The sequence below is a fragment of the Macaca thibetana genome, chromosome 1 (genome assembly GCF_024542745.1).
Source record: "Macaca thibetana thibetana isolate TM-01 chromosome 1, ASM2454274v1, whole genome shotgun sequence".
Lineage (NCBI taxonomy): Eukaryota > Metazoa > Chordata > Mammalia > Primates > Cercopithecidae > Macaca > Macaca thibetana.
Genome location: NC_065578.1, coordinates 167,488,899 through 167,633,077, shown reverse-complemented (window position 1 = coordinate 167,633,077; position 144,179 = coordinate 167,488,899).

Genomic DNA, 144,179 nt, shown 5'->3' with positions numbered 1-144,179 from the left:
ATGCTAACCAATCATCTGATGGTTTCTAATAGAAAAAAATATAATAGAGATTCTTCATCTGTGAAGTGTTTTTAGCACCATCTGTCTGGGCGGCTTATGGTAAATGAACCTAGAATGTATGTATTTATGGGGTGTGGCCAGTTGTATGTTTGACTTGGTGCAAACTTGCTGTTGAGCACTAATAATATACATTTCTTGTCTATTTAGAGGCCAATGACAACACATCAATTGTTCAAAATCATCCACAATGCGTAGACATGACAAAAAGTAGCATACACATCAAATCTGGGCTTTAAATTCTCCCTTCTCCACTAGAGAACACACGGTTAAGCATTTTACAGCATATCATTTTCATCGTCCCCCTTATATTTATTTTCATTATAAACAAAAAGCCCCCTCCCCTCCCCTCCCCTTTCTCTCCTCTCCTCTGCTCTCCTCTCCTCTCCTCTCCTCTCTTCTTTTTTCTTTCTTTTATTTTTTCTTTTCCTTCCTGACAGTCTTGCTCTGTTGCCCAGGCTAGAGTGCACTGGCACGATCTCAGCTCACTGCAGCCTCTGCCAGCCGGGTTCAAGCAATTCTTGAACAGGAGAGCCTCAGCCTCCCAAGTAGCGGCAATTACAGGCTCTTGCCACCACACCCAACTAATTTTTTTCTTTTCTTTTTTTTTTTCTATTTTTCGTAGAGATGGGGTTTCACCATGTCGGCCAAACTGGTTTTCAACTCCTGACCTCAAGTGACCTGCCTCCCTGGACCTCCCAAAGTGCTGGGATTACAGGCATGAGCCACCACTGTGCCCAGCCAAAAAGCTCCATCTTTAAAAAGAATTTCTCCTTTCTTTGTCTGATCTAAAAAAATGCATCTTTTCTTAGGTCGCTGTTTCTCATATAATATCATGAAAATTTGCTAATTTTCATGTAGCCCATGCTCAATGGACAAGTCCTGCTAGAAAATGCCAGGTTTAGCTGTGTAATTATTGAAGTATATAATGGAGACGCTTCACTGTGTAATTATTGGAGTATATAATTGGAGATGCTTCAAGATCAGTATTGTTCCCTTTCTGTAAAATAATTTTCACATGCAGCACTGAGAGCTCTGTCATTTTAAATGCGAAGCAGGGAGATTACCAAAAAAGAACCCAGGAAGCTGTGTTGATGTTTTTCAGATTCTAGCATGACTTACCTGTGACAAATGTCTACATGCATTTAGTTTTTTCTTTTTGGATTTTAAGAACAGTTCGAAAATGGGTAGCATCTCAGATTCGTTGTGTCAAATTTGACAATCTGAATTGGTATATTCTCAACAAATAATGAAGAGTGAACACATATAGTAGCATGCCTACTGCTTATTCTTCCACTGTGCAGCTCACTAATTTAAAAAATAAATTATATAAATCATAAACAAATTAAAAAATATTTTATTTTAAAAGTTATTAAATTAAATAATAAAATTTTAAAAATGTAGAATCCAAATAGGAGCAGGAATATGCGGATTTAATAGCAACTATAAAATGCTCAAAATAAATCAATAAAGAAATCGGTAAAGGCCTCTGGAAGTAGTAAGAATCATAAATTGGTGTTAGTGTGTGTAAAAATGAGGACTGCAACATGGGGCAGAGGTGGTTGTGAAGCAATGTTGAAAAGACAAGTTAGGGAACACATGTAAGCTGGATTTTTCCTCTCCAAAGCAAATATTGCCTTAACTTACACCAGCAGCACAATCTATCAGGAACTGTGGGATAAGATAAGGATATTGTGAAAGCCCTTTTGAGGTGAGGATTTAATGCTACCATGCAGGGGTTTACCCACTCACCATTGGGAATTAATTCCCAAAGTCTGTTTTCTTCTAAAACCACAAACTTTCTGTCCAGGAATAAGTCTTTGACCAAAAGAGTTTCATGATGGAGATGCAATAAAGGGAAATGGCTACAGATCGGGACTCTGAGGATTGCTGAGTGAGGAGCTCAGCAGATCCTCTCCCGAACAGGCAAAAGAAAAACTGAACAATATTGTCAAAAACATAATTTAAAGACTGCAAAGTGACAAGGCAAATTTAGCAACACGTATTCAAAATATCTGCTAAATGTCAGAACAATTGTAGTGTGTACTGTGCTAATCACAGGCTACTCTCCCTGTTGCTTTCCAACTCCACTGTGAAGAAATTCCACATGGCCAAGCAGAGCAGGAATAGCAGCTCCCTTGTCTGACTGCACGGGGTTGACTTTTGTTGGAGCAAAATGCAGAGAAAATTCATGTTCAGATTTTAAAACTCTCATGTAAGCCCACATGGCCAGTTAGTGGACCAATCTGACTGAAAACTCTAAGAATTCTTGCACTTTCAGAGGGTCTTAACAGCAAGCTATGCATTTTTAAAAATTTCACATTTGGTTCCCCAGCCCGAATCTGCCTGAAATCTCTCCTTGCTCCTACTTTTTGGAATATTTTTGAATGCAAATCTTATCTATAATCTGTCTTTCATAGAATTCTATACCCAGATACTTTAGTGACATTGTAAAGAACCTTCCCCATCCTCATCATATGCAACATTTTTTACAAATAGTTTGTCTCTCCTCTTTGCCTGACCTAAAATATGGATCTCTTCTGAGGTCACTCTTTCTTCTATGTCATCTACAGAAGGTTGCTAATTTTCCTGTAGCCCATGGCCCTAATGCCCCAAGGTGATCTGGTGCTATCATTCCTATGCTTTGTTCCCATTTCTAGGTTTACCTCTTTAGGCAATAACAACTTCAATTGATTTTCACTAGCAGAATTACCTAAACTTATAGAAATGAGTCCAAATTGACTGAAAATCTGGACTCTGGGTCACAATTTACTTTCCAGACATCATCCTAGATGACTTCTATATCTTCATAGATGATCAAGTGAATGCATTTGTTTCATAATCTCAATACCACTCTAACATCTATGGCCTGTTTTCCACACCTTCCTAGAACTTCCCCTCCTTAGACAGCTCATTTGGTCATATCTTAATCTAGAATTTGGTCATACCATAATAGTATTAATCTGTTTTCACACTACTGAAAAAGGCATATCCAAGACTGAGAAGAAAAAGAGGTTTTAAATGGACTTACAGTTCCACGTGACTGGGAGGCCTCTGAATCATGTTGTGAGGTGAAAGGCATGTCTTATATGGCAGTGGCAAGAGAAAATGAGGGAGAAGCAAAAGCAGAAACCCCTGATAAAACCATCAAATCATGTAAGACTTATTCACTAGCACGGGAAAGATCGGCCCTCATGATTCAATTACCTCTGCCTGGGTTCCTCCTATAACACATGGGAATTCTGGAAGATACAATTCAAGTTGAGATTTGGGTGGAGACACAGACAAAACATATCAATAATTTTTTACATAATTTAAAAAACCTCCTCTAGGCCGGGCGCAGTGGCTCACACCTGTAATCCCAGCACTTTGGGAGGCTGAGGCGGGCAGATCACAAACACAGGAGATCGAGACCGTCCTGGCTAACACGGTGAAACCCTGTCTGTACTAAAAATACAAAAAATTAGACGAGTATGGTGGCGGGTACCTGTAATCCCAGCTACTCGGGAGGCTGAGGCAGGAGAATAGCGTGAACCCAGGAGGTGGACCTTGCAGTGAACGGACATCACCCCGCTGCACTCCAGCCTGGGTGACAGAGCAACACTCCGTCTCAAAAAGAAAAACACAAACAAACAAACAAAAACAAACAAAAAAACTCACCTAACCTTCATAATAAATTCTTAACTTCTACTTTTCTCAATCCCTTATTTCTACCTCTATTGTACCTTCTCAAGCTTTTAAATACTCTCATTCTTTCTTTCATATGATACCCTTTTACTTTTAGCTTCTAGTCTCTTTTTCTTTCTTTCTTTTTTCCTTTTTTTCTCTTTGACAGAGTCTTGCTCTGTTGCCAGGCTGGAGTGCAGTGGCGCGATCTCAGCTCACTGAAACCTCTGCCTCCCAGGTTCAACCGATTCTCTTGCCTCAGCCTCTGGAGTAGCTGGGATTACAGGTGTGCACCACCACTCCAAACTAATGTTTGTATTTTTAGTAGAGATGGGGTTTCACCATGTGGGCCAGGATGGTCTCGATTTCTTGACCTCATGATCCGCCCGCCTCGGCTTCCCAAAGTGTCGGGATTACAGGCGTTAGCCACCATGCCCAGTCAGTCCCTTTTCTTAACCAAAATATTTTTTATTCAACCACAATTGCACTTAACCCATTTAACCACCTTATTTTTTAACACTGTTTCTATATTTGTAGAATTATACGTGTTAATAGCTAGCCTTTTGTTAATCCTACCATTCATTTTTTTTTTCCTGATGTTTTTGGAGCCTAGATAACCATGATACAGTTTAAATTTGTGGTTTCTAGTCTCCAGTTATTTATCAATCTTTCTTTGTACTATTTATTCTTTTTAAATATTCTAATTTTTAATGTTTGTGGGTACATAATAGGTGTATACATTTATGGGGTAGATGAGATATTCTGATACAGGCATGAAATGTGAAATAATCACATCATAAAGAATGGAGTATCCATTCATCCCATCAAGCATTTATCATTTGTGTAAAAAGCAATGTAATTGTACTCTTTTGGTTATTTTTAAATATTCAATTAAATTATCATTGACTATAGTCACGCTGTCGTGTTATCAAATAGTGTGTCTTATTCATTCTTTCTAAATATTAGCCATTTCCACCTCTTTCTGCCAGCACCCCACTACCCTTCCCAGCTTCTAGTAACTATCTTTATACTTTCTATGTCCATGAGTTTAATTGTTTTGATTTTTAGATCCCACAAATAAGTGAGAAGATGTGATCTCTGTGCTGGACTTACTTCACTTAGCATAGTGACCTCCGAGAGTTCCATCCATGTTGTTGCAAGTGACAGAATCTTATTTTTTTAATGGCTGAATAGTACTTCATTGTGTATATGTACCACATTTTCTTTATCCATTCATTTGCTGATAGATACATTGCTTCTAAATCTCAGTTATTGTGAACAGTGCTACAACAAACATGGGAGTACAAATATCTCTTTGATATACTGATTTTCTTTCTTTTGAGTATGTACCCAACAGTGGAAATGCTAGATCATATGGTAGCTCAATTTTTAGTTTTCTAAGGAAGCTCCAAACTGTTTCCATAGTGATTGAGCTAATTTACATTCTTACCAACAGTGTACCAGGGATGCCTTTTCTCCACATCTTCACCAGTATTTGTTATCGCCTGTCTTTTGGATGTAAATCATTTTACTCAGGGTGAGAAGACATCCCGTTCTTAGATATATTTCTTAGGAGTGCTTCGGATTTTCATTTCTCTGAAGATCAGTGATGTTGATCACCTTTTCAGATGCCTGTTTGCATTTGTATGTCTTCTTTTGAGAAATGTCTATTCAAATATTTTGCCCATTTTTGATTGGATTATTAGATGTTTTCCTATAGAGTTGTTGAAGTTCTTTATGAACCCTAGTTATTGATCCCTTGTCACATGGGAAGTTGTCTTTTCACTTTGATGATAATTTCCTTTGCTAGGCAAAAGCTTTTTAACTTGATGTGATCTCATCTGTCCACTTTTGCTTTGGTTGTCTGTGCTTGTAAGGTGTTGTTCAAGAAATTTTTGCCCAGACCAATCTCCTGGAGATTTTCCCCAATGTTATCTTGTAGTAGTTTCATAGTCTGAGGTCTTAGATTTAAGTCTTTAATTGATTTTGATTTGATTTTTGTATAAGGTGAGAGATAAGGGTCTAGTTTCATTCTTCTGCATATGGAGATCCAGTTTTCCCAGTATCATTTATTGAAGAGACTTTCTTTTCCCCAAAGTATGTTCTTGGAAACTTTATTGAAATGAGTTACCTGTAAGTATGTGGATTTGTTTCTGGGTTTTCTATTCTGTTTCATTAGCCTATGTTTGTTTTTTGTTTGTTTGTTTTTTGAGACAGAGTCTCGCTCTGTCACCAAGGATGGAGTGCAGTGGCGCGGTCTTGGCTCACTGCAAGCTCCACCTCCCGGGTTCACGCCATTCTCCTGCCTCAGCCTCCCCAGTAGCTGGGACTACAGGTGCCCACCACCATGCCCAGCTAATTTTTTGTATCTTTAGTAGGGATGGGGTTTAACATTGTTAGCCAGGATGGTTTCCATCCCCTGACCTCGTGATCTGCCCGCCTCAGCCTCCCAAAGTGCTGGGATTACAGGCGTGAGCCACCGCGCATGGCCTGTCTATGTCTGTTTATTTATTTATTTATTATTTTGTATCATTCCAGTACCATGCTGTTTTGGTTAGCACAGCTCTATAGTAGAATTTGAAGTCACGTAATGTGATTCCTCCTGTTTTGTTCTTTTTACTTAAGATATCTTTGGCTATGCTGAGTCTCTTGTTGTTCCATAAATATATTAGATTTTTTTTTCTATTTCTGTGCAGAATGTCATTGATATTTTGATAGGGATTGCTTTGAATCTGTATATTGCTTTGGGTAGTAGAGACATTTTAACAATATTTAATTTTCCAAACCATGAACGTGAAATACCTTTCCATTTTTTGTTGTCCTCTTCAATTTTTTTTTTTTTTTTTTTCTGAGTATTTTATAGTTTTCCTTACAGAGTTCTTTCACTTTTTTGGTTAAGTTAATTCCTAAGTATGTAATTTTATTTGTGGTTATTGTAAGTGGGATTTAAAAAAAAAATTTCAGACTTCTCACTGTTGGCATTTAGAAATGCTACTGACATTTTATTTTACATCCTGACAGTCTACTGACTTTTTAAAATTAGTTCTAATAGGTTTTGTTGGTATTTTTAAGTTTTTCCAAGTATAACATCATGTCTACAAACAAGGATAACTTGATGTCTTCCATTTCAGTTTGGATGTCCTTTATTTATTTCTCTTGACTGATTGCTTTAGTTATGACTGCCAGTACTATGTTGAATAACAGTGATAAAAATGGGCATCTTTATCATGTTCTAGTTCTTAGAGGAAAGGCTTTCAGTTTTTTCCACATTCAGTGTGATAGTAGCTGTGGGTCAGTCATATATGACTTTTAATTATGTTGAAGTATGTTCCTTCTATCTCCAGTTTTTTGGCAGTTTTATAATGAAGCTATGTTGAATTTTATCAAATGCTTTTTCAGCATCAATGGAAATGATCACATGGTTTTACCCTTCATTCTGTTGATATGATGCATCACATTTACTGATTTATGTATGTTGAATCATCCTTTCATCCCAGGGAAAAACTTCTGTCAATCTTTCTTTGTAACCCTTGAAAATGCCAAAGGTCAATGTCATCTCATACTTCCTATGGGATCTCATTGAAATAATCATTACCAGTCTTAACCCTAAGCACACAAACCTTTGTCTCAGCCTCTCTCAATCTTTGTCTCTATCTCTCACAATCTCTCTTTATTTCCTTCTCTAAGAACCCAGGCCTCTTACTTCACAGAGAAAATGAAGATTATAAAATAGCAACTCCCTTATGTTTCCATAATGTAAAAAGAAATACTTCGTACTTATGTTCCCTTCCTGTAATCCTATATTAGAGTACTAGGTTTATTTCCTGTTTAACTTAAATCTAATCTATTCTAGTCTGGATCCTATTACATTTTATATTTGGGGGTAATCTGTGTAATTAAATGTTTCCTTTCTCTGAATTCTGTATTTTTATATTTTTTCTCTTCACTATTTTCTTTAGCATACGCTTGGCTCAACCCCTTCCAGCTTACAAATATATACAAACAAACAAAATAATTTGAGAAATTCACTCTCCCCTATCTAATTTGGGTTTCTTTTTAGGTGTCACTTTTTCTTTCCTTCATTCCACTGTAATTTTCATAGACATAAAGTATATACAACTATCTTGTATTAATATTTTATAATAAAAATAGGAAAATTGATAATTTAATAACAAAAAATATTTATAAAAAGAGTCAGTGATTTTTCTCAGGACTCAATTCATTAGTTTTTTGCATTTATTTAAACAACTGTGGAGAACATGTTATTCCTAGTGTCACACATAAATAATTTATGCATTAACAATTTTCTTCTCAGTCTCACAGGTATCCAGTTTACCTTTCCTTCCTGAGCCTATATGGAAGGTCATGATTGGTCTGGCCACTGTGATATGAAGGTAAGTAATGTGTGACATATTGGAGCTGAGGCAGTGAAGATGCCCGCATAATTATCCAGACTCTGTTTTTTGGGGTTTTTTTGTCAACATAATGGTAGAAGCCTTGTATGGAGAATACAGAGCTGCAATATGAAGGTCAACAAGTTCACTGAGTCATTGCATGCAGAATAGACGTCCTTAAGAATTTCCTTGTCTTGCAGAGGATTTTGCATGTGTTGGTAACTAATTATACTGCATATTCCAGGTTGATTGGCAGATTGTTGCCTCTCTTGGGGTTGATATCTTTTCTGAAACAGTATACTTCTCTTTTTGGTGATCTTTCTCTTTAGCCTCTGACACAATTGATTGCATTTGTATTTCTGAGGTGCTTTTCCCCTTGACTTCCATCATTGCCTTCTGTTCTGCTTCCTTGGATCAGCTAATTCTACACGTCAGAATTTGTTGTTTGTCATATGGACTTTATCTTCTGTTAAAAATTTTATATGAAATAGAATGTTTGGTTTAAATATAACAAACAATACATTTTAACCAGCATGAGCAACCAGTGGACGATAGTTTGGATATGTTTCTCTTTTCTAAAAAAATATTTATTTATTTTAAATTAAACAAAATTTTATTTGTCATGTAAGACATGTTCTAATAAATATTTCTGTGGTAGTTTCTATACATAATTTAACTACACTCTTTGCTCTACGTGCACTTTTGCCCTCCTAATAGTAAACTGACATCAGCTGTTATGGGTCCCATAGGAAATTCTTAGAGGAAATGTGTACACTGTGATTTCCAGAGCAGGACTATGGCTGACCAATCCTTAGGGATATGAGGGGGTATTACGTTTGGTTATACGGATCAATCATGGATGCCAAAGATAAAATATTTGCTCTTAATGACTTCTTTCAGCCAATATTCAACCAAATGTAATGGTGCTCTAAAGTGAAGAGAAGACGTTTTGTAAGGAAGAACCTGAACATTACTAGATAAAGCAAAGAAAGTGAATAGACTGTGAAATAGATGCATCCTGTACTTTAATTTGCATTTTCTTTTTCATTAAGTGTAAACATATTTAACCTAAAGAAGTAGATGTTACTCAAACTCAAGAAATTTTGCACTTTATAAAATAATTCTATAATAAATTCAGAATTATCTTAATTTATATTTTTAATAACTAATGCTTTTAAATTTTGTTTATAAAGTAAACATGAAAATTATAAAGTAATTTTAAAATTATAGTAATATATATTTGATTGTGAAAAGTGGCACAGTTTTGATTACATCATCAATTCTGTCACGTCACACTGTTTTGATAGATTAACAATGGGTAAAACTAATGTGACAAAACAAAAAAATGATATCAATCTTAATATTTTAATAAGTAAACTTTTGAAGAGTTTAAGCCAAACATTGTTTAAATGAACTTTAAAGTTACAGTTTGTCTCAACATAAAGACAGACACCTATTCCGTATGCAAAAAGTGTTAACACAATGAAGAACAACTGAGGAGAGCGTTTTTTTCTTCTAGCCTATCAGAAATATTCTGTACGTTATACAAATTAAAATTTTTTTTATTTCTTTATAAGAAATGTATTAAAATAATGGAAATGTATATCGATATTATACCATAATAGGCCAGAAGTAAGTACTTCCTAAATAAATGAGAGAATCAATAATATTTTGCTTGTTTATGTTACAGCACACACTATCTCAAGTATAAAGGAATTTTTACTTCAATTGTAATAAGAAAATAAGCTCTATAAAATGAGTTTTAGAATAATGTTGTTTATTGAGAATCATGTATAAACATTATTATTAAAGAAAACTGTATATACTATTATTTTAATACTTTCCTGTTTGTATTTGCATATCTGAGGGCATTATATTACAGACTTTCTCTTGAAGGCTTTGTGGTAACACAGGAAAATGGAGAGAAATATAATTTTAACAGTCTCAGGTGATTTAGAGGGAATCTGTACCACATTAAGTCATTATTGAAGATATAGGAAAAATAATATTAAAATATGTACATGCCAAGAAGGATTTTTTTTTTTTACATAAACAGAATTTTCATAAGTTATCTAAAATAAACAGTGGCTTTCTGTGCTCACAAGCGTTATGTTTTTGGTGATATTAACAAGGTTAAAATAATCTCTTTAGTGAAGAAAGTTTACATATTGCAATGGCAACAGAATTCATTTTAAATTTAAGGAGAACATACGGGAAAGAATTTAGTTTTCTGTACTTACTCTCATTTCTTTTCAGTTATCAAATCCAAATGTTGCTTTTTCATTTAATGTAGGAAACTGACTGAATTCTGTTCTCTTTGTCATGAATAAGTAATTGCATTTATCTGCCATGAGATTTTTTAACTAAATAGAACAAGAGTTTTCTGTGGGAGTTCTTTAATATATATTCTATAGGCATGTAATTTAACATCAGCCAATATCAAGTAATCAAATTTCTAGAAATTGATCTCAAAAATAATGTTGAAAATTTACTTAGAAAAGAGAAACAGGATTTCTACACATATAAAGCACAGCTGAAAATAGAGGTCAGCATTTTTTAAGGTATAATGTATATAAGCTGCTCAGTATATAAATAAATCGATTTTGAAAAGCAAAAAATATCCTAAATATATCAAGTTTAATTCATGTTATCAGAAATCTACAATGGCTGTATGCTGTCAAAACAGTGGCTCTGAAGAAAACTATGAAAATCACCTAAATTAAATACGTACAAAGTGTATTAAAAAGACAGTATGTGCTATTTTGGTATATTGATTATATACAAAATAACAGAGAAAAAAAGTTACAGTATTCGAAGCTGTTTTCATAGAAGAGATAGTACTATAATTAAACCTGGATGAGTGATTAGAATACCCATAGGCAGAGTGTTTGGAGAAATATTCTGCTATTTTTAGAGTAAAGGGAAGAAAACCAAATTCACTCCTTATTATTTTTTGAAGAAAAGCAGCATACCAGTAAGAGTGGAGATCAGGAATGTATTCATTTACTCTTTCAACAAATATTTATGCTTAAAAGAGAAGACGCACAATATATAATCCTTGTGGATGGTTAAAAAAAAGAAAAAAATACTTCCTGATTGCTGTATAGTATGAAATGGAGGAAAGAAAATTATTGGAATCGAGCAAGTATATAGTATTGGACAGGGGTCAGTAAAAACACCCTGTGGACCAAATTTGAACCACCACATATTTTCATAAAGTTTTATTTGATCATGGCCATACTCATATGTACATATTGTCTGTGACTGTTGTCATATAACAATGGCAGAGTTGAGCAGTTTTGAAAAAGTCCACATAGTTGACAAAATCTAAGTGTTTTTTTAATCTCATCCATGCCAGAAACAACTTGTCAACTATTAGAGTAAAATATCCACAGTTTGGAGCAAGCCAAAATTATGGGTGCCTTAGTGGCAATCCAAGGAATACTAATTTCAATCACTGGACTGGTAGACCACAGAAAGCTGTTAATGAATGTATTGGTCTCTTCTGGCTGCAGTAACCAATTACCACAAACTTGGTGGCTTAAAAAGACAGAAATATATTTTCTCAGTTCTGGGGGCAAAGTGTCTGACATCAATATCAGTGAGCCAAAATCAAGGTTTTCCAAAACTCTGCTCCCTCTAGAGAAGAATCATTCCTTGCTTCTTTCAGCCACTGATGGCTCTCTGCACACATTGGTCTACGTTACATCACTACAGTTTTCAAGGTCAATATTTTCAAATAGTTTTCTGCTTAGTCTTCACATTATCTATTCCTGTGTATGCTCATGTGCATGTAAAATCTCTCTCTGCATCCCACTTATAAAGGACACATGTGATAGAAGTTAGGGCCCACATGGATAATCAAGGATAATCTCACTATCCAAAGACCTTTAACTGAATCATATCTGCAAAGCTTTTCCAAATGAGGTAGCATTCCTAGGTTCCAGAGGTTAAAACATGGATCTCTTATATTTGAGTGGAGAGGGGATGGGCGTTGGCTATTGTCTGAAATAAGATTTTGAAAGTATGAAGAAAAAGAGAGAAAGATTTGGAACTGTGAAGAAAAAATAGTGTGATAGTTTTTGTTATTACCTTTTAAGACTCACAAATAGCACTCAAGTAATTTACTGAATCCAGGGATTCTCAGCTCTACTCATTGTCTAGCCATTGGTTTCCTAATCTTAATAATTACTGTATAAATAATACTCACTATATAAATAAAAAATATTACTGAGTAAATTGTACAGCGGAAAATTATGGAAAGAAAAAAACAAAAAAAAAAAAAAAAGATTGAGATCCATTATTTTAATCTAATCTTTACTATATCAGAATGATATAGATGGTTAGACATTATTATATGCAACTCTCAGAAGAGGGATCTATGGCTTGGAGACCTTAAATGATATTCTTCTGGTTCTTAACTCAAGATACAAGTTTTCTATTTTAGAAACAAATATTTGGTGGTGCTCTGAAATGCATGCACTGTGATGTTTCTCTCTCTGGTCAGTTTCAATGTTCCAGCTCCTGACACAGATTAGTCCTACAGTCAGTAGTTAGTTCTCTAACCAAAGGAGTTAAGGACTCTACTCACCTGGACAAGATTCTGGACTTCAAATTGATACTGTTACAGATAAGATATTTGGGGACTTTGGAGGAGATGAGTGTATTTTGCATGTGGGAAGAACATGACACATTGTGAGCCGATAGACACACTGTGATAACTGGCCCCCATGATGATCTCTAGGTTCACTTCTTCTCTGTTTTCACACCCTTGCATGCTTGCCTCCCATATTGTACCAGGTTGCTCTGCATGAACAAGCCCAACTTGTTTTTTGACTTTTTAATAATCACCATTCTGACTGGTGTAAGATACTTTTCGATGGTAAAAGTATTTTGAAAAATAATTGAAAACTGAGAAACCAAAGAAATTTTACACAGTAAAATTTTTTTGTTATTTTCACGTTTCTAGGATTGAAATTAACGAAAATTCAATGAATGATAATTAAGAAGGCCTACTGAAACTAGAGTATAGCTTTTTATCTAAAAATTCCATAGTTTGCTTATTTCCTACAGATATAATTGAAGGTCTGCATAATGATATATGTATAAAATTATTTATAGAAAATTTCTCTTTTATAAAAAAATCAGAAGCAGTATGACTAGCTACATGAATCACATGACATCCATAACAATACTTCCATAGCCATATAGAATAATAAAGAAGCTATATACGTTCTAGTTTGGAAAAATCTACAAGAGTGAGTATTAAAAACAAAAGGGAAGTTTAGAACAATATGTGTACTCTAGTACAACTTGTTCAAAACAAAATAAACAACAATTATATGTATTAGTACATATAACCATGTAAGGCATGAAATTGAGTTCAAAGGATAGAAGCAAAGTCAGATCAGCAGCTATCTCTTGAGAATGAAATGGAGTATTTATAGATAAAATTCAAAAGAAATATGTTTTGGTAGTATATTTTATTATAAATGTATTTGGAAATAAATTTTGAGTTTTGTAACATGAACATTATTATCTATTAGTATTACATAAACATTTTTGGCTTTATTTTTTTGAGACACGGTCTCACTCTGTAGAGCAGGCTGGAGTTTACTGGAGTTTGGTGGCACCATCTAGTATCACTGCAGACTCAACCTCCCACCTCAGCCTCCCAAGTAGCTGTGACTACCCGCACAGCGCGCCACCACACAAGACTAATTTTTGTACTTTTTTTAGAGACAGGGTTTTGCCATGTTGCCCAGGCTGGTCTGGAACTCCTGGGCTCAAGCAATCTGCCTGCTTCTGTGGCCTCCTAAAGTTACAGGTCTGCGCCATCGTGCCCTGCCCATAAAGATTTTAAAGTAAAAATAGAACGTGTAGGGTTTGAATGTAGTGTATTAAATGTATATAATGTTCAACTGCTAAATAAGAAAGTGTGTTTTGTTTTGTTTTGTTGAGTCAGGGTCTGGTTCTGTCACCCAGGCTGAAGTGCAGTGGTACAATTTGGTCCCACTGCAACTCCCGCTCCCGCCTCTCCCCGGCCCCGCCTCAAATTCAAGTGATCCTCCCACTTCAGCCTCTGGAGTAGCTGGGACCACAGGCGTCGCTCCACCAGGCCTCGCTAATTTTTATTGATTACTAGAGATGGGATCTCCCCATGTTTCCCAGGCTGGTCTCGAACTCCTGGGATCAAGCCACCCACCCGTCTCCACCTCCCAGACATGAGCCACCTCCTCCAGCCTTGGTTTTATATTTTAAAAAAGTCTTTCTTGGCTGGGTATGGCAGTCATGACAACAGGCCTGAAGTCCCAGCTACTTGTGAGGCTGAGACAAAATTGCCTGAGCCCAGGAGTGCAAGGCCAACCTGGGTAACATGGTGAGGACCCATTTCTTAAAAAAAAAAAAAAAAAAAAAAAAAAAAAAATTAAAAAAATTTAAGATCTGTAACATAAGACTATATATTGAGATAACTATTAAAATACAGATTCATGTGATGAATAATCTTTTCAGTACAAGAGAGACTGAGGATGTGGCTCATAAAGCGTAGTTTTTCACATAAAAAGTAAAATTGCCAAAATTAGTATAATTTTTAATTTTTAAAAGAGGAAAGAATAATAACTATTATGATTACTTAATATTTTACTTATTATATGAGGTCTCTCTATGTTGTCCTCGCTGGACTTGAACTCCTGATCTGAAACTATCCTCTCACCTTAGCCTCCAGAGTAGCTGGGACTACAAGCAAACACCATCATACCCCAAAATTACTTATTAATGAGGAAAAAAAAGGTATTTGCTTGTAATTACATTTTGAGAAGTCACATGTTGATACTTCAGTGAGAAAAAGTGTCAAAAAGAAATCAAATGAGAGAAATAAGCAGCTGAAATGAGAATTTACTCTTCAAGCAGGGCTGTCATCCTACATTATTTAATGCCATCACAATATATTATAATCTACAGAGATGTTAATTAATATGAACATTTTTAAGGCCTGCCTTTTAAACTGAGCATTTTTAAAACACATTCTAGCAACTTCAATTTTAGACAGGTCACTAATCCATTTTATGTATTTGACAGTAGAGCAATTTAATAAAATTTTTGGAAAATACATTCTATACATTTGTTTCCTGGAAGACCAGAAATGGAGGAAATTTTAAAAATGAGAGGGTATAGCTATTGAAGAAAATCTAAAGGTATTTAAAAGAGCATCTTCAGGAATATTTTTGTTTGAAACACTATTAAAGATTCCACAGGAATTATGTGAGAAATTTAGCAGAACGTCAAATGATGGAAGCCTTAAAGCACATTAGAGAGATTTCATTTCTAGCATTACCTACAATGGTTGTAAAGTGAATTATAAAATTCTGCTCTACAATTTTTGCAGCAAATTTGATAAAAAAGATGAGTAATACGTACAATTTACAGAGAAAAATATGACTATGAAATTAATATATCAGGAAATGATGACATGTACAGGCAAATTGCATTGATATGTATTTTTATAGAGGAGCTAATATTCTCTACCTTTTTCGTTAGTATTTCAATTCCTCACATTCTCTGCATTCTCCATCTTTCTGGAGACATCCTTTGTATAGTCTTTTCATTTATCTATCTTTTAACTACAAAGAAAAAAAAAGTGAGTTCATAATATAGCTATTCTCCTGGCTCCTTTCACCATAGTTCCAAAGAGCTAATTGAGTGTGACACCCCTTTTCGGCTTGGCAGAAACTGCCTGCTGTCAGCATGATTTCACTTCTTATAAAATTGTCATTGTGGTTTCACCTGTCTCCTTCAGGAAGGATGCCCTGTCTTAAAGAGGAAGAAGCTAGAAAATCACTTTGATAAGAAATTCAAAGATTGTTGCCTCTCATTGAATGTGTGAGCCCTGGCATGATTATTTTAAACTGCATACCTTAGAATACTAACTGAGGAGTTCATAGTATTATATATAAATATTCCATACAGTAAGGAAGTGTTCTCAAAATGTGTTTCTCAGATCAGCAGCATAAGCAGCAGCAGGGAGCTTGTTAGAAATCGAAACTACTGGGCTCTACCCCAGACAAAGTAAATTAGAAATTATGGACATGGAATCCAGCAATCAGTATATAATAAACTCTCCAAGTGATTCTGATTCATGCACAAGTGGAAGAAATAAATTTAATAGAAATAGCCAGGGACAGTAGGAAATATCTGAGTTCTAGAACAGGAAGTACCTAATTGTGAATACTTGCTCTTCCAGAGGAAGCAGTGAAAGATAATTGTTTAATATTGTGGCCTGTCAACTGCATTGAAATTGTGTCTTCACCAATTACAAACTCTAAGAGCTTATGCAAGATATTTAATAATTTGTTTATAATTTCTATTCTCTATAAATAAGTGACAATGGTAGCGTTTAATGGCTATTTAGTAAGAACTTAATATATACTATATTTTGTTTTCCATATTATTGATTTTATGTATTCTCACAGGCAAAATGCTTAATTTTCTGAGCATCAGTCTCTAATTCAAAAAATTTGGAAAAATGATGATTGCCTTGTAAGACTGTTATACAAACCAAATATGAAAATGTGTAGTATGAAATTTAGCACTGTACTTCAGGATATGCTAAGTAATCAATTCAAGATACCTTTGTGTTTGTTTGAAATGATAATCATTTAACTAAGTTTTCACTGTTTAATGCTTTCATTGCTAAACATTAATTTCAGTACTTTCTTCACATTCTCTCTTGCTTAAAGTCAGTTTCTATTTGACATTCTTCAGTAGGATGCATAACTCGTCTTTCAAAATGAATATTTCCTAAGCTGAACTCCTGATTTGCATACTATTTCTCATCCACCAGCTGAAACTGCTTCTCTCACAAACTATTCAAAATCAGTAAATGTCAATTTCTTCTACTTGCTCAGGCCAGACCTTTGAGTCATCCTTGATTTTTCTCTCTCTCTTTACGCTTCATATGTAATCTTTCAAAACTTCCTCTTTTTCTGGCTCCAAATATATATCCAGAAGCAGAACATACCTCACTTCTTCCACCACTTCCACTGTGCCTTGATCACCATTCTCCCTCACATGTTTGTTCAATAGCCACCTGACTCATGTCTGTGTTTCATCTCCTGCTCCACCTTTATTTTCCAACAGAAGCTAGAGAGATGCTTTTAATAAGTAAGTCATCCTCTATCTCTTCTCTCCTTAAACACCAACTACTCTCCATCACACTCAAAAAAAAGAGTCAACGTGTCCTAAATCAGTGCTTCTTAAACTATCTGTGGGACAAAGGATAATTTCCCCCCTAGCTTTTATAGACCAATGCTATTGGAAAGATATAGGTAGGTAGGTAGGTAGGTAGGTAGGTAGGTAGGTAGATAGATAGATAGATAGATAGATATTAGTGGAAAGGTTTAAGCCATACAAACTTAAGTTTAGTGATCACACGCTCAGATGTCATGGTAATATCAAATAGCTATAAAAGTGTTTAAACACTTTCCTTAGTGTCTCTATTTACCTTGTCAACTGATATATGGAACACTTTTTGAACAGCCCTGTAGGCAGTTGTCTGTCCATACATATTTAATTCTTTGGCCTCATCTACAATTTTGCCGCTTGTTCAATCTGCCAACTGTGCTACTTGTAGCTCCTCTGGAAAGCCAGGCATGTTTGTAGTCAAGACTTTGCCTTTGTTGATGTTTCAGCTTGCAGGTTTTTTTTTTCCCCCCCTGAAACCTAAACATTCAGATCCTCACTTTTTCCACTCAAATATCAACTTCTCATTGAAGCCTTTTCTCAGTGCCTTTCTTAAAGTGCACTATCCCACACATTCCTTTTCTGTTTTGTTTCCTCATTTATGCTTAACTTTATGTACCACGTATCAGGTATTTTACTTAATTATGTTAGTTACTGTCTGTCTTCCCAACCAGAATGCAAGTTCCATACAGAGAAGGCTCATTGATTTTCCTATGTCACTTCTTGAATGCAAAATACTCGCCAAGGAATGTACTGATTCTAAATTATTTGAATTAAGCTCCTAAAAGAGATGGTTTAAATTCAATAGAAAGTCTTGAGGAAATTGTAACCCAGACTAGTTTTCAGTCGAGATGCAATTTCTGGTTTTAATTGAAGTTGAAAGTGTCACAAATTGTATTTGCTCACAGTTGAATTTGTTTTCCATTTCATCAGGCAATCACAACAGCCATGTAACAGTGGTCTGATATTCCAGTATTTGCTAGGTTAAAAATTACACACAAAAAACAAGTCTAAACTCCTGAAACTAACAGTCCTTTTACTCTTTAAAACCTCCTACTCTACCTAGGAAATACCATTCAGGACATAGGCATGGGCAAAGACTTCATGAATAAAACACCAAAAGCAATGGCAACAAAAGCCAAAATAGATGAATGGGATCTAATTAAACTAAAGAGCTTGTGCACAGAAAAACAAAACAAAACAAAACAAAACAAAACAAAACAAAACTATCAGAGTGAACAGGCAACCTACAGAATTGGAGAAGTTTTTGCAATCTATCCATCTGACAAAGGGCTAATATGCAGAATCTACAAAGAACTTAAACAAATTTATAAGAAAAAAGCAACCATATCAAAATGTGGGTGAAGTATATGAACAGACGCTTATCAAAAGGAGACATTTATGCAGCCAACAAACATATGAAGAAAAGCTCATCATGACTGGTCATTAGAGAAATGAAAATCAAAACCACAATGAAATACCATCTCGTGCCAGTTAGAATGGTAATCATTAAAAAGTCCGGAAACAACAGATGCTGGAGAGAATGTGGAGAAATAACAACACTTTTACACTGTTGGTGGTAGTGTAAATTAGTTCAGCCATTGTGGAAGACAGTGTGGTGATTCCTCAAGGATCTAGAACCAGAAATACCATTTGACCCAGCAATCCCATTACCGGGTATGTACCCAAAGGATTATAAATCATTCTATGATAAAGCCACATGCAAACATATGTTTATTGTGTCACTGTTCACAATAGCAAAGACTTGGAACCAACCCAAATGTCCATCAATGAGGGAGTGGATAAAGATAATGTGGCACATAAACACCATGGAATACTATGCAGCCATAAAAGATGAGTTCATGTCCTTTGCAGGGACATGGATGAAGCTGGAAACCATCATTCTCAGCAAACTAACACAAGAATGGAAAACCAAACACCACATGTTCTCACTCATAAGTGGGAGTTGAACAATGAGAACACAGGGACACAGGAAGGGGAACATCATACACTGGGGCCTTTCAGGGGGTGAGGACATGGAGGGGAATAGCATTAGGGGAAATACTCAATGTAGATAACGAGTTGATGGGTGCAGCAAACCACCAAGGCATATATATATCTATGTACCAAACCTGCACATTCTGCACACGTATCCCAGAACTCAAAGTATATTTTTTAAAAAAAGAAAGACTCAGGTATGTTCCAAATATTTTTAAACATGTATTCTTAGTTCTCTATGATATTATCAACTCATGAAACATTATCTGCACAAATACAAATGAATTGAGAATTGAACATTTTTTTAATTGCCAAGAAGCCTATAAATACATTTTTGGTGTCCAATATTAGTGGAGGGTTACTTAATTCAATCTAACCACTTTAAAGAGAGGGAACTTGAGTACATATGAATTCACAGAAGTAATATGTTTTATAAAAAGTCAAACAGTCAATGAAGAGACTTCTCTATCCTCCCAATTCAGGACTGTTTTTATTGTTTTTATTTTATAGTATTTTAAATTTACTATAATAAATCTTATAAATACTTATAAAAGCCTGAATAAAATAAAAAATACAAATTCCTCTAATTTTATTTTAAAGTGTGATTGAAAGGAAATCACTAAAATGGCATGCACATATTTGAAATATTGTATTTTATTTTAAAAGAAATAAGGGAATTTACTTTGCTTCACATTAGACATAGTATTAATGCCTTTGAACATGGATCTGCTCAAGGGTAGTGAATATTTTCACCCAATTGATATATTTTCAATTTGGATATCCTTAAATTCAGCTGAAAACTTGAAAACTCATATGAAATCATATGAAGGGATAATTATTTAGAAATCCATTATCCCATCACTATTTTATAGTAGACTTACACCAATCTACTAAGAAGAATAATTTAAACAACTACCTTTATTTAATTTTTAGGTTCATTGGTACACATGCAGGTTTGTTATATAGGTAAACTTGTGTCATGGGGGTTTGTGGTATAAATTATTTCATTACTAAGTATTAAGCCCAGTACCCATTAGTTATTTTTCCTGATCCTATCCCTCCTCCTACCCTCCACCTGCAGATAGGCCTCAGTTTTTGTCATGTCCCCTGTGTGTTCCTGTGTTCTCATCATTTACCTCCCACTTACAAGTCAGAACATGCCATATTTGTTTTCTGCCCTTGTATTAGTTTGCTAAGTATAATGGCCTCTAGATCCATCCATGTCCCTGCAAAGAACATGATCTTATTCTTTTATATGGCTGCACAGTATTCCATGACATGTGTATATATATATACACACATGTTATATATATACGTGTATATATATGTGTGTGTGTGTGTGTGTGTGTGTGTATATATATATATATATATATATATATATAATTTACCAGTCTACCATTGATGGGCATTTAGTTTGATTCCATTTCTTCACTATTGTGAATCCTGCTGAAATGAACATATACAGGCATGTGTCTTTATGATAGAACTATTTATATTCCTTTGGGTACATACCCAGTAAAGGGATTGCTGGGTCAAATAGTAGTCCTGCTTTTAGGTCTTTGAGGAATTTCTGCACTGTTTTCTACAATGGTTGAACCAATTTACACTCCCATCAACAATGTAACCATTCCTTTTTCTCTGCAACCTCACCAACATGTGTTATTTTTTTACTTTATAATACTTTTTGATATTTCTACAACTTTTAAGTATCCTAAAACATATTTCTTTCTTTTCAGACCAATATCTGATCGGTTAATAAATATTAATTTTATAATAACAATAAAATACAATTAACATATGGTTGAAAACAAATGCAAATGAGTACATCATCAGTTTTGGGAAGTGTGCCAGGATATTAAAGAGTGGCCTATTGGTCGTAAATAATTAGCATCCGATGAGCACCAGCTGCTGTATTTTACAATGGAAATGGATATCTTTGCTTAATTGTTCAGTTATTTAAAGGAATTTTATGAAGAGTGCATCTGCAGTACAGATGAATGAGTCTGTATTTGTGTTAATCTCAATTATTGAAGCTAAACATTAGTGATAAGATCTTAGGAGTGGCCAGGTCTATTTTGAGTATGCATTACATTGTACCATTTCTGTAAAGTAGTAGAGCAGATTTCTGTGGTGGTGATGCAAAAGATCATTTACTTCCATAAGGGTTTATATAGAGTCATATCATATATATTAAATACTGGAATTTAGTTAATATATTTTATTTGTTATTTATTCACACACTATAAAAGGATCTCATTTACAATAATTGAATCTTTTATTTTGATACAAGGTGGGTATTTACAATTAAATTAACACAGGTATATCAATTTATATATATGAAAGAAAACAGGTTATTATATCTCATTTATTCATTCAATACACCTTGTGCAAATTAAACTGTATGTGTATCTGTTTCTTATTCTTTTCTGGTAGACACTAATGAACACTAAAGAAATGTCAGTTAGTGGGCAGAAGTAAGGGTGGTTGATAAAGAGCTTAAAAGAATTAGAAGTTAATAGTCACATTATCTTCTTAAGGTTTTTGGTGTGGTTTGGCTGTGTCCCCACCCAAATCTCATCTTGAATTGCAACTCCCAAGTTTCTATGTGTTGTAGGAGGAACCCGATGGGAGGTGATTGAATTATGGGAGTGGATCTTTTCTGTGCAGTTCTCATGACAGTGAATGAATCTCACCAGATCGGATGGTTTTAAAAAGTGTAGTTTCCCTGCACACGCTCTCTTCTTCTGTTGTCTGCCATCATGTGAGACGTGCCTCAGGTATGTCCTTATTAGCAGCATAAAAACAGACTATTACAGTAAATCAGTACCAGTAGTAAAAGGCATTAATGAAAAGACACTGAAAAATGAGGAAGTGACTACAGGAGTTGAAACAGTTTGGAGGGCTCAGAAGAACACAGGAAAATGGTACTTCCTAGAGACTTGTTGAATGACTGAGAAATTGTTGATAGTGATATGAATAATAAGGACCAGGCTGAGGTGGTCTCAGATGGAGATGAGGAACTGAAGCAAAGTCTTGTTGTTTCAGCAAAGACACTGGTGGCACTTTGCCCCTGTTCTACAGATTTGTGGAACTTTGAACTTGAGAGAGATGATTTAGGATATCTGGCAGAAGAAATTTCTAAGCAGCAAATCATTCAAGAGGTGACTTGGGTGCTCTTAAAGGCATTCAGTTTTAAAAGAGAAACAGAGCATGAAAGTTTGGATAACTTGCACCCTGATAATGTGATAGAAAAGAAAATCTCATTTTCTGAGGTGAAATTCAAGCCAGCCACAGAAATTTGCATAACGAGGAGCCAAATATTAATCACTAAGACAATGAAAAAAATGTCTCCAGGGAATGTCAGAGGTCTTCATGTCCACCCCTCCCATCACAGGTCAGAGGCCTATGAGGAAAAAGTTGTTTACAGGATCCCCGTGCTATGTGCAGCCTAGGGACTTGGCGCCCTGCATTCCAGTCACTCCAACCATGGTTGAAAGAGGCCAATGTGGAGCTCAGACTGTGGATTCGGAGGGTGAAAGCCCCATTATTTTGCATCTTCCACAGGATCTTGAGCCTGCAAGTGCATAGGAGTCAAGAACTGTGGTTTGGGAACCCCCACCTAGTTTTCAGAAGATATATGGAAATGCCTGGATCCCAGGCGGGGATGGGCTCTTCATGGAAAACTTCTGCTAGGGCAGCGTGAAAGAGAAATGTGGGGTTGGACTCCCACATAGAGTTGCTACTGAGGCACCACCCAGTGGAACTGTGAAGAGGGGGCCACTGTCCTCCAGACCCCAGAATGGTTGATCCATTTGCAGGTTGCACTGTGTTCCCAGACAAGCCACAGACACTCAACACCAGCTCATGAAAGCAGCCGGGAGTGATGCTGTACCCTGCAGAGCCACAGGGGTGGAGCTGCCCAAGACCATGGGAACCCAACCCTTGCATCAGTGTGACCCAGATGCGAGACATGGAGTCAAGGAAGATCATTTTGAAGCTTTAAAATTTGACTAGCCTGCTGGATTTTGGACTTGTATGGGGACTGTAGCCTCTTTGTTTTGGCCAATTTCTCTCATTTGGAACAACCGTATTTACCCAATGCCTGTACCCCCATTGTATCTAGCAAGTATCTAACTTGCTTTTGATTTTACAGGCTCACAGGCAGGAGGGACTTGCCTTGTCTCATGAGACATTGGACCGTGGACTTTTGAGTGAATGCTAAAGTAAGTTAAGACTTTGGGGGCACTATTGGGAAGACATGATTGGTTTTGAAATGTGAGGACATGAGATTTGGGAAGGGTCAGGGTTGAATGATATGTTTGTCTATGTCCCCCACCCAAATCTTATTTTCAATTGCAACTCCCACAATTTCCACATCATGTCATGGGAGGAACCTGGTGGTTTGTGATTGAATTATGGGTGTGGGTCTTTCCTGTGCTGTTCTTTTGATAGTGAATGAGTCTCACAAGATCTGATGGTTTTAAAGATGGGAGTTTCCATGCACAAGTCCTCTTCCTCTCTTGTTTGCTGCCATGTGACATGTGGCTTTCACCTGCCATGATTTTGAGGCCTCCCCATAGACGTGGAACTATAAGTCCAATAAACCTTTTTCTTTTGTAAATGGCCCAGTCTTGGGTATATCTTTATCAGCAGCCTGAAAACAAACTAACACAGTTTTCCTACCAAAATTCTGTATTATTTACATACATGTTGTGTATATCTACTTGTGTGTGTGCATGTCTGTAAGAATACATGTCTGAATAATTGTGGCATTTAAATACACACCATTTTTAAATATTTTATTATGTGTTACTTGAAGTGGGCACTTCCCTGAAAGAGTTAAATAACTCTACTCTTTTAATATTTAATCTTATAAAGAAAGAGCATATGCTTACTATTTTAACAAGATAAAAATGTTTGACTTTAATATGATAATTTTTTCACGAATACTAAGAAAAACAGACCATGGTAAAGGTTTCTAACTTTGTGCCTTGTGGCAAACTGGCACAACACACACCTTCTGCAAATAGAATGGCTTATAGAGAAGTCCATTGAAAAGATAAATTTTTGTTCCCCCTAAACACCATCATCAGTCTCAGAATAGTGTTTTCTCTTTCTGCAAAACTATACCCAATAATTAAACATTAATAGAACAAAAAAGATCTTATTGTGAACTCTCATTTTGCATTCGAGAAGCATTCTACCCAGCACCAAAGAAAAATCACAATTCTCAGTAAATGACACATCCTTTTCAACATCAAACCAAAATTGTTTCTGAAGAACAAGATAATTTAGTCTCTAGAAGTAGTGATACAGCCAAGAATAATAAAATAATCAATGAGCAGTGTGTTACCAATTGGCCTCCATTTTGTCAAGTCTTCAAATAGACTGTTTATTCTATGTGCTTTCATGACAAGCCTCTTTTTACACATTACAAAAGTTGAAAAGTTCTGTATAGCATTCCTACAAAATAAGTTATTTATTTAGAGTTAAAGATTGTACCAAATGAAAAAATAGATTAAGCAACATAAGTTCTTTAAGATTATTTTGGATAATGAACTCAATGATAATTATGACTTTTTAAAAAAGCTATTGTATAAACTTAAGATTCATGGCAAAAGAATAAAAGTTACTGATTGATTACATTTTAAGAAAATATAAAATGTAAAATCCAATCCTTGAAACTTATTTTAGGTAATAATTCCAAAAAAATTCTCTGAAAACGTGTTATGAAATGTATCCAGAAAATGTCTTAAAAATAAGTTCTTTCATGTTATATGACTAATATTGTGGATTTGATTTTAGATTCTAATGTTTTCTTTATTATTTGAGGTCTACTATTTAGGTCAGATTATAAATATATAAACTCTAATTCAATACTTTTACCATATAGTTCTTCTTAGAGGCATTTATATATTATCTATGCTAGTTATATACAATATAGATATCATATATATGTATATGTCATATATATATATCATATTTATTTGTGTGGTTTTAATTTCTACTTTTATGTTTCTTCAGATAATCAATTATCTTTTCTAGACTTGCTCTAGAGTTCATCCTCACAATTTACTGTCTTGCCCTCTGCCAAACAATAGTTGAGTTTAAACAAAATAAGTGAAGCCAAATTTCATTATTGTAAAATTGTCATCCTTTTTTATTCTGAGATACACAATTCCCATGCTAACATTTCTGAAAATAAAATGTTTTAAAATAAAAGTCATGAATATATTCCAGTTACCACCAAAGTGATAAGCTATGATGCAGTTTTTGTCTATACCAATTTAAAATTAGCAAAGTCTAGAAGGGATGTGAATGTCACCTCAGTTAAATTTTTGTATTGATGTTTTCTCTTCCATTTGAACATCAGGTAATGCAAGTAAAGAAAGAGAAAACAGCAAAAATATAGACTAGATAATGATTTTCAAGACGTCAGAAATTTGTGTGGCTGAGATGCAACTTGTGGAGGATTTTTTAGTAGGATGCCAACAATCTATTTGCAAAACATTTCCAAGTAGTGTTCTGAGAAGTTATGTAATTTTCTCCAATGATACACTAGTCCAAAAGGGGGAGAAAACCCAGTTTAACCAAGAAAAATTTTCACAGGAAACCCTAATATTCTCTATACAGTTTGTAATTTTAGTATCTGTTTTAAATGTTAAGAATATAAACAGTATCAACACGCAAAAGCAAGCCACATGTAATGTTGATAGTTTTCATAACTGTTATACATCACAAGTAAATTAAATAAAACTTTAGACTTTTGATTGAAAAACAGATTAACTAAAGTTGTAAATTTTACCTAACATTAATTGGGTTCTTACTATATTGTAATATGTATTTTCAATATATTACACTTACAAATGCTTTTTATTTTACAACAACTTTATGAAGTAGGTACCATTATTCACCCTAGTTTACTAATGAAGAAACTGATGTTCAAAGATTAAGAAAACTGCTAGTAAAGTATAAAAACAAAAATCAAACAGTTTAACTGGTTCTGGAGAACACCCTCTTAATCAAAATATTTGCCTCTCAATATTTCCACTAAAGAATAAAGTGACATGTTGTTTAACTTACTGTGCATTTTTGTTTTGTTTGTTTGTCTACTTTCTGTTGGTGAGAATTCTCTTCCTTTGGAAAATGGATTTTATGCCCACTACCATAATTTGGCTTTTTTCCAGAGCTTCCAGGTATTTCACATGATCAAGCTGGAGAAGATAATTATTCTTCCTAAATTGTTTTGATTAGAAACATGGTAGAGTTTAGATACATAGCCCTAGCTTTTTCTGACAACCATTATTCCTGCTCTGTAAAAGAAACAAGCCTACCAATCTAAAACAACAACAGCAATTGAGTTAATATGAACCCATATTTTTGATGCCAGCATAATACAGGCAAACCCCTTAAATCAATCTAGGAGCGGCCAGGAATACAGAGCCACTTTAAATATTACATAAATAGAGGAGTTGATATACATTTAATGCTTGATTTACATGAATGTATAAAGAGCTGGGTAGAGAAGATCAAGAAGGGAAATACTTGCTGAGGACCTCATTGTGAAACACTGAAGCAGGTTTTCACAGGTTATTGGGAAAATACTGCGACCACCTGTGTAAGTGTCAGAAAAGCAATGCTCCCCTAGGCCCCACCCAGAGAAAAAGAAAACCACCTTAGCACATTTTGGCAGACAACAGGGGGTAACTCTTTCACATCTGTGAGTGGTAACAGCACTTAGTGTGGCCTCAAAGCCTACCCCTGGGTCCCACCAAGGGAGTGAGGTGACCACCCTGCAGCACATTTCAGCAAACAGCAGGAGCTGATTGTGACATGCCCAGGAGTGTAAACAGCACTCAGCTCAGCCTTAAAGGCCACCCTAAGGCCTTGCCTGGGCAGGTAGGCAAAATTCAACTGTATTTCTACTAAGCACAATGACTGGTCTTGCATATCTGAGCAGTGGCTCCACCCAACATTGGGGCCCCACATCCCTGTCCAGTTGTTGAACTCAAATAGTGGTACCATCTGTCCAGAAAATACACCCTGTGGCCAGGCCTGATTACAGGTTACTATAGGGTCCATTCACCTGCTCATTCTAATTGCAAAGCTCAGTCAGTGGTCTCATCAAACAGCAGAGCTCAGCCAACTGCTCCACCTGAACTAAGAGCAACGAAAACAGCCCAGCCATTTATAGAATGTGAAAGCAAGCTCTATCTGCTCAGGGTCATTACCACCTGACCCATTCAGAATCACAGGATAGACTAAATTCATGAAGATCTATTCCCACCAAAGAACACCTATAAAAGCTAGAAGATGTAGCTGTCTCCTCAAATGCAGACAACAATGCAAGGACACAAGGATGAAAAGATGCAAGAAAATCATTACACTTCCAAAAGACACCCAAAAAACTCCAACAATTGACTCTAAATAAATAGAGATCTATAAAATTAAAGACACAAAGTTTAAAATAATCCTCTTAAGAAATTTAGTGAACTACAAGAATAAACAGATTTTTAAAAATTAAGTGAATTTTGTAAAATAAATGGAGAAAATTAGAAGTTTGAAAAAAATTAAAAACAAACAAAAAACACCAAAATTCTACAGATGAATACAAAGACTGAACTTAAATATGCAACAGAAAGGTTTAACAATAGGCTTGATCAAGTTGAAGAATCAGTGAGCTCAAAGACAAAACATTTGAAACTATCCAACCAGAGGATCTAAAAGGAAATTAAGAAAACAACAACAGCAACAACAATGAAAAGAAATGAAGGCCTATGTAAATTATGGAACACCATCAAGAGACCAAACCTTTGCATAATAGGGATTTATGAAGGGTATGATACAGCAAAAGGACCAGGGAATATATTTACAGAATTAAATGCTGAAAAAATCCCTAATATAGGGAGAAAAAGCCAACATCCAGGTTCCAGAGGTGCAGAAATCTCCAATCAAATTTAACCTAAAGAAGTGTTCACCAAGCACATAATAATTTAACCCCAGAATTAACGACTAAGACAAAATTCTGAGAGCAAGAAGTAATAAGAACCTCATCACATGGAGAGGAGTGCTTATATGACTATCAGCAGATTCATTAGCAGAAATCTTATGGGTCTCGAAGAAAAATGAGATGAAGGCCAGGTGCAATGGCTCATGTCTGTAATCCCAGCACTTTGGGAGGCCGAGGTGGGAGGATCACGAGGTCAAGAGATCGAGACCATCCTGGCCAACATGGTGAAACCCTGTCTGTACTTAAAATATAAAACTTAGCTGGTCGTGGTAGCACATGCCTGCAGTCCCAGTCACTCAGGAGGCTGAGGCAGGAGAATCACTTGAACCTGGGAGGCAGAGGTTGCAGTGAGCCAAGATCACGCTACTGCACTCCAGCATGTAGCTGGAGTGAGTGATGATGACAGAGCGAGATTCTGTCTACAAAAAAAAAAAAAAAAAAAAAAAAAAAAAAGAAGAAGAATGAAAAAGAAAGAAAAGAAAAATGACATGATATATTCAAAGTGGTAAAGGAAAAAGCTGCCAACCAAATATATTTTACCCAGCAAAGCTGTCAGACAGAAATGAGACAGATGAAAAACTTTTCTGGAATGATAAAGGCTAACAGAGTTTGTAACCACTAGAATTGCCTTAAAAGAATTGCTAACAGAGCTAGTTAAGCTAAAAGGCCACTAATTAATAACATAAAATTTACGCAAGTAGCATAAAATTTACACAAAACACAAAGGCAGAACCCTCTTTGAAATACTCTAAGGACTGTAATGGTATTGTGTAAAGCAATTTTCTACCTAGTATGAGGGTAAAAGATAAAACGGTTAGTAACAACTGTAGCTGAAATAAATTCGTGAAGGAATAAATATTAAAACTTATGAGTTAGGCATGGTGGCTCATGCCTGAAATCCCAGCCCTTTGGGAGACCAAGGAGGGTGGATCACCTGAGGGCAGGAGTTCAAGACCAGCCTGACCAATATGGTAAAACCCCATTTCTACTAAAAATACAAAAATTAACCAGGCAGGGTGGCACATGCTTGTAATCCCACCTACTTGGGAGGATGAGGCAGGAGAATCGCTTGAACCAGGAAGGTGGATGTTGCAGTGAGCTGAGATTGCACCATTGCACTCCATCCTGGGCAATAATAGCAAAACTCCATCTCAAAAAAAAAAAAAAAAATGTAAATTCTGAGATCAAAAGCATAAAATTGGCGGAGATGAATTAAAAGTGAAGAGCTGTTGTATACACTCAAAGTAAGGTAATTATTAGCTTTACAGACTTTTATAAGATGCTTTATGTAAGTTTCATGACAACCAGAAAACAAAAATCTATAGCATATGCACAAAACAAAAACAGTAAAGATTCAAAGCATGTCAGTAAGAGATAACCATTAAACCACAAAGAGAAATAGCAAGAGAATAAAAAAGGAACAAAATATCTGGAAACCAATCAGCAAAAGTAACAAAATGGCAGTAGCAAGTACTTACTTCTCAATAATGACCTTGAATGTAAATGAATTAAAATCCTCAATGTAAAGAGTGACTTAATGAATAATGAATAAAGAAAACAAGGCTCAACTATATGCTGTCTACAGGAGACTCATCCCACACACAGACTGAAATTGAACAGACAAAAATATATTTCACACAAATGAAAACCAAAAAAGAGCAGGGGGAGATACATGTATATCAGACAAACTTTAAGTCAAAAACTATAAAGACAAATGGCAAAGAACATTAGATAATAATGAAAGGTGCATTCTTCAAGAAGATATAGCAATGGCAAATTTATATGTACCTAACTTTGGGGCACCTAAATATATAAAGTGACTATTTGAAAACTAGAATGGAGAGAGAGATTGCAATATAATAATGGTAGAGAACTTTAATACCTCATTTTCAAAAATGAACAAGACATCCATACAGAAACTTAATAAGGAAAACATTGGACTTTGACACTTTAGACCAAATGGACCTAAGAACTATATTTAGAGCATTCCATCTAACAGCAACAAAATTCTTATTCTTCTCAAGCACACGTGGAGCAGTCTCTGGACAGTGTTAGGTCACAAGACAAATTTCAGCGAATTTAAGAAGATTGAAACCATATCAAGTAACTTTTCTAGCCATAATGTTATAGAACTAGAAATCAAAAACTTTTCTAGCCATAATGTTATGGAACTAGAAATCAAAAACTAGAAATCAAAAACTAGAATTCAAAAAAATGTTTTGAAGAATTTCAAAAAATTCGCTAATAGATGAAAATTAAATAACATGCTCCTGAATAACCAATGGGTCAATAAAGAAATTAAATGGGTAATTTAAAAATATCTTGAGACAAAGAAAAATGGAAACATTACATACCAAAACTTACAGGAAGCAACGAGAAGAGTTCTAAGAGAAAAGTTTACAGTAATAAACACCTATATCAAAAGAGATTAAAAAAAATCTCAAATAAAAAAATTAACATTATGCCTCAAGGAAATGGAAAAAGAAAAACAATCTAAACCAAAGATTAGCAGAAGGAAAGATAGAATAAAGAGCAGAAATAAATAAAATAGAAACTAGAAAATGATATAAAAAATAACAAAATTAAGTGTTCATTTTTGAAAAGATAAGCAAAATCAACAAACCTTTAGGCAGACTAAGATAAAAGAGAGAAGACCCACATAAAGAAAATAAGAAATGAAAGAGGCTGTATTATAACTGATATCACAGAAATACAAAGGATTATAAGAGGCTATTTTGAACAATTGTATGCCAACAAATTGAATAATCTAGAAGAAATGAATAAATTCATAAACACATACAATCTGCCAAGACTGGATCATAAAGAAATAAAAAATCTGAACAAATCAATGATAAGTAAAAAGATTAAATTAGTAATAAAAAGTCTCTCACCCAAAAACAAAACAAAACAAACCACCTCAGGATTTGATGACTTTACTGCTGAATTCTATTAAACATTTAAAGAACACCAACCTTTCACAAACTTAAACATCAAAGAGGAGGGAATACTTCCAAACTCTTGTTGTGAGGCCAGCATTACTCTGTTACTAAATCCAGTTAAGAACATTACAAGAAAAAGAAAATTAAAGGCCAATATTTTTGATGAACATAGATTCAAAAATCCTAAAATAAAAAATACTAGCAGACTGAATTCAAAAACACATTAAAAGGATCATTCAACATAAGCAAGTAGGATTTATCCCAATAAAAGAATGTATTGCATTTATTTCTGCTCTTTGTTATGTTTTTCCTTTTTCTAATTTTGAGCTTAGATGGTTCTTCTTAAATATGAGGATGGGCAGACACTCACAAATCAATCAGCATAGTACATTACATTAATACAATAAAAGATAAATATTATATGATCATCTCATTAGATGCAGAAAAAGCATTTTATGAAATTCAGAATCCTTTCATTACAAAAACTCACCCAATTAGGAACAGAAGAAACATACCTTAACACAATAAAGGCCATATATAATAGTCCACAGCTAACATTATACTCAATGATGAAAGATTGAAACCTTTTCCTCTAAGATTCATAAAAAGATAAGGATGCTCACTCTTACTATTTCTATTCAACATCATTTCAGAGTCCTTGTCAGAGCAATTATGCAATCGAAAAAATTAATAAAAGGCATCCAGTAGGAAAGGCAGAGGTAAAATTGTTACTGTTTGCTGTTGACACGATTTTATAGATAAAAAATTCTAAAGATTCAAACAAAGAAACTGTTAGAACTAATAAACAAATACAGTATAGTTAAAGGATAAAAAAATCAACACACAAAACAGCAGCCTTCCTATATATTAACAACAAACTATCCAAAAAAATCAAGAGAATAATCTCATTTACAATAGTAACCTCCCAAAATAAATAAAATACTTCCTAGTAAATTTAACCAAGGAGATGAAAGCTCTATACACTGAAAAATTTAATGAAAGAAATAGAAGACACAAATACATAGAAAATTATTCTATGTTCAGGGATAATGAAAATTAATATTGTTAAAATATCTATACTACCCAAAGTGATGCACAGAATCAATGCATTTTGTATCAGAATTCCCTGTTATTTCTCATAGAAATAGAAAAATAATCCTAAAATATGTATGAAATTACAAAAAAATTTGAATAGCCAAAGAAATAATGAGCAAAAAGAACAAAGCTGGAGACATCACACTACCTGATTTCAAACTATACTACAAAGCAGTAATAAAACAGCACTGTACTGACATAAAAACAAACATATTTACAAATGCAACACAATAGAGAGCCCAGAAATGAAACTATGTGTGTATGGTTAACCGATTTTTTACAAAGTTGCCAAGAATACACAGCAGAAAAAGGAAAGTTTTTTTATATTCACATTAAAAAGAATGCAATTAAATGTTTTTCTTACGCCATACATAAAAATCTATTCAAAATGGGTTTAAGACTTAAATGTAAGACCTAAGACTGCAAGACTCCTACAAGAAAACATAGGGGAGAAAACTACACAACATTGATCTGGGCAATTACCTTTTTTTCTTTTTTTAAATTTGTCTCCCAAAATACAGACAACAAAAGCAGAAATAGTAAATGGGATTGCATCACTTTAAGAAGCTTCTGAACAACAAAGAAAGCAATTAACAGAGTGATAAGACAATCTAGAAATTGGGAGAAAATATTTGTCAGACATTTCTCAAACGATGACAGAAATGGGCAAAAGATATAAGAAAAAAAATGCTCAACATCACTAATCGTTAGGGAAATGCAAATTAAAACCATAATGAGATATCATGTCATACCTATAAGAATGGCAATTATGAAAATGATGAAAGATAACAAGCGCTGGCTAGGATTTGGAGAAAATGGTAACCCTTGTAATACTGTTTGTGGAAATATAAATTAGTAGAGCCATTATGGAAAATAGTACAGAATTTCTTCTAAAAGGTAAAAATATAAATATTATATGACTCCAAAATCTTGCTTCTGGGTATTTACCCAAAATATTTGAAATCAGTATGCCCAAGAGATATCTGCACTTTCATGTTCACCGCAGCAATTTTCACAATAATAAAGTTATGGAATCAACCTAAGAGTCCATCAACAGATGAATGAATAAGAATAAAGACAGATGACTATGTCTATGTGTTCTGTATACACAATAGAATACTAATTTTCAGCCTTAAAAAAGAATTTTGGTCATTTGCAGCTACATCAATGGAATTGGAGAACATTAAGCTATGTGTAATAAGCTAGGCACAGAAAGAAAATACCACATGTTCTTAATTACATGTGAAATTTAAAACCATCAAACTCATAGAAGCAGAGTGTAGAATGGTGGTTACCAGAGGCTGGGGGATTGGGGGAATGAGAAGATGGTCAAATGGCACAAAGCCTCAGTTAGACAATAGGAATATGTTTTTTTCTTTTTCTGAGAGTCACAATGTGGTGAATATAGTCAATAACAGTGTATTGTGCCTTTCTAAATCACCGAGAGAGTGAATTTCAAATGTTCGCACCACAAAAATAAGTATTGGAGGTAATAAATGTGTTATTTTGATTTAATTATTCCATATTGTATTCATATATCATAATATTACTTTGTACCTCACTAATATAAAACATTATAATTTGGCAATTTACAAATAAAATAAGTTTCAAAAAGAAAGAAAACTAGTGCTTACAAAGAAGTCTGAGAAGCCACTGCATTGGCCATTACCACTTCTCAAAATAAATAGCTTCACCCTCTCCCACTTTCCAAATATACTGTTTGTTACTTTTAGTGGCAAACTCTAATTAAGAATCCTAGAAAGGAGTATCTAGTAAACGTAGCTTCTGAGCTAGCTATTCTGTGCAATGCAATGAGGAAGAGACATTTCAAGCCGGTGCAAACATGCAAAATTAACAACTGGCAGAATGTCACACTATTTTTCTACAAATTACCTTATTATGGCAAACAGTGATTTGGTATTAGAGAGTAAGATCAGAGAAAAGGAAGAGACAATAGGAAATAAAGAAATCATGGAACTTGGAGAGAAAGAGATGATTGTCATTACATTTCTTGGATACTTTAATACCTATGAAAAATCTTTACAATAAAACTTAGGTTCATAATTGCTTGTATAATGTATAATGACATCTATCTTGAAATTTCAGCAGCAGTTACTACTATGAAGAATTTATTGTAAGATTTCTCATTAACTGAAAATTACTTTACTTCTGGAATACCTCTGACCTCAAACTTGGATGCCTCTAAAATAGTTACACTGAAATTGCTGAGATCAACAATACCTGATCAACTTTATTTCATCTCAATCTTTCAACATCCTTCTTATTTATTTGTTTTTCTTACACTAGTTATTACCTTGATTCTTTAGTGTGTGCATATTCACCATTCGTTTTCCAGTGAATGCACCTTAGTTCATTATATTTCACAAATGTGTATAATGTCATTGTATGGCATTAATCATATCGTTCCTAAGCATCAGGAGATTTAAAGTTTTTATTATTTAAGAAAACATTATGAACATACCTGTAGATATCTTCTAGTACATATTCATACACAGCTCTCTAGGACATTAACTAGGAAATAGAATTATGGGTTAATGAGTACCACTGAAACTTTACTGTAATAGATAATGACAAAAGGTTTCTATAACAGTTCTATTCTTCTATGTTCTTTTGATACTTATGTATTGTATTTTTTAACTAAAGTTGGGGCAGCTAGGAAAGAAACACCTTTCTCTGTGTCGAGAATATAAAAATATTCTCTTACGCAGTATTGTATTCTATTGCTATTTTATTCTAATATTATAAAGTTGCTTTCCACTTGTTATATATTCCACTTGGAATATTACATATTATATATATAAATGTGTGCTTTAAGATAATTCAATCTCATTTATTTCTACCTGAATGGCTCTTATATTTCTCTATCTTACTCAATACTGATAAGGATTCCCCTTCTCCTTTTTATGTTCTCATATTATTTTATTCCTTCTACATGATTAAAAGTTAAACATACTTTTTATGTCATTATGTTGGTTCCCCTTGAGATTTCACCATTACTTTTTGCTGAAAAATCAAAATGAATTACTATCCCTCCAGACTGTGATACAATTTAAGGACTTTAAAATACATACTTTATGGAGTCTCTTTCTAGTGTTATGTTTTTGTCCTTACACAACAGAACTTAATATTATTATTATAAAAATAGGTAACATTATAATATCATTATACACAAAGACATTATTAGATTTACCTATTTATTATTTTCTTTACTCACTTTTCTTTCTTGAATCTTTGACTTTCCTTTTAGGCTTGTTTCACTAATGCACCACCTTTAACGATTACAAACTTGTTTAGTGAAGTTATAATGGTGGTAATTTCTAAGATTTTGTTGCTCTGAAATGATTTATTTCAAAATTTACTTATGAATGAAATCTTGTTACATATCTATTTTTTCTCAGCTCTTTAAAGATAGAAGGCCATTATCTTTTTGCTTCTGCTATTAGGGAGCAGTCTGCTGTCAGTTAAATTGTCATTTATCTGTAATTGGTTTGCCTTCCTTATAGATTGAAATATATTATTTTTGTCTATAGTTATATAAACACAGTGTAATGTGCCTACATCTTAATTTCTTATCATTTATCTTTTTTGATATATGTTGTGTCTTTGGGTTAATGACTTTTAAACATGAATTTGGAAAATTCATTTTTTGTCTCTTGAAAAAGTTTCCTTTTATTGTTTTCATATTATCCTCTTTGGGGACTCTATTTTAAAAGTATGAGAGATTTTTTTCAACTTTACCCAATTTCAATTTAAAATTTTTTTCTCTTCCAATATGCCAAATATCCCATTTCACACATCCAGTGATATTTGCAGTATATATACATATATACCACACATGTATACATACACACACACAGATACACACATATATGTCACAATTCTATATATATGTCACAATTCTATGAGTGTCACAATTCTATGAGACACACATATATATGTCACAATTATATTGTCATCTTCATTTTATAGATGAAAAAATTCTGGAAAAGCAAGTTTAAGCGACAAACCCAAAGATTCTCTGTTCTTAAGTGTCAGAGGTAAAATTGAATAAAGGTAGTCTGAATCTAGGGTACTTTCTCTTAATCCTATGCTGCTCCAATCATGTGACTGTAGAAAGAGAAAATTGTGATTTTCAGTCCATCGGAAAACAACGTATGTTTTCATTCATATTTCTTTTCTTCTTTACCGATGCCTAATTAGCACATATCTCAATTGTCCTAGATTTATTTTTAACCATGTCTGATAAAAGATGTAAAACGTAATTTAAACGTTTTTACTTTGTGTATGTGTGTCCCATTTATTTTGTGTCTTTGGGTGGTTCTGAGAGAGGGAGGAAGGGAGAAAGAGAGAGAGAGAGACTCTGTTTTGAAATGTGCTCAATAATCTAGTTGTATTTCATGACTTTATAATAAAATTCAGAATTCTTTTTAACAGCAGTTATACTAATAAAATTAATGAGTTCTTGCCTTTACTTATTCTGATAGAAGCCTTAAGAAAAGTTTTAACTAAATCAAGAAGGTGAATTTGAAGCAAAACTATGTTGAAAATTTATTTACCTGTAAATACTTCTTTTCTGAGCCATTATGTTCAATCACAAATATTTATTGACTATCTTGGAGAACCTGGAAGCAAATTTAACGTAGGCTGAAAGATTTCAAATGCTTCTTTCAGGTAGAAAAATGAGAAACAGCTCAAGCTTTCTTGAACAGCATTTACTATAACTTGGGCAATCAAATAACTCTGTAAAGGACTCTTTGGGAAAAAATGAAGTATTAATTGCATTTTAATATTCATCATAACATATATATCTTGATGAATCCAACATGATAGAAGTATATAGTGCCTTTTTTATTATGCATATATAAATTGCACTGTGGACCACTTATAAATATAGTTTAAAATATGTGCATGTTTATGTCATGGTACTCACACCAAATTGTATTATTATAGATTCTTGTAAAGCTGTAATTGTTATATCTTTGCTTTAAAAGCATGTTATTGATCCTATCTATGATTTTATATAGACACTAGTAAGAAATGCTAACTTATACAATTTTATCGTTGTCCTTATGGGAAATCATCATCCACTTTACAAGAACTAAATTATGATGCAATTTCTAGGAATGCGTTGGAGTTATAAATTTAGATTGCATATAGATTAATATTTATGTATACCTTTGACTCTACATAGTTAACTGGTGTTTCTTTGTTAAGATATTCAGAAGGAAAACAGGTTAAAATACTAGTCTTAATATACAAATGTTTTGGAATTGATCTGTATTTAAGGTCACTTAAGAAAAGTCTTGGAGCTATTTAAGCAGACATTAAATATCACATATAATGTACTGTATAATAACCCTGTCTAATTGCAATACAGCGATTATAGAACTTTACATGCAAATTAAGCTGTGATCAAATATATTTAATACATCTTTTAGCTGTACTTATGTCTATTGCTCAGGTCAAATTTATTTAAAGTCACTATGTTACTCTTTCTTATTACATACATGTTCAGATCTCAATCTTGATTATAAGACAAATAATAATTGTTTAGAATTAAACACCTATTAGAGTTTGACCTAAATCATGCATCTATTTATTAAAATATCATATTGTATTTTGTGCTCTGGAAAATAATACATGTCAGAATTCATTTATCTTAAATATGTGAAAGAATTGAAACTTGAAAAGCAGATACTTATGTCCTTTCAATAATGGTATATTGAGTCATAACGGAAAGGAAGAGACAATAATATTACATTTAAAAATTCATGAAGTTCTTTAAAGCAAAGGAGACTGACTTTAGCAGCATTAAGCACAGAGCTGCTGACATAGTGAAAGATTACACTGTATTGTGGAACAGTATGATTAAGTGATGTGCAAACATCCTACCAGAGGAGCATGCAGGATACCGGAACATATGGTTCTGGACGGTTTTTTTTTTCTTTTCTCTCTCTCAATAACTACAGATTCTGGCCAGAGATTTCTGTTGATTCGTACAAAATCTCTTGATTAGAATCCTCAGCCATCTGCTATAGGATGGCAATGTACGAAAATGTCAGCAGAAAGAGCAGAACTTAAAGCTTATTTGTGGAAAGGATTTAAAGCTAGCATAACCATGAATAAAACAAGGTGATCAGGCCGGGCGCGGTGGCTCAAGCCTGTAATCCCAGCACTTTGGGAGGCCGAGACGGGCGAATCACGAGGTCAGGAGATCGAGAGACGATCCCGGCTAACACGGTGAAACCCCGTCTCTACTAAAAAATACAAAAAAATAGCCGGGCGAGGTGGCGGGCGCCTGTAGTCCCAGCTACTCGGGAGGCTGAGGCAGGAGAATGGCGTAAACCCGGAAGGCGGAGCTTGCAGTGAGCTGAGATCCGGCCACTGCACTCCAGCTTGGGCGACAGAGCGAGACTCCGTCTCAAAAAAAAAAAAAAAAAAAAAAAAAGGTGATCAGCTTTAATGTGATCAGGAGCTAGTTCATGTTGAGAGTATAAAGGGGATGAAAAGTTGGATAAAAATGTTCTCCAGAAAAAGAAAAGACAACCACACAAACATATCTCTACCGTTTATAGTTCTCTATTGTTTATAGTTAACACAGCTGCTGAACCTTTGTTACACAGAAGCAGAAAAACAATTTACACTGTAATATTTTAAAACTGAAATTTTCTGAAACATAAAACTAATAATTATTTAAATTTTATTACAGAGGAAACCCAGGTACAGAAATATTAACTAATATTTACATAATATTTTAAACCATTTTAGGATATTCCATAATACTCAATAATGTAGATTCAGTAACTATCATGTCATTGAAATTTCTTCCTTATTGGTCATCAGTAATAATCCAAATTTCATATGCAACTTTTTTTGTCTTTATCCTTTTGACAGAATCTCTCTTTTACTCTCTCAAATTATTCTGATTTATCTGTCAATACAGGACATATATCTGATTTTTCTCCTAGTCTTTTATATTTTCTTTGGTGCCAGCACTTATTTTCACTTCCCAAAATACATAAATCTCCCCAAATATTCTTTTCTTTTCTACATGTCTTGTCATTTGTCAAGACATGGTTTCAACTATTAAGGTTATTCATTGACACTCCTGGAATGTTCTCTCAAAGTTGATAATCCACCTATTGGCAGTATATTGAACATATCACCATAATCTTAAAGTATAGACTTTATAGAAACAAACCTTAAAAACCTCTCCGGTAGATTTTTCCATTTAATTAACTGAAAAAAAAAACCAAAAAAAAACAAAAAAACTGAAAAACCACAAAATATATCAGCTTTTTTCCCCCTGATTTTCCTATTTTGGTAAAGTGTAAGGTAATAATCTTAGCCTAGAAGAAATGAAAATAAAACATTCAAGAGTTGTAGGTATTTTTAAAACACATAAACATAACTGGGGGCAGTGGCTCATGACTGCAATCCAGCAATTTGGGAGGTCGAGACTCACGACTCACTGGAGTGCTAGAGGTCAACACCAGCCTGGCCAAAATGGAGAATCTGCATCCCTACAAAAAATAAATAAATAAATAAAAATAACTGGGCTGATGGTGCATCTGTAGTCCCAGCAAAGACCACGGGAGCTTCAGGTGGCAGTTAAGAGGATCACTTATCCCAGGAGGTTGAAGCTGCGGTGAACCGTGATTGTACCACTGCACTCCAGTCTGGACAACAGAGCAAGACCCTGTATCTGAAAAACAAATCAGAACAAAATACGTAAACATGAAAGTTGCTAATGCTAATATCAGTGAAACTTTTGAAACACTCCTCTCTTGTACATGGTTCAGTTGGCCCAGGCTTCACATGGTTTAGACAATAAACAGTGGACACTACTGCATTAGTACCCTGATTAAGTTGGATCTGAAAACTAAGTGGTACATTAGTAATCTAGCTAAAACTGACAGGCTGTCATAATTAACATTTAAAAATAATAGTAATTAAGCATGCTGAGTATGAATGATATGTGCCAAATCAATAAATAATTTCTTCCCTGTTACCCTTGTGATCCAATAGAATACAGGCTGGAAAAATAGACAGGCTTCTCTCTGAGGGTAGGCTTCCTTTTTTTTCTTTTTTTTTTTTGATTCTTTATTTACCCATCAATGAAGACTGACATAAGATTTGGTAATCCAGTCAGGAGGTCACTACTCAAGAATCATGCTGACCATTTGACCCTTGAGTATCTTTCTTGTACTTCCCAGGATTCAACTGAAACTGTCATTTCCTGAAATCTCAGTCTCAAATTTTGTCCATACTAGGGTCAAGGCAGCTTAAACCCTGGCTGCTAGAGTTATGACTGTAGCCCCATGGTCCTCCCCGGCTAGGAGGGCAAATGAAGTAGACATATCATAATCACATTTTATTGTAAATAATTAGGTTTATAGAGACACAGTATGAGGTACCCAAATTGCAAATAGATCCTTTTGCAGATTATCAATCTAGGTTTATAAGCAATAAAAAATCCTATTTTGAAGAATATGTTAGAAAATATTTGTGACAGTAGGTTAGGCAAAGATTTTTTCAAAGAGAACATTATAAACACAAGTTACAATTAAAAAGATAAAGGGGAATTCAAAAAATGGGAATATTTTACATGTGGACAAGCAAAAAAATTATTAAGATAATAAGAAGGTAAGTACACTAGAGAAAATTTTTGAAAACTTATATTTGACAAAGAGCTTATATCTGGAATATTTACAGAAGCCTTACAACTTGACAATAAGAAGATAAACAACTCTGTTGCAACAAACTTTCAAAATAAATGTCATATAAAAGTCCAATAAGCACAGAAAATATAGTCAACGTTGATACTCATGAGATAAATGCAAATTAATACAACAATGAGATATCAGTACACACCCACTAGAACCGTTAATGTTAAAGACTGACATTAGAGTCAACATGGTGAAACCCCATCTCTACTAAAACTACAAAAAAAAAAAAAAAAAAAAAAATCAGCCAGGCATGGTGGCACATGCCTGTAATCCCAGCTACTTGGGAGGCTGAGGCAGGAGAATTGCTTGAACCTGGGAGGCAGAGGTTGCAGTGAGCCGAGATCCTGCAACTGGACTCCAGCCTGGGCAACAAGAGCGAAACTCCATCTTAAAACAAACAAACAAACAAAAAAGACTGACATTAGAAATTTGGATGAGAAAGTGACCCAACTGGATATTTACTAGATTACTGATGTGAATGCAAAGGGGTACAGGCACTTTTGGAATAAGCATGGCAAAAGGTGAACATATGCTTTCTGTATGGTCCAGTAATTCCACTTCTAGGTATTTACCCAACAGAAATGAAATTATATACGCACAGAAAGATATGCTTCCAGATAGTCAAAATCCGAAGTAGCACTCATACCCATAAGTGATAAATAAACAAATTTACTATTTCCATTCTGTAATATTCAACAATAAAAAAATACATGTAACAACATGGATGAATTTTATAACAATACTTCAAGTGAAGAGTCAAACACAAAGAATTATGTACTGTATAATTCCAAACAGATGCAATTCAACCAAAGCAAAATTGTAGTGACTGAAGGCAGATCAGAGGATGCCTGGGGCCAGGGGTGGGGTGCAATGCTCAAGTACAATAAAAAATTAGAAAAATCTATGATAAAAAAGGCATTACAATGATTATACAACTGAAAGCTGTTATACAAATTCATCAAAGCCTACATAGAGTAAGTGAATTTCATTGCATAAAAATAACTTAATTAAAAAATCCTCTGACTGGGCACAGTGGCTCATGCCTATAATCCTAGCACTTTGGGAGGCCGAAGCGGGCAGATTGCCTGAGCTCAGGAGTTCGAGATCAACCTGGGCAACATGGTGAAATCCCGATTCTACTAAAATACAATAAAAAAAAATTAGCCAGGCGTGGCATCGTGTGCCTATAGTCTCAGCTACTCGGGAGGTTGAGGCAGAATTGCTTGAACACAGGAGGCGGAGGTTGCAGTGAGCTGGGATCGCACCACTGCACTCCAGCCTGGTCGACAGAGTGAGACTCTGTTTCAAAAACAAAACAAAACAAAACAAAAAACCTCTGTAGGCTGTTTATTATCCAAATGTCACCTATTATTTTTTTTACAGTTTTATTGTATATTTGGCAAACAATAAATCCCAAATACTTAAAATATATATTTTTGTTAGTTTAACTTCTGTATACACTCATAAAACAATCACAATAATCTGGATGATAAAAAGATAAAAAAAAATCCACCATTCATTTCCTTGTGTCCCTGTGTCTCTTTGTTATCCATTCCTCCCCATCTGGTTCCCAAGACACTGATTATGATTTCTCTCACTATGGATCAATTTGCATTTTCAAGAATTTTATATAAGTAGAATAATACAGTATGCATGCTATTTTTTTGTTTCTTTCAATCAGCATAAATGCTTTGAGATTATTGTAGCTGCCTAAATAAATCAAGCTACCAATGACCTTCTTCACAGAATTGGAAAAAAAACTGCTTTAAAGTTCATATGAAACCAAAAAACAGCCTGCATTGCCAAGACAATCCTAAGCCAAAAGAATAAAGCTGGAAGCATCATGCTACCTGACTTCAAACTGTACTACAAGGCTACAGTAACCAAAACAGCATGGTACTGGTACCAAAACAGAGATACAGACAAATGGAACAGAACAGAGCCCTCAGAAATAATACCACACATCTACAACCATCTGATCTTTGTGACAAACCTGACAAAAACAAGAAATAGGGAAAGGATTCCCTATTTAATAAATGGTGCTGGGAAAACTGGCTAGCCATATGTAGAAAGCTGAAACTGGATCCGTTCCTTATACCTTATACAAAAATTAATTCAAGATGAATTAAAGACTTAAATGTTAGACCTAAAACCATAAAAACTCTAGAAGAAAACCTAGGCAATACCATTCAGGACATAGGCACAGGCAAGGACTTCATGTCTAAAACACCAAAAGCAATGGCAACAAAAGCCAAAATTGACAAATGGGATCTAATTAAATTAAAGAGCTTCTGCACAGCAAAAGAAATTACCATCAGAGTGAACAGGCAATCTACAGAATGGTAAAAAAAAATTTTGCGATCTACTCATCTGACAAAGCGGTAATATCCAAAATCTACAAAGAACTCAAACAAATTTACAAGCAAAACAAACAACCCCATCAAAAAGTGGGTGAAGGATGTGAACAGACACTTCTCAAAATAAAATATTTATGCAGCCAATAGACACATGAAAAAATGCTCATCATCACTGGCCATCAGAGAAATGCAAATCAAAACCACAATGAGATACCATCTCACACCAGTTAGAATGTCGATCATTAAAAAGTCAGGAAACAACAGGTGCTCGAGAGGATGTGGAGAAATAGAAATGTTTTTACACTGTTGGTGGGAGTGTAAATTAGTTCAACCATTGTGGAAGACAGTGTGGCGATTCCTCAAGGATCTAGAACTAGAAATATCATTTGATCCAGCCATCCCATTACTGGATATATACCCAAAGGATTATAAACCATGCTGCTATAAAGACACATGCACATGTATGTTTATTGTGGCACTATTCACAATAGCAAAGACTTGGAACGAACCCAAATGTCCATCGATGATAGACTGGATTAAGAAAATGTGGCACATATATACCATGGAATACTATGCAGCCATAAAAAAGGATGAGTTCATGTCCTTTGTAGGGACAATGGATGAAGCTGGAAACCATCATTGTCAGCAAACTGTCACAAGGACAAGAAACCAAACACCGCATGTTCTCACTTATAGGTGGGAATTGAACAACGAGAACACTTGGACACAGGGTGGGAACATCATACACTGGGCCTGTCGTGGGGCAGGGGGAGGGAGGAGGGATAGCATTAAGAGATATACCTAATGTAAATGACGAGTTAATGGGTGCAGCACACCAACATGGCACATGTATACATATGTAACAAACCTGAATGTTGTGCACATGTACCCTAGAACTTAAAGTATAACAATAAAACATAAAATAAAATAAGTACAAATGAAAAAATTTGTTCCTTTGCATTGCTAAGAAATACTGCATTTTATAGATATGCAACTCTTAACCTAGTCAACTTTTGATGGACCCTCTTTGTCACTTCCAGTTTGAAAATATTATAAATAAAGCTGTTACGAGCATTTGTAAAAGTATTTTCATTTTCTTTTCCTATTGTAAATACTTAGGTGTTGAATGATTGATTCATAGGGTAGTTACATGTTTTACCTTTTCAAGAAACTGACAACCTTATTTCTAAATAGACTATATCATTTTTTATCTCTGCTAACAATGTATAAAAGTAACAGTTCACATTTCTGACAACACTTGTTATGTTTATTCCTACTTTTTAATCTGAGTGTTGTTTCTGAAAAATTGAGATTGTTGTCAGGATTAAATAGATAATTTTTTTTTTTTTTTTTTTTTGAGACAGAGTTTTGTTCTTGTTGCTCAGGCTGGAATGCAATGGCATGATCTTGGCTCACTGCAACCGCTGCCTCCCAGGGTCAAGTGATTCTCCTGCCTCAGCCTTCCCAAGTAGCTGGGATTATAGGCATGTGCCACTAAGCCTGGCTAATTTTATATTTTTAGTAGAGATGGGGTTTCTCCATGTGGGTCAGGTTGGTCTTGAACTCCCGACCTCAGGTGATCTGCAGACCTTGGCCTCCCAAAGTGCTGGGATTATAGGCATGAGCTACCATACCAGGGCAAATAGATAATATTTTTAACAAACATAGTGTATCTGAATTTAAAAAAATCTGTGTATTAGTTCGTTTTCATATGCTGATAAAGACATACCTCAGACTGGGAAGAAATAGAGGTTTAATGGACTTACAGTTCCATATTGCTGGGGAGACCACACAATCACGGCGGAAAGCAAGGAGGAGCAAGTCACATCTTACATGGATGGCAGCAGGCAAACAGAGAGAGAGAGAGGTTTTGCAGGGAAACTCCTGTTTTTAATGCCATCAGATCTTGTGAGACTTATTCATGATCATGAGAACAACACAGAAAATACCCATCCACATGTTTCAATTTATCCCAGTGGGTTCCTCCCATGATACATGGAAACTGTGGGAGTTACCATTCAAGATGAGATTTGTGTGGTGTCACAGCCAAATCATCGTTCCACAACCTGGCCCCTCCAAATTTCATGTTCTCACATTTCAAAACCAATTTTGTCTTCCCAACAGTTTCCCAAAGTCTTAACTTATTTCAGGATTAACTCAAAAGTCTACCGTCCAAAGTCTCATCTGAGACAAGGCAAGTCCCTTCCACCTATGAGCCTGTAAAATCAAAAGCAAGTTACTTACTTCCTAGATACAATGGAGGGGTATAGGCATTGGGTAAGTATAGCCATTCCAAATGGGATAAATTATCTAAAATAAAGGGACTTCAGGCCCCATGCAAGTCCAAAATCCAATGGTGCAGTCAAATCATAAAGTTCCAAAATGATGTCCTTTGACTCCATGCCTCACATCCAAGTCATGCTGATGCAAGAGGTAGACTCCCATGGCCTTGGGCAGCTCCACCCCTGTGTCTTCTCAGGGTATAGCTGGCTGCTTTCATGGGCTGGTGTGGAGTGTCTGCAGCTTTTCCAGGCACACAGTGAAAGCTGTTGGTGGACCTACCATTCTGGGGTCTGGAGAATAGTGGTCCTCTTCTCACAGCCCCACTAGGCAGTGCCCCAGTAGGGACTCTGCATGGGGGCTCTGACACCACATTTTCCTTCTGCACTGCACTGGCAGAGGTTCTCCAGAAGGGACTCACCGCTGCAACAGACTTATTTCTGGGCATCCAGGAATTTTCATACATCCTCATACATCCTCTGAAATCTAGGTGGAGATTCCCGAACCTCAATTCTTGACTAAAGTGCACCTGCAGGCTCTACACCAGATTAATCTGCCAAGGCTTGGGGTTTGCAACTCTTTGAAACCACTGCCCAAGCTGTACCTTGGCTCCTTTTAGCCCTGGCTCAAGCTCTGAGAAGTAGGGCACCAAGTCTCTAGGTTGCACACAGCAGGGAGGCCCTGGGCCTGGCCCAAGAAACTATTTTTTCTTCCTAGGCCTCTGGGCCTGTGATGAAAGGGGCTGCTTCAAAGGTCTCTGACATGCCATGGGGACATTTTCCCCATTTTTCAGGTGATTAACCTTTTGGCTTCTCATTACTTATGCACATTTTTGCAGCCAGCTTGAATTTCTCCTTAGAAAATTTTCTTTTTTTTATTGCATCATCAGGCTGCAAATTTTCCAAACTTTTATGCTCTGTTTCCTTTTTAAAACTGAATACTTTTAACAGCACCGAAGTCACCTGTTGAATGCTTTGCTATTTAGAAATTTCTTCCACCGGATACCCTAAATCATCTCCCTCAAGTTCAAAGTTGCACAGATCTCTAGGCAAGGGCAAAATGCCACCAGTCTCTTTGACAAAATATAGCAAGAATCACCTTTACTCCAGTTCTCAACAAGTTTCTCATCTCCATTTGAGACCACCTTAGCCTGCATTTCACTGTCTATATCATTATCACCATTTTGGTCAAAGCTATTCAAAAATCTTGAGGGAGTTCCAAACTTTCCCACATTTTTCTGTCTCCTTCTGAGCACTCCAAACTTTCCCAACCTCTACCTGTTACCCAGTTCCAATGTCTCTTTCACATTTTTGGGTATCATTTCAATAGTGCCCCACTCCCAGTATCAATTGACTTTATTAGTCTGTTTTCACAGGGCTGGTAAAGACATACTTAGACTGGACAATTTACAAAAGAAAGAGGTTTAATGGACTCACAGTTCCACATGACTTGGGAGGCCAAACAATCATGGCAGAAAGTAAAAGACACGTATCACATAGCGTCAGACAAGAGAAGAGAGCTTGTGCATAAAAACTCCACTTTATAAAACCATCAGACCTTATGAGAGTTATTCAGTGTCAGGGAAACAGTATGGGAAAGACACGCCCACATGATCCAATTACCTCCCATCATGTAGCTTTCATGACACGTAGGAATTGTGGGAGCTACAATTCCAGATGAGATTTGGGTGATGACATAGCCCAAACCATATCAGGGCACTAATTTAATACATGAGGGGGTCTGTGCTGTTGACATAATGATTCCCAAATGCCCCACCTCCTAATATCATCATAATGGGGGGTAGAATTTTAAAATATGAATTTTTGGAAACCCAAACATTCTGTCTATACATAATCCTTCTTATTATTAATCTTTTTTTTTAATTGAGTGTCAAGTTACACTAATGAAAACAGACCCATAGTTATACCTATTTGATTAACAATTCTGAACTGGTCAGGATCAAAGAAGTAAATAAATAAATGTTCCCTTGCAAACATACACCAACCAGGCACATTAACTTACTACCTTCTGCAACACTAAATGCATGAATATAGGGTCAAATAAATGAAAACACAAAGAAAGCACAGGGCCACATATATATCAGCCATATATAATGCAAGGGGCAAAAAGCACCCAGCACAGTAGTAAGAGTGATGTTTTATGCAGATAACATTAAAATTTGCAAAACAGATGAACCTGTGAAAATCCCTCCAATGGAAAAACTTCATAAAATATACTCAGAAAAATTCACTCTCTCCATTTTTGTTCTGATAAGCTAAATGGAAACAAGTCTATCAATAGTTTTAATAATATTTGTGTATATATTCACACAGATCTGTTTCTTTTTCTTGACATATTTTTCAATGTCTACAATTCTCTGCAAGAGAAGGGAGGCTCTTTTTTATAATGTCCATAAAACCTTTCAAATTCTCTTCACATATTATCATAAAAATTAAATCTCAGTAAATAAAAACCACACTTGTATAGGCTGAATTCTCAGGATACAATGGTTTTAAGTAAAAGTAACAGATGGTTAGAAAGATTATGTAATACCCTAAAATTTGAGAATAAAGATAAATGTTTAAAATTCATTTTGCATCAAAAGGAAAATCAAAATTAAGATTGCAGATTACTTAACATGGTGAAAATTAAAGATATAAATTTCAAAATGAACAAAATAATGGAATAAAATTGATTACTATTTATAACTTTAATTTATTCTATTATTAAAATAGAGAGCATAATGATGTTAATAAAGCATTTAAATATAAATCCATCTTATAATGAAACAGTATAAAAATCATTTAACTCAAATTTTAAAATATTTATTTTACTGGTTAAGTTAAACTTGTAAATCAAGATAAGCATTATACAAAATGAAGAAAGCAAGAGGAAACATATTATAAAATATGGACTGAAAATGTTTGAAGTCAATACATAAGTATAAAATACACCAGAACAACTGAATTGTGCAAAAGCTAAGAAAAAGGAGAACAAATATAAAAAAATTACACAATATTAAAAATGAGTTAGCTACAACTACAGATATAAAGATTTTTTTTAAATCCTAGGACTGATTCATACCTATCTTTGGGCAATGGGTAACACCAGAAGATGGAATATTTATCAGAAAATTATATATTTTCAAAACTAACCAAGAAAAGAGAAGGAAAACATAAAACTACATACACGGAAACAAAATTACATGCTTTAAAATGATTATTATCAAAAAGTAATTTACCAATTTCTTAAGTAAATGTTATTAAATATTCAAAAGAAAGGATTACTCTTATGTTAGTTAAATTAATTTATCTTATTTTACACCTATCATTTTGACTTAACTATATATAAGTAAGCATATATATGTTACCACAAGTTCCTAAATATCTCTCATCTTTATTATAAATATAAACATCTTAATTTTCACTGCATAATTGTTGATAAGTTGTGATAAACTTTTCCTGTAAGAATTTCGTTTGTTGAACCACCCTTGCATCCCAGGGATGAAGCCAACTTGATCATGGTGGATAAGTTTTTAGCTGTGCTGCTGGATTCAGTTTGCCAGTATTTTATTGAGGATTTTTGCATCGATGTTCATCAGGGATATTGGTCTAAAAGTCTCTTTTTTTTGTTGTGTCTCTGCCAGGCTTTGGTATCAGGATGAGGCTGGCCTCAAAAAATGAGTTACAGAGGATTCCCTTTTTTTCTATTGATTGGAATAGTTTCAGAAGGAATGGTACCAGTTCATCTTTGTACCTGTGGTAGAATTTGACTGTCAATCTGTCTGGTCCTAGACTTTTTTTTGGTTAGTAGACTATTAATTATTGCCTCAATTTCAGAGCCTGTTGTTAGTCTATTCAGAGATTCACCTTCTTCCTGGTTTAGTCTCGGGGGATGTATGTGTCCAGGAATTTATTAGTTTCTTCTAGATTTTCTAGTTTATTTACGTAGAGGTGTTTATAGTATTTTCTGATGGTAGTTTGCATTTCTGTGGGATCGGCGGTAATATCCCATTTATCATTTTTTATTGCGTCTATTTGATTCTTCTCTCTTTTGTTCTTTATTAGTCTTGCTAGCAGTCTATCAATTGTGTTGATCTTTTCAAAAAACCAACTCCTGCATTCATTGATTTTTTGAAGGATTTTTTTGTGTCTCTATCTCCTTCAGTTCTGCTCTGATCTTAATGATTTCTTGCCTTCTGGAAGGATTGAATTTGTTTGCTCTTGATTCTCTAGTTCTTTTAATTGTGATGTTAGGGTGTAGATTTTAGATCTTTCCTGCTTTCTCTTGTGGGCATTTAGTGCTGTAAATTTCCCTTTACAAACTGCTTTATATGTATCCCAAAGATTCTGGTATGTGGTGTCTTTGTTCTCATTGGTTTCAAAGAACATCTTTATTTCTGCCTTCATTTTGTTATTTACCCAGTAGTCATTCAGGAGGAGGTTGTTCAGTTTCCTTGTAGTTGTGTGGTTTTGCATGAGTTTCTTAATCCTGAGTTTTAATTTGATTGCATTGTGGTCTGAGAGACAGTTTGCTGTGATTTCTGTTCTTTTTCATTTGCTGAGGAGCGTTTTACTAGCAATTATGTAACCAATTTTAGAATAAGTGTGATGTGGTGCTGAGACAAACCTGACAAAAACAAGAAATGGGGAAGATTCCCTATTTAATAAATCATGCTGGGAAAACTGGCTAGCCATATGTAGAAAGCTGAAACTGGATTGCTTCCTTACACCTTATACAAAAATTAGTTCAAGATGGATTAAATACTTAAATGTTATACCTAAAACCATAAAAACCCTAGAATAAAACCTAGACAATAGAATTCAGGACATAGGCATGGGCAAAGACTTCATGTCTAAAACACCAAAAGAAATGGTAACAAAAGCCAAAATTGACAAATGGTATCTAATTAAAATAGAGAGTCTCTGTATAGCAAAAGAAACTATCATCAGAGTAAACAGGTTGTAGGCAACCTACAAAATGGGAGAAATTTTTTGCAATTTACCCATCTGACAAAGGGCTAATATCCATAATCTACAAATCACTTAAACAAATGTACAAGATAAAAACAAATAACCCTATCAAAAAGTGAGTAAAGGATACGGACAGGCACTTCTTAAAAGAAAACATTTATGCAGCCAATAGATACATGAAAAAATGCTCGTCATCACTGGTCATCAGAGAAATGCAAATCAAAACCACATTGAGACATTGAGATACCATCTCACACCAGTTAGAGTGGCGATCATTAAAAAGTCAGGAAACAATAGATGCTGGAGATGATGTGGAGAAATAGCAATATTTTTACACTGTTGGTGGGAGTGTAAATTAATTCAACCATTGTGGAAGATAGTGTGGTGATTCCTCAAGGATCTAGTACTAGAAATACCATTTGACCCAGTGATTCCATTACTGTGTATACACCCAAAGGATTATAAATCATGCTACTATTAAGGCAGATGCACATGTGTATTTATTGAAGCCCTATTCACAATAGCAAAGACTTGGAACCAACCCAAATGTCCATCAATTATAGACTGGATTAAGAAAATGTGACACATATATATCATGGAATAGTATGCAGCCATAAAAAAGGATGAGTTCATGTCCTTTGCAGGGACATGGATGAAGCTGTAAATCATCATTCTCAGTAACCTATCACAAGGACAGAAAGTCAAACACTGCATGTTCTCATTCATAGGTGGGAATTGAACAATGAGAACACTTGGACACAGGGAGGGAACATCACATACTCGGGTCTGTCGTGGGGTGGGAGGTTGGGGAGGGATAACATTAGGAGAAATACCTAATGTAAATGATCAGTTGATGGGTGCGGCAAATCAAATGGCATATGTATATATATGTAACAAACCTGCACATTGTACACATGTACCCTAGAACTTAAAGTATGATGATAATAAAAAATAATTTTGTTAACCAATTAAATTATTTAGTTTTTTAAATGTTTCCATTTTTTTCACTTTCAAATGCTAACTGTTATTATGTAGCTTGGATGCATCAAAATTGTATTTTTCACTTATTTTATTTCATGGCTAATGCATTTATCTATTTTATCAGTATTTTATTTTACCAACCACTATTTTATTTTCAGGATTAGTGGTTATATTTTTTATTTTAAATTAAATCTTTTTCCCTGTACCACTTATTGCAAATTTTAGTAAATAATTAATAGTTTGTTGTAAGGATATTTTTTCTGCAGTGTTGCTTTCCCCTTTGCTTTTCAGAGAACGTAATTTGGACAAAATATAAGGCAAATTTTATTTTATTTTATTTTATTTTATTTTATTTTTTTTGAGGCGGAGTCTTGCTCTCTCGCCCAGGCTGGAGTGCAGTGGCGCGATCTCGGCTCACTGCAAGCTCCGCCTCCCGGGTTCCCGCCATTCTCCTGCCTCAGCCTCCCGAGTAGCTGGGACTACAGGCGCCGCCACCACGCCCGGCTAATTTTTTTGTATTTTTAGTGGAGACGGGGTTTCATTGTGTTAGCCAGGATGGTCTCGATCTCCTGACCTTGTGATCCGCCCGCCTCGGCCTCCCAAAGTGCTGGGATTACAGGCTTGAGCCACCGCGCCCGGCCTAATATAAGGCAAATTTTAATGTGAAAATATGATCACAGCACAGAGAGACTACCGTTACTAGCTATGAACTACTAGTATTAGATTTCCCCTCCTGTTGAGGAACCATAAAACTGGAAAAAAATGTGTTCAGCAACTCTTTTCAGGTATTGGACAACAGATGGCATAGGACTGTAATCTCTGAGCAAAAAAAAAAAAAAAAAAAAAAAAAAGAAAAAAGAAAAACAACCACAAAGTGAGTCTCATATTCATTCTTGCTCCCTGCCTTGGAACAATTTTCAGACATCTGCACAGGGACCATGGGAGACAGACTCCAAGGTCATGCCATTCCCACTGAGCTAAGGAGCCAGAAATTGGAGTTCAAAGCTGCTGAAACAGCTACAACATGTAAAGTAAGTTATCTACTGTTGGAAAGGGAAAATGTAGGGTTCAATAAATATGTGTAATTATTCCCCATCGTCCCTCTTGAGAGCTGGGTTGCAAATATACAAGGTAAAGCACCATAAGCCCCATAAGCCCTTGCAGAAAGTTGCTACTACAGGGTTTAGAAGAGAAAGTTAATCGAGATTGTGCTTAGGGATGTTGAGGGTATACACATGCTAGAGTAAAGTGATATCCTAAATACTCAGAGAATTAGTTTTAGGAGCAAGAAAAGTCATTGAGGAGTATTGCTTTTGGCCAAAAACTGTGTGTGATCTTTCAGGCCCAAACATGGGCAGTTACACAGGCTTTATCTGGCAGGTTTTATGAGGGAAAGCTACCCTCCCAACACCAGATTTGACACACAGTCAATGCACTGCAGTCTCTAAAGGGAAGTCATGCAACCAAGACCTCAGGCCTCATGCTCCTCTAGCCCATCACACATTTTGCATATCTACATCCTAGCCAATGTACCTTCTTTCCTAGGCCTCTTTATCTGAGGCCTTGGACAGAGGTATTACTCAGTCACCTGTGCTGAGGCCTCCTTTGAGGGTAGTAAGGACATCTTTAAGATTTCATCTACTCTGACTCAGTACCCAGTACTTTTGCTTTCCTAGCCCTCCTCCCCTTGCTGTCTCCCCAGGGCCTAGAAAACTGCCAGAGCCTTTTGTTTGGGGCTCCCTGGACAGTAAGATGATCCATGAAAATGGTCAACTTATCTTTGATAAAGGAGCAAATGCAATGCAATGAAGCAAATACAATCTTTGAGCAAATAGTACTAGAACAACGGGACATCTACATGACAAAAAAATAATAGTCCAGGCACAGAATTTACACCCTTCAGAAAAATTAACTCAATGTATACAATAGACCTAAAGGCCAAAGGAAAAACTATAAAATTCCTTGCCAGGAGAAAATGTAGATGACCTTGGTTATGGCAATGACTTTTTAGATACAACACCAGAGACAAAATCTATAAAAGAAACTATTGATAAGCTGGACTTCAATAAAATTAAAAACTTCTGCTCTGTGAAAAACATTGTCAAAAGAGTGAGAAGACAAACAAAAGACTGGGAAAAATTATTTGCAAAAGACATATCTGATAAAGGAGGTTTATTCAAAATGTATAAATAACTCAAACTCAACAATAAGAAAACAACTCAAAACGTAGGCAAATAAACTGAACAGACACATCTCCAAAGAAAATATATAGATGCTAAGTAGCATACGAAAAGGTATTCAATATTATATGTCACTAAGGAACTGCAAATTAAAACAACAATATGATACCACAATGTATTTATTAAGTGGCCAAAATCCAGAACACTGACAACATCAAATGCTGACAAGGAAGTGGAGTCAAAGGAACTCTCACTGCTGATGAGAAAATAAATAGTATAGACACTTTTGAAGACAGTTTAAGTTTCTTATAAAACCAAACTGATTTTTATCATACCTTCTAATGATAATATTCCTTAATGCTTATTCAGATGAATGAGAAATTATGTCCACACAAAACCCTGCACACGGCTGTTTATAGCAGCTTTATATATAAACTTGGAAGCAATAAAATGTTCTTAAATAGCTGAATGGATAAATAAATGGTAGTACATCAAGATAATAAAATAACTGGGGCTCAAAAGAAATGAGCTATTAAGCTGCGAGAAGACACTGAAGAAAGATAAATGCATATTACTAAGTGAATGAAGACAATATAAAAAGCTACATATTGTGTGATGCCAGCTATACAATATTCTGGAAAAGGCAAAAGTAGCAAACAGTAAAAATATCAGTGGTTGCCAACTGGGTGGAGGAGAGAGAGGAATAAGTAGAGTACGAGAATTTTTAAGGCAAAAGAATTATCCTATATGGTATGACAATGGTGAATACATACCATTACACATTTGTCAGCATCTATAGACAGCATATCACTAAGAGTAAATCCTAATGTAAATTATGAACTTTGGGTGATAATGGTGTAACACAGCTTCATCAATTGTAACAAATGTAGCACTGTGGGGGAGAACGTCAATAGTAGGGGAGATCGTGTGTGTTTGGGGATGGGGATGTATGGGAATGCTCTGTACTTTCTGCTTAATTTTGCTGTGAACCTAACACTACTCTTAGAAAGGTAAATTATTTATTATACTTAATAATAGTTTTTATAATATCATAATTCAGAATTATTTATTAATAAAAAAATTATAAATGAGAACAGCTTGGGCAATCAAGAAATTATGTCTATGTGGTGTGTGTGTGTGTGTGTGTGTGTGTGTGTGTGTGTGTAATTGAATTTCCTAAATGAATGAAAAGAGAGAAAGAGTGAGAGAGTATAGGAATAAGGGCTAGGGAAGTACACTGAAGAAATGATAATCAAAATTTTATTATATCTGTTGAAGTAAATTCAAAGTTCCAAGAAGGCAAACAAATCTCAAAGGGAATTTTAAAAAGACTGCATGTGTCATAGTCAAGCTTCTGCAAAATAAAAAATAAATTTTTAAAGATCGATAGTATCTAGAGAGAAAGATTATATACTTAAAGAGTTATGAGACAGACAATTTCCTACATATTATTAGAAATAATAGAAACCATAAGACAAAAAATAGCATATTTAAAGCAATAAAAAAGAAATAAAAACTGTTAACTAAGGATTGTATACTGAGTAAATATATTCTTCAAAAGTGAAAGTGAAGTAAGGCCATTTTCAGTTAAAAGAAAACTAAGAGAATGTTTTGCTTGCAGACCTGTTCTTCAAGAACTAATGCAAAAACATCTTGATGAAGAAAGAGAATTATATCAGGTCAGAAACTTAGATGTGCAAGACAGGATAAAGAGAACCAAAATAAGTAAATTTGTGGGTAATTACAATGGACTAGGGTTTTTTTTTAACCTTATCTTGGTATTATTAAAAGTCACATGACTGATAAAGAAAAAATACTACCATTGCAAAATGGGGAACATAATGTATCTAATTCACCGAGGATATGACAAGAAGAGATAATGAGAGTCCTAAGGACTAGAAAGGAAAAAATTTTATTAACAGACAATATTATTGTCTGTCTTAATAATTCTAAAGAGTTTATCAAAAAAGATTTGGAAAACAAAATTTAGTAAGTTCACAGGATAAACAACCAATATAAAATAATCAATTATATTAGAAAATAGTTGTAATCAGCAATTACTATAGTTTTAAAGTAAATATTTCAATTAAAGAACATCAGTATATAAAATATTTAGGAACAAATTTAACAAAATATGTGAAAATTATCTACGTGGAAACTGATAAACGTTACTGTGAGAAATTAAACACAAACAAAACACCACTTGAAAAAATTTGAGATAGGGTAGCAAGTTAAAAATCTTATAACACTAATTTTAAGAGGTATAATAATGCAGCTAAAAGTGACAATGTGTCATTGAAAAAGGTTATATGTATATACATACTTGTGTAAATCAGTGGAATGGAATAAAGAGCAGCAAAATAGACATAGATACTTAAGGTCAATTGATTTTCAATACAAATGCCAACGGAACTATTTTATTTTATTTTATTTTACGTTATGTTATTTTACTATTTATTTTATTTTATTTTATTTTTTTGAGAGAGTCTCCCTTTGCTGCCCAGGCTGGAGTGCAGTGATGCAATCTCGGCTCACTGCAACCTCTGCCTCCCAGGGTCAAGCGATTCTCCTGCATCTGCCTCCCGAGTAGCTGGGATTATAGGGGCCCCGCCATCACACCTGGCTAGTTTTTGTATTTTTAATAGAGACGGGGTTTCACCATGTTGGCCAGCCTGGTTTCGATCTCTTGACCTCAAGTGATCCACCCACCTTGGCCTCCCAAAGTGCTGGGATTACAGGTGTGAGCCAACATGCCCGGCCCTGTCAAGGTAATTTAAAGGAAAAAAGGATAATCATTTTAAAAAATGCTACCAGTATTATTTGTTTATATAAAATGATTATAGTCTTACCCTTTAAATTCCTGAGTAGCCACATGAAAAAAACAAAATAAACTGAAACGTCATCCTCAAAGTTTACATAAAGTTTCATTCAAAGTAGATATGAACTAAAATGTTTAAAAAACACAAATATAAAATTTTAGAAGAAAATCATGGAATATTTTCATGAACTTGGGATAGGCAAGATTATATTAGATGGAATCAAAGTTGTTACTGACAAAAAATTATAAAAATTTTTACTTCTTAAAACATTTTCTTTTCAAATGTTACCACTAAAAAAATAAAAGACAAAAGACAGCACTCAGGCTGGGAGAAATTTATACACACACATACATACATATATGCATATAACCCAAAATATTGCATACAGATTATATAATAAACACAGAAATATTAGAAAGTCAGACTCTAATACAAATTATGTTTGAGATCTCAAGAGACACTTCACAAGATATATAAACAGCTAATGTATACACAGTAAAAAGATGTTCAACATAATTAGGCAACAGAAAAATGGAAATTAAAACCACTGTTAGCTATAACTACACACCCACTGTAAAGCAAAAAGTTTTTTAAAAGGACAATACTAGGCCAGGCGTTTAATCCCAGCCCTTTGGGAGTCCAAGGCGGGCGGATCACAAGGTCAGGAGATCGAGACCATCCTCGCTAACACGGTGAAACCCCGTCTCTACTAAAAATACAAAAAAATTAGCCGAGCGTGGTGGCGGGCTCCTGTAGTCCCAGCTACGCGGGAGGCTGAGGCAGGAGAATGGCGTGAACCAGGGAGGCAGAGCTTGCAGTGAGCCGAGATCGCGCCACTGCACTCCAGCCTGGGCGATAGAGCATAACTCCGCGTCAAAAAAAAAAAAAAAAAAAAAAAAAAAAAAAAAAAAAAAAAAAAAAGGACAATACTAAATGTTGGCAATTGTGTAGAACAATTGGAACTCTCATACGAAGCTTATGGAAGTATAAGATGGCAAAACTAGAGAAAACAATTTACAAGTTTCTTAAAAGTTAAATAGTTGACCAAGAGATTCCAATCTTAGGTATTTCCCCAAGATAAATTAAAACTTATATCTCCGAAAATATTGTATACAAACGTTAATAGCAGTTTCATTTATAATAGCCCAATCTGTAATTAACCCAAATGTCTGTCAACAGGAGACTAAATAGGTAAAATAATGGTGAAATAATGTTAACAAATGGTGAAATGTTTGCTAATTCTAAATGGTGAAATAATGTTTTAAATTTATAAAATGGAATACTATTCTTACATAAAAATGAAAAATATGAGATACATAGCATCATAAAATAATCATATAGATATTACATTGAGTAAAACTATCTTTTTAACTACACCAAAAGAAAAAAAAATACATATTGGATTCTTCTTTAGGATAATTTAAAGTACTAAAAAAGAAATAAAAACTGTTAACTCAGGATTCTATATCTAATCTATTTTACTAGATATAGAATCCTTAGTTATAAAAAGTACTTTAAGTTATATAAAATATGAAATTCAAGAATGGATATGGGAAGTGGGAGAAATATTTGCAAAGCATTAGGGAACATTCTGAGAATAAGGAGATATTCATTTTATAAAGATTGATATTGCAATGTTGTATATATTGGTTAAATCTCAATTCCTTTGACAATAATAGATACCTCTGTATAACATACATTTTTCAAAAATTTAATTAACAAAGATTGTACATTAAAAGTAGTGTCCTCTACAGGTCTGTGTCCAAATTAGTAGTATTTCTAGAGAAAAACATACAAAAAATAAATCCTAAATTAATTTAATGTTGATTCTGGAATAAATCCCATAAGAAAATAATTTTGTATATTTAAAGATGTATTCATAGAAAATTTTTATACTACCACTTGGAGTAGCAATCCAAAACTCAAAAATTTGATTAAGTGTCATAATTTATCTACACATAATTCATTACTCTTAGGCCTTCAATTCAATGCCATAATAGTCACATTATGTTAAGTGAACAAACTGGTTATATAATGATAGGTGTAATAAGAATTCAGGCAAACGTTTAGGAAAAATATTCTGAGGATAAGAGAGTAAAGAATATTTCTTCTTTAGATCCAAAAATAAATACATGTTGTCTTAAAACTAACAAAGAAAACAAGCTAATAAAAACACAGCCTGCAGCATTAGGCTTTAATTTAAAAAGAGCTTATTGATATAACTGTTCTTATATATTTTCCAATGAGAGTACAAATAATAACTGCTTAAATAATACACACAAATAAATACATATTATATATTATAAAATATGCAAATGATAATAGCATTTAACCTTGTAGAAACTTTATAATATAGCAAATTTTCTCATTTTTTTTTTCCTCAGGCTGTATACATTTCCATTAAAAGGGAAAATTTTTTCAAGGAAGGATCATATCACTGAATTTCACGGTTTGACACAACAAAATTTTTATAGCATTCATTTGGACTTTCTTTTTAGTTAATATAATACCTTCCAAATGTATACAAATTATAGTTAAACCAAGCATACAAATGTAATCAATAATAGCACCCAGAAATGAACTGAAAATCCACTAATAAAGGTTATTAATTATTTAAGTGTTTATTGTGGATAACTTTAAATTCATTATATGCTGAGTCAGAAAAGCACTGGTCTAGGGTTTATCTTTGCACTATTTATTTTTAAAGATTTGGCAAGTAAATTAATAATGTAAACAAGATATGAGGAAGAAAATGTTATATTTAGGGAAACAATCTCATTTCAATGAAATTAGAAGCAACGATTTGCATACCAATTATAATTTAAAATGAGCCTTATTCGTGCAGTAAATACGGTTTGGCAAGATTTCTATTTGGCAGTGTTTGTACATTAACTTTAATTGCTGGATGCCTTGGGAATGAATGAAACTCTTTCTTTAAAAATAATCGACATTTCAGATTATGATGATGCTTCCTCTAGTTGGGCTGAATTAATAGAATTTCATCTTGTCTTTATTAGTGATTCGTAAGTATTTTTATTTTCTTTACAGAGGCAAATCCCTGTCAACAACAGATTCTAAAATGGGTGCTTTTCATCGTGAAGCAGTAAGCTCACAGTCAATGTAAAAGTGAAATCAAAGGCTAACTGACTTAACAGGAAGGTAATAGGCTGTGAGACATAACTTTTAGACACTAAAGTTCTATTATTTAATATTTCATTAGTAAATAAAATGTAGTTTACACTATTACTGAATTCAATAATATTGTTTGAAAGTTTATTTTCTTAACCAATGATTTTGCTGTAGTGAGATGCCATTCTCCTGAATCTGAATAATATACCCATGTCACACCTGTCCAAAAAGTCACATAACAAATTCAACAAATTCAGGAAAGCATTCCTACAGTTTATTGCCTTCCATAAATAAATGCAATAACTCATGATCCCCTTAGAGATAAGCCCCCAAATGAAGAGGTTTGTATCATTCTGAAATGGTACAGTGGGACAGTGATTTTATTCAGAAAGATGTACTCTTCCCCTTTCAACTATCTCATTTTGCATAATATTGTTGCCTCTGGGTCAAGAATAGAAACTTGTGATTGAAAGAAAAAATAACTTGGGACATAGTCCTGTCAGTCATGTCATTTTTGAATAATAATAATGGTGATAATGATAAATATATTTTAGAGCACTTTTCTCTCTAAAAGTTCAAAGCATCTATGAAGGTTAAGAACAGAGAGTTACAACCCTTATTCATTTTACCTAATACAAGACTACAGTGGTATAATGTGGCAAAAGTATTTATATAAAGTGGCACTTTTCTCAATGTTTGACAATGGCTCTCTCAGAGCTGTGTGTCTGTCATCACCAGAATAGCTACTTAGCTGAAGACCACAATTACGAAAGGCTATCGGAATCCATTTGCATGCATGCATTCTGTGTGTGCATCTACGTGTGTGCACAACAGAGTTTCTAAATAAATTGGACAAGAGTAATACAATTTAGTCAACCAGGGCAGTTTGTTATAAGTATTTTAAAAAAATACACTTGTATCTGGGATAAGTCATAATCTGTTTGATTCAGTATAGATTGATTCCAGGTGAATCAAAAAGCTGCCTTAAATATAAAAATGCTTATTTGGGGATAGGTAAGATATTGCTGAATATTTACAGTATAATGCTATTTAATTTCAGTTAAACAGATACTTACTCTATATGTTTTTCATAAAATTGAGCTCTTTATTAATCATTTAACAAGTGAAAGACCTTTTTTTGTAGTGAGAGATAAATATCATAATTCCAATGACTCTTCTAATATTGAATGAGAATATGAATGCTAGTTATAAAATACTGTATTTGTTTTATCTGCTATAAAGAAAGTGTTCAATTATAAATGTTAACCATTTTGTCTTCATTTTGGCTTTATCATCTACTTTTGTGATAATTAATTTGTGAATGGTGACCTTACTGATCTATATCTCTTTATCTTAACTGATTTTTTATTTCAAGTATAGATCCCCCAAAATAAGCATATGGCTAATTTATTTAAAAAATTAAAAAGGTAATTAATATGTATTGTGGGTTTTAAGACACACACTATTACTTGAACTAATATAGAAATTGTTATGATAAATATTCAAATGTTTTTATATATTAAGAAAATTTATGCACAGTTTCCTGTGTCTTAGGCCAAGTTCTCTAGAAAACAGAAACTGAGAAAACCTTAAGTGGCAATATTTAATTGGGTGCAATCATTGGGTTCTGAGAGTGAGTGCACAGTGATATGTGGCTGGGAAGAATGGGAAGCAAATGTATGGTGGTATGTTACTGAGCTGGCTGCCACTTTGTGAAGAGCAATGACTGTCACTGAGACAGCCCTGGGAAGTCCCTGTGGAAGTAGACAGTTATATAGTTTTGGTTCCTATGAATGTTGGGGTTGAGCAAGTGAACAAGGGCCCAGAAGACACGTACGTTTTAGCAGCTATTATGCAACACAGAAGATGTGCCCCATATAGTCTGTTTTATTTGTGGTTTTCAAATGTGATTGAGCCCCACTAGTATATTTGAATTCTGTACCAACAAATGGGACACCACTTATGTAAAACATTTCTTTACTAAGTGTAAAATACAAGCTAAATCAGGCAGAATCTAAGTGGACACCAATCTCAATCTTCTAGCATCTTTAAGAAAGAACATTAATTTTAAAAATGAAATGAAATAAAAGTTATAGCCTCCAGTGCTGCAACTCTGTTCATCATATCACCATCCATTCTAGACTTTCTTCATCCTTGGCCAACACTTCAACTGGCAGGGGCAGATAGACGTGTGTTCGGTGAAGCTTCTAGTTCAGTATCATCATTAGTATCCCCTAGAACAAAATGTTTTCCCTCTGGGAACTAGGATACCATCCTTGGCAAAACTTAAAGTTACAGGAAACAGAAACAATAATTGCACAAGTGACTCAGTGGGTACGATGACCAGATGTGTTTTACTGTTTGAATCCCGCATCTCCATGGCTCATTTAATCTACGCATTGGAACATGCCACCATATATTGACAAATAGTTCAATGTATGTTGTCTTTCCTGGTACAACTCCACAAGGTGTTCCCCCAAAAACGTGCATATGCCTTCAACCCTTCTATCAGTCTGGTTGTTTCTCAGTGATAAAGCATAATGTAAAGCCAGTGAGATCCATGATCCTAAGCTTACTGTTCCAATTCTTGGCATACTATGTGCCTCTTGGTCTGAATCAACATTGCTTTTGATACCATGTTCATGAATCAGGCATTCTATAAGCCCTCAGACTTCATGTAGAGAAAGCACAATTAAGAAAATCATCCGTCTCTCTAGAATGTGTATTAAATCTGGTAAAATGAATAGCCACACCTCTCAAAGTGCAAGAAATACAATGTAATTGACCAGCTCTTAGGTGGCAGGCAGTTTCCTGTGCATTATCGAGGGCTCAGCATCTTTCTTTTCTGCGAGCAGGTTGGGCATTGATGAGTGTCAAAAGCTAGATGCCTTGTTGAGAGGAATTCCACCTTATTAGAACAATGCACAGTCCTCACATTTGTCACTATGTCCACTCTGCCCATGGGCCCACTTTAAATGACTTAGGTGGCACAGGGAAGAAGCCATCTGATTTCCACAGCATATACTCTTCTCCACCTACTGGTTAAAAAAAAAACAAAAAACAAAAAACAAAACAACAACAACAACAACAACAACAAAAAACTCATCTGTGTCATTGCTATCCTTTCACCTTTAAATGAAACACAAAGATTCACATATTTTTACTCATGAACAGAAATATGTGTATATATATATCATATATATACACATACATATATACACATACATATATACACATATATACATACATATATATACACACACACACACACACATTTGCATCAGAACTACTTCGCACTTATCTTCTAAGTTTTTCATGCTAGGCCACTGACCAGGTGTTTGCAGTTGCCTTGCACACAAGATAGGACATACATGTATATATATTCCAGAACAATTTTCTTCCACGGGAAGTAGATAACCAAGTTTACCAATTGCACCTCTATGTACCAGAAGAGTTTTTCTCTATCTTTATCTTTTGAAACTATGCTGATGTGCCAGTAATATGGTAACAATTTATTTCCAGTCAATGCTATCATAAAGGTTTAACTTTTCATTAAATTGTTTTTGAACCTAATTCCTTTAATCTCTCCTTTATTTGGTCATATTATTGTATTAGTCGCAGTTCCCTGGAAAAACAGAACCAATAATCTATTTATCTATCCATCTGTCTATCTACTGTCTATCTATCGATGAATCAGTATATTTATCTATCTAGCTAGCTCCATCTTCTGCAAGCTGGAGAAACAGAAAAGCCATTGGTGTATTCCATTCTGTGTCAGAAAATCTGGGAACAAGAAGTGCTGATGTCCAAGGGCAGAAAAAGATAGAAGTCTAAGCTTAAACAAAGAGAGTGAATTTGCCCTTCCTTCTTTTTGCTCTGTTCCAACCCTCAGTGGATTGGATGATGCCCACCCATATTGTTGAGAGCAGACCTTCTTTTCAGTCTACTGATTCAGATGATGATTTCTTCTGGAAACACCACACAGACACATCCAGAACTAATGTTTTACCAGCTATGTGGGCATCCCTTAGCCCAGTCAAGTTGACACATAAACTAACCATCACAGGCATCATGAAGTCTTTGTTGTATATTTAGGAAGAATGTAAACAAAGGTAAGTGACATTGAGTTTTACCCACCTGTTCGGAAGTTTGTGCATTCCTTCTCTATCTACTAAAGGCTGTTCCTAGATGTGCCATTACTAGAGAAGAACAGAATGATGTCTTTCAAAAAGGGATTATGACCAAGTTATTCCCAGATAATGTTTTAATTAGAGCCAGGCACTGCCTATAGAGCTGACTATAGTCCCAGCAAGTTGGGAGGCTGAGATGGGTGGACAACTTGAGGCCAGGAGTTTGAGATCAGCCCAGGTAACATAATGAGATCTCATCTCTAAAAAGTTTTAAAAATTAGTCCGGTGTGGTAGTACATGCCTGAAGCTCCAGTTACTCAAGGGGCTGAGGGTGAGAGGAGCGTTTGAGTTCAGGAGTTAGAAGTGCAGTGAGCTATGATCGTGCCACAGCACTTCAGTCTGGGAAAAAGGGCAAGATTCTGTCTCTTAAAATATGTGTGTGTATACATATTTTAATTAACAGCAAGAGAATAATTACAGCTATTACAGTAGCAATGTAGACAATATGGCAAAAATTTACTGTTGTCCTTACCATACAAAGATAAATTGACTTTAATGTAAGTTGCAAAAAAAAAAGAATGGGCACAAACTAAATCCTAGACACAGTGTTACTGTACCAGTAAATATAAAATATCCAGCAGAATAGGTGAAATAAAGAATATATTCTTGTTATGTTTATAGTAGTCCACCGATTTCTACCATAACCTAGCTGTTCTATCAAGAGGCCTGACAGATAAATTGAATGGTGAATACCACCTTGTATCTTTCAATATTTGATGGTGACTCTAACTTTTGAATTCATTCAGGAGCTCAGTATCTCGTCTTATTTTCTATCATAAAGATAATGTGTCAGGGTGGTAGGCAGTTGCTTGGCTTTCATTTGGCTTTTTCTATTATTATAATTTTCTTAATCCTTGGGTCAAATGTGTATGTAATGATATGTTAGCTGTTAAGTTGACAGATACATTGATAAACAGACAAATATGTGTGTATCAATGAATTAAACATAGTAAGGATTTGTGAACAAACTAAGCCATCAATTGTCCAAACTCAATTTATCACCTTAGCTCTTTATGCCACAGCTGGAGGATCAAAAAGAATTTTTGGTACCCTGACATCAAAATTTACTTTCCTAAACTTACCATTTTATTATTGCAAGGTCTAAGTAACATTGAAGCAGGTGAATCCAGTCCACAGTCTTCATAATTATCACCGCTACTCATATTAACTGTCATGGCTGCTTGCCCTCTCAATACCTTAAAGTCTATGTGTTTCTATCTTAATTAATCACAAAAAAGCTTTTAAAAATGCTATGTCACTTCCTGCCAAGAATAATTACTTCAGTTACCAAGAGGAATGATGCCCATATTGCTTTCAAACAAGTTTGTAATTAAAATCCAAAATAATATCTTGAGCATCTATCATTTAAAATTATGCTGTATAGTGATAATCTTTGATCAAGTAAGTTCAAAAACAAAGAAACAAAAATATAAAGGAAAGCTTTGCTATTAATGTATTGATTCTTAGGAGGCCAAGGCAAGAAGAGTGATACTAAAATAAAATGTGGTAAAGAGTTGAAAGAAAATATTAGTTCATCTGTTACCAAGCTCTATTTCTTTTACAAAGACTGCCACTATCCTTGGAAAAATCTATTAGACAAAGACATTAAAAAGGAGTTTACTTTATAACCACCTCCCCTCTGCACTCTTTCACTGATCAGAATTTTTGTCTGACTGGTAAGTAACCCCACCACACTTCTGTGTAACTGAATTTTGTCTATAGGCAGCTTCTGGGCAAATGAACAGGCATACTCAGTGTCAGTCACAACCAGGGTGGCTCAGCTGGAATGGGGGATGAGAGTCCAGGAACAAGTTGTACCTCAAAGAATCTGAAGCATTAATGCGCAAAAGTGGTGCATTAATAATTCAGCAACATTCAACATGGATCAGTCTTAAAAATATAAAGGGGTGTTTATAACCTAAATTCAGGTTGAAGAGAAACAGCTACACATGTTATCATCACTAATAGGCACTGTAACAGTTACCAATGTATTGCCCCTCATTTCCAATCTATTCTTATTTATCCTTCTTTGTGATACTGGGGCCGCACTCTGAATGCCTCCTTTGCTAGAAAGGATAAAAGAGGCTGTCAACAAAGGATATCGGAGTGATGATGCAAGGCTATCATGAGAGGAAGGAGCTCCCCTTATCTTGGGGTTCTGTTTCTACTTCAGCATGGCTGCCCATTGGTGGTATGCTGGAGGGCATGCCACTGACCTCAGTAGTCCTAGTAGACCTCTTCTACCTTACTCTCATGTACCAGTGATTTTTTTTTTCTTTCTTTCTTTTTTTTTTTTTTTTCTTACTTAGGGTCCATTCCTTTGACCAGCTTTAGCTTACCTTCACTATCCAGTAAGTTTTTCAGCACGTACTGAATCATTCCCATGGACTAACTCCAGCCCACCTTCCAGTGAATTTCTCAGCTGCCTACTACATACTTCTTGTGAACTAGTTACAGCTAAAGCTCACCATTTGGTGAATTTCTCCATCACCCTATGAGTCATCCCTTTGACTCACTCAAGACTGTCACACTTTCCAGCAAGTACCTCCACTACACAATATCTAGTTTCTTCAGCACAGTTTTGACCTGACTGACAAAGTTGTAATCTCAACACTGGGGAGCTGAAAAAGGGAAAAAAAGGGAATCATCTAAGTGCTTAATTTCTTTTTTATTCATTCTCTCTTGGTCCTAGAGATAGCAGCCACTTTCTATGTTAATCTTTTTTGGTATTCCTTAGGGTGCTCCTGAGACCAATTTAGCCTCCTTTTTCTAGCTAATAATTCCTTTAATTTTTCCCACACTTCAATTCCTTATATAGGTGACTGTACCTTGACTAATACAAGTACCATTTTCTAAGTACTCTGTTGGTTATTTGAATGTCTTTGGCATACAGTGATTTTATTTAAAAGTCGAATTGCATTCCATCTTGGAGCTACCATATGAATGTGAGTGTGACCCTGGATAACTGTTGTTCATGGTACAATTTTACTTCAAAATTATAAGTTGCAATTTGATTTTATGGTCCTGGCTTAAACACTCTAACCTGGGATTCTTTCATCTAGGAAAACTCAGGCTTAAAACTGAATGTGTGTGTGTGTGTGTGTGTGTGTGTCTATGTGTATGTGCACACACACTTCCAAATCAATTCACATTGTGACTTTTGCATAATAGATTTTTGTGCACTGGTGGTAAACTTAGTGAGTCATTGCTCCTCTCTTTCCTTCAAAGTTCTACTCAGTGTCCCTTTACAGAAAGGCTCTCTTTTACTACTAGCATTACACAGGAGTCTTTTTTATTCCAATACTGGTATTTTTCAGAGAGGGTAATATTTCCAAAGTGGTGTAGTAGTTGTTCTGAAATTCAGGTTTTTATAGTAAATATCCATGATTCAAGAGAGCTGGTATGAACACAATGTCTGAAATGAGTGTCTTAAATACTGTTACCATCATTCTAGTGTTTTACTTAGTAGCTGACACATAGAAGTTAAGAGAATGAAATTTTTCAGTGCAAAGGACAGGGAAAATGTTAACATGTCCTCTTTATTTTTATTCAAAATACTTAACATTTTAATGAAAACTTGCTCACCTCCCGTCCAAGAAAATCAACTGTTGGTAAGTTACAGTATTACTAACATTATATTTTGCTTGGTATGTAGAAATGAAATTCCCTAGACATCATTTTACAAGTACTGATTCTGCAACATGCAGTAATTGAGGTTTCATTTATTTTATAGGGCACGTAATGTGCTGAAATTGCATTATATAGAAATATAGTTCATTTAAATATAAAATTTCTAGGAGAGCAAAATAATCTACATTGTCTGCTGAATTTCTTTCCCACTAAAATTATATTATAATCTTCAAATAATTTTAAAATAGCAACTATGACTATCAAATACTTTACTGTAATAAACATAATTGCATTGATAATGGAATTTTTCACCAATTTTCCAACTGAGGAAACTCTACTCTCTAGAATAAAATAATATGAAAATTAAATTGGATATTATATCCATAAAGCTGCATTTTTAGAATGCAAATGTTAGTGTCCCGTGTACAAAATTAATTAAAACATCAGTCTTTCTCAAATTATAACTACATTGCTGTTTATAATAATTCTTTCTACCAATTTATGTTCTGGAAGAAAGTAAAATTATATCCCAGAAGCAAACATGAAAACTATCACCAACACCATCATTTCAAAGTGTCTTCATTCAAAAATTCATTATGTTTTTAAGATCTTGGTTTCTAAACTCTATACTTTTGTATAATAGTGGAGGCAACTCTAAGTGGTTATTTAACTTGAAAAGACATTTGTAAAACCAACCCCAAGAATGAATAGAGTTCGCTTTCTTGAAAAGCTGAATCACGAAATTAGCTGTGACAAAGTACATGCAAACCTGAAGCATGTTATTTTTTTCCATTTTTGTTCATATGCCATATAGGTTTTAAAAAATCAAATGATCCTATACCTTCAAAGGAAGCTGAAATCTTAAAAGTTCATAGTACAAGATGGAAAAAAAAATGGAGGAAAACATCAGACAGAATTTAGAGAATCATACCAGTAGATAAATAATTAATTATGTATGTAACTACTCCATTATGCCCTACTAACAGTGCACTTTCCACCAGAGAGACAAAGAGGAAGGTGAACCCAAGAAGAATCCTGTAGCCTCGGCTGTGTATAAGCTCAGTGCTAATTAATTCCTCACGTCCTTTTCCCACTTCTTACTAAAATAGATCTCGTTTCTTCAGGCATTCTCAAATGAACCAGGGAAATGTGGCCCTCACCTCAAGTTCCAGGAGTTAAGATTGTGATTCTTATAAAACAAACATGGTAATACTTTTCCATTCAAGAACGAATGATTGGCTTATGAATGGGCAGGCAACCAAATAAGACTGTAGATTAAACTAACATAGACAAACTGAAATTATCCCACCTCCACCTCAGCTTTTGAATGTCTTTCTTTTCTGAACAATAAATTTCCACTTGTTTAATCCAGTTTAAACTGTGCTTTCCCTCTCTTACAGTTAAGAGCAGCCTGGTTTACTCAGTATATTTTAATAAAATTTATTATTTTTCACTCTGGTAATGCTTGACTTGGTCCATCTAAATAAAATTAATATAATAACTTAAAATACATATAGATGACAGTTATTATATTTGACTCTAGGTTGGGTTGAATTAAAAATAAACAACTATTTTAAAAACGTAAATGTCTATTCATATAGTCAGAAATGACTGCATCTTCATTTCTTATAAGAGAGGATCAATATTAGATTTTATAGAACCCCAAATGACTAAGACATGTCCTGTGTCTTCAAAGTGCCAAAATCAACTGATAAAAACTAAATAAGTAAAAGCATTTCATATACACTCTCTTTTTATTTTCAAGAATAAAATATATAATCATTAACTATAGACTCTTATACTCATTTCTCCTAGCTAACTATAATTATGTATCCTTTGACCAATATCTCCCAACCTCCCATTCCCGCGCAACCAACTAGCTTCTGGTAATCACTATTCTACTGTCCACTCTTATAAGAATTATATAAGGTAATGCATTTGTTAGCTAGATTTAACAATTTCACAATGTATATATAACTTAAAAAATCATGTTGTCTATGATTAATATACACAAGGTTGTCCTTTTTTTAAAACTAAATAAGTAAAGTATGATATGTAATCAATAGACTTGGTCTTAATGTACAGAGTACAAAATAAAACAAAAGGTTTCGCTGAGCATATAGAAGTCAGGAAAGGTTTTGATGAATTTAAAGTAGGCAATGTTGGAGGAAAAAGAAAGAAATAGAAAGTAATTACAATTGTTAATGCAAGATGAAACAAGTTCCTGGATTTTGGCAAGGCAGTAAGTTTTGAGAACTGTGAATGCAGTTGTTGATTTATTGATTGTATTCAATGAGAGAGATGGAAGATTCCAAGACTGCCCAAACTTAGTGATTAAGTTGAATTAATTTAATTAATTAAAAAATAATCTATTATTAATCTTAAAAGATTAAGCCACTAAATTGAAAATTATATATGACAGAGAATAAGTTGTGTATGTGGTAGATTATAATGAACATGATATTTACGTGTTATCTGAAACCCTATTTATTATATTTAGGTAAAGACGTCCAGTAGCAATTAGAGTTCAGGTCTTGGAACTAAAAAGATGGAGTTTAAAATATCTAATCAGGAGTCATTGGTACATATGGTTAAAATAATGAGATTTGTTGAAAAATGTGAGACAGTTCTGAAAATGGGAAAGGGAAACAGGAAACACTCAAAAACTGATATTTGATAATCTGTCAAAAGAAACAGATTCAATAAGGAGAACTAAAAAGCTATGTGCAGAAAGTTTATAGGAAAACCAGGATGGAGTTATTGATTTCCTTTGTCAGTTAACAGAGTTCACAAATGATTGTGTTCTGAGATGTTGTCCAGTTTTACATTTGTGTGTCTGTGATTTCCTGCAAGGAGCAGAGTACTATAAGTGCTTCCAGACACAGTAGCCAGAAATATCAGCCCTGAGATCTCCAGATTATTTTCTTGAGGTCCAGTAGCCTAGTGCCCATGGCTCTCTGGATCAATAATGATTTTTAAACATTACTCCATGTCATTGCTGGCTTCTTTCTCAGTCCTCATGCACTTGGAAATACCCCCTACTCTTTTATTATTATTATCATTATTATTATTATTGCTATTATTATTGTACTTTAAGTTCTGGGATACATGTGCAGAACGTGCAGATTTGTTTCATGGGTATACACATGCCATGGTGGTTTGCTGCACCCATCAACCTGTCATCTACATTAGGTATTTCTCCTAATGCTATCCCTCCTCTACCTCCCCACCCCCCTACAGGCCCTGGTGTGTGATGTTCCCCTCCCTGTGTCCATGTGTTCTTATTGTTCACCTACCACTTATGAGTGAGAACATGCGGTGTTTGGTTTTCTGTTCCTGTGTTACTTTGCTGAGAATGATGGTTTCCAGCTTCATCCATGTTTCTGCAAAGGACATGAACTCCTCCTTTTTTATGACTGCCTAGTATTCCATGGTGTATACGTGCCACATTTTCTTAATCAAGTCTATCATTGATGGGCATTTGGGTGGATTCCAAGTCTTTGATATTGTGAACAATGCTGCAATAAACATACATGTGCATGTGTCTTTATAGTAGACTGATTTATAATCCTGTGGTTATATACCCAGTAATGGAATTGCTGGGTCAAATGGTATTTCTGGTACTAGATCCTTGAGGAATCCCCACACTGTCTTCCACAATGGTTGAACTAATTTACACTCCCACCATTCCTATTTCTCCAAATCCTCTCCAGCATCTGTTGTTTCCTGACTTTCGAAGGATCAACCATTCTAACTGGTGTGCGATGGTATCTCAATGTGGTTTTGATTTGCATTCCTCTAATGAAAAGTGATGATGAGCTTTTTTTCACATGTTTGTTGGCTGAATGCATGTCTTCTTTTGAGAAGTATCTGTTTATATCCTTTGCCCACTTTTTGATGTTTTTTTTTTTCTTGTAAATTTGTTTATGTTCCTTGTTGATACTGAATATTAGCCCTTTGTCAAACGGATAGATTGCAAAAAATTTCTCCTATTTTGTAAGCTTCCTGTTCACTCTGATGATAGTTTCTTTTGCTGTGCAGAAGTCAATTTTGGTTTTTTTTCCCATTGCTTTTGGTGTTTTAGTCATTAAGTCTTTGCCCATGCCTGTGTCCTGAATGGTATTGCCTAAGTTTTCTTCTAGGGTTTTTATGGTTTTAGTTCTTACGTTTAAGTTGTTAATCCATCTTGAGTTTTGTATGAGGTGTAAGGAAGTGGTCCAGTTTCAGTTTTCTGCATATGGCTAACCAGTTTTCCCAACACCATTTATTAAATAAGGAATCCCTTCCCCATTGCTTGTTTTTGTCAGGTTTGTCAAATATCAGATGGTTGTAGATGTGTGGTGTTATTTCTGAGACCGCTGTTCTGTTCCATTGGTTTATATATCTTTTCTGGTATTAGTACCATGCTGTTTTGCTTACTATTGCCTTATAGTATAGTTCAAAGTCAGGTACCAAGATGCCTCTAACTTTCTTCTTTTTGCTAAGGCTTGTCTTGGCTATGTGGGCTCTTTTTTGATTCCATATGAAATTTAAAGTAGTTTGTTTTTTCTACCTCTGTGAAGAAAGTCAGTGGTAGCTTGTTGGGGATAGCGTTGAATCTATACATTACTTATGGCAATTTTCACAATATTGATTCTTCCTCTTCATGAACATGGAATGCTTTTCCATTTATTAGTGTCCTCTGTTATTTCCTTGAGCAGTGGTTTGTCATTCTCCTTAAAGAGGTCCTTCACATCCCTTGCAAATTGTATTCCTAGGTATTTTATTCTCTTTGTAGCAATTGTGAATGGGAGTTCACCCATGATTTAGCTCTCTGACTCTCACACAATAATAGTGGGAGACTTTAACACCCCACTGTCAATATTAGACAGATCAACGAGACAGAAAATTAACATGGATATTCAGGACTTGAACTCAGCTCTGGACCAAACAGACCTAATAGATATCTACAGAAATCTCCCCACTAAATCAGCAGACTACATTCTTCTCAGCACCACATTGCACTTGTTCTAAAACTGACCACATTATTGGAAGTAAAACACTCCTCAGCACATGCAAAAAACAGAAATCATAACAGTCTTTCAGAACACAGTGCAATCAAATTAGAACTCAGGATTAAGAAACTCACTCAGAACCACACAACTACATGGAAACTGAGCGACCTGCTCCTGAATGACTACTGGGTAAGTAAAGAAATTAAGGCAGAAATAAATAAGTTATTTGAAACCAATGAGAGCAATATACCAAAATCTCTGGGAAACAGCTAAAGCAGTGTTTAGAGGGAAATTTATAGAACTAAATGCCCACAGGAGAAAGTAGGAAAGATCTAAAATCGACACACTAACATCACAATTAAAAGAACTAGAGAAGGAAGAGCAAATAAATTCAAAAGCAAGCAGAAGACAAGAAATAACTAAGATCAGAGAAGAACTGAAGGAGATAGAGACATGAAAAACCCTTCAAAAAATCAATGAATTCAGGAGCTGGTATTTGAAAATATTAACAAAATAGATTGAGTGATAGTCAGAGTAATAAAGAAGAAAAGAGAGAAGAATCAAATAGACACATTAAAAAATGATGAAGGGAATATCACCACTGATTTCACAAAAATACAAACTATCATCAGAGAATACTATAAACACCTCTATGCAAATAAACTTTGAAATCTAGAAGAAATGGATAAATTCCTGGAAACACATACCCTCCCAAGACTCAACCAGGAAGAAGTGGAATCCCTGAATAGACAAGTTCTCAAATTGAGGCAGTAATTACTAGCCTACCAACAAAAAATTGCCCAAGACCAGATGGATTCACAGCTGAATTCTACCAGAGGTACAAAGAGGAGCTGGTACCATTCCTTCTGAAACAATTTCCAAGCAATAGAAAAAGAGGGACTCCTCCCTAACTCATTTTATGAGGCCAGCATCATCCTGATACCAAAACCTGGCAGAGACACAACAGAAAAAGAATATTTCAGGCCAGTATCCCTGATGAACATCAATGAAAAAATCCTCAGTAAAATACTGACACACCGAATCCAGCAGCACATCAAAAAGCTTTTCCATCATGATCAAGTCAGTTTCATCCCTGGGATGAAAGGCTGGTTCAACATACGCAAATCAATAAACTTAATCCATCTCATAAACAGAATCAATGATGAAAACCACATGATTATCTCAATAGATGCAGAAAAGGTCTTCAATAAAATTCAACACTCCTTCATGCTAAAAACTCTCAATAAACTTGGTATTGATGGGACGTGTTTCAAAATAATCCGTTATGTATGAAAAACCCACAGCCAATGTCATACTGAATGGGCAAAAGGTAGAAGTGTTCCCTTTGAAAACTGGCACAAGACAGGGATGCCCTCACTCACCACTCCTATTCAACATAGTATTGGAAGTTCTGGCCAGGGCAATCAGGCAAGAGAAAGAAACAAAGAGTATTCAAATAGGAAGAGAGGAAGTCAAATTGTCTCTGTTTGCAGATGACATGATTGTCTATTTAGAAAACCCCATCGTCTCAGCCCCAAATCTCCTTAAGCTGATAAGCAACTTCAGCAAAGTCTCAGGATACAAAATCAATGTGCAAAAATCACAAGCATTGCTATATAACTACTCTTCTTCTTACTGAAGTTTTTTTACATTTTCAAGCAGCTCACTTAAAAATAATTAATTCTGGCAAGTAGCAGCTTTCTTTCACATGCAATTCTGAGCCTCAACAGAATATAAAAATGCATTACCACTACCAGAATCTGGGAATGCATTAATTTTAAACTTCAGACTTCTTATGCCTTGTCATAGGCTATGTCAGCAAGCAATGAGTTGGATCTGTATTTATTTTATCCCCAAGCTTTCCAAGTGGATTCCATGAAGGTCTGTCCCAAGGTTTGAATTGAAATGTTGACATATGCTAAAACCTTCCCCTTTACTGGAGGCTACTCACCCACTATTCTGTTTCTAAGATCCACCCTGCTGGTATATATTGCTCCAGGTCATTTATCTTAATTGCAAAATGGTATTTTGTATGAATAAACTATTTGTTATTTATCCATGTTCTTTTGAAACATGTGTATTTTTAAATCTGATTAAGCTGCCAGAAGATACTATTTAGTGGTTTACCATCATCAGTTAAGTTGCCTTAAAAATAATACAAATGATTATTTTCTAGTATCAGCCTTTACAAATGTATGGAATATAAAATAGAATTACTGAGTTTATTTAAGAAATCGTTTGTGAAATGACCTTAAGGAGTCCAAACCTGAACACAATCAAGCATAGGTTGTAGTTGCAACAAACAGCAAAATGTAGGCAAATGAATCTGAGGTAACTGTGACAATTCCAAGAGGAATAACACCATGATTTTTAACATCACGTACGCGTAATACTATTTAATCTATATAACAATGTAATATTATTATTTTGTTGAAAGATGAGAAAATTGAGGCAGAAGGAGTTTATGCACTTTTTCAATTTTAAAAAGTGAATCGTGGACTTTGAACTTAAACCTGGACACTCAGACTCCACTCCATATATCTAGAGGAAACATGTAGAAAATACATTCTAGATTACAAGATAATGGGATATTGAAAGTGCTATCTCAGTAACAATTTAAAGGCAGAAATTCTAAACACATAAGGAAACTTGTAGTAAATCTCATCAACTTCTAAGGACAATAGAATACCTGCATCAAACTACACTTATAAAGATCAGCACAATAACCCTGAAACATTTTTCCCTCCTCCCAGATTCAGTCTATTTTATATCAGGCCTCTATCAATATAATTATCTTGCTAGATAATGATAGTAAAACTAATGTTAGAACATAGACAATATGCAGGTACAAAAGGCCACAGAAACTAGACAGTAGTACTTCTATGCATTAAACTATAACAGTATAAAATGTATCCAAAATGAGAAAATGAAAATCAAATAGCCTAGTAAGAATCATTCAAATAATCAAGTAACCTCTCTGAAATAAAAGATCGTAATTGTGACCTTAAAGTTTAATGAGTATCTACAAATGGGTTTAGATTATTGGCACTTATTGAAACCAGGAAGCATATTCTAAGTATCTCTTCCCCTGAACTTTTAGTTCAAACATTTTCTTTTCTGCTGTGTTTTAATAAAACACATTATCACATTAAAGGGCACATTTTAAACACCTCACACAGACATACAAAGAGGTTTTATGTTTCAGTAACACTACGTGATATTTTCCTGAAAGGCTCATTTCCAATATATCGTTAAATAACTTAATATATAAATAGTATAACTAAAGCAGTTCTAGTGCATTTGTTTTTAGCACTGCTTAAATGGCTTGATTTCCAGATCAGTAAGTACACCTGCTAACTCTGTTCTCCTTAAGCCACGCTATTCATCAAGGGAAGCAGCATTTTTTTCCTTAACTGTTTTTTCTTTCACCGTAAATTCTACTTGGTCCCCAGAATTTTCAAAGGAATGAAGGAGGTTCATATCATCCTGATATATTAGAATGCTGCTATGCAGGTACAAGAGACCTTTTTCACTTCTATATGCTTTAGAGGTTAAACTTTAAATGACTCCTAGTGTTAAGAGCCTAATATTTTTATTATCATCATGTGAGATTAAACTAATTTGAGGAAAATATTAAGATTGTAATGAAAAATTAACATCAAGTTGAACTACCGAGTTTTACAAGGGAAGGGTTAAGTTTCCAACATTACATTTTTATGACTGAGTCATACAGTTAAGTCAGTTTTATATCATTAAAATTTAGAAACATAAAGAGTAATTCAAGTAGATAATATATAGATAAATGGATGAGCTGAAGCTGTCTTTTTAAAGGACTGAGTTAAATTAATGTGTGTTAAATCATGTTTAATTAAGGGTAAAGGAAGACATGGTTTTTAGAGATATTTGTTTATTGTGACATTTAAAATCAAGGTGGGCAGCATTAAAATATCCCTGCTACATGTGATGTTTTATTGGTACAAATTGACTCTCAATACTTTAAAACACCTGGGAAAATTAACATTTACTTTAATTATAATTTTTAAAGATATGATTACTTACATTTTAGAAGCTTCATAGTATACTTTTTAAAGAAGTCAAGTTATCTTAAACATATTCTTGGTGATTTATGTTACCAAATAGAAGAGTTTCATAGTATCGTTTACTTATAACAGGGTATTTCAGAAGTGATAAAAACATACAATATCATTAAGATTTCATACAGTTGCACTAGGATTTTAATAACTGCTATTTATTGAATTGTGATTATGTATCACTTTAATACATCGGCCGTAATTACAGTAAAAACCCTGAAGGATAATATTGTTATCTTCCTTTTGCCAATAATGACACTGAAGCTTGTGAATGAAAGCGATCGGCTGATTTCGAACACAGGTATAGCTGACCTCAGAGTTTGCATTGTTTTACGTATATGGTAATCATTAGATTAGGGGCTTGAGCAATAAATAAAGGCTCCCATTTATTTTCAGAATCTATGTATGGGCACCAAAACACAGAAGAGCTTTAACAATTCCATTTGAATTTGGATAGCTGGAGAAGTCGAAATATGTGTGGGCTGGCTTATGGCACCAGGTTAGAGGATGTATTAAATCCTGTATATAGTTATGCTAGAAAAAAAATATGGCATAATTGAAACTATTGAACACTGTCTATCAAAAAGAAGGGATTCTAATTGAAAAATTGAGATTAAAGCTCTTCCAAAAACAAGATGCCAGCCTAATCTTAATCTTATCACGTGTCTACCTTCTTTCAGTTTATACTATGCCTTGCTACCTGTACCCTAATGATATGGTAACAACATCAGCACAAGAAAATCACCTAATGCATCTTATTTTTCTGCTATGATTTTTTTGTACTCAGTCTTTCACAAATCTCTTCATCCCATTATATTTTTGTATTTGCTTCATGGTGATTGACATATGTATATGTTTACATATTTTCAGTGATATTCCTATTGACATACATGCCAGAATTAAAGTCTAGCTTTCCCAATGAACACCATTATCTTCAACAGTTATTTCCAAAGAATGGAGTTGGTCTCTTCCTTGCTACCCAGTGTCTTCCTTAGCTTTTGTAACTCTACAATAGCGTAGATATATTGATTTTATCATTGTTCTTTCTTTCTCCTAGCTTCACTACTATTAGTAGTATTATTTATTTATTTGTTTATTTATTTTGGAGACGGAGTATTGCTCTGTCGCCCAGACTGGACTGCAGTGGTGTGATCTTGGCTCACTGCAACCTCCACTTCCTGGGTTCAAGTGATTCTCCTGCCTTAGCTTCATGAGTAGCTGGGATTACAGGCACGTGCCACTGCACTTGGCTAATTTTTATATTTTTAGTAGACAGGGGGTTTCACCATGCTGGCCAAGTTGGTCTCAAACTCCTGACCTTAGGTGATCCACCCACCTCAGCCTCCCAAAGTGCTGGGATTACAGACGTGAGCCACTAAGCCCAGACTTATTCATTTTATACCTATTTTATATTAATATCTATATGCTCCAAAAATAAGTTTTAATTATATTTCTACATTAATGTCCTAAATTATTAATTCTAACTGGTTTCACAGTCAAAAAAACATTTTTCTTATGATAATAACTACTTCAAAATTATAAAGTATTAATGTATTTACCAAGTCCCAGTCTATTTCCAGCTTTATATATCAACGCCATCATTTATAAATCTCACTTTCCTTTCAGTTGAAATAATCATTCACAAAAAAAGGAATTATGTTTTTCATATACAAAGCCTTTATTTTAATATTTTTACTTCTCTAACATTGCTTCATTGTACTTAAAAAAACGTGCACCATATTTCAAAATCTGTTTGAGTCACCACCTCTTCTATGATACCTTGTTGACTTTAAATATAATGTATTTAGCCTTTATGGACTATTAACAATCAGTTTAATTATTATTAACAGTAATAATCACCTTGGATTATGGTGACATGTTTGTATTTCAGACTCTATAAATCATTTCAAACTTCTTGGAGGAATGATCTTGATGTATATAACTTTATACCTTTGTTAACACACATCTGTTTGTGTAGTGAGCATTGAGAATATGTGTTGTGGGATAGATGAATGAGCTACTAGAGTCCAAATAGAGTATTTGAAGTGCAGTATGGATTAAATGTGTTTATTTTAACAGTATGGAACAGTAGGTGCTCAAATATTCATTATTTAATTATAAAATTGAAATATGTTAAATTGACTACTGTAATAAGTTTGATGGAATTGATTCATAATTTCTTACATCTCATACTTATCAGATTAACTGGACAGAAGATTAACATATACTGACATATGTATTTCCAGTGGAATGTGTCAATCTCTTGAAACTCAATTCATAATTGAACAAAAATGGAGAGAATCAAAGAGTTGTAATTGAGATTGCTTTGCATTCTGAAATTATGTTTTCGAAATTTAGAAGCATCAATAATGATGCAAATCTTAGGATCTGATTATACAATGCCAAAAATTAGCAAAAAAAAAAAAAAAGAATGCTGTGCTCAAACTATTCATACCAATTATTTATAGTAAATTAACTATTTTTTTACCCTTATTAAATTGGTTAATTGTGGCATTATAGTTATAACTTAGAGTTGTTAAAATCAAGCACTATATGAACTATGAAGACTCTTTTACTTAAAGAGGATTAACAAAAATCTAAATCCTAATTGAAAAAGACATGAATTCAATGTGAAAATATGGACCAATTATACAGATGTTTGGAAATATTAACCTAGTTGATATATTGTAAGCAAAATATGATTAATTATTTTTTCTCTTATCAAGCAAAGAAAAAAATCCCTGGCAAGATTGTAAAAAGTGAATCATATTTTTACATATGGAATAGCATTTATAAAGATAAATTCTATTTTATGTGTTATTAAATTTTACTTTAAAAACACATTGTTTTCTCAAAGATGAAAAAAATCTAAGTAACTATATAATTAAAATTAATTTCATCTCTTTTATTTATTTGTGACTATTATTTTATTGGCTCAAACATTGAGTTTATTATCAAAAACCATTGCCATCAAAAAGCAGAAATGATTATAAAAATAGCTAGAATAGTCTCTGTATTCTACTTAGAAGTTTAAACCCATACTTTTAAATAACGACTTCCAAACTTGGGACTTTGATTTTAATTCAAAATTCAGAACTAGGAAAAATAAACATTTTGATACACTTCTGCAAATGTGTCAATATGGTTGGCCCATTAAAACATTAATCATGTACAAAGAAACTAGTCTAAATTATTATTTGACAGAATTGAATGTATAATCAAAGTTATTGATCTATTAGCTTTATATGGACACAGCCAAAACACTCATTTTGGCCATTATACTATTTACAGCAGTTTCTATCAAAAATTTCTGGAGTTTTGTCCTTGAGAGCAGCTGAAACTTCTTAGACTGCAAAAGCAAAATTACCTGGAGCAGAAGGTACTTTTAAACACATGTTTTCCCAAAGAAGGCAGCTGCTCACTGCATGAATTCTTTGAGCACTGCTGCGCTCAGCAGTTAACTTTCTTTACTTGAAGGTACCAGGGTGAGGAAGATAACCTCAACACATTGTTTTTCTATTATTTTTACTATGTTCTCAGTACTATTAAAAGGCTGATACTTGACAGCAAAGAAATTTTTTTAAAATGATCTTAGAAGAAAGGAAAGGTTTTTGGTTTTTTTGGTTAAAAAATATTATTACCAAATCTTCAGTTACTTTAGTTATTCTTTTTTTTCTTCTTCTTCTTCTTTTTGAGACGAAGTCTTGCTCTTGTTACCCAGGATGGAGTGTAGTGGTGCAATCTCGGATCACTGCAACCTCCACCTTCCCGGGTTCAAGCGACTCTCCTGCCTCAGCCTCCCAAGTAGTTGGGATTACAGGCACCCGCCAACATGCCCGGCTAATTTTTGTTTATATTTTTAGTAGAGACGGGATTTCACCATATTGGCCAGGCTGGTCTCAAACTCCTGATCTCATGATCTGCCTGCCTCGGCCTCTCAAAGTGCTGGGATTACAGGTGTGAGCCACCACACCAGGACTAGTTATAATTTTCTAAAAAGTAGCAAAGAAAGTCTATGCTGTATCTACAAAGAAAAGAAACTTCTGCCTAGAATAATTCTTTTCCTTTAGTTGTTTTATCACTTGTTTTTAAAATATTAACTTTATTTTCATTTTATCCAACAGTGCACTGATATTGCAATACTGAATATTATTTAAGTCAAAACTAAGATAAGTGTATTTTTATCATATGCTCTGCTTTTGCATATAAGGATGTGTAAATACATTGATTACCTGATTGTTTACAGAAAATGTTAATAAGTACTGACACTTTTCTTATATATGCAAATCTCTTGCCAAGCATGATAATTATACTAGGTTAAAATTACTCTCATATAAAATTTATCCATGTATTGGCCAAATGTACTTCTTAATTGGCAGCATTTGAGACCTATATTGATAGACATTTGTAATTAGAATGATAATCATTTGGAATTGCAATCAAGAAGGCCCTGTATTAGGTTGGGTGGGAGGGCAGAATTTTTGGATAAGCAGAGAAAAGCAAATAAATTCCAAATTGGAGTGCCAGAGAATCTAGCAGTTGATTAAACTAAGATTGCTCTCCTATCATCTGGCCAAATAAGAAAATAATTACATTTATTTTATGTCTAAGATTAAGTCATCAACTGCATTGTGCTTTCCTGCCAGCCAAGCCAAGAGGTACGCGTGAGGGTTCTCTGATAAACACAAGCTACCCCTAAAACCTGAGTCTACCCGGGTGCTTTCCTGGAAGATTGATAATGGCAGGTAGTAGCGTAACTCATTCTTCAATTATATCTTTCTCCTGATATGACCTCAAACTCCAGTCTTAGCATTTGCTTCCTGATTCTTTTTGAAATGTATCTAACTGACATACATACAGCATTCTTTTCAGTTGGCTGTGGCTTTCACTCTATAATACAAATAAATCTTTACCAAATAATAGCATTTTAAAAAATTATATATATATACATATAAATTATTATTTCAGTGGCTAACTTTGAAAAATCGATGATTTAATTAAGATACATTGAACTGAAAAGAGTAATTTTGTGTAGGAAAAAAAATGCTCCCACAAAATTCTTGTGCCCTAATCCCAGAGCCTATAAATATGTTACCTCAGATGGTGAAAGAGATTTGCATATATAATTATTTAAGAAGCTTGAGATTGAGGTATCACCGGTCCTCACAAGAGGAAGGAAGGAGGTCAGAGTCCATGAGATGCGGAGATGGAGTAAGATGTTAAAATGATATACACTGAAAATGGAGGAGGATGGGGCCACAACCAAAGATTGCAGTGTCCTCCAGAAGCCAGAAAAGGCAAAAAAAAAGATTTCTCCCTTAAAGCCACCAGAGGAAATAGTCTTGTAGAGTTTGATTTTAGCATGGTGAGACCTATTTCAAATTTCTAACATCTGGAACTGCAAGTTCATATATCTGTGTTGTCTTAAGACAAGAAATTTGGGGGCAATCTATTAAAAGAACAACTGAAAACTAATGTGCCCATTAGAATATTTTATATAGAAACTAGAAACTATAAAAAATCCATGGAAAGAATTCCTTGGTAATATTGTTTAGGATGTTAAACTCAGGAAAGAATTAAGTTTCTCAGCTACTCATTTTTTCATATAAACATTTACTTATTTATTCCAGTATGTGCATATTTATGCCAGTAGCACCTTTCTTTGCTGCTGAATCTTTATGAATTCTCATGATTTTTTTTTCACTTGTATCAGCAATTGTGTCCTGTATAGTATTTGATATTGGGAACATGTTACCACTCCTTAACTGATTTTAACCAGAAATTGACATAAACAAACCATGGTACTCATTTACTTGTAAGTTTACATTTTTGAATGACACAGCAGACTACTCTGTTATACAATATATGACAATATATGAACATTTTGAGATTTATTTTCATAGACAATTATCTAGAGCTTTACTCCAATATACAGGCATAGCATGTAGTTTATATAAAGTATAAATGTTTGGTGTCCTGTGTCATTTAAGACTAAAGCATTTTAATTTGTGCTTTCAGTGAGCTTTTTCCCCAATCTAAGCACTGAGCAAAATGCCCTCTCATACAATGTGACATAAAAAGTGGAAACCAAACAATAATCTCCTAGAAATACATGCAAATGGACATCACACAAAAATCCCATAACACTAATGACTTCTAATCATAGGCAAAAAGACCTAAAGACCTAATTTATATACTTTTTGTCTTTAAGTTTTTACAATCATTGCTTTAAATTAAAATGAATTGAAATGAAAACTTTCAGGTAATATGCTTCCATTTCATGATGTTGTGTTACTTACACTCTCCCTAATTTTTATTATGAAATCTTTTGAAGCTATTTTATTTTGTCACCAATAATTCGTGTTAGTTTGATTTCGAGCACAATGCCTTTTTCAACATGCAAGAACCATTGGGAAAATGCTATATTATCTATAATTTAACCAAATAATTTTATGTTTAATTTAATAAATAAAGCCACTTGTTCTGTTTTCAAATCCAGTTATTCCATTTTCAAGCTGATATAAGTTAGATCAATGAATGTATAATTAAAAATTGGTAGCAAGAGAGCTCAGCACTAGTGATTATAAATCAAATAGGAAAGGTAATTTTATTAGTATTCTATTGGTGAATTTGCTTCCAAATTATCCCAAACTTAGTGGCTTAAAACAACAGAAATTCATCATCTTACAGTTCTGTAGGTTAAAAGTGTGACATGGGTCTGACTAGGCTAAAATAAAAGTGTGTGTTCTGGAGCTCCTAGGAAAGAATCTGTCCTTGCCTTTTCCTGCTCCTAGAGGCTGTCCTCATTCCTTGGCTTGTGGCCCCCTTGGTCCATATGCAAATCCAGCAACAGTTCACCTTTCTGATTATTGTTCCGTACTCACGCACTGACTGTAGTCAGGAATTATTCTTCAATTTTAAGCACCCATGTCCCTTCATACCAATGAAGTGGTATATAACTAGGTTGGGCCATACTGGGTAATCCAGGATCATCCCCTCATTAAGTTCTTTTACTTATTCACATCAACAAAATCCCTTTTGCCATGGACTGTGACAGATTCACAGGTTCTGGGGATTAGGATGTGGATATCTTTGAGAATCACTATTCTTCCTACCATAGTAATATTCTACAGCATTTTTTTTTTAAATCAGTGATTTGTAAAACTTGAGAGGGAAAGCTAAGAGGCAAAAGAAGCAAGTTTGTTGACAAAATGAATGACTTTGGCAGAATATCAGCTGTTCTTATAGAGATAATTATAAAATCCTGCATTAAAAACAAATAAACAAAAAAACTAAACCAACCAGTAAAATGTGAAGACAAACAGAGATTTGCAAGAAATACATACCTAGAAGAGTGAAGGCTTTTGGCTAACTCTGAAAATAACATGAAGCAATGTAATCATACAGTGTATCTGTTCAAAAAGCTGAGACACCATTTTAGGCAGGATTTACACGTGTACAGTTTTCAGAATGTGGAGTCGGGTGATTTAACAAATTTCTGAGATGACCAGATGAGAATAGAAGGCAATAATAAATTAGAACGTATCAAAAAGAGGGTGATTAGAATGACAAGTAGAATGAACGTATGCTGGATGCAAAAGAGTTAAAACGACTAGAGATGGTAAACTAAGAAATGAGAATATTGATAAAAATACAGTGATTATCATCATACTCTAGCAATACTGTAAAATAAACTAGTATTTACTGAGAGGCTGTTCTCTTGCCACTGCAGTATCTTCACCTGATTGTTGCAAACTTATTCCATTTTTATATTTGTATAAAAGGCTTTAAAAATATTCTTGAAATAAAGAAGCAGCATACTTAAATTAAACTCCCAGTCATGAACTATAAATGATGATTTTTTTATGAAATCGTAGTCTGGACAATAATAATTTAGAGGAAACTAATATACCCAACAGACTTGAATTACATATCTCTAAAATTCATTACGATTCTCATTTATAATAAATTGGTATGTAAAGCTAATGGATTTTTCAAAGAATATCTTTACTACATTAACATTGTTTCTTTCAGTGAGTTTCCATTTATTATAATTACTAGGGTTTACACATTAGTAAATTAAAAATAGGAACTTCAATAAAATTTGAATTTGAAATAAACAAAGAAAAAGTTTTTAGCATAATTGTGCCCTATGCAATATTTGTCATTTATCTGAAATTCAAATTAAACTGCACCACTTGCATTTATCAGACAAGTCTAATTAATTTTAAAAATACAAACATAGGAAAAGAGCAGCCATTAACTCTTGCAAGGAAAGCTATTCCAAACCTTCAAGATTTATTTTAATGAAAAATAAAACTTCATGAATCAAGTAAAGTTGATGATTTTTCACTTTATATTAGTCTCTACTTTCAGTTTCGAAGTAAGTTTTAAATTTATTTTTTACTTTTTATATTCATTATATTGTTGTACATGGCTTCTGATATATCGCTACTTATTATTATCATTTATTAAAAGAAAATTAAGTAGCTCTGCAAGATCTACGAAGAATAAATTGATCTCCATGTGAAAGTTGATTCAAAAAATCAAATTAATCTGAAAGAGAAAGAAAAATTATAAGAAACTAAAGTAGTTCTATTTACAGAATTAAATGTATAATGATGCTGCATCCAAGGTTCCCTAGCTTGGGATCCAACAATTATGCCCATCACAAGGGCCTGGGATTACATCCGTATTATAAAAGTTGCTGCACTTTTGGAATATTAACAAAGTTTCATTAATAACTGCATTCAAGGAAGGAAGAATTATGACAACACAGAATAATGATTCAGAGTTTAGAGGTATAACATAATCTCATTTTGTCACAAGAACAAGAAGAAAAGCACAAAACCTGACATAATACAGATGTATTAAATCACTTTATGTTGATGCATCCTTTCTATTATGATATGCATGTAAATCTACATAGTGTAAAATGACATAGAAAACTTGTTCTGCTGATGTGAAATAGATAGTTAAGACCTTTGACATATGGGAAAGGGAAATGGTTTTCAGAAATGGTAGGCAAAAAGTTGGTAAAAGAAATGTGGTGAATAATAGAGCCCCAGCATGAGGATAATTGTTTTGAGATTTTGGAGTGGTACGGGACACACTCTGAAAACTTGCTTTTAAATCTTTCGATAATAAAGCTAATGGGGAAATTTATGAATAAAGCAAGAGGGCAGTCTCAAAGCCATGATAAAATATGGCTTTCCTGCAATTTCAATTTAAATATGGTACCTTAACGTCCTACTCTAGGTTGCCTTATTTATTCATGCTTATTTGTTTAGATTCTCCAGGCTTCCAGTATTTTTTATGTGCCTCTATTATAATTAGCTACACAGATGAATTTTAATTTTCAGCCACTCGTCTCTCATTTGCTTTTATGCTATTGCTATCTTATTCTTTTGACTATTCTTTAAAAATAAGCCTAATATATAATTGATAGTATTATCAAATGAGTTTCTGTAGTCTTTAAACAAGTGACTATTAATAATTTGGCTAAAATATAATTGGAGCTCTCATTGACATTAATAGCTGAGGCAAGATAAACTTTAAAAGAACACAAGAGGAAAGATGATGAATTTTACTTAAAAAATGTACACATTAAAAAATAAATGATATATTATTGAAAATGTAATCCATGAAACAACTGTTACTTTTAACACCTGTTAATTTTTGAATAATATTAATACAATAAGATATATGTAATAACATATTTTTAAATAATATTAATTTTTAAATAATATTAATACAATAAGATATATGTAATAACAAAACTGACTGATAATCACCCAATGAGCAAAAATTCAGAATGTATTTTAGAATTTATAGGAATACAAGCTGGTCATTTCCAGTACAAATTGCTGTGATTCAGTTTCAAATTTGTGACCTTTGGCAAGCCTCTGGGTTCATTGGCAATAGTAGTACCTAGCAATATCCAAATCAATATAGGCCAACCATTCTATTTATTTAATACATGCTACCTCATTTAATACTCTATAAATAAATGTTGTAATTATTTCCATTTTAGAGATGAGAAGCTGAAGGTCAACCTTTTCAATGTTCTACACTGAATAAATAATAAAACTGTATTTCAGACCCAAGTTTTCTGAGATTTTGGACCAAATACAGTAAATGTATGATAATCTGTTTTGTGAATTTATTGCATTATTATAAATTCAAGTGCAAGAAAGCTGCACTTAGTAATACTTTAGGTGCAGCAACTCCCAAGTACTTGCAGGTGGCATCGTCTCTGGGGAGTCACACAGGCACCCGCTTAGCCATTCGGTAGTTTAAAATCAATATATTCAGCAACTATGTCATTACTAGTCTTTTGGAAATAAGTATAATTTTTGACCAGTGACATACACTGACTTTGTGATACCCAGAATCATGACTTCCTGTCTTTTCAGTTCAAGGACAACATAATAAAACAAATAATTTTTTAAAACTAAAAGCAATGCATTTTCATCATTTGCATATATAATATAAGTTAATTACAGAAAAGTTGCTTAGTTACAAGAGAGATAGAAAATAGAAGACAAAAAAAGAGAAGGAAGTCATCGCGGGGGGGGGGAGGGCGGGAAAGACAAGACAGCAAGAATTTAAAACTGAAATGTAATTCTACCTATGGATCAACTCACTGGGTATGGGTCTTGGGGAAAGACTGCCATGTCTGTCAGCAGCCCCAGGCCTTGAGCACTTCTCATAGTGAGAGAATATACCCTCCTGGAATGTGAATTTTATTTTTAAATGTGTGTGTGAGTGTGCACATGTGCATGTGCACACGTATATTTTCCAAGGTGGTTTTAACTGCCTTATCTGGTGCTTATATGAAACAGAAAATTTTAAAATTTATTTCAAAATTGAAGATAAATACACGATCAAATTTGTTGAGCAATCATATGTCATGTTACAATGTGATATCTAACTATGATCGTATACATGTTGAGGAAAAATATGAAATTAAATTTGAAGGGACTTACAATTTTGTCTGAAAGGTTTCACCCAAATATTGTTTCTAAATGATTGCTATTTTAAAAACTGCTTTTGGAAAGAACATCAAAATTCCCTTTTCTTATTTATTATACTCTTTAGAAATTAATTACTAAATATATATTATTTTCTTTAGGCAAAAAGCTACTTGCCCAGGTTCAATTTGCAAACTACAAACTCCATAAAGATAAACAACCAAAAAGGTATATTTTTTTTAAAAAAGAGACAATTGTTTGAGATCAGATGAAATTTAAATTTTTGAAAATTATATGATACACAATAAAACGAAACCTTAAACTCACCTGCTCTGTAGAAAATTTACATCTCATCCATTTAAAAATTTGTAAAGGATATGTTCGTTCCATACTTCAAAGCTAACAAGTTATCCTGCTACAGCATTATGGAAAACACAAGATTTCCTAAGTCAGAAACAAAGGAGTCCCTCACTCACAGATTGGATGGTAGCGTTCACATCAGTTCCTTTTGTCTCCCCTATCCCAGTACCACAGGGAAGATGGCAAGATGGGACCAGATCCATGTGCACATTCAATAGGTATGTCTGACATCTGAGTATGCCTAAGGTTAGGAATCTTCAGTCATAGCTGGGTGATGCTAGAAAGTTGCCCAATTATGCCCCCAGCAGAAATATTACCTTAATTATTCTGTTCAAGAAACAATTCTGAACTCTGGCTCGGAGGGATATACTGTTTCTGTATTTCTAGGCTGTTTTTATTTAACATCCTTGAAAAGATGATCCAAAACAGAATTGGATTCAAAATGTGTAGAAATTTGAAAATTATGGAGAATTATCTCCCAGCAATATGCACATATCAGAATGTTTGGGGGGAAATAAAGTTTTTTAATAAGAAAGTCATTGTCTACAGGTTAACTATCATAGTGACTCATCATATTCTCTTTATCACTGTGTGGCAGGAAAGAACAAAATCAATACGATGGATGATTTAAGAAATTTCAATCTAATTTTGGTTATATGTGATTTTCCCTTTATATACTGAGTTTAAACTTAAAATATTTTTCCACTTCCTTCATATTTAATTTCCAAAACTGCTCTGAGAGTTCTGGTTGTTGTCACTATTGTTGCTCTTGTTCTTGTGTTATTTTTACCTTCTTACGTATAAGACAAATGAAGTTGATAGATGTTAAGTAAATTTGCCTTAGGCCATACAGCTAAAGGCTTTTGTTTTTTTTAATGTTCAATTCTGCTTTACAAAAATAATTACCAAAAGATGACAGTTCCTCAGTTTACCACAGATACGAAGATTTTAAGAACAGATTATATTGATTTTGAATTCAGCTGCAAATTAGCTGGATAATACAGGGTCCTTCTTGGAGGAGTGCTCACAAAGTGCAGCGGAAAAAGTAACTTCTTAGAAGATAGTACCCACCATGCTAAAAGAATTTTATCTCCACCATTTATCATCACTACAATCATGGCAACAACTTAAGCATTTCCTTTCTATATGTCTGTAAAGTGGTGGTAACTTTAGTTGCCATAGAGGTTTATCTGCAGATTAAATTAGATACTATGTGTAAAGTTAACAACATATAATCGGTGTTCATTAAATTGTAGTAATCATTTTGATCATTTTCTCATTCTGAATAAATTATCAATGTAAGTTTCATTGTTTCCTTCTTTTGTAAAGCTACTAGACATCATAAGCCTGACTTGTTTTTGTAAATTAAAAGACAGAATTAGAAAACATGCTCCATTAGTTTCTTTACAGCATCATAAATCAGTGTTTTAAAATTAAGTAATTCAAGAGAACTTTTAGCTATTAAGATGTTGGTTCATGTTCTATTTCAAACGCATGACTTTAGTTCAGCAAAATATTACAATATATTAGTGATTTGGGTATTTTGTGTGACGTGCTAGCTCAACTATATCGAATGATAACTTTATGCTCACCTTAGAACTGCTTGCAAAAAATAAGATGGTGTATAACTCTCTAGAAACACATTTTTAAATGTGTCTTAAAATTATACTTACTTTATTTTCCTCTTAATTTTCCTCTTAATTCTTAAGTTTCATGTTTTATATTTTTACAGGTATTTTGTGTAATTTGAGTGGCATTTTATTTGACTGAATCAATAGCAAGTGAATTTTATGTAAATATTACTAATATCTTTTGAATTGGAAAAGTTGACTACATTTTTAATTGCATCATTCAAATAGACTTTTAATCATATTCTTAAATTAATCTGACGTGTCACTATACATTTTACACAAAATGTATCTGATATGTCATTACAGTAGCACAGATAATCACATATTAAGCTGCTATTTTTTTCTCTACACAGTAATAGACGTATTCATACCACTAGCAGACCAATTAATAGTCCAAAAGTCAAATCTAGTCCACCGTCTACTTTGACAAAGTTTTACTGGAAAGCAGCCAAACTGATTCGTTTATATATTGTCAATATCTGCTTTCTGATGGGTGCGGTGGCTCATGCCTGTAATCCAAGCAGTTTGGAAGACCGAGGCGGAAGGATCACTGGAGGCCAGGAGTTTGAGAGTAGCCTGGCCAACATGGCAAAACCCCATCTCTACTAAAGATACAAAAATTAGCCAGGCATGGTGGCTACCTGTAATCCCAGGTATTTGGAAGATGAGGCAGGAGAATAGCTTGAACCTGGGAGGAGAAGGCTGCGGTGAGCCAAGATCGCACCACTGCACTCCAGCCTGGGTGACAGAGTAAGACCCTGTCTCCAAAACAAAACAAAACAAAACAAGGCAGCAATATATGTTTTCTCACAATGACAAAGACAAGTAGTTATGATAGAGATAATATTGCCTTCAAAACCTAAAATATTTACTTTCTGAAGTTTATCATTTTTAAAATGTGCTGGTCTCTGCAAAGCATAATTATATTTGCATTACTGGAAAAAATATAAAAGTAGTTTATCTTGTAGGCAAATGATATTGAAGTATATAGGCCAAAGCATCGATGATTCTTATCCATTCTCAATATCTCACCCACCATCACTCTCCCTTACACAGAGTAACCCTTTAATTTGTGTTTATCCATTTAGACTACTTTATTTTAAATCTCCAAATGGAATTTTCATGTTTTAAAAATAGCCGAAATTCCATAGAAAAAAAAGGCAAAATATGCCCATCAATTAAATCTAATGTTCCAGCTTTCAATAACACTTATCTACACTTGTCCTAGCCTTTCCTGAATCCCATAAATAATCACCATTATCAGTTTCATATGAGTTCTTTCAGGCTATTTTGAATATATTGATATGACTTTTACTTGTAGAAATATGTAATTGTGTGGTATGTGTGTGTAGTGTTTGTATCAATTCATTACATATTATGTACTTTTCTGAAACTACCGTTTTTCACTTAAGAACTCGCCTTGAACATTTGTGGATAGTGGCATGTTTATGCATTTGACATTTTGTTTAACTTTTTCAATAACTGCCTGGATCATAATTTCATAAGATTATGTTACTGAAAACCTTAAACTCTTACTAATTTCTTAGTAAGGTACAGAAGTCTTACTTCCTGGTTGAGGAATAAGTTTATTGTTTTAAATTGAATTTTCTTGAATGATTGCTAAGTTGGTCATTCTTTATTGGTAATTGTAGCATTACTGTATATTGCATATTTGCACAGTTTGATATGCTTTCCACTTCACTGAATTGTTTATTCTTTTTCTTATTTAAGGTTAGAAAATCGCATACACAAAAACATTATATTCACAATGTCAAGCAATTAACCAGAAGTACTGAACATGCAAGGAAGTAGGAAAAGGTAAACCACATTTAAGAGAAAAATGAAGCTAACAAAAATGATTTTAAAATGATTACTATAAATATGCCTAATATTTATAATGAATCATGAATATTTGAAGAGAAACAAAAACTATAAAACCAAAACAAAACTACTAGACATAAAAATACAAAGTCTGAAATGAAATATTCATTATTTTTGATTAATAACAGATTAGGCACTTCAGAAAAAAATACAAAGCAAATTGAAGCCATAACAATAAAACTAAAATTAAACCTGGAGAAAGAAATGTTAAAAATTAAATAGAATTTCAATGAGCATCAGGAAAATATTAACTGGTTTAGAATATATATACATATATATATATATATATAGCCTGTATATATAGAGAGAGAGACTCCAGAATATGAGAAAAATAATAGTAAAATACTTGAAAAAATAATGACTGGGGCCGGGCGCGGTGGCTCAAGCCTGTAATTACAGCACTTTGGGAGGCCGAGACGGGCAGATTTCAAGGTCAGGAGATCGAGACCATCCTGGCTAATACGGTGAAACCCCGTCTCTACTAAAAAAAAAAAAAAAAAAATACAAAAAACTAGCCGGGCGAGGTGGCGGGCGCCTGTAGTCCCAGCTACTCGGGAGGCTGAGGCAGGAGAATGGCGTGAACCCGGGAGGCGGAGCCTGCAGTGAGCTGAGATCCAGCCACTGCACTCCAGTCTGGGCGACAGAACGAGACTCCATCTCAAAAAAAAAAAAAAAATGACTGAATATATTTAAAATTTGTTGAAAAGTATAGATGTTTGTCAAGGAGTTGGGGGGGGTGCTGAAAAGGGACATATATTCTTGTATACAGCTAGCATCATCCATTAGAGTGAGAATACAATGCATTTTTCCTAAGACTAGAAAGAAGGCAAGAATATTCACTTTCAATATTTTTATGCAACATTTTACTGATCATCTTCAAGCCAGTGGAATAAAACAATAAAAAGAAATAAATGGCTTATATGTTAGAACAAAAGACATAAGACACTTTATTTTGCAACATATCATGTTCATCACAAATTCTAAATCAGGAGTCTGCAGACTTTTTATAAAGGAAAAGTTATTAAATATTTTAAGTTTGCAGTAAATTACAATCTAGCTAGCAGCTATTCAGCTCTGAAACTGTACTTCGAAAGCAGCCATAGACAAAATGTAAACAAATGACTGTGTCTGTGTTTCAGTAAAACTTTGCTTACAAAATCAGGCAAGGGGTGACACCAGAAGTAAAACTACCAGAAATTGTGGGCCCATTCTGCCCCAGAAACACCAAGAAATGTGAGAAAACTGTCAGAATCAACCTTATTATGTCTCTGGAGGTAGATATTTATGCTCCCTCTGAAACCTGCAGAAAAGTTCTTACCATACGGTTCCAAACTTCTGGTGATTTGCTGGCAATCTTTGGCATTTTACTGCATGTGAATGGATAATTCCATTCCTCTGTCTTCACATGGCATTCTCCCTGTGACTCTTCACATGGTCTCTCCTCTGTTCATGCCTGTGTCTGTATCCAAATGTCCCTTTCTGTAAAAAACACCACTAACATTATGTTCAGTGGTAAAAGTCTGAAAGCTTTGCCGCTGAGATTAGGAACAAGATAAGGATACTTGCTTTTGCTAATGGTATTAATATTTACCATTGTACTAGAAATTCTAGCCAGAGAAATTTTCCAGTTAAGAAAACTATCCAAATTGAAAAGAAAGTAGTAAAAGTGTCTATTTACAGATGACACGATTCCATATATAGATGATTCCAAGGTATACACACACACACGCACACACAAACACACACACACACACATGCACACCAAAACTGCTAGTGCTATAAGCTAATTCATCAAAGTCGTAGGATAGAAAATTAACCGAAACAAATTAGTTGTTTATCTATATACTACCAACAAACAATTAGAAAATGAAATTAAGTGAACAATTTTATTCTCAATAACAGTAAAAGGAACCAAAAAATATCTAGGAATACATTTAGCAAAGAAAGGTAGAGGCTTATTTACTGAAAAGCAAAAAATATAGCTGAAAGAAATATAAGAGCTCCTAAATAAATGGAATACATCCCGTGCTCATGGCAGTAATATTGTTAAATTGGTAGTACTACCCAAAATGATCTACAGATTGAATGAATACAATATTTATAAAATTAATTGAATCCTCATTTTGACGGCCTTTCCTTTTGGCAGAAATGGAGAAGCCAATCTTCAAGTTCATGTGGAGTTGCAAGGGATTCAAAATAATCAAAACAATCTTAAAAAGGACAATGTTCTAGATTTCTAAACTTACCACAAAGCTACAGTTAGTTACCAAGACTCTGAGGGACTGACATAAGCATAGACGAATAGATCTATCAAACAGAATTAAGAGTCCAGAAATAAACCCATACATTCATAGTCAATTCATTTGCAATAAGAGTGCCAAGATCATTGAGGGGGGCAAGAATTTCTTCAATATACTGTGCTGGAATAATTGGTCATCCACATGCAAAGAAGGAAATTAGACTCCTACCTCACATCATATACAAAATTAACTCAAAGTGGAAGAACAACTCCAAATATGAGTTAAAAAATTAAACTCTAAGGAAAAGAAATAGAAGTCAATCTTTATGATCTTGGATTTGGCAATGGATTCTTAGGTGTGGCAGCAAAAACATGAACAAAAAAAAATGGACAAACTGGATTTCATCAAAAGTAAAAACTTTGGTGCATGAAGGGACATTATCAAAAAGTAAAACAAACTACAGAATGGGAGAACATATATGCAGAGCATATACCTAATACAGGTCTTATAATCAGAATATATAAAGAACTCTTATAACACAACTTAAAAACAAAGGAACTAATTTCAAAGTGGGCAAAATGCTTTAATGGAAATTTCTCCAAATAAGATATGCCAAAAAGCACATAAAAAGGTGAAAAACTTAAGTCATTGGGAAATCTAATTCAAAACCATAAGGAGATACTCTCTCACTTGCTGTTCCTTGTCTTTTTCTATTATAGGATTCAAAAAAACAGATATATGATATAGAATATATTTTTTCATAAGAAATTAAGTTTTAGGTTTTGATTCTATATGCATTTTTTTTTATTTTTTTTTTTTATTTTCCTAGTATTACCGATCTGTTCACTCATGATATGTTTTTAGGATAGTTGTGTTTTTTGCATTTATTTTTAATTGACACATAATAATTGTACATGTTCATGGGATACAGTGAAATGTTTCAAGGCATGTATACAATGTGCTGATCAAATCAGGGTAATTAGTATATCTATCATCTAAGACATTTCCCATTATTTTGGGTAGGGAACATTCAAAATTTGCTCTTCTAGTGATTTTGAAAATATACAATAAATGGTTGTTAATTGTAGTCAACCTACAGTGCTATAGAACACTGGAATGTCTTCCTTCTATCTAACTGTAAATTTATATTCATTAACCAACCTATGGCTATCCTCTGCACACTTTCCAGTCTCTAGTAACCAATATTCTACCCTTTACTTCTATGATACCTTTTTTTTTGGGGGGCTCCCACATATGAGAACACATGGTAGTTGACTTTCTGTTCCTGCCTTATTTTACTTATCCCCCAAACTCATCCATTCTGTGTAAATAACAGATTTTCTTTATTTTATGTAGCTAAATAGTACTCCACTGTATATATATAAACATTTTCCTTATCCTTTCAACAGTTGATGGGCCCTTAGGTTGATTTCATGTCTTGGTTATTGTGAATAGAGCTGCAATAAATATGAGAGTGCAATTATTTCTTCAATGTACTGATTTTCTTTATTGTGAATACATACTGAATAGTGTAATTGTCTAATCATATTGTAGTTATACTTAGAGTTTTTTGTGAAGACTTCATACAATGTTTAATAACATGTTTTTCAGCACCATTTATTGAAGAGAATGCTTTCTCAAATGTGTGTTCTCAGTGCCTTTATGAAAAATTAGTGGCTGTAAATTTGTGGATTTATTTCTGAGTTTTCTACTCTGTTGCATTGGTCTATGTGTTTGGTTTTATGCCGGTTCCATGCATTTTTAGTTATGATAGCTTTCTAGTACGATTTGAAGCCAGGAAGTATGATGCCTCCAGCTTTATTCTTTTTGCTGAATATTGCTTTCCTATTTAAAGTATTTGGTCTCCATATGAATTTTATAGTTTTTAAATATTTCTATGAATTGGCATTTTCATAAGTATTGCATTGAATCTTTAGATCTCTTTGGTAGTATGGTTATTTTCACAATATTAATTCTTCCCATCCATCAACGTGGGATATCTTTCCATTTTCTTGTGTGTCCTCTTAATTTCTATCATCAGTGTTTTATAATTTTCCTTGTAGAGGCTTTTCACGTCCTTGTTAAATGTATTCCTAGGTTTGTTTTAAATACACCTTCTGTAAATGGGATTGCTTTGTTAATTTCTTATTCTGCTATTTTGTCATAGTGTATAAATACACTACTGATTTTTGCATGTTGATTTTGTATCCTACCACTTTATTGAATTCATTTATCAGTTCTAAGAGGTTTTTTGGTAGAGATTTTAGGATTTTCTATATATAAGATCATTTTGTCTGCAAACAGAAACAATTTGACCATTGACATTTTGACTTCCTTCTTTTCAATTTGGATGCCCTCTATTTTTTCACTTGCCTAATTGAACCGACCAGGACTAGTTGAATAAAAGTGATAAGAGTGGACATCCTTGTCTTATTCAAGTTCTTAGATAAAAAGCTTTTAGCTTTGCTCCATTTAGTATGATGTTAGCAGCGGTTTTGTCATATGGTCTTTATTGTGTTGAGATATGTTCTTTCTTAGTTTTTTTGAGAGTTTTTATCATGATGAGATGTTGAGTTTTATCAAATGCTTTTTATGCATAGATGGAAAAATCATATGAATATTTTCTTCATTCTGTTGATGTGATATATAAAGTCTGTTGATATGAGTATGCTGAATCGTCCTTGTATCTCTGGGACAAATTCCACTTGATCATGGTGAATAATCATGTTAATGTAATGCTGGATTCTGTTTGCTAGTATTTTGTTTAGGAGTTTTGCTTCTATGTTTATCAAGTATCTTGGCCTATAGTTTTCTTTTGTTTTTATGTTCTGGTCTAGTTTTAGTATTGGTCTTATGAAGTGAATTTAGAAGAATTTTCTTCAATTTTCTGAAAGAGTTTTGAGGAAAATTGATATTACTTCTCTGATAGAATTCCACAGACGAGTCATCAGACCTTAGACTTTTCTTTGATTGGAGTCTTTTTTATTACAGATTCAATCTTGTTATTTGCAATTGTTCAGGTTCAATCTTCTCGGTTCAATCTAAGTAGGTTGTATGCATCTATAAATTTATCCATTTCCACTAGGTTTTCGATTTTGTTGCCATATAGTTGTTTGTAATAGTCTCTCTAATAATCCTTTCTCATTTTAATGGTATCAGTTATAATGTCCCCTTTTGTGTTTCCATTTTATTTATTTGAGTCTTCTACAGTTCTTTTATTTTCACTAAAACATTTTGTGCTTCTCAGGGTTTACACTTTTTGTGTGTTTTCATTGTGTATGTGTTTGTTTTGTATAGGAGGAAGTAAGCCATAAGCTGAAGAAATCAGAAGGCCTCTAAAAGCTGGAAAAGGCAAAAGGAAAACAAGCAAACAATAAAAACAACATCAAAAAAAATAATAAAAAAACCAGTTTCCCCCTCAAAAGCCTCCAGAGATAAACTTAAACATTTAATACTGTGGATTTAGCCTGATAAAACATATTTCGGACTTCTGAAATCCAGAACTGTAAGATGAAAATTATGGGTTGCTTAAGCTGTTAAGTTTGGTAATTTTTATAGCAGAAACAGGAAATTAATAAACTTCCTAATGAGGTGATACTCAGCCATTAATTTAACTTATGTTTTAATCCCCGTGTCAGGAAAAGGAACATATAAGTCTATTTAATGAAAAGGTTTATTAGAAAAATGAAAGAAGTAATGCATATGAAATATTTATCCCAGCACCTGACAGTTAAAAGTGTTTGGTAAATGTTCACTTATTCAGCAGAATGTTTAGAGCACCTACTGTGTGTTATCATCTATTCTATGGACTGAAAATATATTAATGTAGAAAAAAAATAAGCCTTTGTCCTCACATCATGCAAATTATAGTAATATTATAGCATAACTAGAATTTTAAAAATGTTTTCCTGTGTTTCATCACCTCTTTTAAGTGTTTTATTCTTCAAGCACTTTTAATTCATGTACTCTTCACAGCAATCATGTGAGGTAAGTTGTATTATTAGCATTCATACTTTATAGATAGAAAGTTCATGTGCCCATAGTAAACAGAATAGCCAGGATATAAAACCAGACCATTTGTCCTAGAGTCTATGCTTTGAAATTCTAACTAATTCAACCTCTTACTGGACTATTATTATTGTTAATAGATAATTTAGTATTCAGTGTGAAAGACTTAAGTGTGATGCGGCAGAATGTGTTTAGCTATACTAAAGAATGAAAACATGGTCAGGTTGCTTTGTGGAGAGGAGGCTTACCGCAATAATAGTAAATGAAACTAACAGCTGTAAAGAGCACCATCAAGGTACACTACCTAATCCATTGTTCTAGCCTCATGCAATGAATTTGGGATATAAAGAGAAAATGTTAAGTGACAAGCTAATATTGATAGTGTACATTCTTTTTCAATATTTAAAAATAACTTTTGATACCTCGAACAGCATATTGAAAGTGGTAGATATTTAAATATTTCTTGGAATTACGTCATGGTTATTTTTAAATTTAGGTTTTTTGTTTGTTTTGTTTGTTTGTTTGTTTTTCAACGGAGTCTCACTCTGTCTCCAGGTTAGAGTGCAATGGCGCGATCTCGGCTCACTGCAACCTCTGCCTTCCAGGTTCAAGCGATTCTCCTGCTTCAGCCTCCCGAGTAGCTGGTACTACAGGCACGCACCACCACTCCCGGCTAAATTTTTGTATTTCTAGTAGAGACAGGGTTTTACCATGTTGGCCAGGATGGTCTTTATCTCTTGACGTCGTGATCTGCCCACCTCGGCTTCCCAAAGTGCTGAGATTATAGGCGTGAGCCACCGTTCTCGGCCAAATTTAGGTATTTTTAATCAAACATTATTTGATTTATTTTCACTTTTCAATGATAATTATAGAAAGTAAATATACTCCTAAGTATTCAGTATGATCTTTTTAAGATTTGATTTTGCTTATTAGTTTTGTTTTGATCTTAATTTGGAGTTAAGGTTAGTTTTATTCCTCTCTTTTAATTTCCTAGTATTTGTGTTTCTGTCCCTTTTAAAATTTATCTTAGAAAGAAACCGGATTTTTAAAACTTTATTTATTTATTTTTATTTTTTGAGACGGAGTCTCACTCTGTGGCCCAGGCTGGAGTGCAGTAGTGTGATCTCCGCTCACTGCAACCTCTGCCTCCTGGGTTCAAGCAATTCTCCTGCCTCAGCCTCCCCAGCAGCTGGAATTACAGGCACCCTCCCCGACCCCACCACTTCCGGCTAATTTTTGTATTTTTAGTAGAGATGGGATTTCACTATGTTGGCCAGGCTGTTCTCTAACTCCAAACCTCAGGTGGTCTGCCGTCCTCAGCCTCCCAAAATTCTGGGATTACAGGTGTGAGCCACCGCGCCCAGCCTGGAGTTTTGAAATTTTCAATGCTTTCTCTTTTAAAAAGCTAATTTGGAGAGAGGGGCAATTACCTTTAGTGTTCTTTGATAAGGTTCTTGTACTTCAAAGCTATAAGACATGATTAGCGTAAACCTTCTGTGAACTTATGCATGGTCATATTCATAAATTTGTAAGACCGAAGTGTGTATTAGCCAATAATGTCAATTTATGATCTTACAATTATAACACATCAATAACAGACTCAAGTTCCAAATTCCAGAAAATCAATGGTAGACTTATTTTCCCATTATCGTTGTATATTTTTCCTGTTGTGATGTCTTCAGTTATTTTCTAATGGAAGTTTAAGGATCAATATGCCAAGGATCAACATGTCAAACTCATGCCATTTCAATCCCAGTTTTGACAGTGTATCTCTGTTACTAATTTCTACTTTTTTTTCAGTTAGGCATTCAGCACCTTATATTTATTTATTTTAGTGGAATATATGTGTAAGTAAAACACAGAGGAAGAAAAAGAGGGGAGGGAGAGGAAGGGAATAGATCATTGACACTCATAACTTAAGAATAGAATATAGTTATTTGACTAGATGATTGAGATTTGAAAAACCAAGAAACAAGTAAACAATATTAGCAATAAGAAACCTTTCACTTACCACCCATGCCGAGACTGGAAAGCAAGGAATAGACTGAGTGAAAGAAGGAGGCTGTAGGCCCGAGAGAGGGGACAGGATGCAGAGGACCTTAGTGGAAAGAAATGGAGAGACTTTTGTGAGATGCCACTGTCCCATCCTCTATATTTCATCACCAATTTTTGAGAGACAAGTCAGCTCACACATAGGCATCTTGTTCATCAGAGCACCTAAAACACCTAAATCTGAGAAGCTACCTGGATTGTCTTACCCATTAGTTTCAGGTTCAAAGCAGGTCATTAATAGCTGCTGAATGTTTAAGCTACTCAGCCATGCCAAGGACTTAGCAAAGTCTACTTTCACTTTGTTTTCACTTCTCTCCATGTTTAAAAAAAAAAAAAAAAAGGCTTTCTATCACCAAAGACATTCTTAAGTTCCTTCAAGAAAGGGAATGGACTCCTAGACACCTATTGTTATACTCAGAACAGTGCTTCAGTGCTTCCAATTCTTAACCAATAATAATGTCCTCCAAAATCTGTGATATGAAAAAAAAAAAAAAAAAAAACCCCAGGAGCACCCCTACCTCTCAAACCAGTTTTTGGATCATATTTAAGAAAACCATATTCGTAATTGGACAAAACCATATTCTTAATTGGATATTACCATGAAAGCAATTGGCAGAATTTACGTGTTTTAAACAGGAGATCAGCATGGTCTTTTTTAAAATTATTTTTTTTATTTTTTAGTTGTAGGACTATCACTTTTACTGCAGTGTAGAAAATGAAAAAATGGAGAAAGTAAGGTTAGGAGAAAATGTAAGTGTAGAAAGATCTGGGGAAGAGCCTCATGACTGCAAAGATAGTATATAATTTTCAACAAGAAAGTTCAACAATTGAAACTTCTTAAAATTTAGTTTCTTTATTTGCAAACTAAAAATAAATGTCATATATTTATGTTGTTAGATTTCAATTATATCATACCTATGACCATATTATATGACCATCTTATACAAGCTCTTAAAACAAAATGTTAATTCCTTGGGGGTAGAGAGTTCATCTTCCTTTTTCCATATATGTGTTTCATCTGAGTGTATAGTAAGTCTTAAATAAAGGGTTCCTCAGTAAAGAGTAAATATCTATGTATAAAACAATTATCAATGTATAAGTGGTACCATTTAGAGTAAGCCTAATTCCTTTGGGCTTCCAAAATTTATAAAATACCTTTATTTCTGTATACTTAAGTGGCTTTTTAAAATAAAAGATTATCTGAAGTGCATAGCTATGTGTAAAATTAACAAAAAAAAAGTGAGAAAAGTATTAGACTTGTAAGGAATTTTGCTCAGATAATTAAATGCATGATGTGCACAGATCTAAGATAGATGGGAAGATATATAAATGGGAAAAATCATAGATATCTTCAACCACCAAAATATTACAATGTGCTGACAGGACATAATTATTTAATGCTAATATTTAGCAATCAATCAATGTTATATGACTTCTTAATTATTTTTCCTGTGCATACATAGTTAATGACGTTACAGTCCTCCCCTAAGCTTCTTTGCAATATTCAATCTTTGAAGCTTGAATAAAACTTACCTTTGGAAAAGAGGGAATTTTTAATTTGCACCTTTGGGAATATTATTTATTGTGGTCTATCATGTGTATAAGTAATTTCTTCAGAAGCTTATTGATTAAATAGATTTTAAATACAGGGCTGTTGCACCTGCAAAGGAACCCAATGAATTACATTGACAATTTAATTCAAAACTCATTTTTGCAGATGGGTCAGATGATAGTCCTAGCTTGAAAAGCAACAATTAGTTCAGTAAATATGACTGTTTCTTACATGAAATCTTCCCCATGTATTATAATAAATTAATTACTATATTCAGAAATTCATCTTAAGTTAAAACTTTATGACATCTCTCAGAAACAGTGAATTAAATTTATTTGTGTACTAGTGGTATAAAATGGTATTTTATTTAATAGAAGTAAAATATTATTTCAAATAATAAACCACATATATATTTAATAGAATAAAAATTACTTGAATGTTTATTCTCTGTATGTTTTCTATCTAATAAAAAGAGCCAACACAGTGGTTAAAAGTACATTCAGGCTGTCTTCATAACCTAGGATCTGAAGGACACAGGGCAACTCATAGTCCCTCTATGCATCGATTTGCTCATCTCTAAAAAGACAGTAAAATTTTTATTTCATAAAATGTTAGAAAGATTAAGTTATTATAGTATCTTAGAACGTTTTCTCATATGTAAACAACTTTATAGAAGTAACTTATGATTTTTATTAATGGTTTATTTAATAATATAGTCATTAAAATCACTGGGAGTATCACAAATTCAGTCATAAAGCTTGAGAAGATCACATGAAAACGATCATTTATTTTAATGTCATATGCCATGAAAATTAAGCAAGCATCCCGTGGCCGACAAATGTGCATGTTAATTGTTATCAACATTAATCATTAAAGCTGTATATTTTAGCTAAGTCACTTTGAAAGTAAAGAAGTTCATAAACTTGATACCATAACATTTTGACTCCCACAGTGTCAGATGATGAATTTAAACTCCAGCTGGGATATAGCTATTATATTGTTTGGCATAAAGTAATTTATGATGAAGATTTTAATGGCAAAACAGTAGATAATTGCATGTTTCTTATCCAATTTAACTAAACTTATCTCTTTTATTCTGTACTAATGCACAATCTCCTTATTGACCATCAAGGTGAAATTAGTAATTATGCACATTAAATATTTTATTGAAACAGAATTCACTATTATCAGTCCTAAATTTCACATATTATTTTAAAGTAACAATATTTCAAAATATTGTTCAATATTTAAAAAATTATGTGTTATTGTTTTGAAAATGTACTTCAAAGCTTTTGGCTGAAGATACAAGAAAAATCCTTTCAGACCCGCTTTCACTAAACAGAAATTAAGAGCTTAGGTGTTTTTACTGTTGGTTAATTCATTCGCACAATGATGACATCAAGGACCCAGATTCTTTCCCTCCTTTTATTTTGTCATCATGAGCATGCCATACACAATAATTACCTGAGGCAGTAGTGAACTAATTTTCCTGTGTCTCACCTTAAGAAAAAGAAAATGTACACAGAAATACCACCAGACTTCCCTGTAACTCTCATTCACCAGAAATGCATCACATGCTAACCCCTAAACCAATCACTGGCAAAAGGAATGAAAATTTATTTGGCTTAGCACCAACTAGACTTTGCATTTGAACAAAGGATGGAGTCATCTTCCTCAAGACACTTAGTGAAATGATGAATTAATTAACAGAAAGGAGATCGTGCTACTCAAACAGTCCCTGCTTAAACAATCAGTAGAATCTTACTCTACAAAAAGCATGAACTATATTTGTACACAAATATCTACATATTTGACTATTTTATAGATTAATAATGCTAGACTATATTAAAGCCATTTGTAACAAAACTGATCAATTTAGGATTGTAACAAGACTAATTTTCAGATAATTTAATAATATCTTCAATTTATTCCTCAACTTTGACAATTGTTTTTTGACAAGAATATTGAGAATTTATTATATGCCACACCTGACTAAGGTGTTAAATATACTCTGCTAACAAGTTTAGAGTGATAAACAAAACATTAAACAAATAAATATACAAATGAGGATATAATACAATAAATGATACAAAAGAAATTGCAAGATGCAGTGAAAGAAAATAGTGGTAGTGGCAGCTATGTTAGATTATATGACCTTGAGGGTCTTGGGGGTCATACTGAGGAAATGACATTTAAAAGGAGTCCTCATTTAAAGAATGGGGAGCAGCATCCCGGCAAGAGAGCAATCTAGGCAAAAGACCTTAACGAGAAATAAACATTTATTGGTACAGAGCAAATAATTTTTAAAAGAAAACTTCAAAGTAATTATTAGAAATCATATAGTTTAGTAAAGATTTTATTAAGACTCCTTTAATTTTAAATTCACTTCACTAAATCTTTGGTACAAAATACATTCTATTTTTGCCCTTTAATTATTTTTCCTTTTAGCTAGGAAAGCATCAAACTTCCGGAAAATGAAATTAGCAAATAGAAAACAATGTTTCCAGTCTTGCAACTTCAGTAAAATTATGTGTTTAATTAATACTATTTGAAGGACATTTCCATATTCAGATTAATACAGCATTATTGAATCGTTATAGAGTTATCAATGGGATCTACAATGGCACTACTTTAATAATTGTTCTTTGAAAGACATTCATAGCGATTCCCGCCTTTAGTCAAAGCCATATATATATTCACCTCAGTGTTTACAGTTTCATCATTTTACGAAGAAAAAAAATGATATAGATGGTTAAGAGTTTGCACAATTTAGCATTTTACTTTCATGACAGAGAAAGAAAAATATACGATTCCTGATTATTATAATCAAAGGAAAATGTCCTTAAAGTCTATGATTCTTTGTGCTTGTCAAAGAAACAAATAAAATATTTTTCCACCATTATTTATCATTGTCTGGCTAAAGCCTCATTATATTAGAATTTTCCTAATTCTTCCCCTTGCATTTATTTACTGAGAAAAGTCTGTAGTTGCTATAAGCATTGGTTTCTAAGTTAAAGAAGGGCCGAAATGTTTGTTTTGTTTACTGCTATATCCTAAGCACCTGGAACAGAGTCCAATACATAGCAGAAATCCACTAAATAATTATTTAATAAAATAAAACTCTTTAATGAAACTAACAATATTTATGACTATAAACGACACAATGCATTTAAATGTATGCAATCAAACGTAAAATCTGGGCTCTACCCTTTAAAATTAAAATAACAAGTATTATGAATAAATCTAGTTTTTTCTCGCATTAGAAAAAACAAGAATTTCATTCTTTAACTGTTTCAGCATATATTTATTCCAAAACAGTTTCAGACAGAAAAGACTGACTATGCAGATATTTTAAAAATCAGATTTATGTCTTACCTACACTAATAAACTTAATAAGTTTGCTTATTAAGTTTGAGGTCATATGATTGGCAATTTCTTAGTGGCATAGTAGAGGCATTGAAAACATTTGCATTTTGTGAAACTCGAAAGGCATTAATAATTAAGTGTAGTCATGAATGATTCCATTGGCTATTGTAATTTAGATTAAGAGGTCATACAAGGTTTTAGTTACACAAGAGAAATAAGTTTTTGAGATCTATTGCACAGGATGATAACTATAGTTAATAATAAAGCCTCATGTTTTTAAAATTGCTACAAGAGTAAATTTCAAATGTTCTCACCACAAAAAATAATAAGCTTGTGAGGTGATAGATATAAGCTAAATTTAATCATTACACAATGTATATGTATATCAAAGTATATACACATATAATTATAATTGAATTAAAAGTAAAAACATAAAAAGAATGAAAAAAAGATGATACTATATTGATTAATTGGGGTAAACATGGTAAAGAAAATTAAAACAAGATCAAGTGAAGAACAATTAATGTAACTATGAACAGTTATTCTGAATAAAATAAAATTTGAAGTTAATGACATCTTCCATTAATTTCATTACTTTAGTGTGGCCATATGGGAAAGAAATTTCATCTATTTTGCATGGAGCACCCAAACCAAAACCAAAACCAAAATATCAGATATAGGTGAAAAAAAAGAAAATTTGTGTACAGCAAGAAGAACAACAGTCATTTAATTAATATTGTCCTAAAATGAAATTAAATAGCTTAAAAGGTAATGAATTTCAGTCACTGTTATTGTACATGCGGTTGAGTGATAATTATTTGTTGATATTATTAACAAGATTCATTTATCAGGTATTAGTCTGGCTAAATAACACAAATATTCACTTTCTTTCACTTTCAATAATGTATTATGAATGAATATTGACAGCACCAAGTTTAATTGTGTTCTTCAGAGCGTACCACTGATCTTTAGGGATGGAAACTTTCTTCATCTACATAGTGTGTCATATTTTCCCCCCAAAATTATCTGTTTTGTTTCTGTTCACCTTAGTGTATAGTATTGCATATCCTTAAATCCACTGAAAAACTCACGACTTCCTTCTCTCTATTTGCTTCCTGATTATTTACTGAAAATATTCACATCATGCTGAATATGGAAAAATGGATACATATAGACTAGAGGGTGGATGGGCCCAAGAGCAAACCACAGAGTAAAGTTAAGGTGTGCTATGCAGATGTGACAGCTAAAAATTAAATCATGTTTGTATGCTAAATTTTGAACCTTGGGTCACCGGTCTATAAACATTATTATGATTCAAAACCCAAATAGTGTGCTATTAATGAGGAGAACTAATAATAGATTTTTTTTTTTTTTTTTACTGAATAGAGATGCTTTTAAGAATTATGCTACAAAATAAACTTTTCATTAGGAGTCAGGATGCTGGATACCTTTGCTGGGTAGGGAAAAATTAGTGACTGGATAAGGCTACTAGAGGGCTTCGGGGAGGTTAGTATTCGCTTTGTATTTGGGAGCTGGTTAAACAGGCATGTTCAGTTTGTGACTAGTCATTGGGTTTTACTTTTACTAAAGGTACACTTTTCTGAACTAATTTAACATTAATAAAATGTTTACTTAAGATTATTACATATTCATGACTATTTGAGATTACAAGAAGATTTGACTTTATATATTTTTGACATTGTTACAGTGAGAAAGGATATGTTTTATACTAAAAGAGAAAGGATTTTATTCTGTTTATAATCATTATAATTTTAACTAATTTGTCTGCAAAAATCAGTAGCATCTCTATATGCCAATGACGTTCAAGCTGAGAGTTAAACAGAGAATGGAATCCCACTTGCAATAGACACGCGCGCGCGCGCACACACACACACACACACTCACACACACATCTCCTAGGAATGCATTTAACCAAGGATATGAAAGATCTCTACAAGGAGTACTACAAACCTTGGCTGAAAGAAGTCATAGATGAGACAAACAAGTGGGAAAACATTCCATGCTCATAGATTGGAAGAATCCATAATGCCCAAAGCAATCTACAGATCCACTGCTATTCTTATCAAACTACCGATGTTGTTTTCCACAGAATTAGACAAAAGAAAGCTATTCTAAAATTCACATGGGACCAAAAAAAGAGCCCCAAGAGCCAAAACAATCCTAAGCAAGAGGAACAAAGCCAGAGGTATCACATTACCTGAACTTAAACTGTATTATAGGCTAAAACCAAAGCAGGATAGTACGGACACAGAAACAGATAGACCAATGGAAGAGAATAGAGAACCCAGACATAAGGCTGCATACCCACAATCATTTGATCTTTGACAAAGTTGACAAAAACAACCAATGGGGAAAGGACTCCCTATTCAATAAATGGTGCTTGGAAAGCTGGCTAGCCGTATGCAGAACAAAACTGCACCTTTACCTTTCACCATATATAAAAATTACCTTAAGATGGATTAAAGACTTAAAAGTAAGACCTTAAATATAAGAATTCTAGAAGAAAACCTAAGAAACATCATTCTGGATATTGGTCTTGGGAAAGAATTTATGACTAAGTCCTCAAAAGCAATTACTGGCATAGCCAGCTTCCATCCTGAGCCATCTTATTAGCATACGTTGTTTCGGGATCAACCGTGGGTCACCTCTTAGCATAAACTATCAAGTGTGGTCAAAGGGGCCCATCAACAACACCAAAGGCACATCCATCATTGAGGAAATTCCTAACACTCAGGTTTACAGGTTACCTTACAGGTGCTGGAGCAAAGGCTCCATCTCTCATTGAGTAAAGCTATTTCTTCACTACATACTTATTCATCTCTTATACCCAGTACGCAGCCTAGTGTTGGCACATATTATCTTGACAGTAAATCTTTCAGAAATAAGATGGTACAAATCTTTTAACATAAGATTATTCAATATAAGGAAAATAAGTAGAGACAGAATTTTGAGTGAGCATAATCCAGGGAATTTAAGCATTGATTTGAAAAAGAGAAACCTTGAGATATTTCATTTTACATATGCCCTCTCATGTCCATGTACATATTTTGCTGTAGTTTAAAACTAGAAAATATATTTTCTTGATACTTACAAGTCTGTAACTTGATAAGAGCAATATTAAATTGCTTTAAATAGTTTATACTTGATGTTTACATATATCAGAGGGATGTTGACTTAAATGGATTAACTGTAAATTCAATAAACTGGTCCATTGAATAAAATAATATTTTAACCACTTATTTTCTCTGAGTTAATAAATTACTGGGCAGAGCTGATGCAATCTAATCTTTTAAAATAATCTTTCTCTTTTCTAGGGACATACTAATCAGAGAGGAGACGCAATACAATTCTTATTTTCTTACAACATTCACAAATTCCTACCCCAACATCAAACATAATCAGCAATGTGTGTGTGTGTATATAGTATATGTATGTATATATTATATATGTGTATATATATACACACATAAACACATACACGTATATACATATATATACACACACACATATATATAACTAAATTTGAATTCTGTGAAATATGTATACCCAATTTAGCACTAGTGTTTGATAACTTATCTTACTTTCTCTTTTCTTTCATGTGATGAGAACTTCTATCAATAGACTTCTTAAGTCATGATCGCTTGCCTAATCATCTATAGCCAGAAAAAAATCTGCCAAAATTCCTACCACAATAACTTGAAATAAGGCCACAACTTATACATAATGCAATTATAACTTACATAGTTACATAGAAATATAATGTATATACATATATACAAATACATTATATACAAATATAGCATAAAATCAAATAATAACAACTTGAAAATTGCTATAATAATTTTTAAAAATAATTTCTGCTTTTATTTTAGATTTTGGAGGTACAGGGGCAGGTTTGTTACATGAGTATGTTGCATGATGCTGAGGTTTGGGACATGAATGATCCTGTCATCAAGATAGCGAGCCTAGAACTCAAGAGTTAGTTTTCTAACCCTTACTCACCTCCCTACCCCTTCTACTAGTCCCCAGTATGTATTATTGCCATATTTATGTCCAGCAGTACCCAATATTTAGCTCCCACTTGTAAGTGACACTATGGGGTATTTGGTTTTCTCTTCATGCATTAATTTTCTTGGGATAATGGCCTCTGACTGCATCCATGTTACTGCAAAGGACATAATTTTATTTAATTTTTTACGGCTATGTAGTAATTAGGTTAGTGTCTTGGGCCTGATAATATCAATTCCACTTCCAGAGATGGGAGGGGGGATACAGATTAAGTTCAGCCATACAGAGAATGATTCAATCATGCCTGTGTAATGAGCCTCCCTGGTGGCCAGTACTTTCTGAGTATTGTCACATTTCTCTGCCCAGGAGGTAATACATCCCTGACGACCTCACCAGAAACTTCCAGTTTGGAACCCTCTCAGACCTCTCCCTGTGCATCAATTCCTTCCGCTAGTTCTGATTGTATTATTTTGCTGTATTAAAACAATAATAATTAAGTATAGTGCTTTCCTGAGTTCTATCAGTCATTTGGGCAAATTATCAAATCTGAGGAAGTATATGAGGCCTTTCAAGTTTGTAATCAGCTGATCTGAACTGATGGTGGCTCTGGAAGTTGCAGTTGTGTCTTCAGTGAGGACAGTCTTGTGGAGAATTCTGATCTTAACCTTGAGTGTGGCTAAATGCAGATAGTATGATACTGCTCCACTTTTAAAAATCAGCAAGATATAAAATAAATGTAGCTGAGCTGGCAAGAGTAGGTCATTATCTAATGTCCACAAGACTGAATATATCATCTTAAAAAAACCACATAAATAAAATATTGATGTGTGTTTTTTTTCTGTACACTCATGTTTAGCAGATCTATCTCAAAGTGTCCAAGTTATTGCAACCTTAACATCTAACTTCCAGTTAACAAGGCAATCTAGGGCCAAGTACTAAATACCCTCTCACTGGAACCCTACCGAATCAATCAACACAACAAAGCATCAGAACAAAACACTAGAATCTTGACAACCTTGTAAAGAGTCTAGATTATTTCTGTAGCTCCAAATAAGACTGGCTTTACCCAAACCTTCCAGCTGTGATGGCAATTAAAACAAAGCCCTCAGATGTCTACACACATGCACACACACATATGAGCGTGCACACACACACACACACATAACTACTTTTTGCAATACAAAATACTCAAATACCCAGTCTTATTGTTGCGGGAAGTCAGGGACCCCAAATGGAGGGACCGACTGAAGCCGCCACAGAAGAACATAAATTGTGAAGATTTCATGGATATTTATTAGTTCCGCAAATTAATACTTTTATAATTTCTTATGCCTGTATTTACTGCAATCTCTGAACATAAATTGTGAAGATTTCATGGATACTTATCACTTCCCCAATCAATACCCTTGTGATTTCCTATGCCTGTCTTTACTTTAATCTTTTAATCCCATCATCTTCTTCCTAAACTGAAGAGGATGAATGTTGCCTCAGGACCCTGTGATGATTGTGTCAACTGCACAAATTTTTTGTAGAGCATGTGTGTTTGAACAATATGAAATCTGGGCATCTTGAAAAAAGAACAGGATGACAGTGATGTTCAGGGAACAAGGGAGGTAACTTTGAACTGGCTGCCGCTGAGCCAGAGGGAACAGAGCCATATTTCTCCTCTTTCAAAAGCAAATAGGAGAAATATCGCTGAATTATTTTTCTCAGCAAGGAACATCCCTGAGAAAGAGAATGCGCCCTGAGGGTAGGTTTTTAGATGGCCCCCTCAAGGTGTGCCATCTTTTGTGGTCAAAGCTGAAAGGATGAAATAAACTCCAGTCTCCTGTAGCGCTCCCAGGCTTATTAGAACGAGGAAAATTCCCGCCTAATAAATTTTGATCAGACAGGTTGTCTGCTCTCAAACCCTGTTTCCTGATTAAGATGTTATCAATGACAATGCCTGCCGGAAACTTCATTAGCAATTTTAATTTCATCCCATCCTGTGGTCCTGTGATCTTGTCCTGCCTCCACTTGCTTTGGGATATTTTATTACCTTGTGAAGTATGTGATCTCTGTGACCCACACCCTATTCGGGCACTCCCTCCCCTTTTGAAAATCACTAATAAAAACTTGCTGGTTTTATGGCTCAGGGGGGCATCACGGATCCTGCCAACCACATGATGTCTCCCCCGGACACTCAGCTTTAAATTTCTCTTGTGCTCTTTCCCTTTATTTCTCAAACCAGCGGAGGAAATAGAAATGAACCCACGTAACTATCGGGAGTGGGTTCTCCCGATACTTATGAAATACGTTATCATTAGAACTGAACTTTGTTTCTTCCTCTAACAGGAAATCAGTTTTAATTCCTTTATGGATCTATTTATTTCAGTCATCACTAGAATACCAAGAGTCTTGGGTCATTCCTCTTCACCTGGACTCTGCTTCGCCAAATATTTCCTAATTTCACGCGGGCTGAAGAGTTTTCTATGCTTACCCTCTCTTTTCCTACACATTACAGACTCTGCTGCTGTACTTTCTGGAATATGCCATCTATCATAAACAAATTCCCTTATTTTCTTATCCTCCACTCATACTTTAGTCTTCTTCATTTAACAGAACCCAGCTCTTCCCTAAGAATATTATCCTTTTCATCTCTGTTTCTATTCAAGCTGTGGCTATTCATTCCTCATACTTTTTGAACTGTATGATCTGTTGGCTGCTTGATGACCTCCCCACTCCTTAGTTCTCTTGCAGATCATTGAACGACCATCTCCGAAAAATTCACGGGTTTTGTGCAGCAAATACATTTAGGATATACCATTTTATACCTTTAAGGAATGCTGTTAGTTTTTACCCCAGATCCTCACTACCTGATATGTATACACACATCCCAGCTGCTATCAGTACTGACTGCTAACTACGGACAGTTTCCATCTTCTCCAAAGACATGCTTTTGACCAAACAGGAGACTCCTTGCCAAAGGAAAAAATACACACACACACACACACACACACACATAATTATTGGTGATTCATATATATATATATATATCTATATATATATATATCCTCATTTATAATAATTAATGTTTTCTTCCTTCCATGGATTTTGCCCTCTGTTTCAGATTCTAGACTGTTATTACCGATATTTTTACCCCCAGGATATCAGTTTCAAACTCTCCATTCTCTGATCACGTGCAAGTCTTTGCAGTCCTTCTAGTATCATGATTCCAGTAATTTATTTATTTGTCTGTTTGTTTATTTTTGAGATAGCCTCTCACTCTGTCACCCAGGCGGAGTGCTGTGGCACAATCACTGCTCACTACATCTTCTAACTTCCATTCTCAAGGAATCCTCCACTTCAGCCCTTCAAGTAGCTGGTACTATAAGTGCATGCCAACATGTCTGGCTATTTTTTTTTTTTTTTAAATTTTTGTAGATGTGAGCTTCCACTATGTTGTCCAGGCTGGATTTGAACATCTGGGCTCAAGTCATCCTTCCGCTTCAGCCTCCCAACATGCTTGGATTATAGACATGAGCTTCTGTGCTTGCTCCAATAATTATTTTTATTATACTTTTGAAAACTTTTGGTTCAATGACCCCACTAACTTTTCACTATCACCAGCTTCTTATCTTCACTTTGTTAGTTACAGCTTAGATTCCACTGGCTATTGTTAACCACTCCCTTGAGTAAACTCTCAGCTCTTTTGCCATTATTTTTTTCCATGATCATTCTCACCTGTGAATTAGGATAAATGTTGTCTCTAAAAATCCATGGCCACCCAGACTTTAAGTATATGACCTTTCTGGAAAATAGGGTATTTGCAAATGTCATTTGTTTAGCTAAGAGGAAATAATGCTGTATTATGGTCAGTTCTAATCCAGTGACTGGTATCCTTATAAAAAGGCAAAGGGAAGTCACAGAAATACAAAAGGAGACTGCCATGTAACAATGGAAACTGAGATTGAAGTGATGAACTGATAATCCAAGGAGCGTGAAGGATGACTAGAAACCGCTAGAAATTAGGAAAAGGTAAGGAAAGATCATCCCTCAGAGCCTTAATAGAGAGTATATTGTTGCCAACACCTTGATTTCAGTTTTGTAGCTTCCACAACTGTGAGAAAATGTATTGCTGTGGTTATAAGCCACCTAGTTCATGGTCATTTATTATGGCAGCCCTAGGAAGCTGATATACCTGGCTAGCAACAAAAATAACAGCAAAACCAAAAGTTTTCAAACCTCTTCACAGGTTCTACACAGGCATTTAAACTTACAGACACATCAAATGGTCTCATTGTATTTTTATAACCTCACCGGCAAATGCGTCTCAGTGATTCTTATCTTACTGCATTTCACTATCAAAGGATTCTTCTACTATTCAAGATAAATCATTTCTACTCTTTGATTAAAACTCTAATTCCCCAGACCACTTAACCTCACCTGATGACATTTCCTATTTTATTTAAAGAAAAAAAAAAAAGGAGTCAGTGGACAGAATTTGCCCATGTACTGCTATCTGTGGCTATATCCTATGACCTCCTTCCTGTTACTATGAAATAACTAACCATACTTTGTTCTAGAATCCACTCCTACTTTTGCTCAAGGAATGATTCTACTTGAATCTTTCTCCACTAGTTGAAGCTCCCTTTTGTTACTACTCTTTGAAATAAGTTTCCTTTAAATAGACATCTATACTACCATTTCATTCTCTTCCCTTTTACTCTCTCTTGAAACTGTTTATTCTATTGAATCGATTAGACGTTTTTCTAAAATTGTTTGAGTAAATGTCAAAAGCATTATTATCTGAGTCCCAAATTCCATTTGGAATCCTTATTTTACTGGCATTTTCGATGCTACTTGATTTAATTCATTAGCCTCTCTTTCTTGAAACACTTTTCTCTATGTAGCAAAATACTATTGTCTCTAATTTTGTCCTGCTTCCTCATGTTCCCTTCTTCTCAACGTCCTTTGTTCATCTCTTTTCATTGTCTAACCTTCTAACTGTGGATGTACCTCAGGGCTCAGTCTGAGAACCACTTCCCTTATATATTTGACATTAACCTGTAAGTGAACTTACAAAACCTTTAAATACATTCTTTAAAAATGGCTCTCAATTTTGGAGCTCTACTTTTTCCAAAAATTCCAGAATCCCTATTTGTCATCTGCACTTGAATGTCTAATAAGTACTTTAAAACAAGTATACTTAGAACCTAAGATCTCTGCCTCTAAACCTCTTATTTTATTAAAACGCTCCAACTCTGTGGGTGGTACCGAAACTCTCACAGTAGTTTCAGCCAAAATATTGATATTATGCCCCATTATTGTCTTTCTCATAGAAGCCACAACTAGTCAATCAAAAAACGTTGGCTAAACTCTCAGTAATTTCACCACTACCACCCTTGTCCAAGTCACCATCATCTTTACCCTTAGACTGGCTTTCTTGCTTCCTTTTCTGCCACGACCAGGTTCTTTTCTGAAGCAACAGAAGTGATCCCTTAAAATGTAGGTCAGGTCACATCACAATTCTGGCCAAAGCTCTTCTATGACTTACTCTTTCATGTAGACTAAAAATAAAAAATCCTTCCCATGACCCATAAGGTCCTCCATGACTTCATCTACTCTCCCCACTCCCTTCTCTCTGTCATTTCGTTCTAGAACACTGGCCTCTTGGCTTCACCCAAACATGCCAAGCATGCTCCCTACTCAAGAATGTTGAAACTGATGCTCTCTGTTCCTCGAAACCTCTTTCTCCAATAATGAAAGTCATAAAGAAAAGTGAAATGGTACAAGAAGAATAAAGAGAAGTTTCTGTTATTTTAGACAGCATGATCAGGAAAGGAGTCACTGGTTAGATGACTTTTAAAGAGATGCTTTTAGTGATAATAGTATCTATATAAATATCTATACATTTATATTTACATTAAAAACATCATCAGAGTGTTCATAGCAGGTTTCTCCATTTCTATCATTTTAATTCCATTTTCTGAAAGTGAAAAACTTGACTCCCATTATTTTAAATATAGTTACTTTTTAAAGTCATTCCCATAGTATATAAGCAATCTCCTCTCCTCTGTGTCTACCTCTCTGCCTCCCTCCCCACTTCAAGCATACCTACTTTCATTCCAACCCTCCTGCCAAGCTATCTCCAAACGTGGTCTCCCACCTGACTCTGCATTCATTAGCCCGCCTACTAATAGGCTTGCTTCATCTTGCTGGAGTTCTAACACCAGCTAAGGTCTGCCCACCATGGTTCCTCTTCCACTCTCCCCATGTGGGTACTACTTTCCTTGGCTTCTCATAATAGCTTTAACTTGGAGTAGATTTTTAAAGCTATCATGCAGAGATGAGCATAGTACAACAAATCTGTGAGGATTGGCACTTTCTTCATTTTCATAAAAGTAAATACAAAATCAAAAATACCATTACAGGGCTAGTAAAAGCAGTCTGAAACATAAAACACTCATGATAACATGAAAAGAATAAGGATTGTAAGATATTTCAAAAGATAGCTGAATATAGTAGTTATGCACCTGTATTGTGTTCCCTCCAATATTTTTTTAAAGAACTCTGAGAAATAAGGTGATATGTACAGAAACTGCAACAGAAAAAACAAAACTGAAGAAAAATAAAACAAATAAAATTCTGATTGAGAGCAAGAGAATGTGATGAATCTAGAAATCTAATGCTAAACTATCTAATTAACTGTTCAAACTCACAAAATAGAATAAATATTGTATTAGAAAAAAAAATCTTTTTAATAAAACATTCTCACTCATGTCAATACCTATGTTAAAGCTTGAAATTCCAGTGCTTTATTTCTCCACCCCAAACCACCATCCTCCATTCACCTAGTGATACGAGTGTAACTCAGGCCTAGTAGGTCATAATATCCAACTACCTGGCAATAATGAATGCCACAGCTCATGCAAATGTCACCCCATCAGAGACAATTAAAGGGCTTCAATGGAATTGTTATTTGGAAGTCCATAGAAAAACAATTTTCACTGGATTTATAGAGCAAAAATGGTTGTTTGTGGCTTTCTTAACTGTCATGCAAAGGTTTTTCTGAGAGAAAAATACAAATTAAAAAGGCATGTTAAGAGATAAAAGATAAAACACAAGAGAGTGAAACCAAAAGATACTTCATATGATAAGTCTTGGGTCCATCTCCCAAATCCCTTGCTCTTCAGATCTCCTGAGCTGCCACTGAGTCAGTTACATATATCACTACATGGTGCCTTTTGTCTACCCTACACCTCTTACCCATGTCTTCCCAACACTTTCGTTGTTGTTGCTATCAGAGCTTACCTCTAGTGATAACAGGAGTTGAAAATGCAAGGTACTTTCTCAGCCTTAGTTATGTTTGAGCATAGATACAATCCCAGCATATGGCCCTTGAGAAGTGTGCTGATAAAATGTGTGAAGACAATTCTCCCTTCATTTCAGGTTTGTGCATTGTTTGAGAATGACTGGATTCTGGTGACAGTGATTAAGTGATAAAAAGAAACAAAAAGAAAGTCTGAGTTTTAATATAATGTAATTCTTGAATACCTCCTAGACCTGCCAGTCTGAAAAACTGCAAAATATAAAAAAATGAAACCTCCATTTTTAAGCACTTCTAAATTTATTTCTGTTAGTCCATTTTGCATTGCTTCCAAGGAATACTCAAAGCGGGGCAATTTATAGAGAAAAGTGGTTTTACAGGCTGTACAAGAAACATAGTGTCAGCATCTGCTTTGGGTGAGGGACTCAGGAAGCTTACAGTTATGACAGAAGGCAAAAGGGCAGCCAGCATATGGCAGCAAGAGAAAGAGGAAGGAAGTATCAGGCCTTTTAAACAACCAGATCTTATGCTGTCTCATAGAGCGAGAACTCACTCATTAATGTGATGACAGCACCAAGCTATTCATGAGGGATCTGCCCCTATAAGGCAAACACCTCCCGCGTGGCCCACCTGCAACACTGGAGGTCACATTTCAACATGAGATTTGGAGAGGAAAAAATTTCCAAACTATATCAATGGCCTGCTACATACAGCCAATTGAACACCAGATCATATACCTATCTATTTTGGACTAAAAACGTAATCCTACACAGCACTTAACTCTAAAACTCAAAAAACCAAAAGCAGATTGCTTACAAAGTAAGTATCATCAGAATGCGGATGCAGGGCCCACTTCATAATTTGTGTATTTCTATGAATTATGGGTGCCTATGTTCAAAATGAGGGCTTATTTTAAAAACAGGAAAAAGAGTCCTGTTAAAGGTATTAAAACATATATTATTTTCTTCCTGTATTTTCCCTTTCAAATTGCCATGATGCGTTTTATTTATTTTTCTAAGAAAGAAACAATTTAAATTGTAAATTATTTGCATGCATGGTACCATTTATACCATTTATGTTTAGATTATGTGATATCAGTTTTAAATGCAAGTATTAGAGCATCTAAATTTTCAGAATCACAAAAATTGCACAATTTATATTTTCAGCTTGTCCCTGACAGTGCCTCTAGCAGGCCTGAAGAAAAAAAGATGTAAGTTAGATTCAGGAAGGTTTGAACAAGAAAGGAAGGGCCCTTCCAGACCAGGAGTCCACCCAAGGGTATGCACTCTAAGGCAGCAGGGATACTCATGGGACAAGCACAAACTCGCAAAGGCTCCTGAGAGTGCCACCCTTGATGAGTGGCAAGCACGAGGCCTGACAGCTGAAGGATTCCGCCTCCTGCCAGCCTCTGGACGGATTTGATGCAACCTAGCTGGAGATGGAGTCTAGGAAAGCCAAGCCTGTCATCTCCCTTTGCTACAGGCACACGGTTCCAATCCATAGTAGAGGCACCCCCCAAGGGTCTTTTAACCTTTGCTTTTAACTGGATTGAGGGTGGGACAGAAGTTGGAGGTTCTCTTTTGCAAGGACAGTCTTGAGCTGGATGCCTACCTGACAAAGCTGAGTGCTGTCTGCTCAGATTAGTATAGTTATTGCCATCCACTACTGAAACACTTCAGTGCATGTGTGTACAACCTCCACTTTATCCATTTCATGAGTATCTAGGCCCTGCTGGGAAGAGAGTGATGACAGGGAGAGGAAATGTACATGAGTTGATGTTCCAAGCTCTCAGCACATGCCCCATTATTTCATCAGGCTTCAAATAGAAAACACAAGTTTAGTGATCAAATAATTTCAAGATGATAAGAACAGAGCATTAAACCAAGCATAGAGTCCTTCAGAGTATGGAGTCAGATTAACTACGGAGATCTCATGCCCATAAATCCACATAGCCAAGAGGTGTGGCAGCCTCTGGTTACTGAAAATGGTCCCTGAACAACAGTTCAAAAAAAATGGAAACCTCAATTCTCTAACTGCATATAAATTAATTCTTTCAACAAGACCTTGGAAGAAGATTCCAAGTTTCATTTTCCCCACCAACACACCTTGATTTCAGTCCCATCATGAGTCTCTGAGCAGAGAATCCAGCCATGCCCTACTTGAACTTCTGACCTACAGAAAGTGTGGGATAATAAATGTGTGCTGTTTTAATATGTTTTATGTAATTTGTTACAAAGCATGAGAAACTAATAAACACCCTGTCCCCTCTGCTCAACGTATAGAAGCCTGCAAATCCTACACATGTTTAGGAGCATAGTGTATAGTAGTCCACTTTTACAATAATTGTTGGAACTTTTTCTATTAAAAATGAGTAATGTATATGTATGTTAGAAGTTTTTATTTTAATCACATCAGAATATTATTATGGAAATCATGCAAATAGCAAAGAAAGGTCATAGTAAGTTATGATTAAAAGGAAACTTTCCAATGTGACAATGAATAAGTCACATATCTAAAATCAAAATCATCTATAAAAGTGACAATGGAATGACAAGACATTGATAAAAGAATTCACCACTTTTGTTAAAAATAGCTGTTATAATCCAACAATTCAGCTACGAAGAAAAACAAAACCATATAAATACTAAAAATCAGAACAGCCAACAAGATGCTGTTGGCTCATGCATAATAGCGCCGTTATTTCAAAACAATTCAGTTAGAAAAGAAAATAAGTCTATAAATATTGAAAATGAGAACAATTTTCTACAGAAGAAATATTTTTTTACCCACAAAACCCAGGAAAATTACATCAACTGTTTTAGGATTAATAAATGTTGGTTTTGATTTAAAAATCCTAAAATAAGGAATAAGTTATTTTTCCATATGGAGTGTTTGACAGGTTAGAGCACATAATGGAGATAAATCCTATTCACAATGGCAATAAAAATATTAAAATACCTAGAACAAAACAACATTGGAGGATTATATGTATAAAATTACATTGTTAGGTACATAAAAAGGCGGCAAGTATGGGCATGGACATACAGTCTCAAATTTTTATTTTACAGATTTTGATACTTATTCAGTTATTTATTTTGTTATCAGTTGCTTGTTTACTTAATTTATGTTAATGTATCACTGTTGGAACGTTTATGGCTCCTTTGCTATTCAGTCTTATCTATTCTCTTTTATTCCCATCTATGACACTGAATGTGCCTTGCATGCCAATAGACCATTATTTTGTGTTAATTTTGTATATATTTTACATACCTGTGTTATTTCAAACTGTGTCTTTCTATTTTATTGGTATGTATTTAATCCCATGTTAGTTTTTCTATGTCACCTATTTTATTTTTCATGGAGGAATCTGATTTTGAAAGCTATTACTATGTATGCATCTAATCTATCACTTTTAATTATTTCATGATAGTTCATGGTATGCACCCATCGTATTTGTTAAACCACTCTCTAATGACAGAAAGCTGTATTACCTCCAAATCCGGGCACCATAAATCATGTTCAGTTTTACTCTATACTTACAAATAACCCACTTGGAATACTGTTGGGATTTATTTGAAATATATCACTACCTCTATATTATACATTATGTCTATATTTAATTTGCTTGAACATTTCTAGATTGATTTATAGAATGACTGTTTTCTGGGCTTCCTCCAGCCAGCAATGCATGAGAGTGCCATATCACCAATATCTGCCAGCAAATTTTTTGACAAACTTTTGCCAGAGTAGTGGATATGGCTATATCATTCTTTTAAAAATTCTCATGTCTAACCATTAATTATTTCAAACAAACATATTCTTTTTATTATTTAAGTGTTCCCTTTTATAAATTACCCATTTATACCATTTACCTGCTTCACTCTTAACTCTCCCCTCTTTTTACTGATTTGCAGAAGTCTTTATATATTCTAGATATTGTTTCATTTTTAGACATTGTGAATATTCTTTTACATGTGTTCCCTTCCTATTTACTTTGTGATTTACTTCATTAAATACAATTTCCTTGATTTTATTATAATATATTTCATTAATATTTTGCACATTATGTTTTGCTTTTGGAACTTTAAGAAATCCTTACTACTGGGTGTTTTGGCTCATGCTTGTAATCCTAGTTACTCAGGTGGCCAAGACAGGAGGATTGTTTGAATAGAGGTGTTCAAGGTTACAGTGAGTTATAATCACCACGCTCCAGCCTGGGCAACAGAGCAAGACCACATCTCTTAAAAAAAGTCCTTCCACAATCCTAATTCATCAAGATCTTCTACATTGTATACATGCCCAGATTGCCCTATGCCAAATGTCAGTCCAAGTAAACAGCTTTGCCAGCAGAAATGACTTATACATTTTACCATTGTGGAAATGACAGTTGCTAATGTCACTTTTTAATCCATTTCATGTTTGAAAGAATACGAATTTTAGGAGTGATAACTGTATATGAATAGGAAAAAAATCTTTAAAAAGGATAGTTTATATTATTATTAAAATATATTGACAACATTTGCATTTAACATAAATCTTTTTGCCAGATTCCAAGTTCCACTGAGAAGCTATAAAAAAATCTATAGGCTTGAAAGATTATAAAATCATACAGAATTTTAATTTGCTAAAATTTATATTAAGAACCGACGTCTAGGGATACAAATATATATTTTTGCAGACATCTTATATAATGTTTTTGGAATGTTTGAGATGGAAACATATATCTTCTTTCTCTGTCTGCCACCCAAATACAGGATGTTACCTGCCTCTATAATCTTTTGAATAAGATAATTTGGAATTCACTACTGCACCCCTGGTTATGAAAGAACTAGAGGAAGTTCTATGACAAGTTCATGCTTATTTATGCTTGTTAGATGTGGATAACTATGACTAAACATTAAAGCTACAAAAGACAGTGTGGTAAAACCAAAAGGTTATTTTATGTCCAAGGAGAAATACTTCGTTATACATGGCTTGGACTATTTGGATTTTCTCTGTATCAGGTGAAGCAGACCATTTTTAACATATCCCTGTAGTCTTCTAATATATTCCAGAGCAATTTCTGGATGAAATCACCATTCTTCTGAGTTGCATTTTTACTGTTTCAATTTTCCTAAAATTTGCTCCTTTAAGGTAAATGACTATCTAGCAGAACATTAATAACCAAGAATTTCACATGTCATTCTCTTCATTGACTTGCAAATGCAATCATTCATGTTCTCTTTTGAAGGTAAAGGAACACAGTATATCACATTACAGACTGCAATTCTCATCAGGCAGTTGTGTGAAGAGCTAGTTCTGTTTCTAATTCATTTCTTGGAGAATCCCACTGAAAAGTATCATATTTTGTATGAAAGGTTAATCCTATCCTTCAACCAGAAAAGAAGAATCTATTTTTCTTGCTGATGTGTAAGTAATAGAATTAAAGTCAATTGAAGACTCAATAGCAGAAAAAGGAGAATATCTGAATCCACAAATCAAAGTATGAATAGCCAAATGACTTAAGACAGATGTATGCATGAATTCAAGACAATGGAGAAATAGAATATATCCTGGTTGTAAAGAAAGATTTAGGAGTATTAGCTAATGACTTTTATTTTCCTTAGAGGACTGCCTCTTAGACAGGAAATTTCAAAGGTTGGGGGTGTGTGTGTGTGTATTCTAATTTGGGGGCATATATTTCACCTTGTTTGATCGTGTAAATAAGTTCAAGCTTGTACCACTTGCTGCATGGCTGCCAATACATATAGAAACAAGGCAACGAGGCAAGGAAAGTGACTTTATTCAGAGGTCCAGCAAACCAAGAAGATGAACTTCTGTTTCAAAGAACCATCTTCAGTTAGCATGAACTTTAGGCTCATTTTTTATTTTAATGGAAGGGAGAAGAAAGAGGATTGAGGTCAAGAGGTGACTGACAACCTCAGACACATCTGGGCATCAGCAACGGTCCCACTAGGTTGTGAAAATTCTTTGTGAAATGGTCCCAGTAGGTTGTGAAAACAGCTGACTTCTGTTCAGATGAAGTAGCTCAGGTCACAATGTTCCCATAAATCTTTACGAAAATACCATTACTTGTATGTGTACTCCCTTAACTCCTTGTGAGTTAGTTTTGATAAAGGAACCGTTACCATTTTTCTTCTTAAAGTTGAACTACAACCTAAATTTCTCCTATCGTTAGCTAGTCTACAAGCAAAGCTAAGCAGACACTTTTAACGTAAATGATATGACCACAGGAGGCGGGGAGTCAGAGGAAAAATGGAGTCAGTTATGCTAAGATTCCTTCCACTATTACAATCATAGCACATTATAAAAATGAAATGAATCTAATGATAAAAGATTACAATCAAATTGTTAATAACAACTGAAATTGTAAAAAAATTTGGAGAATTGGACCAAAGTATCCTAATTGACTATATGAACCAATAAAAAAATCTTTTCATCAGGTAACAGAAAATTAGAAAAAAATAAAAAAGAAGAGGATAAAAAGTCAGATGTCCAAGAAATGCTTGGAAAAGTGGTATTACTATTGTATATATTTTTGGATTTTTAGATAAAATCCAACGCTACTCATCGATCAGTTAAGAACATTAATATCTTTAACAAAATATGCCCAGCTAGAGGAAAATTTAAAACAGTACCGTCTCAAAGGTCTCTCCAACTTTAAAGCTATTGAAAAAAAGAGAACATCTAATTTGAGAATGAAGACCCCAAAACCCCAAATCAGTTTCAATATAAATTTATCAAATTTTCTATTCTTCCTAGACACTGCAGTAAGAAATGTCTTAGTCTCAAAATCAACTTAAATGAATGAAAATAAAATATCACTGAAAAAATCAGGACATTTATTTATTTTTTATTCTGTTTTATGAACTTCAATTGTCATTTGTGCAGGTTGCTGTATACAAAGTTTTTCAAATGTGTTATTTTAATTTTTGAGAAGGACAATATGAGACTTAGCTGTGATTTTCAGCCCAGAGATATTATGAGTTTTTTTGCTAGTTCTGAATCATTGTTAAAATTATGATTTATTTTAGTATAGTGCTTCAGGAAATAATAACAACACTTTTTAGTATTTCAAGTAATACTTTTAAATAAAAAATCTTAGGAAGGTTGAAATTTCTGAAGCTCCTGATGCTAATATGTTTCTTGAAAGGTTAGAAACAGTCACAGGTGCCAGTAGTTGTTCAGGGCACAAAAATACCATAAATCTGTCTCAGACATATATATATGTGTGTATGTGCGTGTGTGTGTGTGTGTGTATAAACATTAATTTTTCAATATATGAATCCTAGGAAAGATTTAAGAGTATAATATATATACTCTTAAAGTCTGATAAACTCCAAATGAAATTTATATTCTGGTGGAAGCTGAGCTGGTTTCTCAGCTCAGCATTTCTCAATGCTTTCTACTGTGCTAAAAGTAGAAAAAATGGTAACAAACAACTAAAGAATAAACAGCACTGCCTTATGTTAAAGGTACAGATGAGCAAATAGAAATGATGCCTCTTATGTAAGGAATCTAGCTCTCAGTCCAGACAGGGCTTCACAGGGTCACAGGTTGAGATAAGGTTATACAATTCCAGAATCCCTTTTGTAACATTTGCACGTGCCTAGGGGAATGTGTCCTCAGTAGAAATGGCTCACATTAGCCAAATTCATAGGAGACTGACATGACCAAATGACAAATCATTGACGTATAAATAAAAACGTAACTCTAAAGGAAAGTGTAACACTCATTTTCCTTATTTGAGACAAATATTCTCTGGAGAAAAATTCTCTTGAACAGCACAAAGAAGCTACAGTTGGGTGATGATAATAATTAGTACTTGTGACCAGAGGAGTCTGCATCTGCTGGGCAGGGCTGCCCTAAGGACCAGGGCTGAAGACGCCGTACAACATCCTTGCTCTCAAACTTTGACTTTTCTAAAGATACTCCCCTTACTATTCCTTTTCTGATCACACAGTCTTTTTACGAACAGGACACATCATAAGAAATTGAGACAAGTCAAATTAGGTTGATTAACATCTTACATAAAATATTAGTGGATCGGGGGAGAGAGTGACTGATTAAAGCAGAACTGAAATGGTCAAAATGGATTGGAGGTACACTTTTCCACTTCAGAAGCTTTCTCATTCCACCTCCATTCCATTTCATCCCTACAGAACTCTGGAGCTTTGCCAACAAAGACTGAAAACTTCTGGATTAAAGAGAAGCAGTATCCTCTAGTGGTCAATGACAGAATCTTATTTGCCCACTGTTTAAAACCGAAATTTCTTTGTTCATAAAACAGCATAATAACTTATTCCTATACCAGTGTGAATGAGCTAGCTTATGCTTTAGTAAAAACAATTCTCAAATCTTATTGACATAAAATATAAGGTGCTTACTTCCCACTCGTTTTCATGTTTTTCACAATTATCCTACATTTTTTTTTCCATACTCAGGACTCAACCAATATCTTTGGACATTGCTGGAAACTGTGAAGAGAAAAAAAAGAACATATATAGACAGACTCTAGACACTTCTACTCAGAAGTGACACAACTTAATTCTGCTCACATTTTCCTGACCAAAGTCACAAGGCCGAGGCTGACCTCATGGTGTAGGCTCATGTAATACTGATCCGGAAAACAATAATAATGTGATCTAACACACAACTAAATACATTTCCTACAAACCTGAGACGTGCTTAAGGAAGCTATATTGCTATCATTTTTCAATGTAGCTCAGGAATATTATGGTGGCATATATTCTATTTATTCTTAAATCTATGGTAAAGGTGTAGTTGGCGCTGGTGGGGTGGGGGGGATGTGGTTTGTGTTCATTTTGGAACATTTCTGAGCAGCAGAATTTTGTTTGTCTTTCAGTGTTGATTCCTCAAGGTGGGAATACAATAGGCACAGTTCCAGCAGTGTTAGAAGACATGGTAGCACTTCCTGTATATGTCATTGTTTTACTGAGTTTTATTTTGTGTTCCTGCTTCCCTTAAATATCAAATATGTTTATTTTCTTACTGGTCCTGGAATATAAACTGCACTATTTAACCAGAGGAGCATCTTAGATGTGATTGAAAGCCTCACTCTCCTGGACAGGCTGGCAAGCATGGCGTTCAGATGTCTGTCATTAAAATGGCATATTTGGTTTTTCCATCATCATTGTAACCACTAGTAATGAGAATTAACTACTGGAAATAGATAATGCCTCATGAACTTCTCAGAGTTTGGAAACAGATACTGAAGTACATACTTTGCAATATACTGCAATGGTTTTTAAATGTATACATCTAAATAAAGAAACACTTGCTTACCTATCCAGATATCTTCAATATTTTTTCAAAAAATAGTTTTTACCTGGATTGATATTTTAAAAATGTGACCCAGAGAGGCATGCCCCTTTATGAGCTGTGCAACCTCAGAGAAGAGGAGAGAAATGTATTCCCAAGTGCCAGGGCCTTTCCTCTGCTTTCAACAAAGGAAGTACACTAGTTTTTATCTGTATACTCTTATTTACATTGCTTAGGTTTTGATTTAAGGAAAGGCATCATGGCTAAAAACAACAGCAAATCAAAACAAAAACAAATTAAAAAAAATTGAGTGCCACTAATCTATATGATGTAAAGAACTTTCAAAGAGGCACTATAGCATAGTGATTAAGACTGTTCTGAAACTAGAATGCTTTAGATAATGTTCTATAGCTAGAATGCTATACAAACCGGCTTGATAGAAGTGTTTTTCTGATTATTGATCTTACAATTAGCCATGATTTATTTAGAGAAGAGGTAAACAAAGCTTATTTTAAAGTTTATATTCAAAAAATTAAGAACATGGCAAAAATGTTGTTTGTTAAAATATTAATTAACTATTTGGGGAAAAGTTTTAAAACAAAATGAATTCCCAAGTTAAGATAAGGTCTCAGTCTTTAACAATTAACAGGTTAGCATAGATTACTAATTTACATTACCAAGTACAGGTAATTTTCACGTAAAAAGAACGTAGAAACAGTTTTAAGAGATCAATCAATATATCAACTTCTCCTGATTCAGAACTCCAAAAGTTTTGTTGTTTAGGATGTTTTCATATTTTTCATGTATATTTGTTTTACAGTATCAAAACCTTTGTGGTAATTACCTTAATAAAGTTTTCTTTTTTAAATTAGTTTTATATGACCAATTTATATTTCTTATCATTAAAAAAACAGTTTGTAATTATTCCTATTCCTTCAGAGAATAGAGCCTCTGAAATTTGTTTTTACCTTTAAATTCAAGATAACTTCTATTTCAAAGCCTCAAGAAGAGACGTATTTAATAGAAACTTCTGTCTCCCTTTCAGTTTAAAAAACTTATAAAAGATGTGTTCAAAATCAACTGCAGTACAGTCTGTAAAGATTCAATATATCTGACAGAAATGAGACTGCGTCTCAAAAAAAAAAAGAAAAAAAAAGCAGAGAGTCATTGACACGAGGCTATCTTCATACTTTTAGTTCCTATGTAACAAACCGCAACACAACTTATTAAGAAAACAAACCAAGGCCTGGAGCAGTGGCTCCTGTGTGTAATCCCAACATTTTTGGAGGTGGAGTCAGGTGGATCCCGTGAGTCCAGGAGTTTGACATCGGCCTGGGCAAAACAATGAAACCACATCTCTACAAACATACAGAAATTAGCTGGGTATAGTGGTGCATGCGTGTAGTCCCAGCTACTGGGGAGGCTGAGGTGGGAGCCTGGGAGTTCAGGGATGCAGGGAGCTGTAATTGCACCAGGGCACTGCAACCTGGGCAACAGATTGAGACCTTGTCCAAAAAAAAAAAAAAAGTAAGGGAAAAAGCACAGGTAAAAAGAGAGGAGGAGGGAGGGAGGAAAGAAGGAAGGAAGGAAGGAAGGAAGGAAGGAAGGAAGGAAGGAAGGAAGGAAGGAAGGAAGGAGGGAGGGAGGGAGGGAGGGAGGGAGGGAAGGGAGGGAAGGGAGGAAGGGAGGAAAAACCAAGCTCATTAGTATAGTTTTGTAACAAACAGCTGGCTTTCATCCAAACAGCTGAACTTCAGGCAATCCTAGGTAGTCAAGGATCAGACTATGCCCCAATAAAGCACATGCCTCATCACGCCATACCCAGATAAGACAGATACGTAATTGTAGCCAATCAGACAATTTCTCTTTTTTGTTTTGTTGGGGAAACCAGCCCCACATCACCCGGCGGGTACCCCGAGTCCAGCGGAGACAAAGGAATTAGAAAGAGACAGAATAAGAGTTTAAAATGAGGGTCCAGGGAACTGGAGCTTCGGAGGCTTGCTCAGGACCCTGAGCTCTCGGCCTCCACCCAATTTATTGGTTTATGAGCTCTTTGCTCTTAGGGCAGATGGGAGGGGTAGGAAGGGATGAGGAAAAGGATTAATCAGTGAAGGAGAACTCGTGAGTCATTCAATAAGATGTATAGCAGTGGCGGTTTCTGTGAATTTCCTCGAGCAAAGGTATGTGTCTAAACTACTTAAGATCTTTAACTTATGCGGACTGAAAAAGGTGGAAGCGGGTTTCAGGAGGAGTCAAGATGTTTGATTATACTCCACTGCTTCAAGGGAGTGTTATCTCCCCCAGCAACCTGTGGCTCGCTGCTGAGCAGTTATGTTCTGGGGGCATAAAGACATGAAGGCAATAAGGAGACTTTTCTACTCAGAGGCCGCCCATGGCTCCCCTTGGATGTCTCACACAGGGGAGACCAACTCATCTGGCAACCCAGAAACTCTCCTTCCCACATGTCCCCCTTTTTTGTCTCTATTACTATTTTTTTTATTATTAATAACCGCCATTGCTATCACAGTTTGTTCATGGTGTCTGGTTTCTCTCCCAAGGCACCGTCCGCATCTTTAGACTAAAAACAAACAGCATAAACAGACGTAAGCCAAAATAAAATTTGCAATGGTTAATCCACCTATGGTTTTAATCCACTTTCAAGAATTAATGTTAGAAAGGCCATCAGCGACTCCAGTAAGAATATCAGCTCCAGGCAACAGGCTGAGATGAGCAAGAGATACCTCAAAAAGTTGTTTTTTCAGTTTAGCAATATCTTGTGTTAAATTATCTTCTTTTCCTTGTAGGTGACATCTAATCATCTCCCATTGGTGTTCAGTGGCATTATAAGAGCTAGGAGTAATACAAAAAGCAGAAGTATTCCAATCACATTGTATTTGAATTCTACGCTCCAAGCTCATAATCCGATCTCCCATCCAAATTACTGTTTGATAGAGATCATTAATTTGATTTGCCAATTTTTGATCTCTTTGGCTTTGGGAATTCCAAAGCTTAGAAGAATTTTTCTGCCAACTATCCACAAAGCTCGCAGTTTGAATAGACAAGTGCAAAGCAACACCAGCAGCAGCAGCAGTAGATGTGACAACTATAAGGCCCATGATCACAGCTATTAAAGTAAATATGAATCTTTTTGATCTATTAAGTATTCCCTTTTAGTACTTCAGTGATAATATGTATGGAGGGAGACGCGTCCCAAGGTCTATTGCAGGAAACAGGTATCCAAACTCCTTCTTGGGCCTTAACCAGTAAAATGCTATTATCTGTATTAAAGGTAGAATTAATGCAGGTAAAAAGATGACAGTTGAGGCATGATATGGTTTGAGAGTCAGATAGGATATTAGTTTTTCCCACTGCTAACATAAAAGGAGGTTTAACACAACTCTGCAATGGGACCGGCCAATTAGAGGTCATGGCTACAACAAATCAAAGTTTTTTACTGTGGGTCTCTGTTTTATATCCTCCTTTCCAAATGTGAATTGGGGTTTGAGTCATCATTAATTTCCACAATTCTGGATGTTCTGGAAACATTCATTAACATTCCTTCCTCCTCTGGATGAGTAGGACCTCGGTTATCTGTTGGTCCAGGCATCCAGACACTATCATTAACATAAACCTCCACTGGGGTGTCTAACCATGTAACAGGCCTAATCAGTGGTGGGAATGGAATGTAGGCCCAGTAAGTGTAATTTTGATCTGCCTCTGCTACAGGGAGACTCACCACCAGGGATATTACCGCCATCATAGCTACCATTAAATTACTGGTGGTCAGTGGCTTGTTCTGACACCTCAGGTTCTCTTCTGCAATGTGAGTTAGTCTCTTCATCTGCCCCCAAGTCAGTGGAGTTGCTTGGCAAGTTTTACTGGTTTCCATCTGCTCAACAGAGATGTTCATTTGAGCAATCTGATAAACTGGGGGTGCAGGGACGTTCCAAGTTCTTTTCCTCTTCCTTGGATTCTAGCTCATGGCACAGCTTAAGATGTCTTGTGGGCACCCAGACAGGAAGTTGATTCTCTTCTGGTGAGATACAAGCAAACCCTCAACCCCAACAAGACCCACTGGGGCCTTTTGTTTGGGCCTGTTTTTTGGCCATTGATAAAGAGCTACGATCGACGCATCTGCTCCTGTGTTGAACAGACCCTCAAATTGTTTTCCTTGAATAGTGACCATACAAATAGGTCTATTGTCAGACTTGGTTTACCCAATAGGCAGCCTTGTCTGCTGAATTTGTGCTTCCAAATCCTCCTGTTCTTTTTTCGGAGCTTTCTCCTAACTTAACATATGGCAAAAGCAACAGTTGAGCTATTCTGTCACCTGGATTAGCACTCCAGAGAACAGTGGAGGAAATAAGAATTTGAATTTCTCTCTGGCAATCAGAGTCCACTACTCCAGTATGTAGTTGAATTCCCTTTAAGTTTAAGCTGGACCTTCCCAGTATAAGTCCCACCGTGCCATTTGGCAATTGACCATAAAATCCCCTTTGGGACCTTCCTAGGAGGCTCCCCAGGGAGGAGGGATATGGCTTAGGTTCAGAATAAATCTACTGCCCCACTTTTAGCTGCTGTACATTTGTACAGGGATAGACTGGGTCAAGAACACTACATTTGGAGTTGGGGACGTCCCGTCCTGAAATGAAAATGCACCGTTTTGAATTGGGACTGGCCCCTCTGCCCCTCTGTCCAATTCCCAACAAGGGCTGTCCACTGTTACCAAACTTTGAATGACATTGATTAGCCCAGTGTTTTCCTTTTTTACATCTGGGACAGGTACCTGCTTCCCTGCTTTTTCCTCCTTCGTTTTGCCTTTTTTGGCTGTTTGTACACTCTCTTTTTGTATGTCCTATTTGTCCACAATTATAGCAAGATCCGGGGAACACTCCTGTGTTTTCTGTTACCCTTAGTTCAGCCATTGCCTGAGCAAGGAGGCTGGACTTATATAAGTGTCCCCCAATGCCATCACAGGCTTTAATGTATTCACTTAAAGTTTTTCCTCATTTAGATCTGCCTTTCCCTTAATAGGACTAATTGCTGCCTGACATTCTGTATTAGCATTTTCATAAGCAAGCAGCTGAACCATCACTTTTCTGGCATGAGAATCCGAAATAGCCTTTTGAGCCACGTCTTGCAAACGGGCGATAAAATCTAGATAAGTCTCCCTTGGACCCTGTCAAACTGAGTTAAAAGAAGGATAAGTAGTACCAGGGTCGTGAATTTTTTCCCAGGTTCTTAGGCATATAGTTCTGAGCTGATCAACAGCCTCATCACCCATTACCATCTGTTGATTTAGAGCACCCCATGCCTGCCCAATTCCAAGCAATTGATCAGATGTGATATTAATGGGAGGTTGGGCTTGAGCATTTCTGCATGCCTGATTTGTTGCTTCATCCATCCACCAGGTTTTAAATTGGAGAAATTCAGAGGGGGACAGGGTGGGTAGGGCTAATGACTGTATTAAACGCTGGTTATAAGCCACAGATTGTAACAAGGAATGAACATAAAGAGAATTTGGCCCATATTGTCCAGTTGCTTGCTTTAAGTCTTTTAATATTTTAAAAGGAAATAGCTCTCAGCGTGCTTGAGCATATTCTCCGGGCTCCTCAGCTGGAGAAGTAATTACCGGAAACTGCCAAGCATCCAAATCCCCCATTTCTGGTGTCTGGCGAATGGATGCCTGGATTCTCCTTGCGCCATAATTTGTATTTGGGTCGGCTGGCAGCATTCCTCTACCATAATTAACAGGCGGAGAAGCCTGGATCATTCCCTTACCATAACTGGCTGTTGGGCAAGCCTGAAACTTCCCTTCACCACAGTTAATGGAGGGGCATGCAATAATGGGAACAGCTAGCCCCTCTCAGGCTCCAGTTCCAAACATTCATAAGCTGAGGCGGGGTGGTCATTCCGGACCTTCCCCTAAAGGCGCAGTAGGTGGCACTGTTTCTTTTATAAGTTTTTGGAGGTTAGCATATATGCATTCCCATTTCTCCCCCTTTTTAAAACTAGATTGTGATGGTTCACTTTGCTGATAATTAGACTCCTGATTATTAAACTTTTCTATGTCATCCTGAAACTCCTCCTTCTCCTCCTCAGTGTGGAAGGGCTCCAGTGCTGTTTTAATTGCCCACCACACAGACCAAGCAGAGAAGGGAATATCATGGCCGTCTTGTTGTGCTCCTTTTAAGTCTGATCCGACCTTGTCCCAATCTTTTACATTCATGGTTCCATATTCTGAGAACCAAGGAGAATGCTTTTCTAGGAGATGGAACAAAGATGTGAGATTTGGGGTACTCACAATTACCCCTCCGTGGCACAATAACTGCCGAACCAGTCTTAAGTAATTAGCAAACTTCCTCTCAGCCTGACCCATATTTTCGCGAGGTTACCCTGAGCGCCCTACTTACCCGTAGAGCTTGAAGTGAAAACGTACTGGCGCGTCCTTTGTCAGTTGTCCTCCACTTTCCATGCTCTGGTGTTCCTTCACTGGATTATTTGTACAGATTAAGGGGAGACCCGCGTTGGGCACCAGATGTTGGGGAAACCAGCGCTACACCACCCGGCAGGTACCCCGCGCCCAGCGGAGACAAAGGAATTAGAAAGAGACAGAGTAAGAGTTTAAAAGGTGGGTCCACGGGACCAGAGCGTCGGAAGCTTGCTCAGGGCCCCGAGCTCTGGGCCTCCACCTAATTTATTGGTTTACAAGCTCTTTATTCTTGGGGCAGATGGGAGGGGGAGGAAGGGATGAGGAAAAGGGTTAATCAGTGAAGGAGAACTCGTGAATCATTCAGGAAGATGTATAGCAGTGGCGGTTTCTGTGAATTTCCTCGAGCAAAGGCATGTGTTTAAACTACGTAAGATCTTTAACTTATCGGGATTGAAATGGGTGGGAGGAGTGGGTTTCAGGAAAAGCCAACATGTTTGATTATACTCCACTGCTTCAAGGGAGTATAACACTCCTGAGCAACCTGTGGCACGCCGCTGAGCAGTTTTGCTCTGGGGTCATAAAGACATGAAGGCAATTAGGAGACTTTTCTCCTCAGAGGCCGCCCATGGCTCCCCATGGGTGTCTCACACAGGGGAGACCAACTCATCTGGCAACCCAGAAACTCTCTTTCCCGCATGTTTCTTTTCTTGGCCTAAAACAGCTTGCTGCTCATGCTGCTGGGTGGAGCTCTCCTAAACTCCTCTGGCTCTGAATGCTTTTCAATTCATGAATCATTCTTGGTTCCAGCAAACTGTCAAATTTGTCTAACGGCTTTCTTATTACGCTACAAAGATCATGTATTTACTTGAGCTTGAGCTTATTAGAGACCTAAGGTCACAGGGCAACCAATTAGTTTGAAATCTAAGGAAAGACAAAGACTTAATTAAAGGAGAGACAAACAAGAGCTTCCCTGGAGCAGACTGTAAGATGAAAAGAAGTCCCACTTGAAAGAAGGTCTGGTGATTTTAGCCACACTTTTAAGAACTTTCTAAAGGTCAAGTGACAAATTACTAGAGTGATAAATTAGAAACCCTGAAAGTTGTGAGGGGAATTTGACCTCACTAAGAATTTCTTCTTCATTGGCCTCAACAGGGGTTCATGAGACATATTGAGAGCAGGGAAGGACACCAAAGAAGCTTCCTGGAGTGTTGCGGCCTTGGAAGGAAGTAGCTGCTGCTACAGAATAGGAACATAAAACTCTACTCCGTCCATTCCTCTGTGGAATGGAAGCCTTTGTTACAGTAGAAAGAGCAGCAAAATGAATATACTTCAAGGGGAATAGTAACCACAAGAAACCTTCTTAAACCCAGAGTGACAAAGATCCTTGGCCACTGAGAAAGGATCTTGTAAAGGAGCTGGAAAATTCTTGTGACACAAGGCTTATTATAGATTCTAGGGAATTGTCTATCTTGGGCAGAAAGACAAAGATCACTGAGAAAACCAACTCTAGACAAAAGGTATGCCTAAGAATGAGACTGAGCCAATAAAATGAAGAAAAGCTCATAGAACTAAAAAGTTGGTATATATATCCAAGTATATGGATAATTACAAGAAGAATATATAATCTAAATATTACAGTTAAATACAGAGATTGACGTTAAAACGTTGAAAAGCACAACCAACTGTGCATTGTCTGTAAGACATCTACTTTAAATGTAGCAACTTAGAAAATTATAGTTGTAGACTTTAACATTCCTTTCTTAGTAACCAGGAGAATCAATAAAATCAGCAGGGATTTAAAATATTCAACCAAAACTATCAACCAATTTGCTATAATTTGTATTTATGCAGCACTATACCCAACAATGAAAGAATATGTACTATTTTCAAGTGGGCATGGAACATTAATTAAGGTAAGTCAAATCCTGGATCATGGTTAAGTAATTCAAATAATATAGGCCACGCACCGTGGCTGGCTGGATGCGGTTGCTCACGCCTGTTAATACCAGCACTTTGGGAGGCCGAGGAGGGCGGATCACCTGAGGTCAGGAGTTCGAGACCAGCCAGACTAATGTGGCGAAACCCTGTCTCTACTAAAAATACAAAAAATAGCCAAGCGTGGTGACACATGCCTGTAATCCCAGCTACTCGGGAGGCTGAGGCAAGAGAATGGCATGAACCCAGAAGGCAGATGTTGCAGTGAGCCGAGATTGCACTACCACACTCCAGCCTGGGCAACAGAGCAAGACTCTGTCTCAAAAAAAAAAAAAGAAAAAGAAAGAAAAATGAAATAGTAGAAATAATATAACGTATGTTTTCTGGTCACAGTATAGTTAAACTGTAAATAGATGAGAGAACAGAAAGATATTTATAAAATACTCAAATACTTGTAAAGGAAATGTCACCATTCTAATTAACCTACAAGTCAAAAAAAAAAAAAAAACACACACACAGTGGATATTAGAAAATATTTTAAACAAATTGTAAATGAAAGGACAACATATAAAGGCTGTGTGATGCAAACGGACCAGTAAAGAAAAATTTATTAAATAAAAATATTCCATAACAATGAAAAAGCTTCCGTTTAAAGGATAGAGATTAAGAAACAGGAGAAAATTAAACCTAACACAAAAATAAAGAAGTATTAAAAGTGCATGTAGAAATGAACATAGTTACTTTTTTAAAAATAATGGAAATCAATAACACCAATAGAGGTTGGTTGAAAAGAACGATATACTATAATTGCTAAATCAAGCCACTTAGAGCAAAACAAAGGTGAAAAACACAAATTACCAATAAGTGAAAGAGGGATATCATAACGCATGCTACAAACATTAAAATGATAACACTGTATTAGGTTTATGTAATCCTATATCTGTTAATAAGTTGAATTCATAATTTTAAAAATTCCAACAACTACAAAAATTTGCAATCAAGGTATCTTCAATAGACATTTCTTCTTATCATGTGTGGAAGAAGTAATACCAATTGTATGCAAATTTTTCACAAAATAAAAGACCAGGGAAAACTTTTCATTCATTTTATGAAGTCTGCAGTACTCTGACACAAAAGCAAGATAAAAATAAGAAAACTCGAGGCTGTTATTACCAATAAACATATAAATAAAGAAAATCTCCAACAAAATATTAGCAAATGAAATCCAGCAATATACTAAAATAAAACCATATCATGACCAAGTAAGTTTTATCTGGCATACGTAAGACTGGTTTAACCCTTGAAAATTAGTATAATCACTGTATTGACAGATTAAGGTAGAAAAATGATATAATTCTCTTGCTAGAGAAAATACATTTGTCAAAATTCAACATTCATTCATGATAAAAATGATTACTAAACTAGGACTAGAAGGAAAGTCCTTTACCTAAGCTGAAAAAATTTGTACATAGATCAATGAATTAGTCTGCATTATTAGTAAGCTATTACATTTTTAAACATATTTTATAGACATATTCTTTACCAAGCATGTGACTTGTTATTTTTCATTTATTTATTTTTTGCCTGTGGCTTTCAGCAAATTTTCTGGAAAGACAGGAGAAATGTTATCGTTTTTGCCTTTCACGAATGGCAGAATTCTCTGATCTTTAGATTTAGCCCGATATATCTTTTTCTGTCTTTTTATTTTTAACCTATTTTATCTTTATCTTTAAATAGGCTTCTCATAAGCAGCCCACAAATAGGGCGTGTTTTTTATGCAGTCTGACAGTCTGACTTTTTTTCTTGAAACAGAGTCTTACTCTGTCATCCAGGCTGGCGTGGTACAGTGGTGCAATCTTGGCTCAATGCAACCTCCGCCTCCTGGGTTCAAGTGATTTTTCTGCCTCAGCCTCTGAAGTAGCTGGAATTTCAGATGCCTACCCTCATGAGTAGCTAACTTTTGTATCTTTAGTAGAGACAGGGTTTCACCGTGTTGGTCAGACTGGTCTCCAACTCCTGACCTCAGGTGATCCTCCTGCCTTGGCCTCCTACAGTGCTGGGATTACAGGCGTGAGCCACTATGCCTGCCACAGTCTGACTTTTTATTGGGGTGTTTAGACTACTTACAATTAATGTAATCATTAATGTGACAATTACCTTGTTAATTGTTTTGTACTTGTTCCATCTGTCATTTGCTTTTCTTTCTCCAATTTTCTTCCTTCTTATGGACTAAATGTTTTCATGATCCTACTTTATGCTGTTTTTTGATTTATTAGCTGTAAATCCTTCTTTTATTATTTTAGTGGCTGTGTTATAGTGTGTAGTGTACATTTTTAAGTTATTCAATTATCACAGTCTTTGTTAATGTGCTATACCACTTCATATATAGTATGTATTCCTTGCAACAACATAATTTCATTTCTCCTTTCCTGCCTTATATGATATTGTTTTTATATGTTTGACTTTTATATTAGACATGTTATAAGCCTCACAGTACATTGTTATTATTTTTACTTAAACAGTCACAATCTTTAACACAAATTTAAATAACAAAAATATTATTTATATTTACACATATATTTATGATTTTTATTGCTCTTTTTCTGTGAAGGTCTAAGTTACTATATGGTTTCATTTTACTGCTACCTGAAGCAGTTCTTTAATTTTCTGATGATTTTTTTCCAATACTTTTTTATGTATTCTAAATGTTTTATTTTGTCTTTGTATTTTGAAGATATTTTCACTAGTTAAATAATTCTCATTTGGCAGTTATTTTCATTTCAGTACTTTGAAGACATTGCTTTACTGTCCTATAGCTCGTACTGTTTTGACATGAGATCTATTTTCTTTATATTTGATCCTCTGTCCATAGCTGTATTTTTCTCTGATTTCTTTAAGTATTTTTTCCCTTTTATGGGTTTTATGTAATTTGCTTATGATATGCCTTTTATAGTTGACTTCATTTTTCTTATTATTTGGGTTCATTGAGGTTTGGGTTTATGGTTATCATTTTGGAAAATCTTTGAAGATTATGTCTCCAAATTATTTTTCTCTCCACTTTTCTCTCATTTGGCAATTCCAGATACTATATAAAAAGATGTTGGTGGGTAGCCTACAGATCTTGATGTTGCTGTTTTTTGTTTTTAATCTTTATTTCTTTTCAAGTAGTTTCTGTTGCTATTGTTTCAAGTTTCCTAAACTTTTCTTTTGTAAAGTCTCATCTGTCATTAATCCCATCCAGCATGTTTTTCATCTAGAATTTCTTCTCACATGAACCCTTATTTAACCTCAAACCTTTCACCAAGGTTCACCTTCCTCTCAATTACCAAATCCACCTCCAATTCTACCTTTTTATCCAGTGACAACTCATACAATATTATTTTTTGAATTGTTTAATTCCTCTTTTCTCCAATCTCTCCTTTCCTAAGTAGGGCATAGAGCTCAAATTATGTAATCATAAAGTGATTTTACTTGTCTTGTTCCTCAACCAAAATAGCCATTATTCCTAAAATTATCTATGCTTATGCCTCTTTCCTAGAAATCTCATTGTGGTAGACTTGGGGGGATCATTTGATAGAAATAATATATTGTTTTTGCTTGCACTGGTCTGTGTGTAAAACCAAAATGAAGTAAATCCTTATCTTATGTGGAAAGAATAAAAAGGCACAATTTCATTTTTAAAAAATTCTTAATCTGAGAAATGCAGATTAAATTATACTTCTTAATGTCCATAACATCTTTAATTTTAAGATAGCTGATCAATAACCATTCCTAATTATTTCTCAATTTGTTATTTCTCAAACTGTTCTTACAAAAATAAGATTAAGTATAAGTTTATAATAACTTTGGAAATCATATATGTTACACAAGAGGTAGTTTTTTCTCACTAAATTCTACTAGGACAAAAGTATGGGTTCAGGTGAAAACACACCTACTAGGATAGCTCATTAGGTATCCATAACTTACAGGCCCAAGAAACAAAATGTCAACAAAAGTTATTCGTATGTGAATCTCAAATAAAACCCCCCAAATCCAATAAGCTGAAATTAGTAAAGAAGTAAGTAAAGGAAATTTGAATTTTTATATTACTTAACATAATTTTATTATAAAGTTATATATATTCATTTTCTTTTTCTTTTATTTTTATTAAATGTGGAATCTGAAGTTTTCATCATATAATTATCTCCTCTCAAATTTCTCCCAGTTTGTTTCCATTCTGGTAAATTACTAAAATTTGATAACAGCCTCTTCTATTAATGTCATTTTATCACACACTGGTTGCCCAAAATTCAAAAAGCACAGTCAGATTGTTTAATTAAGGAAACAAGAGAAAGAAGAGAGAATCATGTCTGAAAATCACTTACTAACATTTAGTTCAATACCATAATATTGTGGATTATTAAAGAACGAGTGAAGAATTTAAGACAGTTGCCTTTGCCCACAGCATGTTACTATCTAGTTAGCAATACAACATAATTATCCTAACTGCAAGTCGAGTTTTTTTTTTTTTAATATTACTCACTACTGCCCTCTTAAAAGGATACCAGGATATCTAAAAAGAACTGTAAAACAGTATTTTTATAACATTAAGAAATGTATTTTTAACTGAAAAATAACAGTTGTGTATATGTATAGGGAAGAATAGTATTTTGACACAGGGAATATCACGTAAGCATTCTGGAGAGTGAATTTTTGTATGGTTTTATGCCTGCATTCATCAGTCTGGATTTCACCTGTCTTCAATTACTTTACTTAATTTGCTCAAACCATTGGTAAATCCAAAACAACAAAATTTATCTAATGTTTAATTACCTTCTCTTACAATTTGCATGAAAAAAGTACCTGAGTGTAAAATAATTTTGTTGTGTTTATGATGTATATGTGGTGCTACCTTCCATTGGAAATTGATGAATGAGGGTAGTTTACAAACAAAAGTAAAATGAGCCATAAAATATGATGGAAGTTTTTGGAAGTCATTTTTGGAAGTTTTTTGAAGTCATTTTCGGAAGTTTTAGAAGCTATTTTATGCACCTAATGATGAGAGAAAAAAAAACTCAGAAATGCCTACAAAAACTCTTCAAGACCATTTACAGCTTTTAAAGAGAGATAGTTGAAATGTGGAATCTTTTTAAAAGAAATATGGACTGGGCCTGGAGGCTAACACCTGTAATCCCAGTATTTTGGGAGGCAGAGGCAGGTAGACCGCTTGAGTCCAGGAGTTCAAGACCCAGCCTAGACTGCATGACAAAATCCTGTCTCTGCAACAAATACAAAAATTAGGGTGTGGTGGCACATGCCTGTAGTCCCAGTTACTTGGGAGGCTGAGACAGGAGGATCATTTGGGCCTAGGAGATGGAGGTAACAGACAGCCAAGATCGCACTATTGTACTCCAGCCTGGGTGACAGACCAAGTATCCTGTCTCAAAAAATTTTCTAATTAAATAAAAGGTGTTGGTATTTGTATACTATGGTTTCTGTCCTGATGCTGAGTATGTTCTTATATTTCCTTTGTGTTAGCTTTACTAATACTACTTTCTATACTATTCTAACCAATTACTTAAGTACAATGGTATTTGAGGAATTTCATCGAAGTTTGGTTAAGATCTATAAAAGATGTCTGTTTAAGACTATAAAGATACTTATATATTTTATTATAAAATGCATATTCTAAGTTCTTTGAACTTGCTGCTTTTGAAAGTTCTAGAAGTGGGGAATATTTTATAATAGAATCAATTAATTGGAAACAGAAGGCATTCGTTTCTCATACTAGGTCTCAAAATATGTTTCATCGGCCGGGCGCGGTGGCTCAAGCCTGTAATCCCAGCACTTTGGGAGGCCGAGATGGGCGGATCACGAGGTCAGGAAATCGAGACCATCCTGGCTAACACGGTGAAACCCCGTCTCTACTAAGAAATACAAAAAATAGCCGGGCGAGGTGGCAGCGCCTGTAGTCCCAGCTACTCAAGGCTGAGGCCGGAGAATGGCGTGAACCCGGGAGGCGGAGCTTGCAGTGAGCTGAGATCCGGCCACTGCACTCCAGCCTGGGCTACAGAGCGAGACTCCGTCTCAAAAAAAAAAAAAAAATATGTTTCATCAGTTTCTGCAGGAGCAAAAATTACTTTACAAATTCAAGTTTATGTGACATTTTACAATTTAGAATATTGCTTAAACATAGCTGATGCTGCCTTATATACACCTATAATAGTAGTGAATTGTATTTCTAGTTCTAAAATATCTAATTTAAATAAAATACTGTCTTTGATTATTATTGTCTTGGTATTACTATAATACATGCAATATATGTATATTAGAACCAAAGTGGCACATTAAATGACAGGTTGTTATTTCTTCTGTGATTTTTATTTTATATCACACTTGCCATTATACGAAAGGACATTATATAAAAAGAAATATTTTCTAGACATAAAAAGTAGAATTTTTTATTATTAATCTAAAAATAATTACTGAGACATTATACTTGGTGCCTAGGACACAACAATGAAAACAACAGACTTGGTCCCTGCCTAGACATAGTTTACAACCTCTGTTCCCTGACTATGAATGATAAAAGACAGATTTTTTTCCTCTAGCATTTTTATAACTACAAAGCACAGATTTTGTTCCATAGGTTGTCTCCTCTCTTTCAACTTTGAAACCTGTTGTAGAGCTTTTGATAGTTAACTATTATAGGAGTAGGAACTAACTTTATTTAAAAAACATGTTTTAACATGCTTCACATACTTTTTCCAAACTCTTAATAACATATGTTACATATGTATAGACACACAAGAACAATTACTATTTTACTGTCAAAAGTACTGTTTTGAAAATTCAAAGCTCTTCTGATACAACAAAGATGTTAGACTACATTTTATGTTTTCTTTTATTCTTCATTTGTCTTAAATTCTTGCCTAGATTTCATTTATGTTGTAAATTTTGCCATATTATCTTATTTTTGTTTAAATACCAATCTTTCAGTATTTATTCTGTTTAGTTTTACCAAACGCTAGACATTAAGCAAGAAAAAGGTGAATGTTACAGAGTACATTCCTTTTAGAAACTCGTAATCAAGATTAGAAGAAAGGCATATATGAAGAATGTTTCATATATTCTGTGTGATATAATTGTGTGAAGCAGCTGGGCATTACACACCTGTAATCTCAGCATTTTGGGAGGCTGAGGTGGCTGAATTGCTTCAGCTCAGGAGGTGGAGACCAGCCTGGGAAACATGGTGGAACCCTGTCTCTACAAATACATACAAAATTAGCTGGGTATGGTGGTGTGTGCCTGTATACCTAGCTACTCAGAAGGTTGAGGTGGGAAGAAGGCGTGAACCAAGGAGCTGGAGGTTGCAGTGGGTTAAGATCACACCACTGCACTCCAGCCTGGGCAGCAGAGTGAGACCTTGTCTCAAATAATAATAACAATAATAATTATGTGAAGTATAGTTAAGTTTTTAATATCTATCTATTGATCTATCAATATTATTCCAAATGTAGACTCTATGTTTCTGGAGCAGAAGAGATTAAGCTCCCCCATTGAGCACCTTGTGACTCCCACTCCTGCCTGCCAGAGAACAACCCCCATTTGACTGTAATTTTCCTTTAGCTAACCAAATTCTATCTCCCTTTGCTGACTTATCTCCCTTTGCTGACTCTCTTTTTGGACTCAGCCCACCTGCACCCAGGTGATTAAAAAGCTTTATTGCTTACACAAAACCTGTCTGGTGGTCTCTTCACACAGAGGCGCATGACACACTTGATCTTTCAAGTCACCTGCTTGAATGTACTTTACTTCCTTTCGATCCTGTCCTAAAACTCTTTAATAAATTTCTCTCATGCTCTAAAACATACCTTGATCTCTGCTTCTGTCTTATGCCCCTTAGTTCTTTGTTCTAAAGAGTCCTTTTTTCTAAGGAGGCAAGAATTGAGGTTGCTGCTGACGCCTACAAATTTGCCGCCAGCAATATACTTTGGTGCTGTGTGACTCAGATAAATTCCACTACTAACATTTATAGTGTAGCAGGACGAGCCGCAGACAAAATCTCTCAGACACCAAGTTGTAGAAAGAAGGGCTTTATTCAGCTGGGAGCATCGACAAGCTACTGCCTTAAAATCTGAGCTCCCCAAGTGCACAATTTCTGTCCCTTTTAAGGACTCACAATACTAAAGATTTCACATGAAAGGGTCGTGATTGATTTGAGCAAGCCAGGGGTACGTGACAGGGGCTGCATGCACCAGTGGTCAGAGAGAAACAGAACAGGCCCGGGAGTTTCACAATGTTCTTCTATACAGTATCAGGAACATTGGATTCTAAGTCATGAGTTGATTTTTAACTACTGGGTTTAGGCCAGGGAGACCCGGGTTGCCTGTCTTTGGTTTTACTTCATTGTTTTTTTCTTAAAACAGGTACTGAGTATAAAACAATATGAGAGGGTCTCTTTCTTTCCTCATTCCCCCCTTTTGAGACTCTCACTTTTTATTAGTGGGAGTTCTCATTCTTATTTTTGCAACTTATGTCTTTTTGTGCAATAGATTGATAGTGATTCATATAGTACACTTGTGCTGAAGCATTTTGGTGAACTAAAGTAGCGATGAAGCTTTTTTATCATTTGAAGAAGTACAGGTAGCAAACAAGGGAGCAGTAAGCAAGTTATTGTTACAATTATAAATTTTATTATAAGAGTTTTAAAACCTCCTAGTGCTTGGAACTAATTGTTAAACATGGTTTCAGGGTCGAATTTGTGCTACACTTGTATGGGCATATGTGACTAAGTCTTTAACTACTTGCCTTTGATTATCTATGTGTAGACAGTAATTAGTAAGGTTAAATTTTTATAGACCTCTTTTTCAGCTGCTAGTAAGTAGTTGAGAGCGAATCTATTTTGATAGATAGCATTTCTTATGTGAGTTTCTTGCTGGGACAGAATAGTCAGGGTTTGACCAGTTTTATTAGTGATAATTTTTTAAAACAGTTTGCAACCGTATGATTCAGTTGAGCATGTAAATGGGGGTCCAGTATTCCCATGAGCCATCTTGTGTCTAAGTGGCAGGCCTATAGTATTGTATAATTTTTTACGAGGTCATTTATCATTTTTTAAATTACCTATGGCTATGCTTCGTTTTCTGTGGGAAGCATAGACAGGGAAGCCCAGAAGTTTACCTGTTTTTATGGGCAATAAGAAGAAAGATGGTTTAATAGTGCCAATAATACAACCACCTGTCTACTGGTCAAGCAGCTTAGCATAGGCTGTATGTCTACAGATCCAGTTTAACCCGGTGTGGGCAGTTTAGTCCTGGTGGAATTCTGGGTGGGACCAGACAGTCTGCAACCTTGGAAATTTACTAAATGGATCTCTTTCTGTGTAATCGGAACTCCACCATGTAACTTTTTTTTTGTTTTTTTTGTTTGTTTGTTTTTTCAGTACCATTATACAGTTTTTGCCCCAGACAACTAAGTCATCTTACAGAATGAGTGATTTTTTTTTTTTATTAGCTATGCAATATTGTCCAATAATTGAGACTTTTAGAACCTAGAGATGATCAGGATGATTCTTTTGGGCCGGGAATTCATCAGGAACTGGGTCTGCAGGCACTAATTCTTGGGATTCTTATGGCCATTGATCTCTTATTACAGTTTTTTTTACAAACATAACATGACGTGACATTTAGAGACTGACCTACATGCTCAGCTAATTGCAAAAACAAATTTTTAGTTTTTCCCTGGAATCTCAGGTACTCCCACATTTAGTTCATCATAGAAAGTCTGAAATACTGGTTCTGGAGAGTGTCTTTGAACCTCACCTTTTATTAGGATGCTTACACTAAGATCTGGTCTTTTTTCTATTGATGCCCAGAGATATGTGTTTTCTTTCTTTCTTTTTTTTTTTTTAACCTTGGATTTAAGGGATTTGTAATTACCAATTCTAAAGGGTTGTAGCTCCCACTCATGCCGGAGGGGCTGACTTTTTCTTTTGTGGAGCTAAACAGGATCTTTTTCACCCTTTTTTAAAGTAGTCTAGATGACACAAGACCAGTAATTACACACATTTGCACATTAGCTTAATTTATGGCAGATATACTTATTTTGCTGTGTAACCTTTTTCCCTAATCTAGAGAACTGCATCCCATCCCATGCTGCTTATTATTCATAGCAGCACAGATGTCAAATTTTAAGGACATTTTTGGGGACCTCTCTTTTTTTTCTTTTCTGGTTATTACTTTACTTGTGTCACATAGAAAAGGACACTTTTTTATTCTCAAAACTGTGATCATGGGAGGTTCAGAGGCATCATAGTACACATTAGTTTGGTCACTTCCTGGATTACATACTTTGTACTGGGTGTCATTATACAA